We start from the raw sequence: 123,854 nt of genomic DNA, 5'->3' as shown, positions 1-123,854 counted from the left end.
TTGGGGTGCTTTCAGTTTCCCTCTGCAACATACATGATGACCCTGCCTTTGCCCCTCGATATCCTGGAGTTGATATAAGCCTCGATATTTGAAAAATCAGCATCAGGAAGTGTGCAGATTTCTGCTTTTTGCGAATTAACTCTCTTCTCTGTGCTTGGTAGCAAAGCAGTCTTCCCTGATTGGCCAGGGCATCAGTTCAAAGACTTCCTGGATCCCAGTTGCAAAAAGTGATTGTGCTCCAGAAGCCCCAACTTCTCTCTTGGTTTTCTCCCCTCCTCTGCTGTTTCCTCCCTACCCCCCCCCCATTCAAGAACAGAAAGCACTTGGCTGTTCCCCCCCCTCCCCCGGTTCTGAGCTTCCCCAACCCAGTGCAGAACACTTTTCTGTTTCAATTGGGGGAGGGAAATAGAGGAAGACCCGAGTTCAAATTGATCTGAATTCAGCAGGATCCACAACGGAATAAACAAAGTAAGTGCAGAATTAGCTTAGGGCTCCGAACTCTGGGGGAGTGGGGACTGGGGAGGGTTGGGCTTGAGGGGGGAACAACGGCATAGAGACCACCCAGGAGAACAGATCTTTCGCATCCGGCGGTGTAGTTCTGAGGAGTCTCCTGACCCCTCCTGGAGATTGGCACCCTAAGAGGGGGACCTTTCTGAGCCAGATCCTCAGAGTCAGAAAGTAGCAAGGCTGGCTGCCACTTTTCTCCGGAACCAGCACTCCACGCCCTCAGCACAGTTCGACCCTGCCCCATCTCCAGTCGGGAGGGCCAGCTCTGGGTGGCGGGGGATACGCGGAGATTTGGGTGGGGTGGAGCCGGGGGAAGGGGGGAGACTTTAGCAGGACTCCACCATGGTCTATGAAATCCTTAGAAACTCCCCTTCCTTTTATGCAGCCTCTGGGCAGCATCTCAAATGCTAACTTTGGATGCCAACCTCCAGGTGGGGCCTGGGGGTCCCCTGGAGTTCCAGCTCCTCTCCAGACTGCAGAGATCAGTTCCCCTGGAGGAAAGGACTGCTTGGGAGGGGGGACTGTGGCCTTGGGCCCCACTGAGGGTCAGGGATGCCAGCCTCCAGGTGGGGCCTGGGGATCCCCTGGAATTCCAGCTCCTCTCCAGACTGCAGAGATCAGTTCCCCTGGAGAAAAGGGCTGCTTGGGAGGGGGGACTCTGTGGCCTTGGACCCCACTGAGGGTCAGGGATGCCAGCCTCCAGGTGGGGCCTGGGAATCCCCTGGAATTCCAGCTCCTCTCCAGACTGCAGAGATCAGTTCCCCTGGAGAAGAGGGCTGCTTGGGAGGGGGGACTCTGTGGCCTTGGACCCCACTGAGGGTAAGGGATGCCAGCCTCCAGGTGGGGCCTGGGGATCCCCTGGAATTCCAGCTCCTCTCCAGACTGCAGAGATCAGATCCCCTGGAGGAAAGGGCTGCTTGGGAGGGGGGACTCTGTGGCCTTGGACCCCACTGTGGGTGAGGGATGCCAGCCTCCAGGTGGGGCCTGGGGATCCCCTGGAATTCCAGCTCCTCTCCAGACTGCAGAGATCAGTTCCCCTGGAGAAGAGGGCTGCTTGGGAGGGGGACTCTGTGGCCTTGGACCCCTCTGAGGGTCAGGGATGCCAGCCTCCAGGTGGGGCCTGGGGATCCCCTGGAATTCCAGCTCCTCTCCAGACTGCAGAGATCAGATTCTGAGGCCTTGTGCCCCGCTGGGGTCCCTTTTCTCCCTAGGATGCACCCCAAACCTTCAAGCATTTCCTAACCTGGGATGGCCGCATTTCTTTCAGAGTTGGCTTTCTGCAATTCTTCAAGAGCGAATCTGCCCTGTTGTGAAGGCTCTCTCCCCTCCCCTCCCCTCCCCTCCCCAACTGCAGATAAGGCAGGGGACAGATCAGAGCTGCACAAAGGTCGGAACTGGGAAGGCAGCCCCCGAAGGCGACCGACCGTTGCCCCCAAAGAGCAGCCAGGAGGCTGAGCTCTGACCGGGCTTGGACTCTCCCTCCCTCTGCACACTCAGACCAGCCTGCCCTCCCGGAAAGGGACACAGAAGGGCCCAAAGCACAGCAGTCCGGGGAGCTGTCGGTCCGCACGAGGCCCCGGCGCAGGTTTCGGACTGTCTTGGCCGAGAAGCCGACCGGCCCCCTCGGAGGCCTGCCCCCCCTCCCTCTGCTCGGCTGAGTTTTGCCTTCCCTTTATTTATTCAAAGGAGTCCGGGGTCGCATTTCCAGCCCGGCAGCCACAAGCCCAAGGAGGCACCCGGAGAGAATGTCCTTCCGGGCCCAGCTGCCCTCACGGTGGCGGAAGAGCCAGGGGCACGTGGGTCATTTTATTAAATAGTGGCACGCTTCAAGGCACAGTGCAACACGCTCGGCTTTTTAAAAAATTAAATATACAACCCCAACATCCCCCCATCCCGTGAACACAAGCGGCAGGTCTCTGGAAACCACCGGAGCTCCCCCAGACACGCAAAACGACCATTGGTGGAGCCTCCAGCAGCAGCAGCAGCAGCAGATCTCCTCTTGGCTCTTCCCCAAGGGAGGAGACGCCAGAGCAGGCAGATGGCACCAGCCAGCCAGCTCACCTCCACCCCCGCCCTGGTCCAGCAGGCAGGGAGGAATGAGGTCCAAGCCCAAGGCGGCATCAAATGCCAGCGGTCAACTCCTGGGGTTTGTGGGCAGACGGTCCCGGAGGCTGCGGGGGGCCCCGGCAAAGGCCAGCCTGAGAAGAGTCGGCTCCTTTTGCTTTGGGAGTCCCAAGTGGCTCCGGACCCCTCGCCCGGCTTCAGATGAGTCGCTCTTCCGGAGGCAGCTTGAGGTTGGCGTTTGTCGCCACGCGGGCCCCCGCCTGCTCCTCGCTGCTCGGCCGGTAGGTGCCCTCGGTCTGGCGCTTCTCCCGGACTTTGAAGCCCATGAAGACCAGCAGGCCGATCAGCAGTAGGCCGAAAACAAGAGTCGACACCACGATGGCTGCGATCACCCCCGCATCCTGCCCCGAGGAAACAAGGAAGAGGAAGAAAAGTCGGTTCTTAGATGCCGCTTTTCCCTGCCCGAAGGCGTCTCCAAGCGGCTGACAATCGCCTTCCCTTCTTCTCCCCACACTAGACAGACACCCTGAGAGGGAGGGGGTGGGGCCGAGAGAGCTCGGAGAGAACAGGGAGGGCCCAAGGTGCCCAACCTGCCCGTGTGTGGGTGAATCAAACCCAGTTCTCCAGATTAGAGTGACCGCTCTTCACCGACCTGGCTTTAAAAGGGGGTGCCAGCCTCCAGGTGGGGCCTGGGGATCCCTCCAAGACAACAGTCTGGGCATGCCATGCACAGAAGCCTCTGCTGCAGACAGGTGCCTCCCTGCCCCCGTTACTGGCGCTGCGGACACTGCAGTACTGCAACTGCCAGGCCAACAGGCCAAGTCTGCCTCACTCCTTCTGGAGTCGGCCACCAGACCCCTGCCCACCGCATCTCAACTAGCAGCAGCACAGAGAAGAGCTCTCCCCGTGCGCCCATGCAGAATTACATTCCTCCACTGGCTAAAATCCCCCCTCCCTCCTTACTGCAACTGATCTTGTGGGACAAGGAATGTCAACATCTGGATCTCCCACCACAGGGCTACAAAGGGCCGGATTTCTGCACCCAGGAGGACCAAGGCAAGCGGAGGGGCTCTGGGCACCCCGTCCAAAAAGCACAGACCAACAGGCAGACGTACCTTGAGGGGATTTGAAGGAGTCGTCGAGGGTGTGGGTCCCACAGTGCTGTTGTCTGCTTAATGGAGAGGAGGCAAAAAGTAACTTTGAGCATCATATTCCCAAACTTGAACACACAGGAAGATGCCTTACACTGGATCAGACCATCGATCCATTGAGGTCAGTAATGCCTACACAGTGGCAGCCGTCTCCAGGGTCTCAGGACAAGGTCTTTCCCATCCCCTCCTGCTTGGTCCTTCTCACTGGAGATGCCGGGGATTGAACCTGGGACCTTCTGCCTGCCAGGCAGAGGCTCTGCCACTGAGCCAGGGTCTCAGGCCAAGGTCTTTCCCATCCCCTCCTGCCTGGTCCTTCTAACTGGAGATGCCGGGGATTGAACCTGGGACCTCCTGCCTGCCAGGCAGAGGCTCTGCCACTGAGCCAGGGTCTCAGGCCAAGGTCTTTCCCATCCCCTCCTGCCTGGTCCTTCTAACTGGAGATGCCGGGGATTGAACCTGGGACCTCCTGCCTGCCAGGCAGAGGCTCTGCCACTGAGCCAGGGTCTCAGGCCAAGGTCTTTCCCATCCCCTCCTGCCTGGTCCTTCTAACTGGAGATGCCACTGGGGATTGAACCTGGGACCTTCTGCCTGCCAAGCAGAGGCTCTGCCACTGAGCCAGGGTCTCAGGCCAAGGTCTTTCCCATCCCCTCCTGCCTGGTCCTTTTAACTGGAGATGCCACTGGGGATTGAACCTGGGACCTCCTGCTTGCCAAGCAGTGCCAGTGAATCAGGGACAGTTTCCCAGACACAGTTTGCCCCCCCCCTGCTGTACTAAATGGCTGCCTTGGGGGGTGGGGTTCTATGGGATGAGGCCCCTCCTGAGACTCCCCCCTGTAAACCCCCAGGTATTTCCATTCCCCAGCGGGCAGCCCTACTTGAAGGTGTTGCTGGACTCAGCTGCCAGGGAGGGAGGGAGAGGGTTTGTGGGGGGGGGGGGTGTTTTCAAACGATTTTAGATTATTCTATCCTGTATTTCAGTGATCCGCCATGGGACATAAATTCCTAGATAAATATAAATTGAGCTGCAGCCCCTGATCTAGTGGCAGAACCTGCTCCTGGCCTTCAAGCCCTCCAGGGACAGGCGTGGCCCTTGTTCCGCCTGCCCTGCGAGGACAGAAAGTGGCACAACCAGCTCCTGGCGGCCCTCCCTCCTCGCCAGCCGCCTCCGCCCTGGGAAGGCAGCGCGTGACTCAGACGGGTCCTGGGCCTCAGCTCAACCTGTGCAACCTGCCGCGGCCACGCCCAGAGAATGCCGCACTGAGGACAGGCCGGGCCGGCTGGGAATAGTGCGCCCACAGTCAAGGCCCCGCTCCGCTGGCCGGGTGACGTACGCCGAGGAAGAGGAGCTTCGGGTTATTCTCCTGCTTGCCAGAAGGTCCCAGTGGCTGAGAACCCCCCCCCCCGCCCTGAACACCAGAGGCAAAACTAATGGGGTTCTAGAAATTAACTCTTTGGTATAGTTGTATGTGCCTTTTCAAGCCCTTGGCCTCTATGCTCTTTCTGGACTTAAATCCAGCCCGTGATCTGAATCCAGCACCTCCCGTGCCTTCCTCTTCCCCCAGAGGCCTCATCTGATCCCAGGAAAGCTGTCTCCTGGGGGCGTGGGGGTTCACATTACCCACAGGGAGTCATATTCAGATGGTTGTAGGGAGTTGGCGGAAGGAGGTGAAATCCACCTCTCCCCTCTCCGCGGAGTCTTGCTGATGTAAGAGGGAGAAGGGAACAATTTCACCCTCCCTTCCCTCCTGAGCCCCGCCCCCATTCACCCCGCTTGGCTGTTACTCCAGGAGGATCCTAACAACCCCACAGGCCAGAAGCGAAGCCTGGGAAGGGGGGAAAGTGGGAGAGATCTCTGAAACTTGCCCAAAGATCCCCAAATCTTTGGACTGGCAGATATCTAACTCCAATATTCAAAAGGGCTTGATCATCAACATATAGGGGGTGTTGCTTATCAGACAGCCTGTCCAGGCCAGCATCCAGTAGGACTGGGTATTTTGGAGACGACCGTTTGGAGAGAGGCGTGTGACTAAGCAAGCAATCATAAGATGCTCAAACTCGCCCGAGCAGAAATTTGATTTAGAAATCCTACGGCCATCATTGTAGCTGGGAAAGGGCTCATTCTGATGTATTTACAAAGTTTTCAAATGTTCATTTTGCCCTTTGATGGAATTGCCCTTTGATGGAATTGCACTATGGGGGAGGGGGGGTTCAGGACTGAAGAGGAAAGTTCTAGAACAGGGGCAGTCAACCTGTGGTCCTCCAGATGTTCATGGACTACATGAGCTGGCAGGGGCTCATGGGAATTGTAGTCCATGAACATCTGGAGGACCACAGGTTGACTGCCCCTGTTCTAGGGCATTTTTCCCCCATTGGGATTTCAACAAACACCCTCCCTCCCCCACAGGAACAATTTTGTTGATCTGGGGAAGGTGACCCAGAGAGAGCAGCTGGTTCATTTGGCAAACGAAGGATGAAGAGATGGGGCCGAGTCCACAGGAGAGCGGGAAGGCAGCCCAGAAATCCTGGCTCCCTGCCAACCCTCCTCTGGCCCCAAACCAAGGCTCCAACTAGCTCCGACTCCCTTCCCGTTGAGGTGGCCAATATCCAGGTGCTAGCTGGAGATCTCCTGGCATTGTAACTGACAGGGGACAAAAATGCTTTGAAGTAGACCCTAAGGCAGGGGTGGCCAAACTCTCCAGGTATCCATGGACTACAATTCCCATGAGCCCCTACCAGCTCATGGGAATTGTAGTCGATGGACATCTGGAGAGGCACAGGGCCATTCCACACTCGTTCAAAATAGCACAATGGTTACAAATTGAAATCGCTACTGTTTTGCTCTTATGCACAACGTCGTTGACAATCTGCAACACTCCTGATCCGCAAAAAGCGCTTCGTTGTAGCACTTTCAGGGAAATGCCCAAAAGTGGATTCATCCTCCGGAAAGCGCTACACTCCTGCAACCAATCTGCAACACTAGCGGGAAAGTTCTGTGCGTTACCATTGTTGCGGTTTCTGCAAACTCCCTCCCCCTGGCTCTCTCCTCTGATCTTCCGGCAAAGCGATCGCCATTTTTTTTTTCTCGGAGCGAGCGGAGATCAACGCAAAGGCGAGCCTTCGTTTACCCAGCGAGGCTTCCCTGGCTGTAGTCCCTCCCCAGAGCTGTTTTAAGTCACCAAGCAACACACAGCCCCATTTGCTGGTTTATTTTCCCTTTATTTTTCACAATTTTTGGCCAAAAATCGCGCCTGTGTGGGGAGAGGGGGGGTTATTTTTTTTTCACTCGGGGGGAGCGTGGCAACGATGAAACGGCAGCTCAAACACCACCTGCTAGCTAGATGGGTCTCTCCATTGCAACTAATCAACGCAGATACGTTGCAACGTGTTTTTTTTTTTTTAACCTTCCTTAAAGGGAAAGGGGCTTTTCGGGAGCACGATAACAGGCACCCATTGGCTGCTTGACGGCCAGGGGCGGGACAAAGCTCGGCAATATCGCTTCCCGGCTAGCGATTTTTGCCGAGACCGGAACCCTGTGGGAAACGATAGAAATGCAACTGGATTCCACTACAAAGGCAGGTATGCATAACGACGAATTCCACTATTTATAATGGCGTTTTTTCATTCCGCAACCAATTTGCTACATAGATCCTGGTGCGGAATGGCCCCCAGTTTTGCCACTCCTGCTCTATGGCGTTTATACTGAACTTAAGTCCCTCCCATCCTCCAAACCACACCCTCCTCAGGCTCCATCCCTCCCCAAATCTCCTGGAATGACCCACCCCAGAACTGGTAGCTCTGTTTCCCGTCACGCTTTCAGTGAAGATGGAGGTGGTGAAAGGGGCACCCACCTTGGCCAAGCACAGAGGGCAGGAAGTTCTGGAGAGAGAAGGTCACCAGGAATGCCAGCTGGCCGGATCCTGCCATCCTCCTCCTCCCCAGCCAGGAGAGGGGGCAGAGCAGAGGTCTTCAGGAGGGCTCCCGCCAATGCAGGGGGGCTGTCCACGCACCCCGTTTTGCCCAGCCGGCTGCCTCCAAGGCGTCCCTGGAAGGGCCTCGGCCAGCAAAGTCCTGCAATGCGTGAAGTTAAAAATCTGGATTTCACCTGGAGTGTAAAAGAAACAAAATGTTCAAAATCTACAGCTACTCCTGTTTTCTGCACATACAGACATTTGTCAAGGCATTTCAAAAGCACATGACTAATGTCAGCAGAACCCAACACCTTAATAGGGATGCCAGGCTCCAGGTGGCACCTGGGGATCCCCTCCTTTTACAGCTCCTCTCCAGGCAATGACGATCAGATCCCCCGGAGATATGGCTGCCTTGGAGGGTGGGCCCCACTGAGGTCCCTCCCGGCCCCAAATCACACCCTCTCCCGGCTACACCCCCAAAACCTCATTATATCCCAACCCAGAGCTGGCAGCCCTGCACTTTAACAAGGAATGGGCTTAGAGGAACATAGGAAGATGCCTGATACAGAGTCAGACCTCCACCCGCCTCACGACCCCACTCAACTGAGCTCCATTTCAGCTGCTCTGGCTGCCAGTGGCTCTTTGGGGTCTCAAGCAGAGGAAAACCTCCCCCCTCAAGATCTCCTTCCTTCCTTCCTTCCTTCCTTCCTTCCTTCCTTCCTTCCTTCCTTCCTTCCTTCCTTCCTTCCTCCCTCCCTCCCTCCTTCCTTCCTTCCTTATGGTGATCCTATCAAGTTTTCAAGGCAAGAGATGAACAGAGGTGGCCTGCCATGGCCTGCCTCTGCGTAGCAACCCTCAGCTTCCTTGGGGGTCTCTCCTCCCCCCAAGTACTGACCAGGGCTGACCCTGCTCAGCTCTGAGATCTGACAAAAGCCATCCAGGTCAGGGCACAAGACGAGCAGAGGTGATTTTCCATTGCCTGCCTCTGCGTAGCAACCTTGGGCTCCCTTGATGGCCTCCCATCCAAGTAGTGACCACGGCCAGCCCTGCTCAGATTCGGAGAGGAGAAAAACCTTTCTAAAGGACCCTAAGTACGCAATGTTCTCATCTCGAGGAGAATGAGTCCTAAGACGACAGGGGGAAAGGGGGGGTGCTCTTGGAGGGGGGGGCGTCTGCTGTCCACTCACAGGCCACTTGGATTTCAGGACGTTTAGACTTCAGCAGACTGCACAGGATTGCAAGACCAGGTGCTAAACATCAACAGACTTGGTCATGTGTGTCTCAAGTTCAAAGTCTTGGACGGTGACATCCTGGAGCAAGCTACAGTTCACCATTCTGGTCTGCCCAGGTGGCCATGGATCTTCAGAGTCCACCATGTACCCCCAGACCATTTTAACTGGAGATGCCGGGGATTGAACCCAGGACCTTCGGCATGCCCAGCAGAGGCTCTATGGTGGAGTCGCAGCCCCTCCCCTAAAGCCACGTTTCGGACTTGAGCAGACATGAAGTTGTCTCCTGTGGAATTAGAATCCAGCTCCATCAAGGTCAGTGTTGTCTACTCAGACAAGCAGCTGCTTTCCCAAATCTCAAGTCTGGGAAGAATCTCATCATCTGGTCCTTTTTGTTGGCAGAGCTTAAATACGCCAGGGTACTGAGCACCAGATGCTGAAAGAATTAATAGCTTTATTGAGATGAGAAACAAACTTTGCAAAGAGGGGAGAAAGAGAGAGAGTCCTAACAGTCTAACTGACTGAGTTGCTCATTCAGTTTTGCTGTTCTGGAAAGAAATCAGGGAGGAAGTTTGCTGAGTGGAGCAGGAAGTCTCCAACGGACACAGAAGGAGACTGTTTGGGAAACTGATTGGCTCAGCTGCCTCTGGGAAAGCCAATTGGCTCTCCAGTGCCCAATCAGAAACTTTGCTGGGCACAAATCTCACCTGGACACACGAAAGGTCCCAGCAAACACCAGGGTGCCCATGGGCACCAGGTTGGGTGCTCCTGTTCTAGATGTTGCAAGCTAATCAGGAATAGAATCATAGAATCATAATAGAGTTGGAAGGTCATCTAGTCCAACCCCCTGCACTATGCAGGACACTCACAACCCTCTCGCTCATCCACTGTCCCCTGCCACCCCCCTGAACCTTCACAGAATCAGCCTCCATCAGATGGCTCTCCAGCCTCTGTTTAGAAATCTCCCAAGATGGAGAACCCACCACCTCCCAAGGAAGCCTGTTCCACTAAGGAACCGCTCTGACTGTCAGGAACTTCTTCCGGGTGTTTAGACGGGATTTCTTTTGCATTAATCCCTCCCCAGAAGAACACCCCTTATTAACTGCTTCCTAGAGTCAGAGCTCTCAAAATCCATCCATAGCTTCCCCTGCCCTTCCAAAAGAGGATCACGGGGTTCTTCCCAAGGGGAAGTCAGCCCCAAGGAGCCCAGAATTTAAAAAAAACAACCACCCCAGACTTGTCCCTTTTGCGGCCTCCCCTCCCAGTGGGGAAGAGGCATTTGTTGCCCTGGAGGATGCTAGCCAGGGATTTATTTGGCCAAAGGCCTCTTAACATTCCTAGAATCTGTTCCGAGCCGAGAGTTTCCAGCACTTTGGTTTCTTAGAGCGAAGAAACACTTTTCAACACCCCCCTCCCGCCCCACATCACAGAAATGCAAATAGTGGCTAGATTAATCATTACATCGAATTCCAGATTAGAACCTCCTGTGCAGGCCTGATCCACACATTCAAGAGCTATGTGCCTAATTATTACTATTTAGATTTATTTCCTGCCACTGGGTCGTGGCGGGGTACAGTTTGTCCACATTAAAAAAGCATTCGCTGGCAGGGGCTCCTGGGAATTGTAGTCCATGGACCTCTGGAGGGCCGCAGTTTGACTACCCCTGATCTAGTCCAATCGCCTGCAGAAGCCAGGAGATTCACAGCTACCCGCCCACCCACCCACCCACGGTGGCCTCAATTCCATGCCCCCCACAAAATACCCAGGATCCCTGGCCAGCCTGTCCCATTGCTCGTTCCACTAAGGAGGCATGGAGGCTCTTAGCACACCACTTCCACTTGGCTACCAAAATAACCAGAGATATTGCCGGCGGATGTTGGGAGGTCGAGTAGACCCAAGGATAAAAATGCCAACTTTTGGTTAAAAGCCAGTCTGACCCAGCTGGCCCCTGGACCTACATGCAGTAGGGTGGTCTCTCCCCGCTGCTTGCAGACCTGGGCTAGCTTCTCTGGTTTAAACCAACCTGCAAAAGGAACCAGCCCTACCTGAGGCAGCGTGGAGCTGAACATACCTGAACAAAAGCCGGAAAAATTCAGCTTTATTTGGGCTCAGCTGTACTGATTCTCTAATCTGTATTTGGTTTAAATACCCCCAAAACACTGCTATCCGGTACAACAACAAAAAACCTGAGGCCAAAAGCAACTTTAAGACCAACAAAGATGCACTCAAGGCGTGAGCTTTCGTGGGCAAGCAAGCTTCCTCAGACAAAATGGAACAAGAATCATGACAGTGCAGATATATAGAAAATAATAAATTAGTGGCAAATCAGTAAACTGTGTCATAGTACCCAAATCATGCCATATGATTAATTCTTTGCTAAAACAGCTGATCTGTCCTTTTGAGTTCAGCTGTAGTTCACAAAAACACTCGAGAAATAAAACTGTCCATTTTATCTCTGGGTTCCTTTCATTTTCATTTTAATAGTTTCAATGAAACATGCAGCATTTGCCAGCATGGACAACTGGAGGGTTGCAGTTTGACTATCCCTGGACCAGGGGAGTGCAAAAGATATCATGGGTTTGGGAGGGAGTTGAGGACTATGGCTTTAAAGTGCGGATTTTATCCCAGGTGTTCAAAATTGTTCGCCAGCTGGGGAACCCTGGAGAAGTCACAAAGAATCACAGAATCATAGAGTTGGAAGGGGCCATCTAGTCCAACCCCCTGCTCAACGCAGGATCAGCCCAGAGCATCCTAAAGCATCCAAGAAAAGTGTGTATCCAACCTTTGCTTGAAGACTGCCAGTGAGGGGGAGCTCACCACCTCCTGAGGCAGCCTATTCCACTGCTGAACTACTCTGACGCGAGGGCTGGCCAAGCGGCCCCTCCTGCCCACATCTCTCCAAAGAGCGTTTTAACGTTGTGAGGTTCTCAACAGACCTCGCTTGAGAAGTCCTTGTTTTCCCCACCTGCGCCACACCTTCTCCCTGACAGAAACTGGCAGGAGGAAGATTCCCAGTTCCGTGGGAGTCTGCGTCAACCACGGCTTCAGTCTCCAGCATGGAAAACAAACAGAATTGAGCAATGCTCAGAACGTGATAGAATTGTCTGTCCTATCAGAGCAGGGCCCACTGAGACCAAATCGCCACCTCCAAGAGACACCCCCCCACCCCGATACTCCCGGGGAGAGGCTTGGCTCAGGCTCCTGGTGGGGCCCAGTAATCTCTGGGAATTCCAGCAGTTCTCCAGACGGCAGAGCTCACTCCCCCTGGAGAAAAGGGCTGCTGGGGGGGGGGGGAGGCCAGCTAACACGGCTGCCCAGTTTGATCTATCTGGAGCAGGACAGAAGAGCCGGAGTCCAAGAGCACCAGAATGGTTAACAACATCTGTGGCAAAGGAGGAGCTTTCGGGAGTCTATAGATCTATAGCAGGGGTAGTCATACTGCGGCCCTCCAGATGTCCATGGACTACAATTCCCACAAGCCCCTGCCAGCGAATGCTGGCAGGGGCTCGTGGGAATTGTAGTCCATGGACATCTGGAGGGCCGCAGTTTGACTACCCCTGATCTATAGTATCTATAGCTCAGTGGTTCCTAATTCCGCGACCCTTTAATCCAGTTCCTCCTGTTGTGGTGACCCCCAACCATCAAATCAGGCAAGGGTTCTTTCGCAGAAATTAAACCCAAACTGACCCATGGCGTGAAGATCCATTGTTTGTGATTGGATATAAATTGGGTTTTTCCCCGGGGTTTCTCAGTTCTGCCTCTTGTTCCACCATGCTGATCTCGCTCTTTTCCGCTGCTCCGGACAGACAAACGCTCTATCTCAATCTACCCCGCAAGGTTGTTGTGTGGATGAAATGGAAGTGGAGCGATGTCAGCCACTTTGGGATCCCCTTGGAGAGAAGGGCTCTGCCGCGACCCCTGTGAAAGGGTCATTCGACCCCCAAGGGGGTCCTGAGTCCCCCCATGTTGAGAGCCACTGCTAGAGATGGGCTTACATTCTAGCTCCAGAACAGACCCAATTTCTTATCTCAGTCATGGTCACATAGTGAATTTCATGCCTTAAGTCGAATTCTCAGGCGGAGGGGGGCAGCCCCGAGATGCCTGGGCTTATGAAGGAGGAATACAGGAGAAGGGAAGCTGCAGCAACATGTATGTCAGGAGGGGGAAAGGACACAGCACCTGTCGGAGCACTGGCTACTCTAGGGTTGCCAGCCTCCAGGTGAGGCCTGGAGATCTCCTCAAATGACAACTGCTCAAATTACAACTGTAGAGATTAGTTCCTCTGGACAAAATGGCTGCTTTGGAGGGAGGGGTCTGTGGCATTATGCCTTGCTGAGGTCCCCCCCCACCCCCCTCCCCAAATCCTGTCTCCCCAGGATCATAGAATCAAAGAGTTGGAAGGGGCCATACGGGCCATCTAGTCCAGCCCCCTGCTCAACGCAGGATCAGCCCTAAGCATCCTAAAGCATCCACAGAATCATAGAATCCTAGAGTGGGAAGGGGCCACACAGGCCATCTAGTCCAACCCCCTGCTCAACGCAGGATCAGCCTCCAGCACCCAGGAGAAGGATCTGTCCAGCCGCTGCTTGAAGATGGCTAGTGAGGGGGAGCTCCCCACCTCCTGAGGCAGCCCACTCCCCTGCTGAACTAGACTCCTAGAATCCTAGAGTGGGAAGGGGCCATGCAGGCCATCTGGTCCCACCCCCTGCTCAGTGCTGGATCAGCCTCCAGCATCCAGGAGAAGGATCTGTCCAGCCGCTGCTTGAAGACGGCCAGTGAGGGGGGCTCCCCACCTACTCAGGCAGCCCCTTCCACTGCTGAACTAGACTCCTAGAATCCTAGAGTGGGAAGGGGCCGTGAAGGCCATCTAGTCCCACCCCCTGCTCAGTGCAGGATCAGCCTCAAGCACCCAGGAGAAGGATCTGTCCAGACACTGCTTGAAGACAGCCAGTGAGGGGGAGCTCCCCACCTCCTGAGGCAGCCCCTTCCACTGCTGAACTGGACTCCTAGAATCCTAGAGTGGGAAGGGGCCACAAAGGCCATCTAGTCCCACCCCCTGCTCAGTGCAGGATCAGCCCAGAGCATCCTAAAGCATCCTTCACTCATTGCAATACCTGCACTAATAAGGGAGCAGCCCATTGAAATTTTGGGCAGCCTTTGGAGGAGAGCCAATGACTGGAAGCTGGACATCTCCTTTCATTAAGTGACTCTGATACCTTACAGCTCTTACCTGGGAGCTTTTATTGGCTGCTGGACGTCTTTCATAGGTCTTAAGAACAGGTGCATGTTCAAACCAGACCGTTAAAGATGGCCCTTTAAGGGCCAAAATGCATCCGTCTAGTGGTTTCCATAGTGCATAGCAGACCGTTTTCCACTAGCCTATGGGCTGGATATATGTTTTTAATTCCTAAAGGTTTTTTTTTTAAATTGTGCACAATAAAAGTAATATAATTTTAACATTTATACAGACATTCAGCCTCTGAAGGGCCTAACAATCACCAGTTAGGTTTTTATGGTTCCAGTGCTTCCCCCTTTTAGTTTTTATGCAGATAATGTTTCGTGGGGGGTGGGGGGGTCTGCGGCCACCCTAGGAATTCTGGCCAGCCCAGCCTTGAAGTTCTGCTTCCACAGTGGTCTGTGCAGCTTCCCTAAAAAGGAAGTAGGGTAGATGAATTTCCTCCAGGCCAGGCTGGATTCTGGAGATTTCGGGGGGGGGGGCATGAAACTGGGGTCACCGTGGGCGAGCAGGTACTTGTGAGCTCCTGCATTGTACAGGGGGTTGGACTAGATGACCCTGGAGGTCCCTTCCAACTCTATGATTCTATGAAGTCTTGATTCCCCAGAGGGGAACAGCCATTTCCTCTGTGATCCAGAGTGAGCAGGAAGAGAGAGCAGGGACGGGTTTCCCCGACACTCAGAGGAGAGATTCCCTGCAGATCTGGACCTGTCTTGACAAACCCTCTTCCGCCTTTTCCTTCTGGCCGAGACGAGGGCTAGAAACAGGGGCAGAACGGTGCCTCGTCACCAGCTCCTTCCCGTGACCTGTGCCAGGTTCCTGTGAGTAACCTGTAAAAACAGAGGGTGATACCAACACACCTGTCACGATGAGCAGGATGACTTCGCTTATTAGCCACGGTTGCTGACGGCAGAACTGAGCCAGCCGGGCCAAAGCAGGTCTAGGTAAAAAGGTGACCCAACTAAGAGGCAACACTATGGAGCTATTTTTAGACTAAACAAACGTTGCGTAAGATTTTTTTTTTAATTCTTTCTAGGGGACAAACATGCTCCATTGAGGTCAAGCGGGATTCAGGGGGGTCACCGCCTTGGTCTGAAGGAACAGAACTATGGTTTTGTCCAGGGACACATCCGAAGCCAGCCGAGGTTAACTCTGTGGATAAGTTTTCCCATCTGTGCCAAGCGAGGCTACTAGAGCCCTCTCTGTCCTCTGGACATCTGGCCATGGTGATCCATGTGATGGTCACCTCCAGGCTACATTTCTGTCACTCGCTCTACATGGGCCTGTCCTTGTCCCTGACCAGGAGATTGCAATTGATACAAAATGCAGCTGCTAGGGTCCTCACAGGGACATCTTGGAGGGCTCACCCAGCCTGTTGTGATGCAGCTGCATTGTCTGCCAGTTGGTTCAAGGTTTCAGTACTGACCTTCAAGGCTCTTCGTGCTCTAGACCAGGGGTAGTCAACCTGTGGTCCTCCAGATGTCCATGGACTACAATTCCCATGAGCCCCTGCCAGCAAACGATGGCAGTGGCTCATGGGAATTGTAGTCCATGGACATCTGGAGGACCACAGGTTGACTACTCCTGGTCTAGGGCCCACTTATCTGAGGGACCGGCTATTGCCTTATGCCCCCTGCAGGGCCTTGTGCCCTGTGGGTACCAACTTGTTGGTCGTTCCCAGCCCCAGGGACGCTCACCTGGCCTTGACCAGGGCTGAGGACTTTTCGGTCCTGGCACCTACCTGGTGGAATGAGCTCCAGGAAGAGCTGAGGGCCCTGCGGGAATTATCAGCTTTCCGCAGGGCCTGTAAAATAGAGCTCTTTCACCAGGTTTACGGTTAAGGCCAGTGCAGAAAGATCTAACGGGCTCCCCCCTTAGGATGTGCCATCGTTGACCGAGCCCTTGGCTACCCCAGGGGCAGATGTACCGGTATGGGGAGGCAGAGATTTTTACCACCATGTGTCTAAGTAATGTTTTGGAATGATTTACTGGGATTTTATTGCTATGGGGTTTTATCTACTGTTACCTGGCATGAAAAGAGCCTCTTGTGGCGCAGAGTGGTAAGGCAGCCGCCTGAAAGCTTTGCCCATGAGGTTGGGAGTTCGATCCCAGCAGCCGGCTCAAGGTGGACTCAGCCTTCCATCCTTCCGAGGTCGGTAAAATGAGTACCCAGCTTGCTTGCTGGGGGGTAAATGGTAATGACTGGGAAGGCACTGGCAAACCACCCCGTATTGAGTCTGCCATGAAAACGCTAGAGGGCGTCACCCCAAGGGTCAGACATGACTCGGTGCTTGCACAGGGGAGACCTTTACCTTTACCTTTACCTGGCATGAGCTGGTTTACTGGGAGCAGCGGGATATAAATGTAATAAATAAAAATAAGTGTGCATGCACATGGGAGCTTCTACTCAGAATTAAAATGTGTTCATCTTAAGGTGTCCCTGGACTCAAACCGTGTTCTAAGTCAAGAGGAGCGTGGAGGGGGCAACATCGGTGCGCCAGGCAGTGCCCCTCCCCTCCACTGGCTGCCTCGGGCTTCGGTGGCCACCAAAGCGGCCAGAGCACTCAACCCCAGAGTCCACCACCTTGATGGCTTCCCTGCCATTTCACGGCATCTCCAGGCTACCAGCCCCAAAGGAATTGATCAGCAATTAGGAAAATACAGAACTTGGTCATCTTAAAGGTCATCTAGCCCAACCCCTCACTCAAAGCAGGAAATTCACACCCACCTCCCCTCCCCCAGCGACCCCTGCTCTATCCCCAGAGGAGTGTACAATAATGAGGCAAAATGATTTCCTGTTCATTTTCCGCACAGACTACAGGCAAAGCCAAGAAGGCCCCTTACGGGTTTTCAATACGAGAGCAGCACGCAGGCAGATCTAAGCCACCAGTGTGATGCAGCAGCCAAAAAGGCTAATGCAATTTTCGAGTGCACCAACAGAGGAGGAGAGCTGTTTTTTTGTATCCTGTTTTAACTACCTGAAGGAGTCTCAAAGCAGCTTGCAATTGCCTTCCTTTCCTCTCCCCACAACATATCTGTGAGTTCAGTGGGGCTGAGAGAGCTTTGAGAGAACTGTGGTTGGCCCAAGGTCATCCAGCCGGCTGCACATGGAGGAGGACTGAGGCCAGATTAGAGGCCAACTCTCACATTACAGCCATTCCAGATTGAGCCCAGAATTGCAGCTGATGCCCTGAGTCTAGGACAGGCATATTTAAACTGCGGCCTCCAGATGTCCATGGACTACAATTCCCATGAGCCCCTGCCAGCATTGCTGGCAGGGGCTCATGGGAATTGTAGTCCACGGACATCTGGAGGGCCGCAGTTTGACTACCCCTAGGGACTACTCAGTCGGAGCAGTTCAGCTGAGGAACCGGCTCCCTGGCGAGGTGGGAAGCTCCCCTCCCCTCGACATCTTCAAGCAGCAGCTAAATAAGGCCAGGGATGCGTTAGGCCAGGGGGCTGGACTAGATGGCCACTCTGGCCACTTCCCGCTCTATGATTCTACCATCCCCTGACCACAATCCACTGGGAAGTTCTAAAGTCCAGCAATAAGCACCGCAGCTGAGAAAGAAAAGCTGCTGATTTAACTGAGATTTGCACAAGGGTGGGGGGACGGTGGAGATCTACAGACGTTCCCTGCAAGAGAGCAGACGGCCCTTGGGATGGTCCGAACGAGACCCCAAGACATGTTCACACACACACACACACACACACACACACACACACACACACACACTCCCCCCCCCCCAACCCAAGGCAAACAGATGTCGGTTACCTTTGGCCTCCTCGTTCCAAAACAAATAGAAGGTTCATTTCAACCGCAAGGACTAAGCCACTGGCAGCAAAACTCCAGCAGACTCCAGCACACTGCTTGTCAAGAGGGTTGCCAACCTCCAGGCAGGGGCGAGCTCTCCTGGCAGGACAGAAGACTCAGCAGGTGAGGTGCTCAGGTGCTCAGAAGGAGCGGTGGAAACTTCTCATCCCCAGATCTGTGTTCCTGCTCTGGAGGGTGGGTCCTCTGGCAGGTATCCTGCCCCGCCCAAATTCCCAGGGCATTTCCCAAATTAGAGTTGGCAACACCACTCCCTGACCGCAGTGCTTAACAGCTGGCCAGGTCTACAGGTAGTTTTCTTTCCGCTTGCAGGAAGGGGCCAGAGATGGGAGCAGGTGGACCTGGCAGAACCCCAAATGGTCGAACCCGACCTCTGAGTCACTTTGAGAATCTGCAAGGCGTAAAAAGTGCTACTTCAGCCTGCTGGCCCAAGCGAGGCAGACGTTCCACAGGTGCAAAAACTGACCGGGTGAACAAACAGAGGGTTGCAAAAGTCTTCTCCTGCCGGGCTCGCGGGCCCTCCAATTCAGGGCAGGTTTTATATCCTGCAGAGGTGCCCCCTCCCCCGCTCAAATCGCCAGGGGTTTCCCGCCCTGGGGTTGGCAAGTCCAGTCCAGGAAGGGGCCGTCGTGCTGCGCGTTTACTGATCTGGATCAGAGCCTGTTCCGGGTTGGCGAGAGGGCGGCAGGAGCGCCTGGGCGAGGAGGGGTCAGTCTGGGTGGCCGGCCGGCCCGTTTCCCCGCGGGGAGGGGCGCGGGGGCGGGGCTGCGAGCGAAGCTGCACCTGTTGGACCTCCCGCCCCAGGAGTCAAGCGTTCCGTCGGGTCCCGGGCCGCCCCTCAGGCCAGCGACGGTGCCCTGGGGGCAAAGGGGGTTTCCGGGGGGGCTGCCGAGGGGAGCGGGCCCCGAAGGTGCCCCGGACTCAGCGCAACGCGCGGCCCGACCGAGCCGGCCTATAGGAGCGGGGCCAGCCTCCAGGCGGGAGCGGGAGGGCTCCAGGCGGCCCCTGGAGAAGGTGCACTCGCGGGCCCCCAGCCCCACTCAAGCGCTCCCGGCGTTTCCCAGCCGGAGGTGGCCCGCGTGGCCGGCGCCTCCCCTCCCCTCCCGAGCAGCCATCTTCCCCCGGGGAAGGGATCGCTGGAGAGCGACTGGAAATCCCCCTGGACGGCTCCCCAGGGATGCCAACTTGGGGGCGGGGGTTCCGGGACGGGCTCGCCTCCAGCCGGGCGCTGCTCAGCCTCCCTAGCCCCTGGCCACGCCGCGCCTTCGGACGGGTCTGCCTCGAAGCACCTCCCAAGAGCCCCGGCTGGGCCAAGCCGCCTGCCCGACGACTCCCTCGGGATCGGGCCCTGCGGGAAGCCCGGCTGGCCTGCCGCCGCCGCCGCCGCTTCCTCGCGAGCAAGAGGAGGGGCGAGGCCGTCGGCGCTCCGGCCCCCCTTGGCACCTGTGGAGGGCGAGGGGTGTGCCTGCCTAACTGGCTGCCTTCCCCCCGTCCTGGCCCGTCCACCTGCCCAGGTGGCCACTCACCTGTCCGGCCGCGTCGGCTGCTCCTTCTTCCCGGAGCGGGGCCCGAGGGCGCGCTCTTCCGCTCGGCGGCGCCTCCTCCCGCCCCCGGGGCACGTGACGCTCTGGCCGACAGGTTGGGCCCGCCCCCCGCACCTGAGCCAGGTGCAGCCCCGCCCCCAGGGGCCGCCCTCCCCCCAGCGCGCTCCCCCTCCGGGAGGGTTGCCGGGAGCCCTGAGCGGGCGGGAAGCAGCCTGGGGGAGGACGAGGCCCGGAGAGGAGATGGGGGGGGGCATGTTTTAAAGAAGAGATTAATGGAGCCTGGAGAGGAGGTGCAATTCTGGGAAGCCTCCAGCCCCCACCTGGAGGCTGGCAACCCTAGTAAGCCTGGCAGCTTCAGCCTTCAGGCAGCCCCTGCCCCAGGAAGGAGCCAATCACGTGCCTGCCTTTTTTTTCAAACGGGTAAGGTTGCCATCTCCCGGTTGAGAAGCATCAGGTTGGGGTGGGGGGCAGAGGGGGGAGCCTCAGCAGGGGAGCGGGCCTGAGAGCCCCCCCCACCCAAGCAGGTGTTCTCTCCAGGGGAAGTGGCCCCTGAGGTCTGAAGATCAGTTATGATTCCACCAGATCTCCAGGTGCCACCTGGAGGGTGGCAACCATATGGGGCAAAGAGCAGTTGGGGCCTCTGGGCTTTTTCTGGGTGAACAGAACTGTAGGACTTGCATCGGTGGAGATCTGCAGATGGTCACGAAACGGTTGCCATTTTAAGCAGGGGTGGGGGAGTGCATTTTATTTGTTTGTTTGTTTATTTATTATATTTATATAGTGCATTCCCCAGAGGCTCAGGGCAGTTTACATAAAACGTAGAAAACAGTACAAGAAACAAGTGGTATATAAATAGAAATAAATATTAACTGATGATTAGGTGTCTTTCTCCCGCAGGGACCTCAAGGCAGCTTACAGCAGAGATCAAACACATAGAATAAAATGCCTTACAGGGAAAATCCCACAGGTATGCAAAAAGACAAGCCAGAAACCAGGACCCCCCGGGGCGTGAAATGCCAACGGCACAGGTGGAAACACCCAGGTGGAAATGGAACATCTGACACTCCCCCCCCCCCCAAAGCACCAAGTCTGTTGACTCATCGACACCTTCCCCAAAGCCCACTTCAGAGGAGAGCTGCCTTGCTCTGCAGGGGGGAAAGATCTGGATCCAAATCCAGCATTTCTTTCTCTGCTTCCTTCTTTTATACCACACATTACTCCCCTACGGGGACCCAAAATGGCTTATATCATTCACCTCCCCACCATTCACAACCCACCACCACCACCACAACCCTGCGAGGTAGTTTAGGCTGAGTGAGGGTGACTCCCCAAGGCCACCCAGCAAGCTTCTGTGATGCAATGGGGGTGGATTGGGTCCCCCAGATCCTAGCCTGGCACACTAACCACTACCCTAACCACAAATATTACTTGGTTGGTCTGTAAGGTGCTTCCTAACTCACATCTAGTGAAGGCCTGAGATGGGCGGGGAGCCCCCAGTTCTGCAAACAAAATCAACAGTTATCGCAAGAGACAAATCCCAGATCCTGCTTTAGTCCTTAGTCTTAGTTTCAGCCCCTCCACACTTGTTGTTGTTAGGTGCAAAGTCGTGTCCGACCCATCGCGACCCCATGGACAATGATCCTCCAGGCCTTCCTGTCCTCTCCCATTCCCCGGAGTCCATTTAAGTTTGCACCGACTGCTTCAGTGACTCCATCCAGCCACCTCGTTCTCTGTCGTCCCCTTCTTCTTTTGCCCTCAATCGCTCCCAGCATTAGGCTCTTCTCCAGGGAGTCCTTCCTTCTCATGAGGTGGCCAAAGTATTTGAGTTTCATCTTCAGGATCTGGCCTTCTAAGGAGCAGTCAGGGCTGATCTCCTCTAGGACTGACCGGTTTGTTCGCCTTGAAGTCCAAGGGACTCACCAGAGTCTTCTCCAGCACCAGAGTTCAAAAGCCTCAAATCTTTGACGCTCGGCTTTCCTTATGGTCCAACTTTCGCAGCCATACATTGCAACTGGGAAGACCACTCCACACTCCTGTGTCCCATTTCAGTTCTTATGATGAAGGACACCTACTCTGAGGTCCCAAATAGGGTATTCCAGGAGGCAAAGCTGTTCTCCCACCATTTGTGGAATACGGACATGTCTAATATCCATTTATTCTTTTCAGAAGGGCTGAAAGCAGAAGGAAGGGTGGTGGCTCAAGGGCAGAGCCTCTGCTTGGCCTGCAGGAGGTCCCAGGTTCAATCCCTGGCATCTCCAGTCGAAAGGACCAGCAGGAGGGGATGGGAAAGACCTTGGCCTGAGACCCCGGCTCAGCGGCAGAGCCTCTGCTTGGCAGGCAGAAGGGCCCAGGTTCAATCCCCGGCATCTCCATCTAGAAGGACCAGGCAGGAGGGGTTGGGAAAGACCTTGGCCTGAGACCCTGGCTCAGGGGCAGAGCCTCTGCTTGGCAGGCAGAAGGTCCCAGGTTCAATCCCCGGCATCTCCAGTTAGAAGGACCAGGCAGGAGTGGATGGGGAAGACCTTGGCCTGAGACCCTGGCTCAGTGGCAGAGCCTCTGCTTGGCAGGCAGAAGGGCCCAGGTTCAATCCCCGGCATCTCCATCTAGAAGGACCAGGCAGGAGGGGATGGGGAAGACCTTGGCCTGAGACCCTGGCTCAGTGGCAGAGCCTCTGCTTGGCAGGCAGAAGGGCCCAGGTTCAATCCCCGGCATCTCCATCTAGAAGGACCAGGCAGGAGGGGTTGGGAAAGACCTTGGCCTGAGACCCTGGCTCAGGGGCAGAGCCTCTGCTTGGCAGGCAGAAGGGCCCAGGGTCAATCCCCGGCATCTCCATCTAGAAGGACCAGGCAGGAGGGGATGGGGAAGACCTTGGCCTGAGACCCTGGCTCAATCCCAGTCATAACTTTGCAAGTTGTCTGTCCCACCTTCAAACTCCTCGCTGAGGCTGGCCGATCTTGTTCTCAGTCGAGGCCTGCCTCCTGGTGGTGGAACAGCTCTATCGCACCCCCTGAGAGCACCAAAACAGGCAATCATAGCAGCCCAGGGCTGAGTCAGAAATGTCTGAGGCTGCAGCTGAAAGTGGGCTGAAAATGTTGACCCAGTGTTATAGCAGCTTAGAGTGGGAAGGCGCCATGGAGGCCATCTAGTCCACCCCATGCTCAGTGCAGGATCAGCCTCAGGCATCCAGGAGAAGGATCTGTCCAGCCGCTGCTTGAAGACGGCCAGTCAGGGGGAGCTCCCCACCTCCTTAGGCAGCCCATTCCAGTGGGGAGAGCCAGTGGGGAGAAAGGCGGGATCCAGAGGAAGTAAGGAAAGAGAAGGAAATGGCATGAGATCCCAGCTTCCCTCCAGAATCGTGCCAGAGGAGGAGGCCGCTGAGAGGCGCCCTGACTCACCTGCCTTGGACGACCTCCCCCTGCAGCCTTCTCCCCAATCCCCCTTTGCCTGCGGTCCACCAGAAGAAGAGGGGCAGCTTCCCCTCCCTAGCCCCTTTCCCTGCCCCCTGCAGACATCCTGCTTTCCGGTCCTGGAGAGGAAGGGTGGGAACAGTTTCACAGCTAGAGTTCAGCACATCCCTGGCGACCATCGAGGGCCCAGGAGGGTGAGGAGCCAGAGATAGGGCCTGCCCTGGGGCGATCCCAAGGTTTGGCCTCTCCAGACAGCTGAGCCCGCCGGAGTAAGAAAGAGGATCCCTCCAGCGAGGAGTCGGGGAGTGGGAAGCACCTGGCTTCACGTGCAGCACACAGGGGCACGTCTGAGCCGGCACACAGGGCCAGGGGGTCGGGAAGGAAGGCCCGGGAGCCCCTGGGCACCAACGGCTCAGCCTTCACTCCGCTCCTTTGCGGCCGAGTGGCCCCACCGGGGAAGAACAAACCGGCCATTCAAGGCAGCGCGATGGGGAGGCCGAGCATGTGCGACAGGGCGCATTAGCGTGCTTACGGCAGCAGCCAGCGGGGGGTGAAGAAACACGCCAAAACCTGCGTCCGCTTCATTCCTGGGGACCAATTATCTCGACGTCCGTGACAAGGGAGAGAAGCCGTTTTCCAGAAACGGGGAGGGGAGGGGGGTTTCAGTCTCGGAAATCTTCCCCCTCCTGGCTGGAAGAGAAGGGTCCAGCTGGTTTCCTAATCGGCAAGCACAAGAGACTTCTCCCAACGAATCCCTGCTCACCGAGGGCTGGACTGGCCGATGGTGCCTCTCCATGCCGGGCAGCTGTATAGTCTGTCATGCGTCACCTGGCAGAGCTCAGGCAGTGGCTGCAGAAGGGCCCAGCCCTGGCCCCTGGAGGAGATTTGGGGGGAGGGAGGAGGAGACCCCTGCCTGCCAGGCACAGGGCACCCCTGGGATCACTCCAGGTTCTGGTTGGGGGTCAAGGCCCAGCAGATTGAAAGGGAGCTGGCCACTGGGGGGGGGGCTTTCTCTGCAGAACTGGGGTTGGCTGTAGGCCGGCCCAGCACCAGGCAGCTTCAAGTGGCCACTGCCATGCAGCCCATTCTGAACCAGGCCGTGTGGGGTGCAGAGGCTGATCGACAGGAGCAGTCTATCTGCGTGGCAGCCTGAAGGGTTACCAACCACTCCCCAAAGGAATGTGCTCAGGAGTGATTCATTAAAGCTTCTCTGTGACCCACCAGCCTCTGGGGTACACCGGGAGCCTCCTGGGGCCTTGAAACGGCCCCTGAGGACTCTGGGGAGGAAAGTGGGGGCCAAGGAGGGGCTCCCGCTGGACTGCAGCCTCCAGCCCTGAGCAATATGGAAGGGCAGGCTACAAATAAAACGTGATTCTCGTGTTTTGTGACTGACAGTCCAGCCCTCCGGACGGTGTCTTGGAAGGAGGAGGTGTGCAATCTACCTGAGCGGGATCCAGGTGGGCAGCCGAGTCGGTCGGAAGCCGCAGAACACAGTTCGAGCCCAGCCAGGCAGCTTGAAGCCTAACGGAGTTTAATTTGGGGCAGGAGCGTTCATGGGCATGCAGCCTTCTCCGGATGCAGTGGGTGGTGGGGGGTGGGGGGTTAATTGCCAGGAAGGGCTGGCTGGAGGGAAGAAGCAGCAGAGAAATTGTGTAATGATGGCCGGGGCTGGATTAAGGCAGGTGCTGGACTCTGCCGTCTTCCGTGACGCTTGTATCTCCATGCGTATTTGTGGCAATTCACAGAGCTCGAGTCCTGCCTTAATCCAGCCTCAGTTATTCGCTCTTAAGCCTCTTCTCTCCAGCAAGGACTTCCAGGCCTTTCAGCCTCCCTCCTGAGGCTATTCTGTGTCCCTGTATCTGAAGAGGAGCCTGGGCACACGGAAGCTCATGCCTTGAGTAAAACAGAGTAGAGTGTAGCTGCATCTTGTCGGATCTTAGGGCTGATCCTGCGTTGAGCAGGGGGTTGGACTAGATGGCCTGTATGGCCCCTTCCAACTCTAGGATTCTATCTTGGGAGCTAAGCAGGGTCAGTACTTGGCTGGGAGACCACCAAGGAAGGCTCTGCAGAGGAAGGAAAGGGCAGACCCCCTCTGCTTCTCCCTTGCCTCAAACGCCCCTGGCTGGGGTGACCCGAAGTTGGAAACAAAGCAGAGTCTGTACTTGGAAGGGAGACCCCCAAGGAAGGCTCTGCAGAGGAAGGAAAGGACAGACCCCCTCTGCTTCTCCCTTGCCTCAAAAGCCCCTGGCTGGGGGGTCAGTATTTCAATGCGGGGCCACCAAGCAAGACTCTGAAGAGGAAGGCAATGGCCAACAACCTCACCAGACATTGGGAAAAAAGCAGGGCCTGTACATGGATGGGAGACCACCAGGGAAGGCTCTGCAGAGGAAGGCAACGGCAGACCCCCACTGCTTCTCCCTTGCCTTGAGTGCCCCTGGTGGGGATGGTGCCTTGCCCCCCCCCCAAGCCTTCTATTTCCCCAGAGGGACGGCACTCTGTCACCTCGAGACCAGTTCTGGTTCAAAGAGATCTGGGGGGGGGGGCTGGGGATCCCCCGGAATTCCAGCTCCTCCCCAGAGGAACAAGATCAGCTCACCTGGAGAAAAGGGCTCTTGGGAGGGGGCACTGGGTGGTCTTGTGCCCTGTTGGCGTCCCTGTCCTCAGCCCCCACAACCAAATCTCAGAGGTTTTCCGACCTGGATCTGACTGGGCCGGAGGAGTGGGGGGCGCTGCAACCCTGGGAAATGCTCCCTGCAGTGCAGAGATCAAGTGGTGCTTCTGGGGATCTCCAGGTCCGACGTGGAGGTCGGCAACCGCACCACACGGAGAGGTTCCTGGCCACTGGTGGGAGGGTGTGTTTGGGGGGCGTCTGGGGAGCGACGGCAGAGAGACCCCTCTCCGCAGCGGCCCTTTTCTGCCGGGGGGGGGCCGCTCTCCGCCCTGGGGGCTTCCAGGGGATCTCCAGGGAGGGTCTTCTAACCCACCCGGAGGTGCGAAGAGGGCAACGGCGCCCGGAAGGTCCGCGGCACAAAAAAGCGTCCAGTCCTCTGAAGCGGCCGTTTCTCTCCGCCTGCGGGACGCTGCGGCCCCACTGCACGGGGGGCCCCGGCGGTTCCCGCTCTCCGCCGTCTGGAGGGGGCGGCGCTTCCGGGAGATCCCCAGGCCCCGCCTGGCGGTTGGCAGCGCAGCCAGGCGGCGGCAGCTTCGCAGTGCCGGAGACCCTCGGGCCGGCCCTCCCTCCGGGGCGCGTCGTGGGCGGGCGGGGGGGAGACCTGCGGGTGCGCTCAGCTGGGGGGCGGCGCCTGGCCCCGCCCCTGCCGCTGCCGCTGAAAGAGCCCGGGGGGGGGGGGAGCGGCGGGGCGTCTGCGGCAGCTGCCGGCCGGGCGAGCGATGGAGGCGAGCGGCGGAGGCAGGGGCCGGGCGCGGCCGCTGGGGCTGGCGGGGCTGGCGGGGCCGGCGCTGCGGGGAGGGGCGCGGGATCGGGCGGGGGCGCCGGGGCTGTAGGGGGGGGCGCCATGCGGGGCTCTCCGCCGTCGCCGGGCGCGGAGCCGGATCGCCGCCAGCGCTGGGCCGCCCTCTTCGAGCAGCTGGACGCCAACCGCGACGGCCGCGTGGACGTGCACGAGCTCCGCCAGGGCCTGGCCCGCCTGGGCATGAACGCCGCCTCCGACGCCGAGCAGGTCAGCCGCCCCCCCCCGCCCCCCGCCGGGACCTCCAGGGCGCGCCGGGACGTCTCCCGGAAGCGCCGCGGGCCGCCGCCTAGGCAGGAGAAGCCCCGGGCCCCGCATCCGCCGGAATGTCTCAGAGTTGGCAAGCGGCGTTGGGGCTCTCCCCTTCTCCCGCCCCCAGCCTGCTAGTTGGCACCCTCACGCCAAGCCACCCAGCAGAGGCGCAGCCGGTTCCCGCATGACGCAGAACCTGCCCCCCTGCCCCGTCGCCTGCGTGGCTGCGGGTTGTCGCCCCAGGGTGGGAAATGTGTGGACATTGGAGGGGGGGGGTGGAGCCTGGGGAGGGACCTCAGTGTCCCGGCAAGCGGCTGAAATTATTGGAGGTTTACAGGCGTCACCTGGAGGTTGGCAAGCCTCACGCGTGGGGGAGGAAGGGGCTAGCCCAAGGACAGTGAGCTGAGGGTGCAGAACCATCCGTGCTCTGCAGGCAAAATTTTGACACCTAGAGCCTCGGGTCCTTGTTTGTAAGCCACCTGTCCCAAATCTCTCCCCCTGCGCATTACTTCAAAGGCACATGGGCCTCTCCTCACCTGGGAGACGCATGCAGAGGTTACCTTAGGAGCAGGCAGGTAGCATTTTACCGTAGCTCAGGGATTTTACCGTAGCTCAGCTATTTTGCAGTCTCAGGTCCTAGGAAATGGTGGCACATGCAGAAAGTGCGCATGGGGTAGCCACAGGGGGCCCTGGACAAGTAGGAATTAGCGGCTGATTCAGGGCATGTTTGTTAAAAAGTGTGTGTGGGGGGGGGTGTTTGACTCGAGGACAAAGATGATATAACTCCGAGATACTTTACGTTGCCAAAATCTGCCAAGAGGTGATCTATTGCCTTAAACCAACCGTTAAACCGTAGCAAGGCCATGTGTGGGTTAGTGGCGTTCCTGAGGCATTGAGCACAGTTGTGGGAACTTGTGGGCCTCTATGTTCTTGGAGCTGGGGGGAGCAATGTGTGTGGGGGGCTTCTGGGGTTCTGGCACTGTTCAGGGACCCCCTGACAGCCCCTGGGTTTGCCCAGGGTGGGACACAGAGTGTTGGGCTGGGTGGGTCATTGGCCTGACCCAACATGGCTTCTCTTAGGTTCTTATGTCTGGGGCAGGGATGCTCTTGGTGCTGGGGGGGGGGCAGGGGCAAGAGTGGGAGGCATTCTGGAGTTCTGGCCCTGCTGGTGACCTCCTGGTGGCCTCTGAGTTTTGGCCACTGTGTGACACCAAAAGTGTTGGATTGGAGGGGTCGTTGGCCTGACCCAACAGGGCTTCTCTTATGTCCTTGCGTGTGTCCAGGTACATGCCTGGTCCTCTTGTCATGAGACTTTGCCTATGCAGAATGGCTTCCGTGGTCAGAATTTTGCTTTTGAATTGGTTGTCACGTGATACGCATCCCCTGTGGCGATGGATCCATTAAGATCTGTTCATCCATGAAAGTAAGATCTTGGTACATGTGGCCTTTGACAGGGTGGGCATTTGTGTGGGGTCCTGCTGAGAAAACTGGTGTGAGAAATCAGCTGAAATCGGATGGGAAGGCCGGACAGAAGTCCTGAAATAGCCGGTCAGATTTGCACAGGATCCAGCCTGGGAGGGATCCTGAACGCAGTCCCAGATAGGCAGAGAAATTTGCCTCAGGGCAAGGAACTGTGCAGTCACAATCCCTGGGCCGAAGCCAAGCGGTGCTTTTGCAGCTCCATTTTCTGTTTGAACTCCTAAATTTAAAACCAGCTGGATTTGGTTGCCAAGGAAACTCCGGGCCAAAAAAAGAAACCCAAGAGGCGTTCGACCCCCTTTTTTTCTGGAGTTGGGCGTCCGCGCCTTGGCGGATTCTGCAGAGAAAGGCTGGTTTCGGAGCTTGTTGAGGTGACAACTCAAGGTCACGCTCTAAACTTGGCCAAGTTTCCAAATATTTATTTCCGCTCTAGAACAAGCAGCTTGAGGGTGCCGGGAACAAAGACGGAAGGGCCTGCTGGAGGCAGGTTAAGGGGATTCCCAGGTTTCTGGGCCTCGGTTTGCCTAACCTAAAAGAGCAATAATAAGTAGGACAGGAAATTATTTATGTTTATATTTATATACCACCACTTTTGAATGTCTCGTGGCTGTTTACAAGATCAATATAAAATACAATAAATCCCCTAAAATGCCCCTTAATACAAAATATGACAGCATAGCAAGATGGCGAACAATAAAATACCAAACCTCTCCCCCCGTTCAGCAGGGGTCAATAACGCTCTTTCTCCCTGGGAGCGAGGAACCTAGTTGACCTCAACATAGAGATCCTCTGATGGTCACTCTGGGTACCACTCTGGCCTCAACCATATGCCTGGCGGAAGAGCTCCGTCTTGCAGGCTCTGCGGAAAGCTGACAACTCCAACGGGGCCCTCAGCTCTTCCAGGAGCTCATTCCGCCAGGTTGAAACTTTCTGCCATCTCGGAAACCAAGAATGAAATCCAAGTATTCGCTTTTGCTGGGATCATCCAAATTTACAGAAAATCCTACGTAACCTACCGAGGAGACCAGGGGACCCACTGTGTGTTGTGGTGGTCATGGGAACTGCCGTCCCGTCCGGCCCGACATGTGGTTACCCTGTAAGGTTTTCAAGTCAAGAACCAAGCAGAGGTAGGTTGCCCTGGCCTGCCTCTGCATAGCGGCCCTGGGCCTCCTTGCAGGTCTCCCCTCCAAGTCCTAACCAGACTCACCCTGCTCAGTTTTTGAGATCTGACCAGCCTGAGCTGAGGTATGGGATGAACAGAGGTGGTTTCCCCATGGCCTGCCTCTGCGTAGCAACACTGGGCTTCTTTGGCTCGTACTGGCCCTCACCTGCCTCTGCACAGCAACCCAGGACATCCTGTGCAGGGGGCTGGACTAGATGACCCAGGAGGTCCCTTCCAACTCTGTGATTCTGTGATTCTATCCTTGGCAGCTTCCTTTCCAAGTACTAAGCAGGGCCGACCCTACGTAGCTTCTGGGAGCTGGCCAAATTGGGCTGTTCGGGCCCCTCCAGGTCAGAGTGAACGTTGCAAAACTTCAACACAAGCTAGAAGCAGATTTCCACCTACCCTGTGGAATGAGAGCCTGCCATCAGGCAGGCCGTCTTGCCGCCGTGGTGTGTAGATGCAGCACCTTCTTGGAAAGCTGCCTTTGTCTCCCCGTGAGGAACCTGCAGTCCGTTTCTTTCTGAGGGAGCTGTGAGCAGCCTCAGCTACGGGAAAAGCAGCGGGGAGTCTTATTTGGAGGCCCTGAGGCTCACGTCCTGAGAGCCTTTCTTGTGTTTCAGGAGGGGGGTGTGTCACAGCAGGGTCTCTGTTAGTTGCTCTCAATGAAGGAAGCGTCTGTCCGTTTCCTTCACTAGGTTTCCCCCCAGAATTAAGCCCAAACAGTGGATGAGCGAGAGGGTTGTGAGTGTCCTGCAGAGTGCAGGGGGTTGGACTAGATGACCCAGGAGGTCCCTTCCAACTCTAGGATTCTATGAAATGTAACATTATATTCTAAGCTGGTTGTCCCTGTTTGGCTCTTGAACCGGTGAGGCATTTTCATTATGCAGTGTGCTAATTTCCTGCTCACCTTCTGTCTGGTATGGACTGGTAATTCCCATGTCTTTGTATCTGAACAAGGGTGCATGCTCACCGAAGTGTATCTGTTCCACTTAATATTTCTGGTAATATTGGAGGAGGAGCATGTCTCATGGCTTAAGTGCCACTCTGCGCTTAACACCCACTCAGGACGACTGTCCCACCCCTGTGTGCCTCCTCTTCCAACCGGCTTGCCTGTCTGTCCAGCAGCCAGCCAATCAGCTTCTGTTCCCCACCCCTGACCACCCCCTCCTCCTTCCACTTCCCTCCGAGGCTCGGAGGCTGCAGATCCCTGCCCCTACTGGCGAGTTCCCTAAGAGCTGCCTGCAGCCTTTCCAGGTCTGGGGGGGAGGGGGAGGCCGTCCACAGGGCTCTCCCACTCCACCCCCCTGATCTAGCGCCCCTTGTATCCCTGGATGCAACGGGCTTGGCCCCTGGTACCTGGAATAAAACTGTGCCCCTGGACAGGAACGTTGTCCTGCTGCTTGAGACCGATGTGGTGACCCACCTGGGTGTTTGGAAGGATACTGAGAGCAGGCGTTCGCTCACTCCTCACATCCAGTTCTGCAGATTCCCCTGTGTGCGTGCGTGCGTGCGTGACCGCTTCTGGCTTTTACCCGCCGGCCGAATTAATTCCTTCATTAGGAGGTTGTTGAGGCCAAATGCCGAGGCCTCTGCCACCCCCGGGGGCATGCAAGAGTCAAGGAAAACTCGCCTCCCAAGTTTTCCTGCTCAGCGCATTCCCTGCTGCGGGCAGAGGGAGGCTGGCCTCTCTTTTGCTCTTTTGCCCGAAGGCACAGAATTGCACACGCAGGCCAGCCGTGCACACGTTAGTGTTACCATGTGCTACATGCAAAGTTGAACGGTGCTAGGATTAGCGGAATGCTGAGCTGGAATTCGGGCCCCAGAGGCATCACCTGGCCTTGCCCATTCTGGGAAGTTAAGTTGGGTTGGCCTGGGTTAGGACTTGGAGGGGAGGCCCCCAAGGAAGGCCAGGGTTGCTACACAGAGTAGGGTGATGGCCAACCACCTCTGCCCGCCTCTTGCCTTGAAAACGCTACATGGGCTCTGGAAGTTGGTGACCACTGGACAGATCAAAAGCAAAACGTGAGGCATGTTAGCAATAAACAAACCTCTGTCGCCAGTGTTAACTTTGCTGGGTTTGTGGATTTTCTCCTTCCCTCCCTCTGCCTGCACGCTGTAGCCCAGGGGTACTCAAACTGCGGCCCTCCAGATGTCCATGGACTACAATTCCCATGAGCCCCTGCCAGCGAACGCTGGCAGGGGCTCATGGGAATTGTAGTCCATGGACATCTGGAGGGCCGCAGTTTGACAGGAGGGCCAGCTCTGCCAGGACGATAGGGGGGGGGGATGCCTCTCTGGGTGAGAGAAACGCGAGGGCTGCCAGTTGCCTGGGAGCAGCCGCCTTGTTCACACCCACCAATCGTTTAAAGTGCTGCTGGGACTCCTGCGCATCATGTGCATAATTGGATGGTGCCTTTTGTCGCTGCCTGGGATGTGCTTGCCTTTTCCTCAGACCGTTCTGCGCTCTGCTTCTTAAGTGTGAGCCAGGAAGGGCTCCTGAATGGGGTGAAGGTGGAGCCTTTCTAGGAGTTGGCCCTACTTCTTCAGTCTCTGTGCCCGGGAGTAAACCTTGACTCCCGAGTAAGTGGGACGAGGGCTGGGTTGTGGGTCTCCTTTGCCTGGCCACCCGAGCCCCTTTTCCGGGCTGCTGGGAAGGGCCTCCCTAGGCAGAGAGCTCGACTGGGGGGCAGGTGACCCCCACAACCTCTCGCAGGTGGAGACTCTTGCATTGACAGGCTTGCCAACCTCCAGGCAGTGGCTGGAGATGTTTATTTTTTAAATAACTCTTATTGGAGATTTTGCGATATACCATTGAAAAAACTGCATAAAACTAATGAGAAAAGAAAAGAGAAGACACATAAAAAGGCTTCCGATTTTGTCAACAGAGAAAATACATTACTTATCAATAACATTATCAAAAACATATTGTTATGCATAAAGGAGGTCCTTCTTTCTTCTGTAAACTCATACTTTCTCCCCCCTTTCATCCTCAAAACCATGTAGAGTCAGTTCACTCTTCTTTGTATCATGCTTGGTCTGTTTAGCCTGGAGAGGAGACGGCTGAGAGGGGATCTGAGAACCATCTTCAAGTATTTAAAAGGCTGCCATATGGAGGATGGAGCAGAGTTATTCTCTCTTCTCCCAGAGGGACAGACCAGAACCAATGGGATGAAATTAATTCAAAAGAAATTCCGTCTAAACCTCCGGAAGAAGTTCCTGACAGTCAGAGTGGTTCCTCAGTGGAACAGGCTTCCTCGGGAGGTGGTGGGTTCTCCATCTTTGGAGATTTTTAAGCAGAGGCTGGAGAGCCTTCTGATGGAGAGGCTGATTCTGTGAACGTTCAAGGGGGTGGCAGGTGACAGTGGAGGAGCGAGAGGGTTGTGTGACCCAGGAGGTCCCAGGACTTTTTTCATTTTCTCTACCCATTAATCCCAGAAGAAAAGACTCTGGTTATTACAACTGATTTCCAAATGAAGGAAATTGGTTCCTCTCCAGAAAACGGTTCCTCCGGAAGTTGATCTCGCTGTTGTGATGCCCCCAATCTCTGCCCCCCGGATCGCCAGGGACTTCCCGCCCCAGAGTGGGTGGCCCGGCTCATGAGCCCTTCTCTGTGCCAAACCAGGTCCCCCCACCGCTTTTGGCCTGTGGGCACCACATTCTGGCACATTCTGGCACAGGGTGGTGAGCACAACCACAAAACCCTCCTAAAGCTTTTGCGCACACCACACACAGAAGAAAAGTAGCGGCTCCTGGATCCAGGCCCTGAAAATCCCCCGTCAGTCCAGCAAAGCGTCGGTTATCAGAGCACGTCGTGCCCAAACAAACCTCCGGGGATTATAAATAGAGGTCTTGCTCATGGCGCCCGCAGATATTTTTATCCTGTCCTCATTGGCTTTCGCCCTCTGCCCGTGGGGTCTCAGCTGGCAGGGGTGGATGAGACCTCTTGGGCAGTGGGACGGCAGCCCCGTCCGAAGGGAAAAGGCCCGTCCAGCCTCCCATCTCGCCCAGGGCCAGCCAGTCCCTCTGCAGGGCCAGCCACAGGGCAGAGAGGCCGAGGCCTTCCCCTGAGAAGACCCTCAGAAGAGCCCTGCTGGGTCAGGCCAGGGAGGGTCCCTCCAGTCCAGCCTCCCGTCTCACCCAGGGGCCAGCCAGTTCCTCTGCAGGGCCAGCCACGGGGCAAAGAGGCCGAGGCCTTCCCCTGAGAAGACCCTCAGAAGAGCCCTGCTGGATCAGGCCAGGGAGGGTCCCTCCAGTCCAGCCTCCCATCTCACCCAGGGGCCAGCCAGTTCCTCTGCAGGGCCAGCCACAGGGCAGAGAGGCCGAGGCCTTCCCCTGAGAAGACCCTCAGGAGAGCCCTGCTGGGTCAGGCCAGGGAGGGTCCCTCCAGTCCAGCCTCCCGTCTCACCCAGGGGCCAGCCAGTTCCTCTACAGGGCCAGCCACAGGGCAGAGGGGCCGAGGCCTTCCCCTGAGAAGACCCTCCAAAGAGCCCTGCTGGGTCAGGCCAGGGAGGGTCCCTCCAGTCCAGCCTCCCGTCTCACCCAGGGGCCAGCCAGTTCCTCTGCAGGGCCAGCCACAGGGCAGGGAGGCCGAGGCCTTCCCCTGAGAAGACCCTCGGAAGAGCCCTGCTGGGTCAGACTGCCTCGGAATGTGGAGGTTCACTTGTTGTAGAAAGCACATTCATAACTAGGACAGCATGAGTTCGTGCACGATAAATTCTTTGGGATTCTTTTATTCTGTAGGACCACTGTTATTTGCAGTTGCTTTCACAAACATAGTGCAATCCACACCTATGAATCTAGTTGCGTCACTAGTTGAGTGACATTTAAGGACAATGACTATGGGAGGGATGAACGGCGAGATGCTGGTTTCAGAGGAAGTGGCCGTTCAGACTTCCTCTTCCTGACTGCAAAATACGCCACTGATCCTAAGTCTCTCCAGGAGCTGAAACGCGCTTGCTGTGATAATTGCCTTTTCTGTGAGGAGCTCTGAGAGCTCTCCGAAGAGAAACATTTTATGGGATACACAGTTAATAATGTTAATCCCAATCCTGCCATGTTCATCTCAGTTGGTCTCTGCCTCTCCACAGATTACACCCAGGACTGGGCATGAGTCGGAAGGCAAATCTTTTCTAGGCTAAAAGAGGTTTTCTTGGGGAGAGGTTGTTGCTCAGTGGCAGAGCCTCTGCTTGGCAGGCAGGAGGTCCCAGGTTCAATCCCCGGCATCTCCAGTGAAAAGGACCAGGTAGGAGGGGATGGGAAAGACCTCGGCCTGAGACCCTGGCTCAGTGGCAGAGCCTCTGCTTGGCAGGCAGGAGGTCCCAGGTTCAATCCCCAGCAGCATCTCCACTTAGAAGGACCAGGCAGGAGGGGGTGGGAAAGACCTTGACTGAGACCCTGGCTCAGTGGCAGAGCCTCTGCTTGGCAGGCAGAAGGTCCCAGGTTCAATCCCCGGCATCTCCAGTTAGAAGGGCCAAGCAGGAGGGGATGGGGAAGACCTTGGCCTGAGACCCTGGCTCAGGGGCAGAGACTCTGCTTGGCAGGCAGAAGGTCCCAGGTTCAATCCCCGGCATCTCCAGTTAGAAGGACCAGGCAGGAGGGGATGGGAAAGACCTTGGCCTGAGACCCTGGCTCAGTGGCAGAGCCTCTGCTTGGCAGGCAGGAGGTCCCAGGTTCAATCCCCGGCATCTCCAGTTGAAAGGACCAGGCAGGAGGGGATGGGAAAGACCTTGGCCTGAGACCCTGGCTCAGTGGCAGAGCCTCTGCTTGGCAGGCAGGAGGTCCCAGGTTCAATCCCCGGCATCTCCAGTTGAAAGGACCAGGCAGGAGGGGATGGGAAAGACCTTGGCCTGGTCTTTCTGCTTCACCTGTGGGGCAATTGCTTCCTTTTTCTTCTGCTGCGACCAAGAAGGTTGGGGGCTTGAGGAGCCCTGGGTCCCCTGCGGCCCCCTCTTCCGTTTCCATTTCCCCCTCAGCAGTCCTGTGAGGCTGAGAGAAAACAGCTGGGCCGAGACACTTCATAGGGCAGCGGGAGTTCGAACTCGGGTCTCCTGAGTCATCCTGCAGCCCTGGCACCCTCCTGATTCATGACCCCTTCGAAGCACTTGAGTGGCAAAGGAATCCCATCAGTCACAAGGGGTGTCGTGTACGCTGACGGCCCCTCTCTAGACTGAGCTGGAATGAGGAGCCCGAACCACCTCGTCTTCCCGTCTGGCATTTCTGGGGGATTGTTCCAAGTCCGGAATCTGTTTTCACCCTGCTGTGTTTACATTCCTGAGGCCCGTCTGCCTCCCAGTCCCGCTCACATCCATCACGAGAGCATTCTGCAAATGTCTCAGGTCACCCTCCCGCTGCCGGCGCAGGACGAACGGGCTGCAAGGGGGAGGGAGAGTCCCAAATCCAAGGAGAAGTGCGAGCCAGCCGGGGAGTCGCGTACAAGTGTGAGCCGGAGAGGTTCACCAAAACAAGTGCGAGGCGGAGAGAGAGTCACAGAACCAGCCAGAAGTGTGAGCAGGAGAGAGATTCAGAACACCAAGTAAAAGAGAGTCGCAGAGCCAAGGTCAAAGTGCGAGGGGGAGAGAGAGGCACCAATCCCGGTCAAAGTGCAAGGGAGAACAAGAGTCACAAAGCAGAATAAAAGGGAGCCCTCCTTGGGCTCCTGATGGGCGGATGCTTCCCTAACCCAGCTCGTAGGGAGCTGGGCCCTGCCCTAATGGAGCGAAGGGAGGTTTTTAATGCACGTTCCCGTTGGCGAATTCGGTTGCCTGGCCAGCAACAGCAAGGAGAATTTGGGGGGGGGGGGAATTTGGGGGAGAATTGGGGGGGGGTGTGTGTCAGGAGATGACAGGTTTGGGGATGCATTTTAGTGGGATCTTCAGGGGAGTTGACGTTCCGGAGGTTCTCCAGGCTGGTGCCCCTGGGGGAGTGGCCAAGCCGAAGGTAGCAGAGGAGAATGGGATGACTGCACTTCTGTGTGTCTCTTGCGGAGAGCGTTCACTTCCGGCACTCCGTTTCCTGAGCACTGAAGGAGGGCAGATCTGCCTGAAATTCGCCCCCCCCCCATCCCAATTGTTGGATTCCTGCCGATTCTCCCGGGTTTTGTTTTGTGCCGTTGCTCCAAACTTTTTGATAGAGCCGGGATCTGGTCATGGAGCTCCAGGTGTTAGAATCACAGAATCATAGAGTTGGAAGGGGCCATAGAGGCCATCTAGTCCCACACCCTGCAGGAGCTTTTGGCATTCACAGAATCACAGAATCATAGAGTTGGAAGGGGCCATGCAGGCCATCTAGTCCAACCCCCTGCTCAGCGCAGGATCAGCCCTAAGCATCCTAAAGCATCCAAGAAAAGTGTGTATCCAACCTTTGCTTGAAGACTGCCAGTGAGGGGGAGCTCACCACCTCCTGAGGCAGCCTATTCCACTGCTGAACTACCCTGACTGGGAAAAACTTTTTCCTGATATCTAGCCTATATCGTTGTACTTGAAGTTTAAACCCATTACTGCGTGTCCTCTCCTCTGCAGCCAGCAGAAACAGCATCCTGCCCTCCTCCAAGTGACAACCTTTCAAATACCTAAAGAGGGCTATCATGTCCCCTCTCAACGTCCTTCTCTCCAGGCAAGGGCAGTGCGCACCTTCCTGGAACGCAGCGCAGACGGCACACGGGGAGAACGGTGCTCAGAAGCGCCACGAGTGGCATGCCCAAGAGCCACACGTGACTTCCCAGCCCCTGAGTGAGCCTCGCTGTCCTGAAGCACGAAATGAATGTGGGGGAAGCGCTGGCTAGGGAGAGCAGCCGGGAGCTTCCTCCAAAAGAGGCTGCACATGTCTCTTTCCAAGAATCAAGCCGGGAGTAGTTTTGAGACTCAAGGACGTGTCTGGGCTTCCTTGCAGGGGCTTTCCATCCCTTCACCTCAGGCTGAGCACTGGCGCATCTCTAGGCAGTGCCCCCCCCCCAGGTGCACTCTGAGCATTCTGTGCGCTCATCATCTTTGCTAGTGGCTGTTTTCTCCTCGGAGAAGTTTGCAGTGTGTGACCAAGAGCAGTTAGGGCAGGGTCCTGCTGCCTCGGCCCCCTCCGGGGTCTTTGCGCTGCCAGGAGAGAGGTGGCTTTTTAAGGGCCCTGCCCAGAGTGACGCCTCCCTTGTGCACCGGCTGTGCCAATGCTCCCGAATCCCAGCTGGCTTCCGTGTCTCCCTGCCCGCTTCTCTCCCTCACGCCCGCTCTGCCCCCTGCCCACAGGAGATCCTCCGTGAGGGCGACACGGACCGCGATGGGGAGCTGAATTTTGAGGAGTTTGCCCGGTACCTCCAGGAGCGGGAGCGGAAGTTGCTGCTGATGTTCCACAGCCTGGATCGCAACCAGGATGGTGAGAAGCCTCCCCCTCCCCCTCCCCCCGTTGTCCTTTGAACTTGGATGGCCCCAAATGTTCTCCATTCTTTATTTGCATCACTTATATTCTGCCTTTTCTTCCATGGGAGTGGCTTGCATCATTCTGTCCTTTTTTTTGTGGTCTTCACAACAGCCCCATGAGGTAGGCTGGGCTGGGAGTGTGTGACTGGCCTGAGGTCGCCCAGCAGGGTGGGGATTTGAACCTGGGGCTCCCGGATCCCAGTGCAACCCTTGGACCCCTCCGAAACTGGTTTCCCAGAAAGGCCATTCATCCCCAGCTGTGTTCAAGCAAAGAATGCATCCACCATCAGCGCTCCCCACAGGCCGTTATTGCCTGTGACCACACCATGGGGGTAGGGTGCCCAGCTCTAGGTTGGGCAGTTTCTGGAGATATGGGGGGGGCAGGGAAGAGCTGGGGGAGGCGCATAAAGGCCTAGAGCCCACCCTCCGAAGCAGCCGTTTTCTCCTGGGGAACCGATCGTTGTCTGGAGATTCGTTGTAATTCCAGGAGATCTCCAGGTTGCATCTGGAGGTTGGCAGCCTTGTGTCCTGTATGCCTTGAGACTTCCAGGCCCGGAAGACTGGCTATGTTTCCCCATCCCCCCCCCCATCCCTGGGTCAGGCCTTTTTCCTTTCTGACCCCATTGTTACACCCCCATAACCTGGAAATGTACCCATTTTCTTAACAGGGAGATGCAACTGACTAGGAGGCAGGGCCCAGCCACCTGCCCCTGTGCCCACTTTCTGGGGCACCAGCAGCCCCCTCTGGGCATAGTAGGAGGGCCAAAATACTTCTCACCAAAATTCTTAGAATCAGCGTGGCTGTCAGGCACGGCTTAAAAACCTCCCAAGAAGGAGAGCCCGCCTTCTCCCCGTTCCATGGAGGAGCCGCTCTCCCCGTGCGGAAGTTTCTCCTAATGTTTAGCTGAAATGCAACTCCAGCTTCTGGCTCCAGGCCAGCCTTCTGGCATTACAGCCTGTTGGGGTCCTTCTGCTCCCCAAACCCTTCCCTCTCCAGGCTGTATCCCCTCCCTGTCTCCAGGAGGGCCCAATCCACCGTCGGCAACCCTGGGCTCAACTGAGCTGTCTGCTTGCTGTGTGTGTGTGTGTGTGTGTGTGTGTGTGTGTGTGTGTGTGTGTGTGTGTGTGTGTGTGAGGGGAGCAGCGTGTCCCTGCAGAGGGGGGGGGGAGCTCTGTTCCGCCTTTGTTCTGTTCCGCCTCTTCCTCCAAGTGGTGCCGTCTGCCAAGCTGGGCTGTGATGCAGTTCAGACTCACTTCGCCTCCTCACTTAGCAGCCTCCTGTCTTCACACACCCCTCCCCAGAACTTTCTGATTCCTGCCTGGTCGGTCCAAGCTAGGGTGGCCAGCCCCGCCCCTCCCGCAGTCATTGGCAGGGATGGGGGAGTAGGATTGCTGGCACTGAGATGGCACCACTGGACATTTTGGGATGCAGCCTGGGGAAGGACCTCCATGGGGCACCCTCCCAAGAAGCCATCTTCTCCGGGGAAGCTGCCCGTTTGAGCTCAGCAAGGCTTCTGATTGGTCACTGGAGATTTGGTTGGCTGAGCAGGTGGGGCAGAGGGAGAGATGGGACCCCGTCAGGGGGTAATGCTGCCAAATCCTGTTCCAAAAGCTGCCATTTTATCCAGAGGATGGGGGAGTGCATGTTGGAAGGATGGAGCAGAACTGCAAATTAATACGATACATTGCTGTTTTAGGCATGGTCTAGAGCAGGGGTAGTCAACCTGCGGTCCTCCAGATGTCCATGGACTACAATTCCCATGAGCCCCTGCCAGCATTTGCTGGCAGGGGCTCATGGGAATTGTAGTCCATGGACATCTGGAGGACCGCAGGTTGACTACCCCTGCTCTAGAGCAGTGAGAGAATCTATAAGGCTGGCATGGCCAACTGTGTTGGCTCTCCTTCCCTGCTCACCACTACCTTTCAAGGAGTCCCATAAATTCTCCTGTCCCTTCTCTCGCCTTCAACCCTCTGCCCATGAAGGTCAGAAAACGCCTCCTGTCCTCCTCTCAGGGGACCCCCAAGAATCCTTTCTGTTCCCCCACTTCTCCTAGACCCAGGTCCCCAACGTGGGGCCCACAGGCCCCACGGCCCCCGCCGACACCTTGGAGCCCAACAAGTGCTTTTAGAAAGTGGGAGGGGCCAGGCGGGGCGTTTGCCCAGCAGGTCTTCTGATTGGCCGTCTAGATTAAAAGGCATCCAACTAATCAGTGCTTCCGCTTGAAATGTTACAGCGTTACTATTACAGTTATGTGTAACCTTCCCTCCATGACATTTTGTGGTTGGCTCCACCTCCCGTGGCAGCCATTTCGTGGCTCCTGAAGCAGCCATTTTATGATTGCAACCACTGCTCTGTGTCTGGATTCCAAAGGTGTCCACAGACTCAAAAAAAACAAAACGTTTGGGACTCCTTTCTGGGTCCCTCAGTATCTTGGACTCTTCCCCTCCCTCCCCCAACTTCCCCAGACTGATCGTTTTGTCTTCTTGCCTTCCCCGCAGGCCAGATTGATGTTTCCGAGATCCAGCAAACCTTCCACAGCCTGGGAGTTTACATCTCCCTGCAGCAAGCAGAGAAAATCTTGCACAGGTGAGGCTTGAACTGTTGTTTCTCCTTGCCCCCAAATCTGCCGGGCCTCTCAGTTACTTAGAGTGGGGTAGCCACGCTCACCTTGTGTGCGGCTGTGACCTTGGGAAGCAATAGGTTTAGACCAGGGGTGGCCAAACTGTGGCTCTCCAGATGTTCATGGACTACAATTCCCATGAGCCCCTGACAGGGGTGGCCAAACTGTGGCTCTCCAGATGTTCATGGACTACAATTCCCATGAGCCCCTGACAGGGGTGGCCAAACTGTGGCTCTCCAGATGTTCATGGACTACAATTCCCATGAGCCCCTGACAGGGGTGGCCAAACTGTGGCTCTCCAGATGTTCATGGACTACAATTCCCATGAGCCCCTGACAGGGGTGGCCAAACTGTGGCTCTCCAGATGTTCATGGACTACAATTCCCATGAGCCCCTGACAGGGGTGGCCAAACTGTGGCTCTCCAGATGTTCATGGACTACAATTCCCATGAGCCCCTGACAGTGGTGGCCAAACTGTGGCTCTCCAGATGTCTATGGACTACAGTGACCATGAGCCTCTGCCAGCTGTAGGCAAAACCTCTGTGGCAGAATTAGCCTTGCCCAAAGACCAGAGCATCTCCCCTCCCGATGTTACTTCCAACTGACACATTTATTTCCATCTTCTTGTCTGTTTCGGAGGGGGGCAGTTCCCATCACCAGTCAGCTGGCCAGTGGCAGAGAGGAGCTGGGTGGGGTGGGGGTCCCTCCTTAAGACTCAGGGGATGCTCTACCATAGGGGACATCTGGAATTACAACTGGACTCGTGTACAGAAACCAGTTCTTCTGGAGAACATGGGATAATCTCCCTACCATAGAGACTAGGAGGGAGAAATGACAGTGACCCTTTGGGGCAGCTGTTCTCCCCCCCCCCAACACACACAAGCACACACTTTGTGATAGCCCTGAAGCAGTGGGAGGGGCCCTGAGCCAGGGTATCCCCCGCCCCCACCTGGGGGGTCCATTGCTTCCCCACTGAGCTCCTCCCCAAAGAGCACCCTCCCAGGCTGCCCCTAAACCTCCAGGGATTTCCCAACCAGAGCGGGCAAACCTGGAACTTGGGCTTTTTTCTTTTCCTTGCCCTTTAAGTTTTGTGTGTGTGTTTGTGTGTGTCTCGTGTCACTCTTCATTACTTTCCTCAGTGAACTGAGCGTCTGTCCTCCCTGGGGAGCATTGGGGTCCCTTGTGGGTACACAGACACACACACACACACACACACACACACCCTCACTGCAGTATTCATCATGTCCTTTGCAGCATAGACAAGGACGGCACCATGACCATCGACTGGCACGAATGGCGAGATCATTTCATCCTCAACCCCTTGGAGAACATGGAGGAGATCGTCCATTACTGGAAACACTCGACGGTGAGTTCATATCCCGACGGCGTTGCTTCCTATTCCCCCCCCCTCATTCTACGGAAACAGGGAGTTCTATGTTTCTCCCTCCTTTCCCTGACACTGTTGGCAGAGTTTAAATATGCAAAGCTGCTTAAAAGAATAAAGGTTTTATTTAGAAGAGAAACAACTTTGGAAAGAAAGAGGAGAGTGAGTCACTAAACGTCAAAAATTGAAAAATGGGCCCAGTCTTCAGATTTAAGTATCCACGAATTGCACACACAGAGACTATTGGATTTATGGATGTGCATACCATAGAATTCCTGCTATTAGATCTTCCAAGCTGAAAATATAGTTTGTTGTTAGGTGCGAAGTCGTGTCCGACCCATCGCGACCCCCTGGACAATGATCCTCCAGGCCTTCCTGTCCTCTACCATTCCCCGGAGTCCATTTAAGTTTGCACCTACTGCTTCAGTGACTCCATCCAGCCACTTCATTCTCTGTCGTCCCCTTCTTCTTTTGCCCTCGATCGCTCCCAGCATTAGGCTCTTCTCCATGGAAAAGATAGTTAGTTACAGAGATTTTGCAATCCTGGCTTGAAAAGAGCGTTAGTCCACCAACTCTGTCAGCTGCGTCCTCACATCGTCAACAGAATGGCGGCTTGGGAAAGCCAGATGTCAGGGTTTCCTTGGGACAAAGAGGAGAAGAGGGCTAGAATTATGATTCTGAGTTTCTCTTCATTTGTTCCCTGGCAAACGATCTCCTGTGATCTTGGTCGACAACAAAGAGAAGTCCAGGATCAGGTTCTGAGTCTCTGGCAGCTAATAAATGCTCTGGATTTAGATTCAGGTGGCCCCCATGTTGGTCTGAAGCAGCAGAACAAAGTTTGACTCCAGCGGCACCTTTAAGAACGACCAAGTTTTATTTGAGGAATAAACTTCCGTGTGCACACTTCCTCAGAGACAATGAAATGGGGATTACCGGTTCATACACAGAGCTAGAGGGGTGGGCGCGTACACAGCTCCGCTTCCCAACCATATTCTGCACGATTGTAGTATTGCTGGGGTTTCTCAAAGCCTGAAAAACATTTTGGGGGTTTCTCAGTCGTAAAAAGGTTGAGCAAGGCTGGGGTAGGGCTAAAACCGATGCTGCCGTAAAGCTCAGAGACGCTTTCTGGTTGTAGATGGTTAAACAAGCAAACCTCCCAGGGACACTCACGATTTCTGGCTCGTGCGCAAGGACGTTGGCCCTGGAACAAAGACGCCTCCAGAGCTGCTGTCTGCCAGCTTGGCCTTCCTCCAGCAAGGCTGCCGGCCTCCAGTGCTGGCTTGAGGTCTCCTAGAAGGACAAGAGAACTCCAGACGGCAGAGATCAAGTGCCTCTGGAGAAAAAGGCGGCTTCAGAGGGTAAATTTACCAGGCCAAAGCTGGCAACCCTAACCTGGCAGCTGTGCTTGTTTCTTGGGGAACAAGCCCCTTCCTTCCCCACAGATCTAGGGGTTGCCAGCTCCAGGACGGGAAATACCTGGAGATTTTGGAGGGATGGGTCTGGGGAGGGGAGGGACTTCAACGGAGCATGAGGCCATGGAGTTCCTCTTCCAAATCAGCCATTCCCCCCCCCCCTCCAGGAGACCTGATTTCTTTTTTTTTTCTTTTTCCTTAAAGTTAGTATTTTTATGTTAAAAAATTTAGAACAGAAAAATAAAAGTTCAGAGAAATAAAAAGTTACAGAAACATACTAATGGGACTTCCACATTTCTTAGCAACATATATACCATGACCAACCTGACACTTAATCTAAAATTACAAGCCAATTTTGTTGTTGTTAGGTGCGAAGTCGCGTCCGACCCATCGCGACCCCCTGGACAATGATCCTCCAGGCCTTCCTGTCCTCTACCATTCCCCAGAGTCCATTTAAGTTTGCACCGACTGCTTCAGTGACTCCATCCAGCCACCTCATTCTCTGTCGTCCCCTTCTTTTGCCCTCGATCGCCCCCAGCATAAGGCTCTTCTCCAGGGAGTCCTTCCTTCTCATGAGGTGGCCAAAGTATTTGAGTTTCATCTTCAGGATCCGGCCTTGTAAGGAGCAGTCAGGGCTGATCTCCTCTAGGACTGACCGGTTTGTTTGCCAATTACTTCCTCTGAAATTACAACAAAAAGATCTTCGTTCTTTTCTGTTATTCTAAATGCTCTCGTTAATAATCTATTCCATAAATCAAAGCATTCTTGCTTCCCTCCCCCTTAATCCTCAAAACCTCCAACCGTCAGTACATTTTTCCTCCCCTTTTCCTGCAAAGGTTCAAAAAGTGATTCCCAGTTAGCACTGACTACAGATATTGTCTTTTCTCTGATCACATCAATGAGTTTAGCTAACTTCTGCCAATTCCTTCATCTTCAGCATCCATTCCTCTGCAGGAGATCTCCAGCCACCCCCTGGAGGTTGGCATCCCTAAGAGAGCCTCCCTTTTCCTGCTAATTGGAGTCAAACATGGCGTGCCTTCTTCCATCTTGAGCTCTGCAGGGGCCAGGGAAAGTTCTGATCTTGGGGCTGGGCATTTGCCAAGGCCTTCTTTCTTCGCCAGCCCATGCCAGCCGGGCTAATCTCCTCAGCAGATCGGAACAGGGCAGATTAGCAAGTATATTTAAAAGTGACCCCACCTACCCACGCTGGGCAGTGGACCAAGAAAAGGCAGAGGCTGACCGGTCTGTGCCAGGAGGGGGTGTACCCACTGGGCAGCCTCCTGCACCAGCCCCATGGGAAAGGAAGAAGGAAGCGATGCCCAGCAGCCACAGAGGAGAACTGCCCATCAGATCCTTCCTGGAGGAGAACTGCTCAGCGGATCCTTCCCAGAGAAGCTGCCCAGTGGATCCTTCCCCTTCTCACCTGGCGGCTCTCATTTGATCTGGGACTCCAGCTCCTCTTGGCTGATCTCCGGCACTCTCTGCCTTGGCCTGGCGACGGAGAAGGTTCCTTCCGCTCCTGCCCCGTCTCTGTGACCGGGAGGCCCTGCAACCCAGTCAGCGGCGTCTGGGGCAGAAGGCTCCTCGAGCACCCTGGGTGCCTCCCCGGCACACCCGCCATGGAAGAGCTCTCCACTTTCTGGGAGGGCCCTGGCCACCGTGGCCCCTCGAGGACCCTGGGAGAGGTGCCTCTGCTGGAGATGCCGGAGCGGGGGGACGCTGACGTACAGGTGCCCCCAAAGCAGGGAGCCCGTCCTGGGGGGCCTCAGCAGGGTAGAGCCGACTGCAGCTGCCCCTGGAGCAAAATCCCTTCTTTCCCTCCTGCCCATCAGCAGCCTCGAAATCCAAGTCACTCCGGATTTCCTGCGTCCAGCTTTGCACCCTCTTTCTTGGTTTCCTCTGTCTCCATGTGCTAGTTTATGACGGGACCCTGCATGCGCCTCCAAGCCCTCCTGGTCGCCTCTGGCACGTGGATTTGACTTCCCTGCCTTTCCTCTAGTCCCTCCAGCACCTTCCTCCTTCCATTTTCCTGAAGGGAGTCTTTTCCCCTTAAAAGAAAGGAAAAAGGTAATTTCCCCAGTCTCCTCTCGGCAGCTGCTGGGTGTCTGTTGGGTGTCTGCTCAGCTGTGGAACACAAAGAACATGTTTTAAGGGAGGGGAGAGAGAGAGAGAGGGAGAGATTTAGGGTTTGTTATTTCATTTGGGCTTTAGCTGGAAATGCTCTTCCAACAATTATCATAACAATGAGGAAAGCCAGGCTGTGAATGGTTTAATGAATGAGCAGAATGTTTGCCTGAGAGTAAGACCCATCTAAATAGACTGGGAGAAGATTTGGGACCCCCCTGCTTAGGATCACTCCCCACGGGACTTCTTTTGGTGCCTGCAGATTTTGCAGCCTGCAGCAGACGGTCCTCCCTTCCTAGCTCTGGCGCTCCTCTTTGTCACTAGAGCCGTCCAGCGGTCTGTGTCTGGATCCACCAAACGACAAGTTGGAAGTCACAGTCCAAAGAGTGAGGAGCAAGCAGGGCCCAGGAGCTGCAAGATGCCATGGCAGAACTGGTTCTAGGGTGGCCAGCCTCCAGGTGAGAGCTGGAGATTTGCCAGAATCACATCCCCAGACAACAGAGAACACAGGTGCTTCAGAGGATTGTACCCTTCTGAGGTCCCTCCCCTAAGAAGTAGGGGTTCAAAGCTCCCAGCCAGGAGATTTTGAATTATGGACTACAGGGATCAATTCCCCTGGAGATAGCACAGGCAAACTGTGGTTCACGGCTTCCTTGATGCTGTTAAGAGCTGCCCAAAGGAGTCCCAAAGCAGCTGAGAGTTGCCTTCCCTTCCTCTCTCCACAACAGGCTCCCCGTGAGGGAGGTGGGCTGAGAGTGCTCTGATAGAACTGTTCTGCATAAACAGCTGCAAGAGAACGGTGACTAGAGGTGGCCAAACGGTGGGGCTTGTGGGAATTGTAGTCCACAAACAACTGGAGACCTACCGTTTGGCCACCGCTGGACTAGCCCAAGGTCACCCAGCTGGCTGCATGTGGGGGAGGAGTGGGGAATCAAACCCAGTTCTCCAGATCAGAGCCTTCTGCTCTTTACCACGACACCACGCTGGCTCTCGTGTTGGGTGGTCTTCACCTTTCCTTGCTGCATTCAACTTTTCATAGCATGATTGCCTCATCCAATGAGTCTTGTCTTCTCATCCCATGACGAAATGCCAAGATCCTCAGGTGAGTCTTCATAGCTTCCGGGGAGAGTTCAGGCTCCGTTTGGTCCACAGCCCACCGACTGGTCCTTTTGGTGGTCCACGGGTTCCGTAAAACTCTCCCCCAGCACTGCATTTCACAGGAATTCTTCCTGTGGACTTCCTTCATTGTCGAAGGCAGAAAATAGCTGTTTTGGAAGGTGGGCCCCCCTCCCCAAACCCCTCCCTCCGTATGTTCCACTCCCAAATCTCTAGGGATTTCCCCCCCTGCAGTTGGCAACCCCATACCTTGCTGATCTCCCTCCCCAGGCTGCACCCCCACATCTCCAGGAAAGCCCCACCCCAAAGTTGGCCACCCTTGGAGACATCAGATATAAGGTGTCCGTGTGCGAGAGAGAAAGAGAGAGGAGGTGGCATCAGCTCCGTCCCCGTCCCCCCCGTTCCCCCCCCCTCCGCGCCTCTGATGCCTCTTTTTGCATCTTGAGCCCCACTCATGAGTGAGGAATGCCGGTGAAGTCACAGTGCTGATGAGATTACAGGAAGGGCAGGACTGGTGTTTACAGACAAGACGTTTCAAAGAAGCATGTAAGGAGTCTCAAGTGCTTCGTGGTGGGAAAAATGAGGAAAAAGGCTCTTAGGAGCAGGCATTTCATTCCCGCTGCATTTGACGGGTGACGCAAGCTCCTTGTTGAGCAACTGAGCTAAAAGTCCTGCCGATGCCAGCCCCCCACCCCCAGCCAGAGCGCCGGCCTAAGTGGACTTAGGGGTGCCAAATCTGGGACAGGGAATTCTGGGACAGTTGGGAGGAGCCAAGGGGGTTAGGATGGGAGCGAACTCAGGGGTGCCCTAATGCCATAGAATGATGTTGTGGTTAAGAGCAGCAGCCTCTAACCTGATGATCCGGGTTGGTGCAGCCCAACTGGGTGACCTTGGGCTCATCACAGCCCTGATAGTGCTGTTCTGTCAGAGCAGTTTCTCTCTGAGCTCTCTCAGCCCCACCTCCCTCACAGGGTGTCTGTTGTGGGGAGAGGAAGGGAAGGTGATTGTAAGCCCCTTGGAGACTCCTTCGGGGAGAGAAGATTGGGGCATAAATCTGTTGTTCTTCTTTTTTTAAGCTGTCATTTCCTCCGGGGAAATGGACCTCAGTTGTTGGGAGATGAATTGTAGGAGATCTCCAGTCCCCAGCTAGGTCTGCCTTCAATTTCTCCCACAATTTTTTGAAAACCCTCTTATGAGGCCCTCTCTTGCACATTGGGTGGGGTATTAAAAGTATAAGGGCAGTGAATAGTCTCTGCGAAGGGAAGGCAGCGTGGTGTAGCCTGATCTTCTCACGTACGGGGTCAGCACTTGAACAGGAGATGTCCGAAGAAGACTCTGCAGAGGCAGACAGGTTTAGGCTGACATTTCCCCACTTAAGAGGTGTTACCTGCAGTCTGTGTTTTTCTTTGGCGCTAAGACCTGGTCTGTGTGAACGGAATATTTTATTGCTGTGGGGCGGGGGGGCTTCTCTCAATAAAGAGTCCTTTGAACTTTGAAACCTACCTGTAAAGCACCCTGGGGCTTTTCCGCAATGCCGTGTTCCAGTAAGTTCTTTTCCTAAAATAAACTACAGAATCTTTTACCTAAAGTTCTGAATTTGCCTATTTTGGGGCACTTGACGGTAGCACGTGGCAAACTGTCCTCACGGTGCACGATTTCCTAACCCCACGAATCAAGAAACTCCAACCGACCTTTAAAAAGACCAAGAACGCTTTGGCCATCTGGCCCTGGCCCGTGATGCCTTTCCGATTAGTTTTTCTTTGCAAGATGGGAGCCGTTCAGCGCAAGAGGTGCCTGTGGTTTTGAACTCTGGTCGGGTTCTTTGGCAGGTGCTGGACATTGGGGAGTGCCTTACTGTCCCGGATGAATTTTCCGAGAAGGAGAAGAAGACCGGAATGTGGTGGAAGCAGCTCATTGCTGGAGCCATGGCCGGCGCCGTCTCCAGGACGGGAACTGCCCCGCTGGACCGGTTAAAAGTCTTCATGCAGGTAAAGAGCTGCCAAATGGGCCACGGGGGAGGGGGGCGCATCCTGAGAGGGCTCCTGGACAGGTGGCCTGCGGTCGCATTTCTGACGGAGCGTGCTTGCACACAAAAGCCTACGCCTTGCGTGGAATGTTGCTGGTCTTAAAGAGGCCGCTGATGGTCACGCAGCAGATTCATGGGGAAAGATGGTCATTGTCAGCTTCAGAAAGTATTTCCTAACCTGGATCTTGGGTACCCAACACAGTGCCCATGGGCACCACGACACCTGCCAACACCTTTCCTGGTGCTTGCCAAGGGATTTTTAGAAAGCGGACAGGTCCAGGTGGGGGCTTCAGGTTGACCACTGGAAATTTGAGTTTTATTTTGGCAGCAGCTGCCACCACAGCACATGATTCTTCACGGTGTGATCTGAGTAAGTTGCAGCAGCCATTTTGTGACTGTCTCCCGTCGCCTGAAGCAGCCATTCTGTGGCTGCCTCCCAGCGCTTGAAGCGGCCATTTTGTGGCCGTCTACCGTCTCCTGGAGCAGCCATTTGGTGGCTGTCTCTCGTTTCCTGAAGCGGCCATTTTGTGGCTGTCTCCTGTAGTGGCCATTTTGTGGCCATCTCCCGTCGCCTGAAGTGGCCATTCTGTGGCTGCCTCCCATCGCTTGAATCGGCCATTTTGTGGTCATCTCCCGTTGCCTGAAGTGGCCATTCTGTGGCTGCCTCCCATCGAAGCGGCCATTTTGTGGCCATCTCCCATCTCCTGAAGGGGCCATTTTGTGGCCATCTCCTGTCGCCTCAAGCAGCCATTCTGTAGCTGCCTCCCATCGCTTGAAGCGGCCATTTTGTGGCCATCTCCCGTCTCCTGGAGTGGCCATTTTGTGGCTGTCTTCTGTCTCCTGGAGTGGCCATTTTGTGGCTGTCTTCTGTCTCCTGGAGTGGCCATTTTGTGGCTGTCTCCCGTCTCCTGGAGCGGCCATTTTATGGCTGTCTCCCGTCTCCTGAAGCGGCCATTTTGTGGCCATCTCCCGTCGCCTGAAGCGGCCATTCTGTGGCTGACTCCCATCTCCTGGAGCGGCCATTTTGTGGCTGTCTCTCGTCTCCTGTAGCAGCCATTTTGTGGCTGTGGCCCCCCCATTGTCAGAACTCCCAAGGTGCTTGCGGGCTCAAAAAGTCTGCAGACGCCTCACCCAGACGCTGCTGGGTCTGCTTGAAACTTGGCCAGTGCTCCCTTTCCTGACTGTGTGACTTCTCTTTGCCGCAGGTCCATGCCTCCAAGAACAACAGCATGAACGTGTGGGGAGGCCTGCAGGGGATGGTGCGGGAGGGCGGCCTCCGGTCCTTGTGGCGGGGCAACGGCATCAACGTGCTGAAGATCGCCCCGGAATCGGCCATCAAATTCATGGCTTATGAGCAGGTAGAACGTGGGGATGCCTCTGACCCTTGGCCTGGCCAGGCACACTGCCGGCATTTCCAAACAGCACAGCCACCGGGGATTTGTGGGTGGATGAAGAGGAAGGACTTCAAGGGGGGGGTGTCAGTTATGACCCTCCAGAGCACCCATTTTCTCCAGGGTAACCTAACTGTGTAGTCTGAGTCAGTCATAATTCTGGGAAGAAGAAGAGTTGGTTTTTATACCCCGCTTTTCACTGCCTGAAGGAGTCTCCAAGCAGTTTCCAATCGCCTTCCCTTCCTCTCCCCACAACAGACACCCTGGGAGGTAGGTGGGACTGAGAGAGCTCTGAGAGAACAGTTTGGTGGGAACAGCACCTAACAGGGCTGTGATGAGCCCAAGATCACATGTGGAGGAGCGGGGAATCAAACCCAGCTCGCCAGATTAGAAGCGGCTGCTCTTAACCACTGCACTACGCTGGCTCTCTCCGGACCTCACCTAGAGGTTGGCAAGCCCATCTGCAACACAAGACTGTGAACTCATCAAGTACAGCATTTCCCCTGCATGGACCCCCTGCCCCCCCCCTTAGGTCCGTCTATTTTAGACCCTCTTTTCTTCAAGGGAGTCTGGAATCTTTGTTCTGGGAGTTTAGAAACAATCATTTATTACAGCTTGGGCTGATTTCCCACCGTGCTAAAAATACTGAATTAGGTTTTTTTAAATTTTAAAGTATAGAAAAATGAACTCCTTCCCTGTTGGGAAACCTTCCAGGGCCATCAAGAAACCCCCGGGCTTCCCCAAACCCCTGCTGAGAAAGCCTGCAGTAGCACCTTAAAGGGTGACAGAGTAAGACCTGCCGGGAGTCACGGCTCACCTCTCCAGTCACCAAAGAGCCAGAATCCTGGAGAGCCAGTGTGGTGTTGTGTTTAAGAGCGGCAAGCTGTAATCTGGAGACCTGGGTTTGATTCCCAACCCCACAGGTAGTCAGCTGGGTGACCTTGAGCTAGTCACAGTCCTGTTGGATTTGTTAAAGCAGTTCTCTCAGCCCCACCTACCTCATAGGATGTCTGTTGTGGAAAGTGGAAGGCAATTGTGAGCCACTTTGAGATTCCTTCAGGTGGTGAAAAGTGGGATATAAATCCAACTCCTCCACCTTAAAGACCAACACAATTCATGGCAGGGGAGTTGCTTTCGGGAGTCACTGCTGACTTTGTCAGATACTCGAAGGCCCAACTTTGAATTCCTGCTCTGCCATGGAAGTTTGCTCCCAGCCTAACCTAACTCACAGGGTTGTTGTTATGATGATAAAATGGAGGGATGGGGAATGAGGGATGCTACTTTGAGTGAAAAGCAGGGTATGAGTTAAGTCAATAAACTGCCCAGTAGCCCCATAACAATGCACAGTCCTTCCCCAGGTGCAAAACCACAATGCAGCTCCTCTCGCTCCTACCTTAATCTGTGGGGGTCAAGGGGGGACCTGCCCAGGGCACTGGAGGGTCTCAACCCCGTTGCTTCCCCCTGCAGATCAAGCGGGCCATTCGCGGCCAGCAGGAGACCCTGAGGGTCCAGGAGAGGTTCATCGCTGGCTCACTGGCAGGGGCCACCGCCCAAACCATCATCTACCCCATGGAGGTAAGGACGTGCCTCCCTCCCACGGCACAGCTCACATCGGAGGCTGGCGGAAGCCACAGCATCCCACCGAAGGAGGGCTCTCAGCGTGGTCCAGTGGCTCCGCGTGGCCAATCTGGGCTCTCATTTTTGAGCCGCTCCTCGTCAGAGAGAATATCTGTTCCCTGAGGCCGGGCAGCGGGTCAAAGCTGGTCTCGTGTGGGAAGCAGCCCATTTGCTCTCCGAGTCCCCGCAGGAAATCCTTCCTCCACAAGGGAGGGGAGGGAGAGGGAGCACGGTCAGGGGAGGTGGGCCACTAAGCAGATTAAACAGGAAAACCATCTTCAGGCAGAGAGCACAGGGGAAACCACTTTCATCTGTTGGAGCAAACGAAAACGAAAACGAAAATCCAAGACCACCTTAAAGACTAACAATGCTTATTTCGTCAATATGATATTTTGTGATCTGTGGTTTGCTTTTCCAGACACACGCGTGATCGGAAATCGCACAGAGGGATTTAGGGGGAAAAGAAATTCCTCGTTAGGGGGTTGGAACAGGAGCCAGCACTGCTATAGCCAGAGGGTGGGGGTGATGGAGGTCCCGCTTAAGTAGTCTGCCGGTCACAACATTCACCAAAGAACTCTGGGAACTGTAGTTTAATTAGGAGGTGCACTGCTCCCACGTCAATTGAAGGAGCAGAAGCGATTGTTAAACCTGTCTTTGTGTAGAGCAGGGGTAGTCAAACTGCGGCCCTCCAGATGTCCACGGACTACAATTCCCAGAAGCCCCTGCCAGCATTCGCTGGCAGGGGCTTCTGGGAATTGTAGTCCGTGGACATCTGGAGGGCCGCAGTTTGACTACCCCTGGTGTAGAGGGAAATCCATAATACCTGGAGATTTGGGGGGAGGAGGCTGGGGAAGGGGGGATTGGGGTGGGGCCTCAGCAAGCTACAATGCCGTGGTCAACCCTCCGCCACAAGCATTTTCTCCAAGGGAAAATACGGAGAGGGACCATAATACCAGGGGTCACCAGGTCCCCCCTGGAGGTTGGCAACCCTAGATTCCTACCCCGAGGGGTTTGCCAGCTAAATCTCAAAAGCACAACTTGCAGCACTTGGGACCCTCCAGTGTGTTGGCTTTTGTTCTGACCAGGCTCCTTTAGCTGCATTTCCATTCCGGCTTAGCGTGTTACTTAACAGGCCTTTTGCTAGAAGCTTAACTGTGCTGGCCTCAAATGAACCGGCTGGGTGGGGGACGAGGGCCAAGAGGTGCTTTAGGATGCTCTGGGCTGATCCTGCGTTGAGCAGGGGGTTGGACTAGATGGCCTGTGTGGCCCCTTCCAACTCTTTGATTCTATGATTCTATGATCCTGCATTGAGCAGGGGGTGGACCAGATGGCCTGTATGGCCCCTTCCAACTCTATGGTTCTATGATTCTATGATCCTGCGTTGAGCTGGGGGTGGACCAGATGGCCTGTATGGCCCCTTCCAACTCTATGGTTCTATGATTCTATGATCCTGCGTTGAGCAGGGGGTTGGACTAGATGGCCTGTATGGCCCCTTCCAACTCTATGATTCTATGATTCTATGATCCTGAATAGAGCAGGGGGTTGGACTAGATGGCCTGTATGGCCCCTTCCAACTCTATGATTCTATGATCCTGCGTTGAGCAGGGGGTTGGACTAGATGGCCTGTATGGCCCCTTCCAACTCTATGATTCTATGATTCTATGATCCTGCATTGAGCAGGGGGTTGGACTAGATGGCCTGTATGGCCCCTTCCAACTCTATGATTCTATGATTCTATGATCCTGCGTTGAGCAGGGGGTTGGACTAGATGGCCTGTATGGCCCCTTCCAACTCTATGATTCTATGATTCTATGATCCTGCGTTGAGCAGGGGGTTGGACTAGATGGCCTGTGTGGCCCCTTCCAACTCTATGATTCTATGATTCTATGATCCTGCGTTGAGCAGGGGGTTGGACTAGATGGCCTGTGTGGCCCCTTCCAACTCTATGATTCTTTGATTCTATGATCCTGCGTTGAGCAGGGGTTGGACTAGATGGCCTGTGTGGCCCCTTCCAACTCTATGATTCTGTGATTCTATGATCCTGCATTGAGCAGGGGTTGGACTAGATGGCCTGTGTGGCCCCTTCCAACTCTATGATTCTGTGATTCTATGATCCTGCATTGAGCAGGGGTTGGACTAGATGGCCTGTGTGGCCCCTTCCAACTCTATGATTCTGTGATTCTATGATCCTGCATTGAGCAGGGGTTGGACTAGATGGCCTGTGTGGCCCCTTCCAACTCTATGATTCTATGATTCTATGATCCTGCGTTGAGCAGGGGGTTGGACTAGATGGCCTGTGTGGCCCCTTCCAACTCTATGATTCTGTGATTCTATGATCCTGCATTGAGCAGGGGTTGGACTAGATGGCCTGTGTGGCCCCTTCCAACTCTATGATTCTATGATTCTATGAGGATGGTGGTGGGGCTGGGCTTTGCAGGGGTGGTCCTCTGCCCCCAGCCCCCCAGGCTCCTGCAGGCTCACCGAGCATGAGGCCGCTGGATTGCTCGGAAACATGGATCCTGCCAAGTGGAACTGTTGCAGAGAAGATTCTGGCTGGAATAAAAGACGGCTAATGGGGAGGGGGGGGGAATGATGGAGCTTTACAGAATTATTTGTGATGTGATGGGGAGGTGGACGCGCAAAGATTTCCCCTCCTTCTCCCACAATATGGGAACGCAAAGGCAGCCAGGGAAATCATTCACGAATAGGTTTCAGGGCAGACAAAAGGAATACACCCAAATCAAAAATATTGGAATTCACTACCCACAGAGGCAGTGAGGACCACAAATGCAGGTGTCTTTAGAAGGTGAGTTGATAGTTTCTTGGAGAAGTCCACTCGTGGCTGCTAGCCGTGGTAGAATAAGGAACTTCCATATTCAGAGGCAGTCAGCTTCTGAAATCCAGTGTTAGGGGGCAGCATCAAGGGAAACCGTGTTGTCCGCTGTGTGAGACAGGATGCTGGACTGGATGGACCACTGGTCTGATCCAGCAGGCCAGTTCTGATGTTCTTACGGACTTACAGGTAGCAACAGTGGCCCTTGTTGTTCTGGGACCCAGATGGAACATCGAGGGGATCCACTCAGCAAGGTCGTGCTCCCCGGACATCTGGGGCTCTAGCCTTTGCCATGGGAAGGTTTATAGTGTAGACATCAGGGGTGTTAGGCCTGCCTAAGGCCCAAAGCCCAGTCTAGGGAGGCTCTTTGGGTGGAAGCCACCTGCTCTCTCCTGCCCTGAAAACCAGGGATTTCTTGGCTCACTGACATGTCATGTGTCCCACTCTGACCCTGAGGCTATGGCCCTTTCAGCCGCCTCTGGGAGTCCTGGTCCATCAACTTCTTCTCCCCCCACCCCCTGCAGGTTCTGAAGACACGTCTGACCCTGCGCAAAACTGGGCAGTACGCAGGAGTGGCCGATTGCGCCAAGAAGATCCTTCACAAGGAAGGGGTTTGTGCCTTTTACAAGGGATACCTGCCGAATATGCTGGGCATTATCCCCTATGCTGGTATCGACCTGGCCGTTTACGAGGTATCAGTGGGAGATATTTTCTAATCTGTTTTATTGTAAGCATTTTAATGCCACTTTTGCACCTGATCAAGGCCTTCAAGGCAGCAATTTTTTAAAAAAAAAAACCCTCACAACATTCAAGGAACCCAAAATAATGTTAAAATGATAAAATAATTCAATTAAAAAAATAAAACAAACCGGAAGGATGGCTGGTAATACCGAAATAAGGAAATATTTCTTTAAACAGAGTGCAATTAGACTGTGGAGTTCGCTGCCAGAGGATGCAGTGATGGCCCACGGGAGTAAACAGCTTGAAAAGAAGAAGAAATCTGTCAGTGGCTACTAGCCCTTGTGCCTGAGGGGAACCTCCACATTCAGGGGCACTAAAGAGCTAAATCCCAGAGCCAGGAGGCACCATCAGGAGCGGCTCGGCCTCTCTGCCCTGTTGTTGGCTGTTCAGAGGAGCTGGTTGGCCATTGTGAGACAGGGTGGTGGACAGGGTGGACCCTCCCTGGTCTGACCCAGCATTGGTCTTCTGAGGGTCTTATCAGGGGAAGGCCTTGATCTCCATGTCTTGTCTTTTCTCCATGCCCCAGTTCTGTTGGCCCCTGTGTGAGGCGGGAGGCTGGACTATTGTTCTATCCAATCTAGCCGTAGATTGGGAAATACCTGGAGAGTTGGGGGGAGAGGCCTGGGGAGGGGCTTGGGAAAAAAAGGACTTCAGTGGGAAGCTTCAAGATAGAGCAACCTTTCCGAGGGCTGAGGACAAGGCTGACCCGGAAGGTCACTGCCCCCTTGCTTCAGAGTATACCCCGGCTGGAATTTCCAGGCAGCCATTGATTATTTTATCCCGTCCCACTCCACATTTCATCCCAGTGGAGACCGAAGGAGGTTTATGTCATTCTCCTTTAGTCTCTTTTATCCTTGCCACGACCATCATGCAGACCTCCCCTGCCAGTACAGCCCCCCCCCTCGTGCCACCCTTTGGGGCAATTGGCATGGGCATAAATGCCAACTCCAGATTGCGAGCTGCTTTATGTAGGTAGGTAGGTAGGTAGGGAGGTATATGCTGCCCTTTCCTAGTGGCTCACGGCAGCTCATTATAGTTAAATCCAGTACAATATAATACAGATATTATAACATTTAGAATCCAGTAATTTAAAATAAATATTGCCAGTCTTAATGGATCTCAATTTTTGGACTGTTTATTGAATTTTTAACTATGTAATGCATGTTTTTTTTTAAACGTTGCATTTTTATATGATGTAACCCATCCCAAATGACCGGGTCAAGGTGTGGGCTATAAATATAACTATAAATATGAATTAATTAATATAAATAAAAGCTGGGAGGTCAGGCAGGGGGAGCATGACCCCCCAGGCCCCACCCAAGGTCCCCCAGGGAGCGTCCGCGGCAGAATGGAAATTTGAACCCGGGTCTCCCAGCCCTGATTCCGGCTACTTTGCTACACTGGCTCTCTCTGTTCCTATGGCTGCAGACCTTGAAGAACACCTGGCTGCAGAAGTACAGCAAGGACACGGCCGACCCCGGGGTCCTGGTGCTGCTTGCCTGTGGCACCGTCTCAAGCACCTGCGGCCAGATCGCCAGCTACCCGCTGGCCCTCATCCGGACGCGGATGCAGGCCCAAGGTGAGCAGCCGTGTCCCGTGCTCCTTGTGAAGAGAGCACCGTGTTGGTTTTCTGGCATTTTATTTATTCGCTTCATGGGAATTCAAAGCGGCTGACATTCTTCTCCTCTCATAGAATCACAGAATCACAGAATCATAGAGTTGGAAGGGGCCATGCAGGCCATCTAGTCCCACCCCCTGCTCAACACAGGATCAGCCCTAAGCATCCTAAAGCATCCAAGAAAAGTGTGTATCCAACCTTTGCTTGAAGACTTCCAGTGAGGGGGAGCTCACCACCTCCTTAGGCAGCCTATTCCACTGCTGAACTACTCTGACTGTGAAAAGCTTTTTCCTGATATCTAGCCTATATCGTTGTACTTGAAGTTTAAACCCATTACTGCGTGTCCTCTCCTCTGCAGCCAGCAGAAACAGCATCCTGCCCTCCTCCAAGTGACAACCGTTCAAATACTTAATGAGGACTATCATGTCCCCTCTCAACCTCCTTTTCTCCAGGTTGAACATTCCCAAGTCCCTCAACCTATCTTCATAGGGCTTGGTCCCTCTCCTCTGGTTTATCCTCACAACAACCCTAGGAGGTAGGCTAGACTGAGTGTTTGCCTGGCAAGGCCACCCAACCAGCTTCCACCGCAGAGTGGGGATTCAAAGCTGAGTCATGCAGGACCCTAGTCTGCAGGATCCTAACCACTACACCCACATGGCTTTTTTAGATATTTGTAGGACCACCAAGTCTCAGGGACTGACTTGATGCCTCCGGATTTTAGCCTCTTCTTGTGATGATGGGCCAGAACATGGAGGGTCTGTGGCTAAGTGGTAGAACATCTGCTTGGTATACAGAAGCCCCAAAATCACCAGTTGGAGTGTGTCCAGAGGAGGGCAACAAAGATGGTGAGGGGTTTGGAGACCAAGACGTATGAAGAAAGGTTGGGGGAGCTTGGTCTATTTAGCCTGGAGAGGAGACGACTGAGAGGGGATCTGATAACCATCTTCAAGTATTTAAAAGGCTGCCATATGGAGGATGGAGCAGAGTTGTTCTCTCTTGCCACAGAGGGACGGACCAGAATGAATGGGATGAAATTAATGCAAAAGAAATTCCGTCTCAACCTCCGGAAGAAGTTCCTGACAGTCAGAGCAGTTCCTCAGTGCAACAGGCTTCCTCGGGAGGTGGTGGGTTCTCCCTCTTTGGAGATTTTTAAACAGAGCCTAGAGAGCCATCTGACGGATAGGCTGATTCTGTGAAGGCTCAAGGGGGTGGCAGGTGACAGTGGATGAGCGATTTGGATGTGAGTGTCCTGCGTAGTCCAGTGGTTGGAATAGTTGACTCAGGAGGTCCCTTCCAACTCTATGATTCTATGATTTTTTTCGCACTTTATTTGTAACTTTAATAATAATACTTTTCCAAGTTAACATAAATCTTGTAGTCTTCCAATATAGCATGTTTAAACTTCCAGTAACACTTTATAACACACTATGATTCTTGAAAGGGCCAGGCAGTAGGTGATCGGAAAGGCCTCTGTTTCAAACCATGGAAAACAGCTGCCAGCCTGAGCAGACAATACTGCTGAGCAGACTGTGGCTCAGCAGATGACTGTCTGCTTGGCAGGCAGAAGGTTCCAGGTTCAGTCTCCAGCCTCTCCAGTTAAAACAAACAGGAAGCCAATGAGGTGACCGACCTCTGCTCCGAGACCCTGGAGAGAAGCTGCCAGTCTGAGTAGACAATACTGAGCTTGACGGACCAAGGGTCAGATTCAGTAGAAAGCAGCAGCTTTAAGCCGTACTTGGTGGGATCAGTGGACACTGTGCAATTTCCTGCATGACTCGAGGAACACTATTTGCTTTAAGGGAGGGCGATATATAAATGGATTGAACAAACAAACGCATGAATATTTGAAATTATATGGGAGGAAAGATGGCTTCCCCTCTTCCTCAATGAGAGGAGGGGTCTGTTTGCTGACACCTCATGGGACCCGGCACCCCTTTTTAGCTCAGCTTTTGTGACGGCTGCCTCTGTTTTTCCACCCGCTCTTTCTCTTCCTGTCCATAGCGTCCATCGAGGGCGGCCCTCAACTCAGCATGCTGGGGCTCTTCCAGCACATCCTGTCCCGCGAGGGTGTCCTGGGCCTCTACCGCGGCATCGCGCCCAACTTCATGAAGGTGATCCCGGCCGTCAGCATCAGCTACGTGGTGTACGAGAACATGAAGCAGGCCCTGGGGGTGACTTCCCGCTGAAGCTGGGGCCCATCTTGTCCAAGCACGAAGGACCTGCCGCTTTCTCAAGATGGATTGTTCCCCTTGGTGGCAGATCGGGAGGCGTCTCCTCTGCTCTGGAGGCTGACAGAGGGGTGGCTGGAGTGGACAGGCCCATGTCTTCCTCATGGTCTCTAAGCAAGGAGGGCCCAAGGAGTCCGGTGTCGCTTGATCTCCCAGGAGTGAGAATCACGGTGTTTCTTCTTGGCAAAGGCTTCCTTAGGTCTCCCACATTCTGGGGGCTTGAGGTAGGCTTGCTTCTGACCTGGGGAGCTTTATGAGAATATTTAAAGAACCCTGCTGGATCAGTCCTGTGAAGGTTGATCTAATCCACCATCCTGTCTCCCACAGTGGCCAACCAGTTAATCTGGAGGGCCAACAGCTGGACACAGAGGCCATAGCCTTCCTTAGAACCTGAGTCCTGCTGGATCAGACCAGGGAGGGTCCCTCCAGTCCAGCATCCTGGCTCACACAGGGGCCATCCAGTTTCTCTGGAGGGCCAGTAACAGGGCACGGTGTCTGAGGCCTTCCTCTGAGAAGACCCTCAGAAGAGCCCTGTTGGGTCAGGCCATTGAAGGTCCATACGGTCCAGCCTCCTGTCTCACACAGGGGCCAGCCAGTTCCCCTGTAGGGTGAACAACAGGGCAGAGAGGCCAAGGCTTTCCCCGATAAGGACCTCAGAAGAGCCCTGCTGGGTCAGATTAGTGGTCCATGTAGCCCAACATCCAGTCCCACACAGTGGCTTGTTCCTCTGGAGGGCTAGCAACAGGGCAGAGAGGCCCTGGCCTTTCCCTGATGCTGCCTCCTGCCTCTGAGATTCAAAGGTTGACTGCATCCAGGCACAGCAGTTCCCTTTGGCTGCCATGACCCCCTCCTCCCTGAATCCTGGGGTCACCTGCTGCTCCCTGCATGCGTGTCCTCTTCTTCCTACTCCTGAGTGTGATGCTCGTGGCTGCTTTCTCTGTTCTGTGTATCCCCACCAGCCTCATCCAGGGCAAAATCAAGCCAAGCTCTCTGATGGGCGTTTTGGGGAAACTCTCCGTCACTTTCTGGTCAATCAGCACTCTCCGCCTCTGGAGACAAGCCACTCAGGTATTCCCCTGGGCACAATTCATGGCCGAAGCCACAGCAGCATTCACTCCAGCAGTGTCGAACCACCGAGGCTAGGAGGATGCAGGCCAGCCAGTTCTGCTTTCTCTCCCTGGAGTTACGCTTATGAGACTGGACCCTGTTTGATCCGGCTCTCACAACCTGTCCTGAGGAGCGCTGGAGACCTCTGCCGACTGCCTGTCCAGCCCCCCCCTGCTTCCCCGTCCGTTTACTGTGGGAAACGTCTGTATATATTTTGCACAATGACTCTTAACTTAAAAGACTCACCTGCTTCACTACAGAGATGACTGCCATGGAACTGAATGGAGCTTCTTCTGCCCTCCCAACTCCATTCCTTTCTCGTCTGAGATGGATGCCTAGCATGGCCAACTTGAGCTTGGGAAGTTCCTGGAGATTTGGGGAGGGGGGGAGCCTGGGGGGGAGCAAGGTTGGGGCAGGGGAGGGGAAAGCTTCAGCAGGGCGCAGTGCTTTAGAGCAGGGGTAGTCAACCTGTGGTCCTCCAGATGTTCATGGACTACAATTCCCATGAGCCCCTGCCAGCATTTGCTGGCAGGGCCACAGGTTGTCTACACCTGCCCTTGAGTCCCCCCTCCAAAGCAGCTATTTTCTCCAGGGGGTCTGTTCTCTGGAGGTCCATTGTAATCCTGAGAGAGCCCCTACCTAAAAGTTGGCAACTGGAGAGAATACAGAGAAATGCAGAGAATACAGAAAGAGATTGTAAGGGCTACTCTTCGGTTATTATTCTGAGCTCCTTGGGGCATTCTGCTTAGCTAAAGGCTAACCAGGTGCAAGACCCGGGTTTTCTTTTTCTTGCATGCATGCAAACCCTCCACTTGTTATGAGATGCTACGTTGGCCTGAGAACTGGCATCTTCTAAGCCCTTATAAAGCCACGTTCCCTGTTTCCCTCGGCCCCCTTTCTGACTGGCCGTCCTCTTTAATTTATTGGCGGGTACTCATTCAATCGAGACGGGTCTTTCTTTTTATAGCCCCCACCCTCAACTTGTAACTATTTGAAATCTCGAGAAGGGGCAGGACGACAGGGCAAACCAAGCTGGCTGCAAAACAGTTCCTGGACCGTTCTTGACTGCCTTGAAGAGCCACCGGCTTCTGTTGAAGGAAGGAGGATCGGTTCCCAGATGCACAGAAAAGCAGCCACAGTTGAGTCACTGGGAACGCAGAGGCCTGGGCGATGCTATTGTATGCGAAACAGAATTTCCCCAAAAATCCTGTGACAAGGAGGTCTACAATCTCTAGGAATGATGCAAATGAAGCAGGTTTGCTTAATTTTGTCTGTCTTGCATAATTTGTGATCTGCTATATTTGTTTTTCACTTGAGCAATGTGGGGGGAGGAGCTATACAGAGCACTATTCATTAAGGGCTAGAGCAGTGGTGGCCAAACTGGCTCTTCAGATGCCCACCGACTACAATTCTCATGAGCCCCTGAGTGGGTAGCCAGACAAGATGATAGAGAAAACCAAGGCAAGGGGGAAAGAAAGTTGGGGAGACTGTGAGATTGATCTGAACTGGAAAACGCGCCATGACATTTGGAAGATGGCCACAAACTCTTAAGAGAGCAAGAGTTTCTGTGTCTGGAAGATGTTATGATTGTTTTTGCTGGAAACTTGCTTAGGATTTATGCTAATGACACGTTGGTTTCAGCAGTAAAGAAGAGAACTGGGATTAAAAATGGAGAAAAAGCCAGGAATAACAGCCAGGGTTGGAAAGGGCTTCAAGGATCCTAACCAGCACCTTACATCGAACTTGGGATGCAAACTGGCAACCAATGGAGCTGCTTCAAAATGGGCAACATGGGTTAGCTAAGGGTTGCCTTGCGCTGGATTCTGAAATTTAGGGAGAATTGGGACATGAAGCCTGGAAATGGTGGATTTGGGGAAAGGGACAAATCTCAGTGGGATATAATGCCACAAGCCCTCTCCCAAAGCAGTCGTTTTCTCCACAGGAAATACCATTTGTAATCCTGGGAGTTCAGTAGCCACCACCTGGCAACCCTACCTGCAGAAGCACAATTGATAAGCATTCTTAATTGATTTAATTAATTATATTTCTTTTACTGCGGACTACATTTGCCAGCTCTTTGTTGGGCAATATGGGGAAAACAGAGTTTGGGAAAGGGATGCTGCTGAGCAGGGAAGTGACGCCACAGAATTCACCCTCTGAAGCTTTTCTCCAGGGGAACTGATCTGTGGTAGTCTACAAATCAGTTGGAATGCTGGGTGGCTTCCAGATCCCACCTGGAGTTGGCAACCCTAGCCACTGCAGGAATCTGGCGAAGTGAGCACTAGTCACAGAAGCTTCTGTCAGAAGCCACAACACAACGTTTTTCATTGCGTGAAGGCATCACATCCTGCTTGGGGCCTGAAGACGTTCTGGCCTTACAAGTGCTCTCCAGGTGACAGAAACCAGTAGCCCTAGAGGGAATGGTTTGTTTTGGGGGATTATATGCTATCATACCCCACTGAGGTATAACATCCAAGAATTTACCAGCCTGACAATCCGTGTTTGGGTATTTCTTCGTCCTGGGCCCTTTTGAAGCTATTTATGTACAAAATAAAAAAGAAGCCATAAAACCAATGCCAACCAACAGCATCAAAAAAAGCATACACAAGGGCTCTAACTCCGCTTAACTAAACTCCCTGGGGCACCTGTGAACAAGCCCTCTCCCAAATTTTAAAAAAAGCAACCCTGAGTGGAAGTTACCCAACTCAAAATCTCCCATGGCACAAAATGACTTCAATTCTCTCCACCCCCAGTACTAAATCCCGAACATTTCTTTCTCCATCCGGCATAGTTACTCAGTTTGATGTATTGTTCCTTTCCGTTTCCTGTGAACCCCCCTGAGCCTCAGGGCAGGGCGGTATATAAATAGAATAAATAAATAAAATTAACACTTTCATTTGATTTCAAGGTAGGGCTCTGGTACTACACAGCAAAGGATTTATTTCATTTGTACTCCACCCTTCTCCCCAATGGGGAACCAAAGAGGCTTATAATGTTCTCCATGTTATCCTCACAACCACCCTGTGAGGTAGGCTAGGCTGAGAGCACATGGCTGGGCTAAGGGCACCCACTTTGTCCCCCAAAGGGTCTGTCTTAGTCCTCCTTTCCTCTCACAACAACCCTGCGAGGGAGGGAGGTTCAACGAAGAGATGGGGACGTTCCCAAGGTCACAAGGCAAGGGCCGGGATTCCAGCCCTCACCCCACACCGGCTCTGCCCCCACAGAGAAAGAAACACACAACTTTTATACGCCATAACTGGTTTATTAAGGAGTTATTAGGGATGCTTTTAAGGTCCCAGGGGTGGAAGGGCAGAGGTCAAAGCAGGAGCCGAAGTTCAAAGGCGACCAATCACCTCCAACCATTTGAAGCCGCAAGGCATTGTGGGAGCAGCCGGGACCCCGCACGAACCTCACGTCAAAGCGAGGGGGCGGGAACGCACGCGATTGGTTTTCCCGTCACGCCGATCTAGGGCGTTACAGTAGCCCCGCAGCGTGTCAATCATACTATGTCCCGCCCCTAGGCAGTCTTTCAGCCAATGGGCTTTCAGGAGACAGAGCGGAAGTTTGCTCTTCAAGATTAGTGCGGCAGGGGTGTGAGGGGACTGAGGAGCGAATCTGCACTCTGTTCCCCGGGCCTAAAACAAATACGTTTTTAAAAAAAATATGGAGGCTGCGCGCGCAGCACCGCCACCCAACCTACGCCTCGATTGGTTGGCTTCCGCGTCAATCCCACCCTCCCCCGCCTTCAATCGCCGAGCGGGATTCGACCGAGCGTTCGGAGTCGCCTTGCGATTGGCAGAGCCCGCCGCCGTCGGCGCCTGCGAGAGCGATGATGTATTCCCCTTCCCTCCAATCGCAGAGCCGGCGTCGAGCGCCTCTCCCTCGCGATTGGCCGCCCTCTTGTTTTTCTGTAATCCCGCCTTCGGGTCCCGCCAATGAGCGCGAGCGGCCGTCTCCCCTGCCATTCGGCGAGCCCCCTGGCACTCAGGGCCCAGCGCCCGCCCCCGCGCGCTCGCCGTAGGTCCTCCTCGGAGGCCGCCTGTTTCCCCGCGCGCCCATTGGCCGGCCGCGGCTGCCCGTCGCCACGCTCGGAGCGGCGATTGGGCGGCGTAGCGGGCGGGAGGGCGGGCGCCGTCGTGGCCCCGCCCCTGGCGCTCCCAGCGTGCCGTGCGGCGTGTGCGAGTGTGTGGAGAGGGCGAGCGCTCCGGCCTTGTTCCCGCGTCGCGCCCTCGCCGCCGCCGCCCGCGCCTCTCCCGCCGCCGCCGCCGCCGCCTCTCCCGCTGCCGCCGCCGCCATGTCGGACTATAGCGCGGGCGGGCCGCCGCCGCCCTCATCCGGGCCGCCGGGCGCGGGCGGAGGAGCCGGAGCTGCCGGGCCGCCGAGTCAGGCAGGTGGAGGAGGCGCTGGTGGGGCCGGGCAGGCTGGGGGAGCGGCGGGGCCCGGGCCCGGCGGGATCCGGAAAGACGCCTTCGCCGACGCGGTACAGCGCGCCCGGCAGGTGAGGGGACGCCGCGGCACGGCAGGGCACGGCAGGGAGGGAGGCCAGAAGGAAGGAAGGAAGGAGCCGCGTGGCCCTCGGCGCGCCACCCAACCCGCGCTCAGGCAGGAAGGAAGGAAGGAAGGAAAGCGCTTCCCTGCAAGGAGAGAGCCAGCCATGCAAGGTGGGAGGGGGAGGAGAGAGAAATCTAGGGGTCCCCTGCAAGTGGAGAGCCAGCCAGCGCGGCAAGGGTCTGGGCTTCCCCGCAAAGAGAGAGGCAGTGATGCAAGGGGTGTGTGTGTGGGGGGGAGGGGGGTAAATGTAGGGGATTCCCTGCAGATAGAGAGCCAGCGTCGAAAGGTGTGCATGGGAGGGGACGGGGGAGAAAGGTAGAATCCTTGCAAATAGAGATCCAGACCTGTAAGATGTTTGTGTGTGTGTGTGGGATTGGAAATGTAGATTTCTTCCAAATAGAGATCCAGTGTCACAAGGTGTGTATGAGTGTGGAGATAAATGTAGGAGATTCTCTGTAAGTAGAGAGCCAGCGCTGCAAGGAACAGATGGGGGGGAGAGAGAGAGATGCGGGCCAGGGGGCTACCCTGCAAATAGAAAGTGAGAGCTGCAAGGTATGTGTGTGGGGGGGGGGGAATGTAGGGGATTCTAGTGCCAGTACTGCAAAGTTCAGCTTCTTTTCTGCAGGCATGCTTGTTTCCTGTAGGTGCTGAAAGTTTTGGGTTTTCTTGCACAGACTATGACAGCCTCAAGACCTCAAATGAACCTTGGCTTTTGCCAGCTTTTGGTTGAGGAATTCATGGAGATCTGGGGATGGAGCAGGGGAGCCTGATGGGGGACTTCAGTGGGGTGTAATGCTAAATAGTCCACTCTCTCTGTAACCTGGATGCCAGTTGTAATTCTGGAGGTTGGCAGCAGTCCTGGGTTGGGAATTTCCTGTAGAATCCTGGACAGCACGGACTTTAGGAGATCATAATTGCCTGGATTCACCCCCTTTTAAACAGCCATGTTCTCCAGCGGAACTGATTTCTGCAGCCTGGAGATAAATTGTAATTACAGAACATCTCCAGTCCCCACCTGGAGTTTGGCAACCCTTATGGGCACACTGAAATGGCAACTTTCAGATTTAGATTTCATGCTTTTGGGTGCGTCCATTTTACTATTCAAGATATCGTAGAGCAGGGGTAGTCAACCTGTGGTCCTCCAGATGTCCATTTGCTGGCAGGGGCTCATGGGAATTGTAGTCCATGGACATCTGGAGGACCACAGGTTGACTACCCTGGTTTGCGGCCTTGTTACATGTGGTGAACTTTGTGGCTTGATGTAGAAAACCTGAAAAACATAATCTTCTTGTTGTGATGTTAGAGTCGCGTTTCAGCGTGTCTCAATGTGCGGAATATGTACAGCGTGTCTCAGATCATGTTTGCAGATGCAGCACTCAAAAAGATGCAGTCCTCCAGAAGCAGCACAACAAATTGCACCCATTTGAGCAGTTGTGTGAGGAGGTGATAGAATTATTTTCCCCTGGTATTTCTTTTTTTAAAAAATCCATAGTCTGCTAGCTCTCTAGGAAAATGGGACCATGTGTTCCCTGTGGGACGTTTTCTGTCGTTGTGAAGAGGACTTTCACACATGCAGAATGTCATTTATCTTCCCCAAGTGGTATAGTCCTTTCTCTTACCTCACTCACCGTGTTTTACAGTCCTAAACTGAGGACGTAGAAGTCTGTATAACTTCAGACTATAAATGATGGTGGGTCACATTTTTGAAACGTAGAGTGTAAATAGAAAATATAACACAGGGAAACAGAATGAGATGGGGAAATTCTGTGCATGAGAGATTGTGGCTTGTATCCTGCAACCCCATTCAGCTCAGACAGAAACCTTATAGAAGTGGCTCTTCTGTGGGAAGGAAAACCTTGTCCATTGAAGCAAGAAAAAGGCTTCAGACTTCACTGAGCCAGGTGGTAAGGATCTTAGCCAGGGGTAGTCAAACTGCGGCCTTCCAGATGTCCATGGACTACAAATCCCAGGAACCCCTGCCAGCGAATGCCTGGGAATTGTAGTCCATGGACATCTGGAGGGCCATAGTTTGACTACCCCTGATCTTAGCCCTTATTTTGAAAATTCCTCTACATAAAAGAAAACTCGGAAAATAAATCTAACATAGATTTTGTCCTGCTATGCTGTTAGTTGTTTATGTGAAGTAATCAATTCCAAGTAGTCAAATTAGTCCAAAGAAAATTCTTGTGAAATCCGTTGTTAGCCAGCACGATCACAGTGTACTGATTTTTCAGTTCTCCAATCTCTGGCTATTTACAGAGGAAATGGAGAAAAACCCTCAGCTCTGCCTTTTAGAGAGTCCTGCCGACTTAGTGTTGAGGTGCAGCTGTATACTGGTAGCCATGGCCTGGAGAAGAAGGTGGTAACAAGCCTCCATTGTGAATAAACATATGTCTCTTTATCAACAGAAGATATATACCCTTAAAAGGCTGAGAGCAGATGAAAAACATGGTTATCCTCAAGAGAATATTATTTGAAATTAATTTCAAAGACTAGGTAGACTTGATGAAAGCTAGATTGAGTAATGCTAACTGGCCAGTAGTCTTTTCATTTTTTAGGTTGAGGAAACTTGCTCTGTATGCTAAATCTGGGTTATTTTCATTGCAAACAGAAGTTTTAAAGAGCGGTTTTGGCTCAAAGAATCCTCAAAATGGAAAACCATGGTCATTCTTCCAAGCTTCAAAGTTCTCAGTTGTTTGTCAGACTGGGAGTCTTTTGGGGAGGATCAGATCATGGTATTGAGGCTGTTAGTGTGTTTCCGCCAAGTGCCAAATCTTCACTGCCTTGTACCCAGAGTGACTCTCCAGCAGGAGCAGTCCAGTAAGATCTTGGCCTGAAGCAAGTGTTTATTATTATTATTATTATTATTATTATTATTATTATCTTTCGATTTATTGCCCGCCACTCCCTTACGGCTCGTTTGCGGACATCCAGCCTGATGAAAGACAGTTCGGCACATGGTGGAAACTTAACACAGTTTTGTCACTCGGTTGTATTAGAGCAGCGGTGGGCAAACTGTGGCCCTCCAGATGTCCATGGACTACAAGTCCCATGAGCCCCTGCCAGCGAATGCTGGCAGGGACTCATGGGACTTGTAGTCCATGGACATCTGGAGGGCCACAGTTTGCCCACCCCTGTATTAGAGGGTCTTACCTGAATTGTTTAGGGGGTTTCTTCCTGACATAGGGAGAAAATGAAAAAATATTCCACCTGCAGTCTGAAATAGGCCACTCCATTTTTCCTCTTCTGAACTCGACAGTGTTATTTCTCCTCCACTCTGCTGTATGCGTTGATTCAGGATTGTATTCCGTGGTAGGCTCCAATACTGTATGAAGTAAAATAAGGGTAATTGGGGGGGGGGCTTTGAGGAGGGTGGAGGGAGTCTTTGCTAGAGCTACCCTTGAAGTTTGTGATGAAGCGTTAAAGATGAACAACTCTTGAATTTGTGCAGTTTTTAGCCCCCTAGTAAGAACTCACAGCCCGCTTCTGCATTTGGGTTTAGAAGCTAAGTTTGGCATTCAGAGGGTGGCGTGCCTAGGGAATCCCCCATGGGATAAGTTAGCCTGAGTGGTTGGCCTGGAGCCATGCAGAAGTCATATGACCTTGCAGAAGGTGGAACTCAGGTTGGTTGTCAAGACATTGGGCTGTAAGGAAACAGTGAGAGAGAACAGTCCAAGTTCACCTGTTCAGGGGTAGTCCTGGTCTTTGGGAGTTTTAGTTGTAGCACGTGATCAGTGCTTGATTGGTTTATTCTTGCTCATTGATTTTTTTTGGCAAGAGGTTCTTTCAGAAATCTTTTCAGAGTCAAGGGAGTTCTTCATTGAGAGGGGGGCAGCGTTCAAGGAGAGAGAGGAAAGGGTGGCATTTGCTGCCATAGGATCTAGCGATGGCCATAGAAACAGACAGCTTTGAAAGAGGATTAGATAGATTTGTGGTGGATCAGTCTATTGGTGGCTACTAGCAATGGCGACTGAAGGGAACCTCCACTAAAACCTCGGAATCCCAAAACCCAGAGACAGTATCAGGGGAAGGCCTCTGTGCCCTGTTTTGGCCCTCCAGAGGAACTGGTTGGACCCTAGATGGACCCTCAATGGTCTGATCCAGCAGGGCTCATCTGAGGTCCTTATGACCATGTGAGTAGAAGGGGATGGATTCTCACTGCAGTGTTTTGTTGGGTACAAGGACTTCTGCCTGTAGAGGATTTTTGCAGATTTACCTCTCCTATGCTAACCTGAAATGTCCTCTAAAACAGGGGTAGTCAACCTGTGGCAGGAGCTCATGGGAATTGTAGTCCATGGACATCTGGAGGACCACAGGTTGACTACCCCACCTCTAAAAGTAATCCTACTCTTAGCGAAGGGGTCACACACCAAAAAAAAAGTCATGTTTGGAGGAGGCATTTCAGGCTGCTTCAATAAGGATGAAATCAGAAAAGTCCCGCTCCCTTGCTGAGTCCTTGCACCCCTGGAAACACCGACTCATATCTAGCCCAAGGTCTGGATTTCCTTTACTTCTGCCTTTTGGGGCTGTGAGATTAGAGCCATTAGAACTTCACTTCTCTTGCTTAAGGAAAGTTCAATTAGCTTTGTTGTGTGCTGATTCAATTCTAAATGTGTGAAAAGCAACCTTTGATAATGACATGGGTTACCTATTCCTTTTCTGAGATTACTTCTCTATATTTGGGTAGATTCAGGTGGGTAGTTGTGTTGGTCTGAAGCAGCAGAACAAAGTTTGAGTCCAGCGTTACCTTAAGACAAAGGACATTTTATTCAAAATGCAACCAAAACATTGTCTCTGAAGAAGTGTGCTTGCGCCCGAAAACTTTGTTAGCCTTAAAGGTGCTGTTGTTGTTGTTTGTTGCGAAGTCAAGTCAAACCCATCGCGACCCCATGGACCAGGGGTGGTCAAACTGCGGCCCTCCAGATGTCCATGGACTACAATTCCCATGGGTTTAGAAGCAAACGCTGGCAGGGGCTCCTGGGAATTGTAGTCCATGGACATCTGGACGGCCGCAGTTTGACTACCCCTGCCATGGACAATGACCCTCCAGGCCTTCCTGTCCTCTACCATTCCCCGGAGTCCATTTAAGTTTGCACCGGCTGCTTCAGTGCCTCCATCCAGCCACCTCATTCTCTGTTGTCCCCTTCTTCTTTTGTCCTCAATCGCTCCCAACATTAGGCTCTTCTCCAAGGAGTCCTTCCTTCTAATGAGGTGGCCAAAGTATTTGAGTTTCTCAATAAAGGTGCTACTGGACTCAGACTTCATTGGCTGTATTTTTCATCTAAGAAGTTCTAGCAGCGTACAGTTTTGTGTTCCTGGAAAGGTGTCAGATTATTGACAGATGAGATCAGCAGGAGGACATACGACTAGATCTGCCTGATTTGTGGAACACGGAGGATCCAAAGCAATTTTTACACTCTTGATCCTTGTTTTGGAAACGTTATGTCCAATTAACCCTGAGCCTTCGGGGAGGGCGGTATATAAATGTGAATAAATAAATAAAATAAATGTATCACTAAGTCTCTGTTAGTTTTGGGTACTAAAATAGGTGCAGTAAACTTACTGAAAGTCTGTCCTGGCATCTTTGCTCCAGTGCTTTTGGTTCATTTAAACAGCAGTGAGATCTGCCTTGATCAAAGAGTTGACGCCAGTCAGAGCTCCTTGTAATCAATGGGCTGGACTGATAATTTCTCTGCAGCTAAAATGTATTGAAGCCGGAAGAAAGCACCTAGGAATGTGTCCAGGGAGGCTGAGAAAATAGTCAGATGCTGATGTCTCAATCCTAAGTGTTGTTAAAGTGAGTTCTGTTGAATCCAGTGAAGGTGTCCTTAAGAGAGGGCTGCAGTTGGGGACTCTGAAGACCAAGCATCCTGTTCTGGGACCAGAACTGTATTCACAGCTGACACAGGCCAGTGGGAAGCGGAGATAGTTTGCCGTTGCTTTCCTGTGCAGGCTCCTTCTTGCTGGTCCCCCATCCGAGGACAAGCCTTTCTTAATTTCCAAGATCTGCCAAGGTCAGGCGGTGCCATGCTGTCTTCCCTCTCCAGCCCCTCAGAGGCACGGCACAACGTTTTGGGCTTCTGGGTGTTTCATTCTACAATTGCTGGTACCTACAAAATAAACATCAGTTGGCACTCCAGCTGCAAGGCACTTGTTGCAGTTACCCGGCTGAAATAAATCTGGGTGGCCTGTGTGAGCCTCATCCAATGAGATCTCAGAAGCTAAGAAGAGTCACCCGTAGTTGGCGTTTCAGTGAGAGACCACCAAGGAAGTCCAGGGTTGCTACGCAGAGGCAGGCAATGGCAGACCCTCTGAATGTCTCTTGCCTTGATCTAGATGACCCAGTCAGGCCTCATCTCATGAGATCGCAGAAGCTAAGAAGGGTCACCCTTGGTTGGCATTTCGATGAAAGACCACCAAGGAAGTCCAGGGTTGCTACGCAGAGGCAGGCAAGGGAAGACCACCTCTGAATGCCTCTTGCCTTGAACGGCCTGATTTTATCAGATCTCAATGCTAAGCAGGGTCAGCCCTGGTTAGACCTTGCATGGGAGACCCTCTAAGGCAGGGGTAGTCAAACTGCGGCCCTCCAGATGTCCATGGACTACAATTCCCAGGAGCCCCCTGCCAGCAAATGCTGGCAGGGGCTTCTGGGAATTGTAGTCCATGGACATCTGGAGGGCCGCAGTTTGACTACCCCTGCTCTAAGGAAATGGGGCTTGCTCCACAGATTTGACAGCACGTTCTACCGGCACCAAGTAGTGGTGCCAAAATACCATCTCTGGCAGAACTTGCTTGCTTGTCAAAGCATTTCCGGTTCCCCCTTATCATGGAAAATCCTGGGAATAGAAAATCCTGGGAATAGAAGTTCTTTCTGTGTTCCAGAGCTGCCCTTCTTTCACTGTTCTCTATCTTAGTTTTACATCCTCGGAGCTCTTATTAGTTTGATCTCCAGTACCATTCCTTTCTGCGCTGCGGGGTAATTTTTCCCCCCTTTGCTGCTCAGATTTGTAACCTCACTGTTAACTTGCTTCTTTTTCCCCCAGCCTGATTTGTTCAGTTGTTAAGGCTTCTTTGCTTTCTCTTCTGATATGTCTGGGTAGTCAACCTTTTCCTCGATGCAATTCAGGCTGTTAGTCGGACTTATTTCTTCTATGGACTGTTGCAACAGGTAGTTTTCCGCCATCATGGAAATTTCTGGGGTAAAGATTCTGTTGTTCTTTTTCTTTATTCTACATTATTTTCATAATTAAAATTGCAGATTATAAAATGTCTAGATCGGGGGTAGTCAAACTGCGGCCCTCCAAATGTCCATGGACTACAATTCCCATGGGCATTCGCTGGCAGGGGCTCATTGGAATTGTAGTCCATGGACATCTGGAGGGCTGCAGTTTGACTACCCCTGGATAATACAGACAGAGAATAAGAAGCACAGGATTTTGATATCTATTTGAAGCCGCATGTTCTCTCGGGTTGCTAACGAGTCCAGAACCAAAGATGATCTAAGTCCAGTGTCTACTCTATACTTCCTCACCAGTTGAGACTCATGGATGAGACCCATAGTGGTAAAAAGAACTCATGGCATCCAGAGCTAGTTCAGATAAGGTGAATGATAGCTCCCATCCCCCTCCTGATTCAGGGTTACCGAAGATAATGAAGTTTCTGCCTTGAAAATAATAAAAACAGGAGGTCCAGTTTTACTTCTATGCCTTTTCAAGACATTGAAGGCCAAAAATTATTCTTGTATTACTTGCCGACACTTTAATATTTTAAGGGTTGTACTTTTTGAGAATGGTAGAGATTAAAAATAAAGGAGGGCAGAGGTAAATACTATCAGCATATCGGTGGTGGAAGATGCTGTCAGTTCACAGCTGACTTACAGGGACCCTATAAGGCAGGGGTAGTCAACCTTTGGTCCTCCAGATGTCCATGGACTACAATTCCCATGAGCCCCTGCCACAGGTTGACTACCCCTGCTATAAGGTTCTCAAGATAGGAGAGATTCACAGGTGGTTTTCCATTGCCTGGGACTGTGTAGCCCCCCTTGACCTCCTTGATGGTCTCCCACCCAAGGGAGAACCAGGGCTGACCCTGCTTAGCTTCAGAGATCGGATAAAATTGGGTTAAAACGAATGGATGTTTTCATCAACTTTGATACAAAGTGTTGGCCTCATCTCTTATTGCAAGCAAGTGTAAATGGAATTTCAATCCCAAACATCTGTTACTCTATATATATATACTCTCTCTCTCTCTCTCTCTCTCTATATATATATATATATATAAAGCCGACAATGTTCTGACTCAACAGTCTGAACATCGCGTAGTTCTAGATCATGTATTTTGTCTAGATAATGCTCGAAATTTGGTTCATGGCTTCAGTTTCAAGTTTATCCAGTTTTAAATAGGAGGATGTTGGTGAAGAAACCACCTCTTCCCATCTGCTTTTCTCCCAGATTATCTCATAGGTAATTATGATGCTGTACACCGTAAAACACTCTAGTTCAGGGGTGGCCAATCTGTGACTCTCTAGATGCTCATCGACTGTAATTCCTATGGCTCATGGGAATTGTAGTCCATGGGCATCTGGAGAGGCACCGTTTGGTCACCCACTGAGCTGTATATTTTCCTGGCTTGGCACTGTTCACGATCCCATTCATTTTGTTTTGAAGAAATAGTGGAATCCGTCTTCAGTTTAGATTTCTCCCGAGTCCAAATCTGCGTTATAGAATCTGTCCCTTTTCGCCTTTTCTGATCCAGGACACTTCAAACGAGTACCCAAATAGATATTTCTTCTGTTTTAAACCATGTAATCCACTACCATCTCAGCGAGCAAAAAAACGTATGGTATGGCTACTAACAGCACTCCAGGAACATGCATTTTTCTTCCCAGTCCAGTTCTTGCACTCTGCGCATCCCTGTACAAAGTTATCAAAATGTTTCTGTCCGTTAATTCGTAGTAGCAGTGGGGGAGGAAAGTTCCATCAAGTCTCAGCAGACCACCTTGTAAGGTATTCAAGGCCAGGGGTAGTCAACCTGTGGTCCTCCAGATGTCCATGGACTACAATTCCCATGAGCCCCTGCCAGCAAATGGCTCCAGTTTTTTCTTTAAAATCCCCTAAGCAAAAACTCCCATTCCATTCTGTCAAATACTTTCTCTACAACAGAGAAAATAATCGATTGTACGTTTCACCATCTTTCTGGAACTCCCCAGAGAGGCTTGTCCCTCTGCTGTTGTCTTTTGCCGGCAGGTGACATTTGTTTAACGTTACCCTGCTGTTATTGGCCCTTCTTCCTGGATGGGTGCTTGTGCGTTTTATTGAATTATTATTTAAGCATTTTTATATACACTTTAATTTAATTGCTCTTTCAGCGTCTTGATGTTTTAATAGTGTCATGCTCTGATGTTTGCCACATTGAGAAACCTGTTTGGGTAGGAATGTGGCACAGAAATATTTTAAATATTTAATTGAAAATATATTTTCTACTCTCAGGTTCTATCCTCCTGCTTTTTGGTCTCCTATCAATTTCTATTAATTTTCTAGATTCACTGGTTCCTTTTTCTTCCTTGCAGAGAAATTAGTTCCTGTTTCACATCATAGACTCCTAGAGTGGGAAGGAGTCATGAAGGCCATCTAGTCCCACCCCCTGTTCAATGCAGGATCAGCCTCAAGCATCCGGGAGAAGGATCTGTCCAGCCCCTGCTTGAAGACCCCCAGTGAGGGGGGGCTCCTCACCTCCTTCATTAGCTAATTCCATTGCTGACCAGCCAGCTGATCCTAACTTAACTTCCAGTGACTTTTTGCACTTCTTCATACTTAGTTAGCAAATTCCCCCCTCCCCCTTCCTTCTTTCTCACTTCATTTCTTTGGTAAATAAATCACCTGCTCCCAAACAGATGTTTAAAATATTTACATCCCACAGCATCCCTGACCCTTTTCATCCTGTGAGCACTTTTGGAATTCCAATATTGCATAGGAAGCACAGCTGCAAAATGGCCACCACGGAAGGTGGAGCCAACTGCAAAATGGCCGCCGGAGCTCACCTTCATTCACAAAGCAAAGTTCCTTGGCTGTGGTGGTAGCTGCTCCTGCAGTAATCTTGTTTGTTTGTTTATTCTTCAGCATATATGACCCCTCTCTGCAAATCGGCTCGGGGTGGCCTACTACAATAGCCTGAAGCAATTTATAAACTTTTAAAACGTCAAAAAAACTAACAAGGCCCCTCCCTCCCAAACATCTTCACTTTAGCCTGCAGGGTTGGCTGTAAGGAAGGTGATAAATACCTTGCAAGAGTGTGTTTCTTAAAGATCTGCAAAGCAAACCAAATCTCCAAAGGCCAATCAGAAGAGGGCTTGCTAGGTGAGTGTCCCATGTGACGCCACCCCCTTTCTAAAAGCCCCTGGCAGGTGCCGGGAAATGTGTAGGGTAGGCCGCGGCCATGCTGGGGACCCCTGTGGTATAGTACCTAAAAGAGCCAGTTTGGTGTAGTGGTTAGGAGTGGGGACTTCTAATCTGGCATGCCGGGTTCGATTCTGCGCTCCCCCACATGCAACCAGCTGGGTGATCTTGGGCTCGCCACAGCACTGATAAAGCTGTTCTCACCGAGCAGGAATATCAGGGCTCTCTCAGCCTCACCCACCTCACAGGGTGTCTGTTGTGGGGAGAGGAATAGGAAGGCGACTGTAAGCCGTTTTGAGCCTCCTTCGGGTAGGGAAAAGCGGCATATAAGAACCAACTCTTCTTCTTCTAAAAAGAGAGAGACTGCTCCGTTGAGGCCTTCGTGCCCACCTTGATAAAACAGCTCAATGCTCATTTTAACGATGTTAGACCTCGGTCTCCTATAAATACCAAAATAGCTCTGCTTATAATGAAGAAAACGGCACACAAGGCTATCATTTCTGTGCAGGCTCCTGCACACAAGTAGAAAGGCACCATAGGAAGGCGTGGTGCTGGCAGGGGCTCGTGGGAATTGTAGTCCATGAACGTGTAGAGAGCCACAGTACAGCCACCCCACCCGTAGAGCTTTCACTGGAATCCTTAAAATAAAACAGCGACGCCTGCTCAGAAGGTCTGAGAGTTGGCATTGGGGAGAGTAGGGCGTGGATCGGTGCCGCCATCAATCGGTTGTCCTGGGGTTTTTATGTTGTTTTAATCTTTATTACGTAAGCTGCCACGAGCCGGCTGTGCCAGGAGTGGCAATTTTCTATAAATACAAAATAATAAAACTGCAGTTAAACAGCCATTAGATGAAGAGCAGCAGCAGTGTTGCTAAAATCATCCACGATAAAGCAGATGTTTTAGACCAGGGGGAGTCAAACTGCGGCCCTCCAGATGTCCATGGACTACAATCCCATGAGCCCCTGCCAGCGTTTGCTGGCAGGGGCTCATGGGAATTGTAGTCCATGGACATCTGGAGGGTTGCAGTTTGACTACCCCTGTTTTAGACACTGAAGTTCTGGTAGAGAGCAGGAATTGACTGGCTCTAATTGAAATAAAAGGAACAGGCAGAAAAGACCAGTGGAACCAGCAAGAAGAAATAGGCCGTGCAGCCCAGCTGTAAAAGACCCTCACAGTTAGGTGTTGTGGGAATCGATGTGATCAAGGCCTAGGTAGTCGGTTCTCATAAGGAATTCCCAGGCAGGAAATGCCACCATAGAACAGGCTTCGTCCGCAGTAGCTGTTCTTCTTACCCCAGGAAGCATGCATAGAGAGGGAATACATATAGCTAGGCCTCCAGCTTGGTGTAGTGGCTAAGAGCCAAGCTTGATTCCCCGCTCCTCCACATGCAGCCAGCTGTGTGACCTTCGGCTCATCACAGTTGTGATAAAGCTGTTCTGACCCAGCAGTAATCTCAGGGCTCTCTCAGCCTCCCCTCCCTTACAGGGTGTCTGTTGTGGGGAGAGGAAAAGGAAGGCGATTGGAAGCTGCTTTGAGACTCCTTAGGGTAGAGAAAAGCGGCATATAAGAACCAACTTTTCTTCTTCTTCAGTGATCTCGGGGCTCCCTCAGCCTCACCCACCTCAGAGGGTGTCTGTTGTGGGGAGAGGAAGGGGAAGGCGATTGTAAGCCGCTTTGAGACTCCTGTTAGAGAAAAGTGGCATATAAGGACCAACTTCAATGGATCAGGGGACTCCAGTGGTGCCCATGGACTCCATAGTGTCCACCAAGTGTTTTTAGCAAGTGGGCATAGCAACCTAAATTTGTCTTCCAGGACCACCCGACTACATTTCCTGACATCATAGGTGCCAACATGTACCACGACCACTGGTTCCTCCCCAGCACGCTCTGCCAGCCTATCTAGATCATATGTAACATCCACTACCTCTTCACCAGGCTAGCGAGTCACCACATGGGCAGGGCATGAGTCTGCCATTCGTTCTGCAGCCCTCCAGATGTCCATGGACCACAATTCCCATGAGCCCTTGCCAGCATTCACTAGCAGGGGCTCACGGGAACTGTAGTCCATGGACATCTGGAGGGCCGCAGTTGGACTACCCCTGAGGATGGAATCGCCAATGCTAAGAGCTCCCTCCCGCTTCCTGTCCAGGGACGGTTCATTGGTGCCGAGGATAACCCTTCATGAACTCTGCGAACACACTTTTTCCCTGTTTCCCCTTGACCCTCGTGCTTCCTGACATCAGCAGGGCTGCCCGTCAGAGTGGCACCCATCAAACAATTCCCCAGGAGTCCTATCCACGTCCCTAACTGACTCTCTCTGCTTCTCCAGGTCAGCCCGCTTGGCCTCGAGGGTGCAGACTCGTTCGCTGAGAACCGGGCGCTCCTTGCACTGAGCACACACCAATGGCTAGATTTGATGAGATGCCCGTTATATGTCAAGAAGCAGCATTACTGGGCCTTTCAATTTGGACCTTTAAATTCAATAAAAAAATGCCCAGTGGAAACGGCAAAAATACAAGAAGCCCAGGCTTCCTCCACATTATTGTGAATAATCTGGTTTTATTTATTTATTTGATGTTATTTATCATTTGGTGTGCATCGATACACTAATGTGCCTTCTAGAATCAGACCATTGGTCAATCAAGGCAGTGTTTTACATTCAGTGGCCCTCTGGATTCTCAGGCAGAGGTTTTTCCCATCAACCACTACCAGAACTGCTTTATTGGAGATGCTGTAGACTGAACATGGATCCTTCTGTAGGCTAAGGAGATACTCAGCCACTGAGCCACCGGGGGAAATGATAGAGGGATTGTAATGCATCATGCTGTATAATTAAATTCCAGAAACTTTGAATCTGCAAGAGAGAGATGTATGCTTCTGGGGTGGGGGGGCTTTGGAAATGTGGTAGGGGGAGGGTTTCAAATATTTGCAATACCATCTTTGCTATTAAATCTAAATTATCACTATAATTCTCAACATGGCCCTATCTGTGGATACTTGAATCCAGAGAATGGGGCTGTGGACAGACAAGACAGACCTTTCACCAAAAGCTCCAGGTTTGCAGAAAAATCTGGAATTCTTAAGGGAAAAAAGGGGGGGTAACCATGTTTCATGTGTGTGCATACTAAAGTTCTTCTGATTTTCACTGATTTTTGGAAGCTTTCCCCTCATAGTAGATGTCATCTCCATTCTCATTACAGATAGCAGCAAAAATTGGGGGGGATTCGGCCACAACAGTGAACAATTCAACCCCTGACTTCGGATTCGGTGGTCAGAAGAGGCAGCTGGAGGACGGAGGTATGGTGGAGGTGGCCGGTTGAAGTCTCTGGTAGGGGCTCTTCTACGGTTCCTGCTGCTGCAGTCCTGAGCTCTGGATCCCCGGAGTGTGGAGAGCAGCCTTCCGTGTCCCACGATAACACGGCAAAGGAGTGGGCCTGGTCACTCACGCCCACCTCCGTTGGTTTGATGGGATTTGCTTGGCAGTAGCCTTGAGCTGAATCGGCAACTGAACGACCGGCGTCCTGGAGGGCAGTCCTATGCAGAGTGGTTCCATTGGGCTCCGGCTGGAGGAACTCTGCCCAGGGCAGCCTAGTTAATGCAGACCGTTGTGGCAGGCCGCTGAACTCCGAGACTGGTCTGTAGCTGCGCCTTCGTTCTTGAGTCCTGGAGGAGAAGGGAAGCAGCCTTTCGAGGGACGAAAAGCCTTCTAAGCACGTTTCTTTCTTCTTGCTTCAACAGACCAGCCAGAAAGCAAGAAGATGGCCCCTCAGCCGGAACGTAAGTACCGTCGTCTCCCAAAGCAGGGGTAGTCAACCTGTGGCCCTCCAGAGGTTCATGGACCACAATTCCCATGAGCCCCTGCCAGCGAATGCTGGCAGGGGCTCATGGGAATTGTGGTCCATGAACCTCTGGAGGGCCACAAGTTGACTACCCCTGTCCTAAAGGTCTTGAGCAAAGCGACTTTCTCCGCATGACAGTTCTGTCCCTAGGAAGTTCATATCGCTTACTTCGAAGGCTGTGACTATGTAAACCGCATTGGGGAGAGGGGGGGGACCCTGTGCTTCAGGTGTCAACCAAGGTTATGGGGCGATCAGTGACTTTCCAAGGTGGCATTCCAGCAAGTCAGTTAATGCCCAAACCTTTGCTTTCCTTTCCAGCTTTGCCGCCGCCCCCTCAGCTTGGACCGATCCACCCTCCCCCCAGGTAAAGTAGCCTGCCTGCTCTTTCCCTTATCTCTGCACATGTGCTCTTGCTGGAATGGGCAAAATCAGTGCAGAACGGTTTCAACTTCCCAGGTCAGCTTGCCGTGCCTCCCGCCCTCTTCCCCCCTCCCCCCCCGCCCAGAAAAGGCTTCTTCCCTTAGAGGAGGGTCCGCATCCAGCTTAGTGAGCCGTGCCGGTGAAAGGCCAGTCAGTCCGGGCCCTTGTGTGCCTCGTTCGGTAGCAGAAGGTTGTGCTTCTTTACCATCTCCTGTGGTCCTTCCCGTTCTCATTTCCCTTCTGGTTTCATAGATTCAGTTTCTTCAAACCTGTGTCTGAAGGGCGTTGCGTGCAAATGCTGCAGGGGTGGCCCCGCCGGGCCACTCCGTCGGCCACGTTTCGGACTGGTGTGTTTTTTTGTTTTTGTTTTTTTTTGCACTGGTGTGTAGCGATGTCCTCGGAGCCGTGTGCCCGGTTGCTCAGCCGCCTTCCTGCCTGCCGTCCCAGGAGGAGCCAACGCTCTGGGTTTCCCTTTTGTTTCTTTCTGGATGGATGCTGGTGAATGTCGGCTCCATTTCTGTAACCTTCCCACTCCTTACTTTAAGCTGCTGACCGTTTTCCTTGCAGGTCTACAGTGACTGAAGAGTACAGAGTACCTGATGGCATGGTGGGACTCAGTGAGTATTAGACAGGGAGGGGAGTGACCGGATGTGCCCTAGCGGAAAGACCTTTCCTCTCCCTGTACTAACCCGTGCCGTTGCTGGCATTGCGGCTCGCGTTGGCTGAGCTTTCCCCCAGGGAAGCCTCAGGCAGGCTGGCTGGCTGTCTTGTTGGTGCCCCTTCTGTGCTTTTCTTCCGGAGAGGTGGCGGCAAGCCGTTGAGTTTTCTCTGAGCTCTGCTGTGGGATGTGGCACCCGACAGGTGCTCCCCAAAGCGCTCAGGCAGAGTGGCCACTGGACACGTGGTAGGGGGCCGATAGCCACGGGCAAGCTTGAGCCCTTTCCGTGCCTAAGCGATTTGGACGGTTGACTGGCTCAGGCGTGGAGCTCGGCAGGGGCCCAGGGGCCCTTTTTCCGGTTGCTTAGGGATTGGGCTGTGGAGGCCTCGGCTTTCTGTGAGGGACCCAGGCTCAGGCAGGCGATCCTGGGTTAGGCCTTGGCCAGGAGGAATTAGCAGCTGCAGCAGAGGAGAGAATTGGCTCCCTGGAGGCACCTTGGAATTCAAGCCCTGAAGGCTAATTGGAAGAGTTGGGTGAAGCTTTGAGTGCCCAAGGACCTGGTGACCTCTTGGTTCTCGTAGGCTACTTACCTCTGTGGCCCTGGAGCGTTTTGTTACCTGTAGGCGAATATTTGAACTGTGCGTCTCAGAGGACCTTTTCCCTTTCCCTCTCTTCCTGCCATGTTATAAGCCATGAAATCTGATGTCATTGAATTGTTCCACCTAGCTATGACTTCCTCTAAAAACACTTGCAGGCTCACCACGTAGGTGAGCTCATGCAGGGGCAGGTGGAAGGAACAGAGCTGCCATTCCGCGAGTCTCTTCCCGTTATCCTAGTAAAGTGGAAGGTTTCCTCCTGTCTCTTTTGGGAACATGGCTGCCTTTTCAGCCTCTTTCTCAGGGTGTAACCACTCGTTGCGAGTTCGAATTTTCCGAGTGATCCTCTCCTTCCTTTGCAGTCATCGGCAGAGGTGGGGAACAGATCAACAAAATACAGCAGGACTCCGGATGCAAAGTACAGATCTCGCCAGGTACGTTGAGGCCGGAGAACGGGGCCTAAAACGTGGAGACTGCGGCGTTTACCTGTGGTCCTTTCCGCTTCCCAGCCCTCTGATTGAGAGTGTAGACCAGGCTTCCTCAACCGGGGTTTCTTGATGGCCCTCAAAGGGTTTCCCAAATGTGATAACATTTATCAGGTGACATGGCCATACATAATATATAAGCAGAGATGACCCGTCAGCCGAAGACGAATAAACAGAAAGAAATTCTAAGCTGGCGATGGCAAAAAGCTTTATTCAGAACAAGTTCCTAGGTATAAAACCTTGTTTTCGTATTTTACTTCCTCAGTAAACTTATATTTTATATATACCTTATACTTTATATTTTAAGCCATATAATTTGGGTCTGTTAATATCAAAAGTCACATGAAGGTTACTATCATTTATAAGATAGTTACCTTCATGGACCTTTGATATTAATAGGCTTAAAATATGAAATATGAAAACAAGGTTTTATACCTAGGAACTCTGAATAAAGCTTTTTGCCATCGCCAGCTTGGAAATTTCTTTCTGTTTATTCATACATAATATATAGTATGTTGACCCAGCCGCCCTTCCCAAAATGGCCAGTGAAGGGCCTGGAGGGGGGTCGGGTGGGAAGGGGAGGGGCCCTGGGTGGGCATGTCCACACCTTTGCTTCCCAACCGTATTCTGCACCATCCTGCCTCTTCTGGGGTTTCTCAAAGCCTGAAGAACGTTTCAGAGTTTCTCAATGGTAAAAGAAGTTGAGAATGACTGATGCAGATCAGACAGACGGAAGGCGGTATAGTGTGGCCTAGACGGCATGTAGTGCATGGATTGAAAAATCATGTTTCCAAGAGCAGACAGCTTCCTATAGGCTCCCTGGTATGAATGGTCACATAACTGGGTTTTTTGCCGTTTGGAGACATCTGGAAGACATTTGTTCTTAGTCCAGCTGTTGCCCATACAACAAGCATCCTTAACAACAGGCATTGAATGCAAGCGGTCCTTTCTTTTGTGTGTGTGTTTGTGTGTGTGTGTGTTTTGCGAAGTTTTCGACTCTACTTGCTCCATGCAGATGATACAATCTGGGACCTACGGGTCAGGCTGTGGGCAAATGTATTCTTGCTAAGAGAGATGCTTAGCACCAACCTCCTGATCACCTCCTTTTCTCCTCCTACAGACAGCGGAGGATTGCCAGAGCGGAGCGTCTCTCTGACAGGATCCCCAGAATCAGTCCAGTGAGTAGCCTTCCCAGTCTCAGGCAGAATCTTAGAGTATGCGAAAAGATGGACTGGATCTCGGGTTCCCAGAATCCTACTGGTGGCAGGGGATCCCCCCACTCTGGGGCCCCTCCCCGGGCATTGACCAGCTGGATTCCCCCGCTCTGGGGCCCCTCCCCTGGCATTGACCAGCTGGATCCCACCACTCTGGGGCCCCTCCCCTGGCATTGACCAGCTGGCCGGGCGAGGGGTTGACTTGACTGGCAGCAAACTGAGGCCTAGACCTATCTTGCCAGTGATGTGTCATGCACTCGAAGCATGACAAGTTCTGTGCAGTGCCATTTCGGCCACAAGATCAGCACGCCCGGTCCCTCACTGCTGAGCGACTTTGTATTCCCACCTCCACACAGGAAGGCGAAAATGATGCTCGACGATATTGTGTCTCGAGGGCGTGGGGGCCCCCCCGGTCAGTTCCACGATAACGCCAACGGGCAGAACGGCACAGTACAAGAAATCATGATCCCGGCAGGAAAAGCAGGCCTGGTGATCGGCAAGGGCGGGGAGACCATCAAGCAGTTGCAGGTGAGCCCTGGGGCGGGTTGGAGGAGGACAGGCCATTCCTGGCCCAGCATAGGGTGCCTGTTGTTTTTCTGCTCTCCCTCTTTTGTGCTTGCTGAGTTTTTCTGCGGCTTTCTGGTTTCTTTGACTTGGGGGCTGTGGTGAAAGAGAATTGTCTTGTCTTACTACGTGACTCCTGATTTCCCCATGAATCCAAGCAGCTCATGTGGTGGGAATGCAGGAGAAGTGCCTTTTCAGTGGTGGCCCCTCAATGAAGGATCACAGAATCATAGAGTTGGAAGGGGCCATACAGGCCATCTAGTCCAACCCCCTGCTCAAGGCAGGATCAGCCCTAAGCATCCTAAAGCATCCAAGAAAAGTGTGTATCCAACCTTTGCTTGAAGACTGCCAGTGAGGGGGAGCTCACCACCTCCTTAGGCAGCCTATTCCACTGCTGAACTACTCTGACTGTGAAAAACTTTTTCCTGATATCTAGCCTATATCGTTGTACTTGAAGTTTAAACCCATTACTCCCCACAGTCAGATCAGCCTCCCCACAGATGGCTGCCCGGTCGCCTCACTGTCGATCTTTAGGTGACAGTGGGAGGCAGTTTTATTGAGGATTGCATTTTGCAGTCCTGAGTTCAGATTTCAAGTTTTGTCTTTTTGTGGGGGTTTTTTTTTGAGACGTTGTGCCTGTGTTGAAAGCCGCCTACAGCTGCATAAGGAGGAAAGGAAGCTAATAAATGTTTTAAATAGATTCTGGCATTTGAATTGATTTGGGTTAAGTTATGTTGCCTTCATGGGTGGCAACAAGGATGGGAAATTTGTCCCTTGCCTAACTTCTCACTCTTTTTTTCGTGCAGGAGAGAGCTGGAGTGAAAATGATACTAATTCAGGACGGTTCACAAAACACAAATGTAGATAAGCCCCTTCGGATAATTGGCGACCCTTACAAAGTACAGGTAAAGCTCGCTGCTGTGAGGCTTGGCTGGCATTCGCAGGCTCCACGCTTGGGTCGGTGGGAACGGGACTCGTGTCTTTCCAGTTGCTGGGCTCTCTTGCAGCCTGCTTTAACTTTAGCTCTTGTCAGCAAGAGCTTGTGTCTTGTGGAAAGAGCTGTGTGAATCTGTCCACACGCTGGGATTTCTGCTCATGTTTGTGCATGAAAGGGACTGAGAGGTATTGAACAGGGCACTCCTCCCAGCTTGTTGAGACAGAAATTTCACCTGGCAATGTTGAGAGGCTGGCTTCGCTTTCATTGGGGCGGGTGGGTTATAGTTGTACCGCTTTTCTAAGAACCTCGTTGTATTCATATATTGTTCATAAAATTCACATGTGGAATTGCCTTATGCTGAATCAGATCCTTGGTCCATCAAGGCCCGTAGGACTCATACTGGCAGCAGTTCTCAAGGGTCTCAGGCCAAGGCCTTTCCCATCCCCTCCTGCCTGGTCCTTTTCACTGGAGATGCCGGGGATTGAACCTGGGACCTTCTGCCTGCCAAGCAGAGGCTCTGCCACTGAGCCAGGGTCTCAGGCCAAGGTCTTTCCCATCCCCCCCTGCCTGGTCCTTTTAACTGGAGATGTCGGGGATTGAACCTGGGACCTTCTGCCTGCCAAGCAGAGGCTCTGCCACTGAGCCAGGGTCCCAGGCCAAGGTCTTTCCCATCCCCTCCTGCCTGGTCCTTTTAACTGGAGATGCTGGGGATTGAACCTGGGACCTTCTGCCTGCCAAGCAGAGGCTCTGCCACTGAGCCAGGGTCCCAGGCCAAGGTCTTTCCCATCCCCTCCTGCCTGGTCCTTCTAACTGGAGATGCCGGGGATTGAACCTGGGACCTTCTGCCTGCCAAGCAGAGGCTCTGCCACTGAGCCAGGGTCTCAGGCCAAGGTCTTTCCCATCCCCTCCTGCCTGGTCATTTTAACTAGAGATGCCGGGGATTGAACCTGGGACCTTCTGCAAGCCACGGTCTCAGGTTAAGGCCTTTCCCATCCTCTCCTGCCTGGTCCTTTTACATAATTAATGTGCCATAATATGCACAGCAGTAATACCCGGGGGGGGGGGCTTACAGGAGGGTGGGCACGGCGGCTTGCTGCTTTCTCCTCCTCTCGCTTGTAGCAGCTCCCTAGTTGCTGAAAACAATCCCATTTTGTAACATGCCAAGTTAAAAATGATGCATTTTGTGTTGCTAACGCAGTCAAGTAAGCTTGGAATCGATAAGAAAGTAAGCACTGTGTGTCTTTCTGTCCCCGTCCCCTCCAGATGTCTTTCTTCCCCCTGGTTTAAGCATCTCACTGACTGCCATCCCAAATTTCCAGACATTTCCCATCCCCCCGGGGAAGTGCCAAAGTGAACCTTTGTGTTTCTTTGCAGCAAGCCTGTGAAATGGTGATGGACATCCTACGAGAGCGGGACCAGGGGGGCTTCGGCGACCGAAACGAGTACGGCTCGAGGATCGGCGGAGGAATAGACGTAAGGCCGCTGGCTTGAGAAGGCAACACATGGGTGGCGGGGAGGCCAACGGTGCATGATGGGTGAAATGATTTTATTGCTCGGCTTTTAAACTACAAAAAAACAAATGCCAACAATTCATCAACAAGGAGTAAAGCATTGGCAAGTATGCTAGAATAGCTTACTATATTCTGAAATGCAGCTGAGAGATTTGGCAGCTTAAAAACCAAGTGGTAAAATAATTTTGCCTGTTTTGCACCCTTGGCCTCGTGTTGCCATTCTTGACGACTCTTTATTCTTCTTAGTATTTACGGTATTTGTTACCTGCCCTTTCTCTTTGGGATTTGTTACCTGCTTTGCTTGGTACTCAAGATTGCTAAGCAAGGGGCACAATGTGGGGGGGGGGGGCTTCTGGCTCCCCCCTGCCCAAGCATTGTTAGTGTGCTAAGATCCGAATGCAGGGGGCAGCAGAAGTGTCCCCCCCCCCCCCAATTCCTTTCACTTCTCATGAAATGAATGTCTGGTTGATCGGTCTTTTAAACACCTGCCTAGGTCCCTGTGCCCAGGCATTCCGTCGGTGTGGTTATTGGGCGTAGCGGAGAGATGATTAAGAAAATACAAAACGACGCTGGAGTTCGGATACAGTTCAAGCAAGGTCAGAAGTCCAAAGCTTCCCCCCTCCCAGCCCATCTTCCGGTTGCATAGCAAAACGCTAGCCCTGCAGGGGGTCCGTGTGGCTCCTCCCTTCTCTTTGTGCACATGGCTACTTCCTCTGGTTTTCTCAGCCTGGCTGTTCTTGTCGTCCTCTAGTCATTCTTGCCTATGGCTGTGCTAGCGTGGAATTCTGTACCGCAGCACCTTCCTCTGCAAATCAGGCAATGAGACGCTTTCCTAAGGTGTTGCCCCGTCAGACCCTGAGGCTTCTTCTTGCCCTCTCTGTTTCCTGTTCAGGAGCCGGGTGGGCTGTTGGCAGGAATCCCATGCCATGTCTTGACACCGATTCTTTGTTCTCCATCGGCTGGGTTGGGTTGGATTGTTGCTGTTGCAGCTTTTGTTTTTGGAACAAGCTTATGGGCTGTAGCCGGGCACTAAGGCTTTGTGGCTGTGAATCTGTAGGGGAGGGGGCGCTCCTGCTGATCTCCTCCGCCTGGTTCTTGTTGCAGATGACGGGACAGGCCCCGAGAAGATCGCCCACATTATGGGTCCCCCAGACAGATGCGAACACGCCGCCAGGATTATCAATGACCTCCTCCAAAGTCTCCGGGTACGAAACACTGTCCGTAGGTTGGGGAAGGGGGGAGAGGGGCGGGAGTCTCCTTGAGGCAAGAAAACTGCCTCCAACACACTTTACATACCTGTTGACTGAAGTTTTTGAGGTGGTTTTTAACGGTTCTCAGTCTGCTCTGACCATGCCCCTAAGATGATAAAGCATACTTGGTGGAGCCACTGACAAAGACAGGAGTGGTAGGAGAAGAGGAAGACTCAACAGTAGATGGCGTGAGCAGAATCCAGGGAGACTGGATCAAGGACGTTTTGAAGGACATTCCTTCACAGGGTTACCATAAAGTTCTTCAAAGGAGCACTGCTGTCAACCATGTGCTTTGCATTCTGGGAACTATAACTAGGGGTGGGCACAGACCGGCTCATGAGCAAAAGTTTGTGACAGATTTTGGCCAGCTCGTGATTCGCAAAGCGATGTTTGTGAATTCAAGAACGTTTGGCCAGTTCCCAAACGCCACAGATTTTAAGGCTGTTCATGGCGATGTGTGAAGAACAGAAAGGGGAGGTCATGAACCGGTTTTGTTTGGGAGCCAACCTCCCAATTCATATCCGTTCCTGCTCCACAAAAATTGCTTTGTGTCCTTCCCTAATGTTAAATTTTGGGTGGTTTTTTTCCTTGTTCTTAAAGCCCCTGTGCAGTCAACATTGGTTCCAGGTTTCCTTCCCCCAATAAAAGGGAACTCTTTCTGCCGTTTTCCAGAGTGGGCCGCCAGGTCCCCCCGGCTCAGGGATGCCCCCCGGAGGCAGAGGCCGCGGCCGAGGCCAGGGGAATTGGGGGCCTCCCGGAGGAGAGATGACCTTCTCGATCCCCACCCACAAATGCGGGCTGGTTATTGGCAGAGGTGAGTCTCTTGTGCCCTTCAGCTTTCTTGAGACAGCTGTAGTTCGGGCAAAGATCTAACATATCAACCCCCCCGGATCGATAACCAACTCTTTCCAGGGGGAGAAAATGTCAAAGCCATCAACCAGCAGACGGGCGCCTTTGTAGAAATATCTCGGCAGCTGCCCCCCAACGGAGACCCCAACTTCAAGCTGTTCATCATCCGGGGCTCCCCGCAGCAAATCGACCACGCCAAGCAACTTATCGAGGAGAAAATTGAGGTAGGTGCCGGACCTGGGTGGCTGCAGGCCTCCTGAGTGGTGGAGAGGATGAGGATCTTCGGGGGGTAGGTCTCCCTTGGACATGACTTCTTCTTGCTTCCGTAGGGTCCTCTCTGCCCAGTAGGGCCGGGACCTGGGCCAGGGGGGCCTCCGGGGCCAGCACCAATGGGCCCCTTCAACCCCGGGCCTTTCAACCAAGGGCCGCCTACAGCACCTCCCCAGTAAGTACCCCAACCTCTTAGCATTTCTCTTAGAGGTGACGGGAACGTTTTCCAGCTTCCACATTCTCCGTGGGACTCAGAAGCGGAGAGGGGAATCCTACATGCTGCTGACTGAGGGAGGGGAGGGGCTGGGGCTCAGTGGAAGAGGCTCTGCTTGGCATGTAGGAGGCCCCAGGTCCAAGCACAGCGGAGAGGACAATTACTCCAGGAAACGGGTGAGAGAGAACAAAACAACAATGCTGCTGATACATTGTGGTTTTAATCTACATCATGGGTGGCCAAACTGTGGATCTCCCAGATGCCCATGGACTACAATTCCCATGAGCCCCTGCCATTGCTGACAGGGGCTCATGGGAATTGTAGTTCATGGGCATCTGGAGAGCCACAATTTGGCCACCCCTGGGTCTACATAATTTATCAGCTCTTCAGCGGCTGATCAGAAGCCCTGCTTAAGTGCCACGCCTACTTTCTGGAAACACTTGGGTGGGCATCAGGAAAGGTGCTCATGCTAGAGTGCCCACGGGCACTGGGAGTAACTTCCCCGGGGCTGGCCACAAATCTCTCACCCCGCAGACTAGGGGGTTGCATTTATCCAGTATTTCATTGGGAACTGCCCTGACAAGTACTGGGCTGGTCCACGATTACTGGGAGGGGTCATTAGTCCTAGTTTTCTTGATTGTGTATACTTACATATTATGTTAAAAAAATGGTATTAATGTATTTATGTTGTGTTTTATTTATGTTGTTAGCTGCCCCGAGACACTGAGTGAGGGGTGGGATATAAATATTAATGATTGATTGATTGTTTGATTAATTAATTAATATTTAGCTTTGTATGCCGCTGCTCCCCACAAGCTGGCTCGCAGCGGTTCACAACAAATAACATAAAAACACTCTGGTTTCTCTTCAGATCGCATAAATCTTTTTAAACAAACAGACATCCAATATAAAACCACATAACGCATTAATAATAAACCTAAAAACAATCCCCAACTCTATAATAAAATAATAATAGCACCTCCAGATATTTACTGTTACTTAATTTATTATATCCCTCCTCTGTGGGGAGGCTCCGAGCGGCTTGCAGAATGTACCAGTGACCCCTCCCCTCTTTTTCCTTCCAGCCCCGGTGGGCCGCCTCCTCCACAATACCCACCCCAAGGCTGGGGGAACGCCTACCCCCAGTGGCAGCCGCCTGCCCCCCACGACCCAAGTGAGTACAGCGCTTCCCGGGTGCCGACCGGGGACTGGCAGGCCGCGGCCGGGGGCCAGAAGCGTTCAGCTCCCTGCGTTGTCCCCTCCCCAGGTAAAGCGGCTGCAGCAGACCCCAACGCGGCCTGGGCGGCTTATTATTCGCACTACTACCAGCAGCCCCCGGGCCCCGTCCCAGGAGCACCGCCCGCCCCCACGGCGCCCCCCGTGCAAGGAGAACCGCCCCAGCCGCCCCCTACTGGACAGTCCGACTACACTAAAGCATGGGAGGAATATTACAAGAAGCTCGGTAATTGACTGGGGGCGGGGGGGCCAACACCCTCTTAGAAGGAAGGAGACCAGGGTTTGCGGGAACCAAGCGGAGCTCCCCAGTAGAGAATGTGCCATCTCACACTGCCCCGGGGGGGGGGGGGGAGCCTGTAAAATTGCACCCTTTTTGTGGCCTTTTTCTGGGCCCAGTACCTTGTCAGGTGGCTCATTGGCATGCAGGCAAAGGTCACTTGGTTGACTTTGAATCCCGCTTTAAGTCAGCCCACGTTGTGTAGCCAGAGTTGGCGTCCAGGGCAAAGAGGAACCTTGTTGAAGTAACCCCGGCTTTCTCAACTAGGGTTTCTTGGCAGCTCTGGACGGGTTTCCAGAAGGGGTGGGAGCCACTGATGGTCCTGGAGGGGGTGGGAAGGGGAGGGGCCCTGGGTGGGCGTGTCCACAGCTGTGCTTCCCAGCCGTATTGTGCTCGATGGCCCCACTTCTGGGGTTTCTCGAAGCCTGAAGAAGGTCTCAGGGGTTTTTCGAGGGTAGAAAAGTTGAGGAAGATTTGAAGATTGCAGCTTTCCCATTCTGCTCAGGAGGTGAGCTGCTCTGGTCAGTGGGGGCGGGGGGGGACCCAGAAGGAAGTTGAGGGAGAGCCTCCCGTGGGTCTGTCCAGAGCTCTGCCCGACTCAAGCCCCGTCCTCCTGTGACTCTGCTCTTGTAGGCCAGCAGCCCCAGCAGCCTGGTGCCCCTCCGCAGCAGGACTACACGAAAGCCTGGGAAGAGTATTACAAGAAGCAGGGTGAGCGTGGGGCCGGTCCGAGCTGCTCTGGGAGCTGTCAGTCAGCGCTGCTGTCAGACTGGGCTGAGTGAGGACATGCGCCGGCTTAGCCTGACAGCGTCTCTCTCCCTCTCTCCTCGGGAAGCAGCTCAGGTAGCTACTGGAGCCGCAGGGCCAGCGGCACCCCCAGGCCCTCAGCCAGACTACAGCGCAGCCTGGGCAGAATACTACAGACAACAAGCTGCCTACTACGGACAGACGCCTGGGGCCGGGGGGCCGGTGCCACCGCCCACGCAGCAGGGACAGCAGGTGGGTCTCTCGAGGGGGCACGGCACAGCCTTTCTCAGGGGGGACCGCCAACAGGAAGCCACATTTAAACCCAAACTCCTGGGGGGAGGAAATGACATGGAGCCCCGTTCCCCCCTTCCCTGCAATATGGCATGATGGGAATACTTCCCCTCCCCCCCCCCCCACACCACCACAAGTAATTTCCTGCCACTGCTTTTTTCCTTTTGTGTAGCTCGGGGGACACCAACCTTTCTTGAGCCCGCAGGTACGTTTGGACATTGGAGGCAGGGTGGGGGGCGGCTGCTGCAGGAGGCAACATCAGCCACAAAATGGCTGTCCAGGGGGGTGGGGCCACCCCCTCCTCTCCACTCCCCCCTCCCCTGAACCTGTATACAAAAATCAAACCAGGGTTATTTGGACCCCACGGGGGCAGTGCTGGAGCAGTTTTTTAAAATGTTCTTATCTATTAAATGGTTTAAAATCCTCTGGGAACGGGTTTGTAACGGAAGAAGGCGGGAGGGTGACGTGCCAGCCCTCCTCTCCCGTCGTGTCAGCAGCCCTGAACATCTGTGTGAAAGCCATCCCGGCAGTCTGAGGCCACGGCCCAGGTGCCAGGGGGGCTCTGAGCTCAAGAGCGCTTTCTCTGCCCTTGACTTCCCGCTGGCGGGACAGTGTAAGTAGTTCATTGGTGTTCGGAGATAGGATGAGAACAGAGCCCGAACTGCATGCTTAGCTTTACAATGCAGAGGCCTGCAACCTGTGCTGAGTTTGCAGGTTAAGCAGCCTTCCCTGGGTTGGCTTCATGCACACGTCTCTTTCTGCTAGACACGGGAGATTCGCTGGCCCCGCAGCTGAAGGGGTTACTTTAGCTACTGTGAACACCAGGAACTTCAGGGGCTCCTGGGAATTGTAGTCCATGGACATCTGGAGGGCCGCAGGTTGACTACCCCTGAACTAGCGAGAGAGAGAGCCCATTTTCAACATCTCCGACTCCACATTGCAGATAAATCCGCATTCTTCTTTCGCACCTAGGCGTAGTAGCCCTGAGGGATGTCACGGGACGAATGCTCTCTCTCTCTCTCTCGGTCGCTGGCAAAGGACCCTCCGTTAAACTGTGCCCCGTTTTTCTCTCTCTTCTCTCCCGACAGGCTCAGTGAGTTGAATGTGAACCTCCCCATCTCTGAGAATCTTTTTGTTTTTGGGGGGGCGAGAGGTGGCCGCTGCAGGAAGCGACGGGGTGGGAAGGGAGCCGGCCTGTTGCTCTGATTCGCTGGGCTGCTTCGGGGAAACCTTGGCCGACGCCGCCTTTGAATCTCTTTAAAGTCAAATCCAAATCTCCAAACCCCGCCCCCCCCCTCGCCCCACTGTTGAGCCAGCAGCCGTAGAAGATAGCCGACTAAAAACGCTGCCGCCAGCCCCCGCCCTGCCTGACATGCACCTCAGTTTTTCAGGGTAACACTTCCTCCTTTTTCTTTCTGTTTCGTTTAAAAAAAAAAAAGAGAGAGAGAAAATAAACTTTACAAGGAAAAAAAGTCACTCTGCTTTTTAGTTAGAGTCGGAACATTCCTCGGGCAACGGTGTTGGTGTTTCAGACAACCCCTCCCCTGGGCCTGCCGTTTCTCCACCGCTGGGACTGATCCGTCGTGTTTTTTGTCTGTTCAAGAGAAGATTGAAACAAACAAATTGTATGCTCAAGTTTTTACTTTTTACCGCTCGTTTTTAACTTCACAAATAAATGATAACGAAAAAAACATCCCCCCTGTGTCTGCCGGATGGTGTCTGTCCGTCTTTCTCTCTTTCTCTCTCTTTCTCTCTCTCTCTCTCTCTGTCCATAGGGTTTTTTTGAAGCTGATGTTTGTTCCCAGTATAGCTGTTGTAAAAGCCTGAATAATGGTCATGAATTTAAAAAAAGAGCTTCCTGTGTTTTTATAGTTTGAGCAGGCAATTGTGCATTTTCGTTGAATAAAATGCTTTTTTGTTTTAAAAGACTGATGCAGCCGTGTGTGTTTCCAAAGGTAAGGCCCTGTGGGAGCAATTCAGCTTCGCCAAAGGACAGCAGGAGTAAAAAATCAGATTGTTTCGCTTGACTGGTAGCAGAGGAGAAACTGCCTCTCTAGGAGTCATCGACCAGTTCAGCGTTTGCCAGGTTTAGGGGAGGGGCTCTGACTCAATGGCAAGCCCTCTGCTTGGCAGGCAGGAGGTCCCTGGTTCAATCCCCAGCATCTCCAGTTAGAAGGACCAGGCAGGAGGGGATGGGGAAGACCTTGGCCTGAGACCCTGGCTCAGTGGCAGAGCCTCTGCTTGGCAGGCAGGAGGTCCCAGGTTCAATCCCCGGAATCTCCAGTTAGAAGGACCAGGCAGGAGGGGATGGGGAAGACCTTGGCCTGAGACCCTGGCTCAGTGGCAGAGCCTCTGCTTGGCAGGCAGGAGGTCCCTGGTTCAATCCCCAGCATCTCCAGTTAGAAGGACCAGGCAGGAGGGGATGGGAAAGACCTCGACCTGAGACCCTGGCTCTGGCAGAGCCTCTGCTTGGCAGGCAGAAGGGCCCAGGTTCAATCCCCGGCATCTCCAGTTAGAAGGACCAGGCAGGAGGGGATGGGAAAGACCTTAGCCTGGCTCAGTGGCAGAGCCTATGCTTGGGAGGCAGAAAGTCCCAGGTTCAATCCTCAGCATCTACAGTTAAAAGGACCCGTCATTTTGGCAGTCTTCCACGTGGGGGAAATACAGACAGTAACTACCTGGTCAGAGTGATACACCGAAGAGCAGGAGAGAGTATCCTTATTTCCTGCCTCTCCTGTTCAGTGTGAGCTGCTGGCAAGTCCCAAGGGCTTGATAAATGTAGTCTACCTCATTGGATAAGGCTGATTGACCATTGACCAAATCTCTCGTATCTTCTGAGTTTGAGCAATCATAAAGGCTTGCTGAGCTAGACTGACCTGCCCGTGCAGTTGGTGTTTCCCGCCAGATCAGCAGCCCTGGGATGTGCCACCCCCTTCCAGTTGGATTTATTGGGAGGTGGGGAGTTTAACCCTGGGTGTGAGCTTTTGTGCGCATGCGCATGAAGGCTTGTCCCTTGAATTAAACTTTGCAGGTTTGAAAGACGCCACTGGACTCTGATGTTCTTGGAGGAAAGTTGCTACAACTGGTCGTAGGAAGTTGGGACAATCTGGCCATCTTCGTATTTTAAAGGCACTGAGTGCTCATGTTTGGGGGGGGGACTGCTAATAGGGGACAAAGATTTTGGCGAAGCAAAATCTGCCTCTTACCATCCCTGGATAATGTTTTTTAAAACAACGTGTTGTTAGGCTTGTTAGCTCATGGGGGGGCGGGGGGAGCACGGTGGCCCAGTGCCAGAATAACTTTTTATATACCCCACTTTTCACTAACCAGAGTGGCTGACAAACACCTTTCCCCTCCTCTCCCTGTGAGGTAGGTGGGGCTGAGAGAGCCCTGAGGGAACTGTTCTGCCAGTACTGTCCTACGAGAACAGCCTAGCCCAGGGGTAGTCAAACTGCGGCCCTCCAGATGTCCATGGACTACAATTCCCAGGAGCCCCTGCCAGCAAATGCTGGCAGGGGCTCCTGGGAATTGTAGTCCATGGACATCTGGAGGGCCGCAGTTTGACTACCCCAGGCCTAGCCCAAGGGCGAGCAGCTGGCTGCATGTCGAGCAGGAGGGGATCATCAAATCTGGCTCTCCCCTGCTCTTTAAGGGCTCCACCACGCTGGCTCTGCTTGGCCTGCAGAAGGTCCCTGGTTCAGTCGCTGGCATTGGATTCCCTAGAAGAAGAGTTATTTAATACCCTGTTTTTCTCTGTGAGAAGGTGTGTCCAAGCGGCTTCCGATCGCCTTCCCTTCCTCTGCCCACAACAGGGACCCTCTGAGATCAGTGGGGCTGAAGGAGCCCTGAGATTCCTGCTGGGTCAGAACAGCCTTATCAGCGCTGTGGCGAGCCCAAGGTCACCCAGCTGGCTGCATGTCGAGGAGCTGGGAATGAAACCCAGCAAACCAGTTTAGAAACCAGTGCTCTTGGTGGCTCAGTTTGTGTGCCAGCCGGACCTCCCCAGGCATATCTGTTTGTGACGTGCTGGCTGCAATACGATGTGGTTGATTGTGTGTGTGTGTGTGTGTGTGTGAGCGCACAATTGCAGGTAAAGCATCCCTGGGCAGCTCTTCCCCCGGGGGACTTCTTCACACACCCAGCTGCATACACGGAGGTGAGTTAGCCAGGCAGGTGCAGCGGTTGTGCAGGCCGATGGAGCAACCCCCCTCAATCCTAATACCTGCCAGGCACTTGTCGGGTCTCCCGGCTGGGCTGCCGGACCGCATGGCGGTGTGAACCGGCCGTCCGGGATTTTCTAAAGCACCCGTGGGGAGCATCGTAAAAGGCCGGCGGCTTAAACCCTTTTATTTCTTAGAACTCCGTAGACTCTCTTGTTTAGTCCTGCACTGAATGCCCTTTCAAGACGTCGTCCACGACGCTGCAGCACTTGGCGAAGATAATTTCCGAGGGCTCCTCTCCCAGGACCTGCGGGGGCAAAGACAGAACAAGGTCTCCGAACCGCTCTCGTCTGCCGCCTCCCTCGGGAGCATCCTCCCAACACCCCTGGGGATCTGATCTGTTCTTCCCATTCCTGTGGGGACGGAGCACAGCCCTGGGCGTTCCCGGCACAATTCTGGTTCCTCTCTGAGATGCTGCTGGACTCCGGCTGTTCAGATTAGATCAAAACTCCCTTCTGCTCAGGGTTTGTTTTCCCGCAGCCGCAAGACCTGCAGTGCCGGCAACGGCCTTCCCCTGCTGCTTGATCCTAGCAAGGGGTCCTTGGGGCTCTCCTGCAGGGGCTTCCTCCAGTCCAGCGGCCGCTGCTGACATACCTGACGAAGAGACCCTTGGAAGCTCCTACCCTGAAAAGCTTTGTTGGCCCCTAAGATGTTCCTGGGCTCAAATCTAGCAGAGTCCTTAATTAGAGGAGACCTGGAAGGGGAGTCCTGTGGGATACGGCAGCCTTAATGCGGTAGGCAGGCCAGGACTTAGGGAGCGGGCTATGGCTCAGTGACGGAGCCTCTGCTTGGCGTGCAGAAGGCCCCGGGTTCAAGCCAAGGCGTCCCAGGTGAAGGCTCTGGCTGGACGTCATGTTCAACACCTCCTTGGAGAACTGCCAATCTCAGCAGACGGGACCGACCCGGATGGACCTGCGGTCGGCATTCCGTATCAACCGGCTTAGTGTGTGGTCCATCCAGGGCAGAATTGTCTACTAGGACTGGAAGCAGCTCTCCAGAATCTCAGACAGGCCTTCCACATCACCTGCTGCCTGGTCCTCTTCATGGAGACTTGGGACCGTCTACTTGCCAAGTAGAAGCTCTGCCATTGAGCCATGTCCCCCAGCCCCTCCAACACACATTGGGGAAGGCCTCGGCCTCTCTGCCCTGTGGCTGGCCTTCAGGGGAACTGGCTGGCCCCTGGGTGAGACGGGAGGCTGGACTGGAGGGACCCTCCCTGGCCTGACCCAGCAGGGCTCTTCTGAGGGTCTTCTCAGGGGAAGGCTTCGGCCTCTCTGCCCTGTGGCTGGCCCTGCAGAGGAACTGGCTGGCCCCTGGGTCTTCTCAAGGGAAGGCCTCGGCCTCTCTGCCATGTGGCTGGCCCTGCAGAGGAACTGGCTGGCCCCTGGGTGAGACGGGAGGCTGGACTGGAGGGACCCTCCCTGGCCTGACCCAGCAGGGCTCTTCTGGGGGTCTTCTCAGGGGAAGGCCTCGGCCTCTCTGCCCTGTGGCTGGCCCTGCAGAGGAACTGGCTGGCCCCTGGGTGAGGCGGGAGGCTGGGCTGGAGGGACCCTTCCTGGCCTGACCCAGCAGGGCTCTTCTGAGGGTCTTCTCAGGGGAAGGCCTCGGCCTCTCTGCCCTGTGGCTGGCCCTGAAGAGGAACTGGCTGGCCCCTGGGTGAGAGGGGAGGCTGGGCTGGAGTGACCCTCCGTAGCCTGACCCAGCAGGGCTCTTCTGAGGGTCTTCTCAGGGGAAGGCCTCGGCCTCTCTGCCCTGTGGCTGGCCCTGCAGAGGAACTGGCTGGCCCCTGGGTGAGGCGGGAGGCTGGACTGGAGGGACCCTCCCTGGCCTGACCCAGCAGGGCTCTTCTGGGGGTCTTCTCAGGCAAAGGCCTCGGCCTCTCTGCCCTGTGGCTGGCCCTGCAGAGGAACTGGCTGGCCCCTGGGTGAGGCGGGAGGCTGGACTGGAGGGACCCTCCCTGGCCTGACCCAGCAGGGCTCTTCTGAGGGTCTTCTCAGGGGAAGGCCTCTGCCTCTCTGCCCTGTGGCTGGCCCAGCAGGGGAACTGGCTGGCCCCTGGGTGAGAGGGGAGGCTGGACTGGAGGGACCCTCCCTGGCCTGACCCAGCAGGGCTCTTCTGAGGGTCTTCTCAGGGGAAGGCCCCGGCCTCTCTGCCCTGTGGCTGGCCCTGCAGAGGAACTGGCTGTCCCCTGGGTGAGACGGGAGGCTGGACTGGAGGGACCCTCCCTGGCCTGACCCAGCAGGGCTCTTCTGAGGGTCTTCTCAGGGGAAGGCCTCGGCCTCTCTGCCCTGTGGCTGGCCCTGCAGAGGAACTGGCTGGCCCCTGGGTGAGACGGGAGGCTGGACTGGAGGGACCCTCCCTGGCCTGACCCAGCAGGGCTCTTCTGAGGGTCTTCTCAGGGGAAGGCCTCGGCCTCTCTGCCCTGTGGCTGGCCCTGCAGAGGAACTGGCTGGCCCCTGGGTGAGACGGGAGGCTGGACTGGAGGGACCCTCCCTGGCCTGACCCAGCAGGGCTCTTCTGAGGGTCTTCTCAGGGAAGGCCTTGGCCTCTCTGCCCTGTGGCTGGCCCTGCAGAGGAACTGGCTGGCCCCTGGGTGAGACGGGAGGCTGGACTGGAGGGACCCTCCCTGGCCTGACCCAGCAGGGCTCTTCTGAGGGTCTTCTCAGGGGAAGGCCTCGGCCTCTCTGCCCTGTGGCTGGCCCTGCAGAGGAACTGGCTGGCCCCTGGGTGAGACGGGAGGCTGGACTGGAGGGACCCTCCCTGGCCTGACCCAGCAGGGCTCTTGTGAGGGTCTTCTCAGGGAAGGCCTCGGCCTCTCTGCCCTGTGGCTGGCCCTGCAGAGGAACTGGCTGGCCCCTGGGTGAGACGGGAGGCTGGACTGGAGGGACCCCCTGGCCTGACCCAGCAGGGCTCTTGTGAGGGTCTTCTCAGGGAAGGCCTCGGCCTCTCTGCCCTGTGGCTGGCCCTGCAGAGGAACTGGCTGGCCCCTGGGTGAGACGGGAGGCTGGACTGGAGGGACCCTCCCTGGCCTGACCCAGCAGGGCTCTTGTGAGGGTCTTCTCAGGGAAGGCCTCGGCCTCTCTGCCCTGTGGCTGGCCCTGCAGAGGAACTGGCTGGCCCCTGGGTGAGACGGGAGGCTGGACTGGAGGGACCCTCCCTGGCCTGACCCAGCAGGGCTCTTCTGAGGGTCTTCTCAGGGGAAGGCCTCGGCCTCTCTGCCCTGTGGCTGGCCCTGCAGAGGAACTGGCTGGCCCCTGGGTGAGACGGGAGGCTGGACTGGAGGGACCCCCTGGCCTGACCCAGCAGGGCTCTTGTGAGGGTCTTCTCAGGGAAGGCCTCGGCCTCTCTGCCCTGTGGCTGGCCCTGCAGAGGAACTGGCTGGCCCCTGGGTGAGGCGGGAGGCTGGGCTGGAGGGACCCTTCCTGGCCTGACCCAGCAGGGCTCTTCTGAGGGTCTTCTCAGGGGAAGGCCTCGGCCTCTCTGCCCTGTGGCTGGCCCTGAAGAGGAACTGGCTGGCCCCTGGGTGAGAGGGGAGGCTGGGCTGGAGTGACCCTCCGTAGCCTGACCCAGCAGGGCTCTTCTGAGGTTCTTCTCAGGGGAAGGCCTCGGCCTCTCTGCCCTGTGGCTGGCCCTGCAGAGGAACTGGCTGGCCCCTGGGTGAGGCGGGAGGCTGGACTGGAGGGACCCTCCCTGGCCTGACCCAGCAGGGCTCTTCTGGGGGTCTTCTCAGGCAAAGGCCTCGGCCTCTCTGCCCTGTGGCTGGCCCTGCAGAGGAACTGGCTGGCCCCTGGGTGAGGCGGGAGGCTGGACTGGAGGGACCCTCCCTGGCCTGACCCAGCAGGGCTCTTCTGAGGGTCTTCTCAGGGGAAGGCCTCTGCCTCTCTGCCCTGTGGCTGGCCCAGCAGGGGAACTGGCTGGCCCCTGGGTGAGAGGGGAGGCTGGACTGGAGGGACCCTCCCTGGCCTGACCCAGCAGGGCTCTTCTGAGGGTCTTCTCAGGGGAAGGCCCCGGCCTCTCTGCCCTGTGGCTGGCCCTGCAGAGGAACTGGCTGTCCCCTGGGTGAGACGGGAGGCTGGACTGGAGGGACCCTCCCTGGCCTGACCCAGCAGGGCTCTTCTGAGGGTCTTCTCAGGGGAAGGCCTCGGCCTCTCTGCCCTGTGGCTGGCCCTGCAGAGGAACTGGCTGGCCCCTGGGTGAGACGGGAGGCTGGACTGGAGGGACCCTCCCTGGCCTGACCCAACAGGGCTCTTCTGAGGGTCTTCTCAGGGGAAGGCCTCGGCCTCTCTGCCCTGTGGCTGGCCCTGCAGAGGAACTGGCTGGCCCCTGGGTGAGACGGGAGGCTGGACTGGAGGGACCCTCCCTGGTCTGACCCAGCAGGGCTCTTCTGAGGGTCTTCTCAGGGAAGGCCTCGGCCTCTCTGCCCTGTGGCTGGCCCTGCAGAGGAACTGGCTGGCCCCTGGGTGAGACAGGAGGCTGGACTGGAGGGACCCTCCCTGGTCTGACCCAGCAGGGCTCTTCTGAGGGTCTTCTCAGGGAAGGCCTTGGCCTCTCTGCCCTGTGGCTGGCCCTGCAGAGGAACTGGCTGGCCCCTGGGTGAGACGGGAGGCTGGACTGGAGGGACCCTCCCTGGCCTGACCCAGCAGGGCTCTTGTGAGGGTCTTCTCAGGGAAGGCCTCGGCCTCTCTGCCCTGTGGCTGGCCCTGCAGAGGAACTGGCTGGCCCCTGGGTGAGACAGGAGGCTGGACTGGAGGGACCCTCCCTGGTCTGACCCAGCAGGGCTCTTCTGAGGGTCTTCTCAGGGAAGGCCTCGGCCTCTCTGCCCTGTGGCTGGCCCTGCAGAGGAACTGGCTGGCCCCTGGGTGAGACGGGAGGCTGGACTGGAGGGACCCTCCCTGGCCTGACCCAGCAGGGCTCTTGTGAGGGTCTTCTCAGGGAAGGCCTCTCTGCCCTGTGGCTGGCCCTGCAGAGGAACTGGCTGGCCCCTGGGTGGGACGGGAGGCTGGACTGGAGGGACCCTCCCTGGCCTGACCCAGCAGGGCTCTTCTGAGGGTCTTCTCAGGGAAGGCCTCGGCCTCTCTGCCCTGTGGCTGGCCCTGCAGAGGAACTGGCTGGCCCCTGGGTGAGACGGGAGGCTGGACTGGAGGGACCCTCCCTGGCCTGACCCAGCAGGGCTCTTCTGAGGGTCTTCTCAGGGGAAGGCCTCGGCCTCTCTGCCCTGTGGCTGGCCCTGCAGAGGGACTGGCTGGCCCCTGGGTGGGACGGGAGGCTGGACTGGAGGGACCCTCCCTGGCCTGACCCAGCAGGGCTCTTCTGAGGGTCTTCTCAGGGAAGGCCTCGGCCTCTCTGCCCTGTGGCTGGCCCTGCAGAGGAACTGGCTGGCCCCTGGGTGAGACGGGAGGCTGGACTGGAGGGACCCTCCCTGGCCTGACCCAGCAGGGCTCTTCTGAGGGTCTTCTCAGGGGAAGGCCTCGGCCTCTCTGCCCTGTGGCTGGCCCTGCAGAGGAACTGGCTGGCCCCTGGGTGAGACAGGAGGCTGGACTGGAGGGACCCTCCCTGGTCTGACCCAGCAGGGCTCTTCTGAGGGTCTTCTCAGGGGAAGGCCTCGGCCTCTCTGCCCTGTGGCTGGCCCTGCAGAGGACCTGGCTGGCCCCTGGGTGAGGCGGGAGGCTGGACTGGAGGGACCCTCCCTGGCCTGACCCAGCAGGGCTCTTCTGAGGGTCTTCTCAGGGGAAGGCCTCGGCCTCTCTGCCCTGTGGCTGGCCCTGCAGAGGGACTGGCTGGCCCCTGGGTGGGACGGGAGGCTGGACTGGAGGGACCCTCCCTGGCCTGACCCAGCAGGGCTCTTCTGAGGGTCTTCTCAGGGAAGGCCTCGGCCTCTCTGCCCTGTGGCTGGCCCTGCAGAGGAACTGGCTGGCCCCTGGGTGAGACGGGAGGCTGGACTGGAGGGACCCTCCCTGGCCTGACCCAGCAGGGCTCTTCTGAGGGTCTTCTCAGGGGAAGGCCTCGGCCTCTCTGCCCTGTGGCTGGCCCTGCAGAGGAACTGGCTGGCCCCTGGGTGAGACAGGAGGCTGGACTGGAGGGACCCTCCCTGGTCTGACCCAGCAGGGCTCTTCTGAGGGTCTTCTCAGGGGAAGGCCTCGGCCTCTCTGCCCTGTGGCTGGCCCTGCAGAGGAACTGGCTGGCCCCTGGGTGAGACGGGAGGCTGGACTGGAGGGACCCTCCCTGGCCTGACCCAGCAGGGCTCTTCTGAGGGTCTTCTCAGGGGAAGGCCTCGGCCTCTCTGCCCTGTGGCTGGCCCTGCAGAGGAACTGGCTGGCCCCTGGGTGAGACGGGAGGCTGGACTGGAGGGACCCAGCAGGGCTCCTCCTCAGCCTCCTTGCACTCTTGTTGGCCCAAGTGTGCGTGCACACGAAAGCTTGAATACACCCCTGGGTGTAACTCAAAGGGCTGTCTTGAAGAGCAGGAGAGAGTCTGCCCAGCAAGTGGTACTGGTGGCGTAGCCAGCCGCAGTGCCGAATTTCAACTCCGGTCCCGTGGTGTCCCCTCGCCCTTGGCCCTTTGCCACCTGGGCTCCGAGGGGCCGGGCCAGAGAGGCGCCCCAGAGACCTACGTTCCGCAGCAGGCTCTTCTGCAGGTAGTAGGTGAGGACGGGCTCGGAGAGCGTGTAGTGAGTCTCCAGCCGCTGCCGGATGATCCTCTCGTGGTCGTCGGCCCGTGTTCCCGTGTGGCTCCTGAGCAGCAGCCGCTGGATCATCGTCTCTGTGGAGCAATCGAACACGATCACGATGTTGGGCGGGCGTCCCACCTGCAAGGGGGAAAGTAACACGTTGCTTGGGTGCCCAGCACTGCAGCGGTGGTGGAGGGTTGGAAGCTGCAAGTGCTGCCGTGTGCGGAACTGAGCAGAATATAAAGGGTGTCCTGCCCGGGCATTGGAGGAGGTGCATACCTAAGATCTCCAGTGCCCTGATTGGCTCAACGGGAGACTTCCTGCCGATTGAGCACGCGTCCTCCCTGCTTGCCTCCAGAACTGCAGTTGGACAGAAGAATGACTGCAGCTGGCTCGGTAGCTCGGTCTGTCTCGTTTTCTTTCTCTACACAGTTGTTTCGCTTTGTAAATAAAACTGTTTTGTTCTTTAAGCAGCCGGGTGCTGTGCTCTCTCTGCATGTTCAGACTCGGCCAACACGGCTGCTGCTGCAGGTTCCGTGTAAGGCTTCTGCTGGCTCCAGGACTCCTCGAGTGGGCGACGCTTGTAGCTTGGTCCCCGGGGCCCGAGCAGGAGAGACCCCGGCTTGCACAGAAAGTCGCACCCGCTGCTCTGCTTACTGCAGCCTTTGTGAGACGAAGGGAGGACGTTGGAGCCGGAGGGCAGCAGAAGAGGAGGTGACCCAGGCTGAGGGTTGCCAACCTCCAGGTGAGGCCTGGGAATCTCGTGGACTTGTGGCTGATCTCCCACTTACAGAGATCAGTTTCCCTGGGGAAATAGCTGCTCTGGAGGGTGGGCTTGTGGCATTAGACCCCGTTGCAGGCCCCCACCCCCACCCTCCAGGGCAGGGGTAGTCAAACTGCGGCCCTCTGGATGTCCATGGACTACAATTCCCAGGAGCCCCTGCCAGCATCCGCTAGCAGGGGCTCCTGGGAATTGTAGTTCATGGACATCTGGAGGGCCGCAGTTTGACTACCCCTGCTCCAGGGATTTCTGAACCCGCAGCCAGCCACCTTAGTCCTAATAATAATTAGTTCCTTTGAATTAAAATGCTCTGAGGGGCAGTTCCTTTTCTGGCCCCTTGGTGGCGATACAACAACGCTGCTCTATCCGTGACCCTGAAACCACAAAGCCCACAAACAGCTAAGAGCAGGGTTAGTCAACCTGTGGTCCTCCAGATGTCAATGGACTACAATTCCCATGAGCACCTGCCAGCGTTTGCAAACGCTGGCAGGGGCTCATGGGAATTGTAGTCCATTGACATCTGGAGGACCACAGGTTAACTACCCCTGGGCTCGGGTCTCCCTCTGCCAGGCCCCTGAACTCTGACTCTTTTCTCCTTTCAAATTTGATGAGGTTGGAATCCCCCATTCTGCCATGGAAGCTTAGGTCGATCGCACAGCCTAGCCTACCTTGCAAGGTGGTTGTTGTGATGCCAAAATGGAGGAGAGTTATGAAAACTCCATTGGCTCCCCACTGGGGAAATATGGGGCATGACTGAACGAGCGATCCTTAAAAGTACCCAGAACTTCTTCCACTCCGCTTGTTTCTTTGACCCTCACCCGTCCGTCTTGCTGCCTCAGTTCCCCTGCTCTGGCCGAGGTTCCTCTTGGCACCGTCTCCTGGACCGCTAACGCATCCCGTTTGCCGCAGGCCCTTCCCCCTCCCGCCCAGGGGACCCTCTTACCACTTCCTCGAAGAGGCGGGCTTGTCGGATTCCTCGGGGGAAGCCGTCGATAAAGAACCCCTTGGCGTTCTCGGTTCTAAGCATGGTGTCGGTCAGCAGGTCCATGACGAAGCCCTGGCGAGAGAGGTACCCTGTCCCTCGAGCAGCCTGCTGGAACTGACCTGCTTAGTGCACTCAAAGCATCTGCCCAGCCAGGGAGATCTCCACCGGCCAATCAGAAGCTCTGCTGGGCAGAAGGGCCACCTGGCCCCACCCACATCCCAAGAATCATAGAATCATAGAATCATAGAATCATCGAGTTGGAAGGGGCCATGCAGGACATCTAGTCCAACCCCCTGCTCAACGCAGGATCAGAAACATCTGGTGGGGGCAGCAAGCTGGGGACCCCAACCCTAGGAAGGATGGAATGCTGGGTGGGGGGGGAGGGGGCAGCTCCTTACCGCTGGGACCAGGGCCCCTCTCAGCATGATGTCCTTGATGATTTTGCTGCTGCTGCTGGTGGCCTTCTTGGCTTCCTCCCGCAGCAGTTCTCCCACTGCCATGTGGTAGAAGTTGTACTTGGTGGCCAGGCGGGCACAGTGCAGCCCTTTGCCACTCCCCGGGCCGCCGATCACAAAGACGATGATGGGAGAACGCAGCTTCTCTGCAGCGAGAGCAGGGGGGGGGAGGCCCCTTGGTGAGCCGGGAGGCACCAGAGGACTCGAAGGGAAAGGGAGTCAGGGGGCCGGGGGGTGTCAGGGGCTGCTGGCCACGGTGGCCGAGGGAACCTCCACGTTCCGAGGCAGTCGGTCTCAGAATCCGGGCACATGGAACTGCCTTAGACCGAAGCAGTCTATCAGGAGCGGAAATGGTTCTCCGGGTCTCAGGCTATTCACTGGAGAGGCCGGGATTAAAACTGGGACCTTCTGCCTGCCAAGCAGAGGATCTGACGCTGGCCACATATTTCTTCCACCTCTGTGACCAGAATGCCTAAGAAAGCTTGAGTCCAGGGCACCTGGAAGGCCAGTTGGGCTGCTCGGGTCAAGTGTGTGTGTGTTTGTGTGATCCCTTGGCCTGCAACAAGTGGGCCCAAAAGACAGAGCAACGGTCATCTTTTACCTCTCAGTTCACAGTTCAAGGGCTTGGGGGTTTCTGGCAGCTTGCCCTGACAAATCCCCATTCCGAGGGGCAACTGAGGAGGTCGCAGGCCCCGGCCTCCCCTGGAACTTCTGAGCTCCTCTGCAAGACCCTTCTGGCTGAGGCCAACCTCCTTTCTGATGTCACAGATGGCTGAGGCAGAGGGACAGGGGCCCAGGACAGGCCTTGCAGGGGAGGCAGAAATTGTGTGTGGGGGTGTGTGGGGGGGGACAGGGACTGTGAGCTCAGACCCGAGCCAAATGACAGAGCTGAGGAACTACCCCTGGTGACTGAGCAGAACCTCCATGTTCAGGAGCAGTTGACCTCTGAATCCCAGAGTCGGGAGGCAACATCAGGGGAAGGCCTTGGCCATTCTGCCCTGTTGTCGGCCACTGGGCGAGATGGGATGCCAGACTGTCTGGACCCCTGGACTGATCCAGCAGGGCTCTTCTGAGGTTCTTCTTAAACCGGCCGTCTGCTCTTCCAGTAGGATTGCCAACCTCCAGGTGTTGGCTGGAGATCTCCTGGGATTACAACTGATGGCTGCTTTGGAAGGTGCACAGCGAGACATTCTACCTGCTGAGGTCCCTGCCCTCCTCAAACCCCACCCTCCACAGCGTCCACCCTAAAACCTCAAGGAATTTCCCAACCTTGAGTTGGCATCTTTATCTTCCAGGCTTAGGATTTGGTTTGGTAGTAAAGGAAACACACCAATGGTCACAGCTCGTGCTTGTGTCTGGGCGGCAAGGGCATCCATCTCCTTCACTCTGTCCCTGCTCAAGGGAAAGGAAGGGGGTCCTGGAGGTGGAATCCTGGCTCTCCCCCCACCCCTGTACCCCAAAAGGAATGGGCAGGTGAGTCTGAGAGAGCTCAGATCTGGGGGGGGTTCTCTGCTGCTGCTTCTCGGGCACGTTGAGCCTCTCTCTTTGCTGCCTACTGGAGCAGGGGTAGTCAACCTGTGGTCCTCCAGATGTCCATGGACTACAATTCCCAGGAGCCCCTGCCAGCATTCGCTGGCAGGGGCTCCTGGGAATTGTAGTCCATGGACATCTGGAGGACCACAGGTTGACTACCCCTGTACTGGAGGACTGGCTTGACTTAAGCTCGCCAACTCTGGGTAGGGGAATCCCTGGAGATTTAGAAGGGTGAGTTTGGGGCGGGGAGGGGGTCACAGCTGTGTACAGTGTCCTTGAGTCCACACCCCTAAGCTGCCACAGGGGAACTGATCTCTGTTGTTTGGAGAGGGATTATAATTCCAGGAGGTCTCCGGGCACCACCTGGGGGTCGGCAACCCCTGCCCTATCCTGGACCAGTGCTCCTAAAAAACTCAAACCAAACCGGCATGATGAAAATTTGGTCGCCGCCAAAGTGGCAAATCCTTTTTTAGGATCAGGACCCGCGGGCAGGACAATGTGGCTCTCTGGCACCCCGTCCCCATTCAGATCCAGATGTCCCGGCCCCAGCTGCATGTTGGCAACCGTAGGGTGCTCTCTATATCGTTACACACCACTGAGGCTCCGCTCCCCCCAAGCTCCTGGAATCTCCCTCCCCAGAGTTGGCACGCCTATGTCTGCCTGACACAAAGGCATTCCTGGAGGAAATCCGCTTTCGGGAGGACTAGGACAGCCTCTCTGTGCTCTCCCCACCGGCCGAACATCTGCCTGCCATGCAGCAAGTCTTCTTGGCCACGCACGTGGGGGGAGCTTCGTTCGTTGTAAACGGGAACCGGAATTGATGGAGCGGAGTCATAAAGACTGTGACTCTTCAACCCCAGTCGGGTTTCGACGCATGCGTACTGGAAGACCATGCAGGCGAGGTCCGGATTCCGGAACTCCTGAAGACTTGCCGGCCAAAGGCGGGCTTCGACGCATGCGTAGTTGGAGGGACGCAGGAGAGGCGGGACTACCGGGGCGGAAGCGGAAGGCGAAGCTGGCTGCGCCCATCGAGGGCAAGAAGGGCTCAGGTGTTCGAGCGCCCTCCCCGAGGCCAGGTTAGGTCAGGTGCGGCGGCCACGAGCTCTCCTTTCTCCCCCCACCCCCGGCCCGGGCTTAGCCAAGGAACTGCACTCTGCACATGCCTAGGAGCTTTTCCCCTTCAGCTTTCTGTCCCGGGGAAAGGCACTCTGCACATGCCTAGGAGCTCTTCCCCTTCAGCATTCTCTCCCGGGGAAAGGCACTCTGCACATGCCTAGGAGCTCTTCCCCTTCAGCATTCTCTCCCGGGGAAAGGCACTCTGCACATGCCTAGGAACTCTTCCCCTTCAGCATTCTCTCCCGGGGAAAGGCACTCTGCACATGCCTAGGAGCTCTTCCCCTTCAGCATTCTCTCCCGGGGAAAGGCACTCTGCATATGCCTAGGAGCTCTTCCCCTTCAGCGTTCTGTCCTGGGGAAAGGCACTCTGCACATGCCTAGGAGCTCTTCCCCTTCAGCATTCTCTCCCGGGGAAAGGCACTCTGCACATGCCTAGGAGCTCTTCCCCTTCAGCATTCTCTCCCGGGGAAAGTAATTTTCATCCAGGGGAACTGAGCTGTGTAGTCTGGAGAGCAGCTGTAATTCTAGGAGAACACCGGGCCTCCACCTGGAGCTTGGCAACTCTGTAGTCTGCAGAGTCATCATGAATGTGGAAGATTTGCTCCTAGCTAGTGGTTGGCAACACCAGAGGGAACTGATCACTGTAGGCTGGAGGTCCATCATGAATCTAGAAGATCCCCTGGTCTTACCTGGAGGTTGGCAACCCCAAGGGAAACTGCTGTAGTCTGGGGGCTCATGAATCTGGACGATCTCCCGGTCCTATCTGGAGGCTGGCAGCTCAAATTGTCCCTGTCATTTAGATATCAGTTGTGATTCTGGGACATCTCCAGGCCCCACCTGGAGGCTGGCAACCCTCTGCTTGCCCCCAGCATTATTAATCCTCGCCCTCCTCTCCCCTGATTGCTTCTGATGCTCATGTCTCTGTGCAGACCGGATCCGGCTCCCCTCCGCTTCTCCGTTTGGTACTTGTGCAGAGGCTCTGCCCCGGAGACACCGACCGACCGTCCTGGCCCAGAAATGACCTCTTTGGTGAGTTCTCATCCTGCTGGGGCTCAGGCACAGAGCTCTTTGCTGCTTGACGTGGTGGTTGCTTTTTGCACAGAAAGACTCATGCTGGTTAAAAGGAATCCCTGTTGCTCCTGTGGAACGTGTCGCCTTCTAGTAATACGATCTTTCCAGGCAGATCTCTGGTGCAGCCTTATTTGTACAGTTCTGGCCACCATCTCTCAAAACTGGGCTGGGCAAAGTCTAGGGGAGGGCAACCAAGGCGGAGGAGATATTGCGGGGGGGGGGGTTCCATTTAGAAAAGAAATAACAAAAGAGGGACACGCTTGACGTTGATAAAATTATGCCTGTGGTGGAGAGAGACATTTTCCTCCCTCTCCCAAAATACTTGAGGACATCCAAAGAGGCCGAGGGGCAGGAGGCTAAGGACGGACCAGAGGAAATACTCCTTTTGCACAGTGATTGAAATCTGGAATTGGCTGCCAGAGGATGGAGTGATGGCCACAGCCCTAGATGGCCATAGAGGAAGAAGAGGCAGATTCGTGGGGGAGAGGTCTGCCAGCGGCTACCAGCCATGGCGACTGAGAGGAACCTCCACGCTCAGAGCCACAAAACCTCTGAATGCCGGAGCAGGAGGCCACCTCCGCAGGAAGCCTCCGCCCTGTTCTTGGCCATCCAGAGAAACGTGAGCCACAGTATGAGACAGGAGGCTTGAGCCAGATGGACCTTCTCTGGTCTGATCCAGCAGGCCTCTTCTGATGATGTTATTAATGCCTGCCGGTCACTCTGGCGTCTGCGGGGGCTGAGAGGGGAGCCTTGGCCTTCCCTTGCGTGCTCTGGCATTTATATCGTCCACCTCTTTTCTTCTTTTTCTGTAGGGAACCAGCAGCCAGACGGTGACTGAATATGTGGTCCGTGTGCCGAAGTACGTATGCTTCTTCCTTGTTAACGCATGAAGCTTCCTATGCTGGACCGGACCCTTGGTCCATGAAAGTCCGTGATGTCTGTGCTTACAGCAGTGGCTCCGGAGGGTCTCAGCCTGAGATCGTCCACATCATCTACTTCCTTGTTCTTGTGTCTGGAGATGTCAAGGGTTGAACCTGGGCCTTTCTGCCTGCCAAGCAGAGGCTCTGCCACTGAGCCAGGGTCTCAGGCCAAGGTCTTTCCCATCCCCTCCTGCCTGGTCCTTCTAACTGGAGACGCCGGGGATTGAACCTGGGACCTTCCGCAGGCCAAGCAGAGGCTCTGCCACTAAGCCAGGGTCTCAGGCCAAGGTCTTTGCCATCCCCTCCTGCCTGGTCCTTCTAACTGGAGATGCCGGGGATTGAACCTGGGATCTTCTGCCTGCCAAGCAGAGGCTCTGCCACTGAGCCAGGGTCTCAGGCCAAGGTCTTTCCCATCCCCTCCTGCCTGGTCCTTCTAACTGGAGATGCCGGGGATTGAACCTGGGATCTTCTGCCTGCCAAGCAGAGGCTCTGCCACTGAGCCAGGGTCTCAGGCCAAGGTCTTTGCCATCCCCTCCTGCCTGGTCCTTCTAACTGGAGATGCCGGGGATTGAACCTGGGATCTTCTGCCTGCCAAGCAGAGGCTCTGCCACTGAGCCAGGGTCTCAGGCCAAGGTCTTTCCCATCCCCTCCTGCCTGGTCCTTCTAACTGGAGATGCCGGGGATTGAACCTGGGATCTTCTGCCTGCCAAGCAGAGGCTCTGCCACTGAGCCAGGGTCTCAGGCCAAGGTCTTTCCCATCCCCTCCTGCCTGGTCCTTCTAACTGGAGACGCCGGGGATTGAACCTGGGACCTTCCGCAGGCCAAGCAGAGGCTCTGCCACTAAGCCAGGGTCTCCTGCCAAGGTCCTTCCCATCCCCTCCTGCCTGGTCCTTTTGACTGAAGATGCCACTGGGGATTGAACCTGGGACCTTCTGCCTGCCAAGCAGAGGCTCTGCCACTGAGCCAGGGTCTCAGGCCAAGGTCTTTCCCATCCCCTCCTGCCTGGTCCTTTTGGCTGGAGATGCCACTGGGGATTGAACCTGGGACCTTCTGCCTGCCAAGCAGAGGCTCTGCCACTGAGCCAGGGTCTCAGGCCAAGGTCTTTCCCATCCCCTCCTGCCTGGTCCTTCTAACTGGAGATGCCGGGGATTGAACCTGGGACCTTCTGCCTGCCAAGCAGGGGCTCTGCCACTGAGCCAGGGTCTCAGGCCAAGGTCTTCCCCATCCCCTCCTGCCTGGTCCTTCTAACTGGAGAGGCCGGGGATTGAACCTGGGACCTCCTGCCTGCCAAGCAGAAGCTCTGCCACTGAGCCAGGGTCTCAGGCCAAGGTCTTTCCCATCCCCTCCTGCCTGGTCCTTCTAACTGGAGATGCCGGGGATTGAACCTGGGACCTTCCGCAGGCCAAGCAGAGGCTCTGCCACTAAGCCAGGGTCTCCTGCCAAGGTCCTTCCCATCCCCTCCTGCCTGGTCCTTTCAGCTAGAGATGCTGGGGATTGAACCTGAGACCTCCTACATGTCAAGCAGAGGCTCTGCCACTGAGCCAGGGGAGATGCCGGGGACAGAACTTGGGGCCTCCTGCTCTCCAAGTAGATGGTCTGCCACGGAGCCAGGGCCCCTCCTCTCAGGTAGAGTTTTCCAGTTTTGCACCTGCCTGCATCTCCTGGCTTGCGGCTGATTTTCTTTCTCCCTCTGCCCGCAGGAACACCTCCAAAAAGTATAACATCATGGCCTTCAACGCTGCTGACAAAGTCAGCTTTGCCACCTGGCACCAGGTAGGTCCCTGTTGCTTGCTCTGCAGGCGGAAGAGCGCCTTGGCCTCTCTGAGATGCTGCCTCTGCCCTCCTTGCTTCAGGCTGGAAGGATTATGGGGAACTCCCATTTGCTCCCGGAACTTGGAGATCAGCAGGCAGGTGGCGGCATCCTTCCCACGGTGGCCGCCTTCTCCTCTGCACCCTCTTTCCCTCCCCAGGCCAAGATGGAGCGAGATCTGAGCAACAAGAAGATCTACCAAGAGGAGGAGATGCCGGAGTCGGGAGCCGGCAGCGAGTTCAACCGCAAGCTGCGCGAGGAGGCCCGCCGGAAGAAATACGGCATCGTCCTGAAGGAGTTCAAGGTGGAGGACCAGCCCTGGCTCCTGAAAGTCAACGGCAAGGCCGGCCGCAGGTGAGCCCTTGGGCCTGGCCTGGCCTTAACGGGTTGCTCTCGCTTCTCCTTGCTCTCCTGGGGGCCGTTTCTCCGGCTTTGTCAACCATCCCAAGGACTCTTTCCTGGGAGTAAGTGCCATTGAATAACACAGGGCTTGCTTCTGAGGAGACCAGCTTAGGGCTCTAATTGGTGTCATTAAAGCTCTTGGTTCTATTTAAACTGCGTGCTTTAATTTGTTTGTCTGTTTGTTTGGCTTTTATGCTGCCGCTCCCAGGCAGCTTGCCCGCAGTGGCTCACAGCAAAATTAAAAAATACAATTCCCCGCTCACCCTCCAGCCCCACCCCCTTACCAAGCTGCCACAAAATGCTTGGGGAGATGCAAGGACAGGGTGCCAAGGAGGACAAAGGTGTCAGAGGAGGGGCCAGATCTTCCTCCACAGGGCCTCAACCAAACACCTGGCAGAAAGGTTCTGTGTTCCAGGCCCTGTGGAACTGAAGAAGCTCCTGCAGGGCCCTCAGCTCCTCCAGGAGCTCATCCCACCAGGCCCTGGCAGTGGTCGAGGGCAGGTAATCTTCCCAAATGCCAGGCCCCACCAGGCTGAAGGTTGAGTTGGAGATGAAGCTGGTGAACGTGGGACTTCAAAATGTTTCTGGGAAATGCAGCCAAATCGCAGCTGACTGGTGCTGACCCCTCAAGGGTTTCTCAAGGTGAGAGGCAGTCAGAGGTGGCCCGTGGGCTTCATTGGTGGTCTCCCTTCCTAGCACGAACCAAGGCTGACCAGCTGAGCTTCTGAGATTCGATGAGGCCAGGCTAGGCTGGGTCCTCCAGGTCCCGGCAAAAAACAAGCAGGTGGTCTGTCCTTCCCTGCCTCTGCAGGACAACCTGGACTTCCTCAGTGGTCTCCCCTCCAAACATGAACCAAGGCCGACCCTGCTTAGATAATAAGGTCAGGAAGGTTTGTGCACCAGTTCCGGATTCAGAGTCTGTGCGTCTTCCAGCTTTCCTGTAGTCATGCAAGAACTAGAACCCAGGAGCAATTTTCTTGGTGAACAGCAGATAAAAAGTTGGGGAAGATTTTGTGTTGCCATCCCAGCTGGACATTCCTGGAGGGGAATTTTCTCCCCCCGTCCCAAAGCGAGGACCTCTGACGCGGTTTCTTTTGGCTCAGGTTCAAGGGGGTGAAGAAGGGGGGCGTGACCGAAAACACCTCCTACTACATCTTCACCCAGTGCGCCGACGGTGCTTTCGAAGCCTTCCCCGTCAACACCTGGTACAACTTCACGCCCATCGCCAAGCACCGCACCCTGACCGCGGAGGAGGCGGAAGAGGAGTGGGAGCGGTGAGTGAGTGGGCCCCCCCCCCCAGGGTGTTCCTTCCTTCCTGCCCCCCAAGTCCTCACACTTTGGCCAACGAAGGCTGAAGCCGCTGCTTCTGAACCAGCAGCCAGCGGGGTGCCGTGGTTAGGAGCATCAGCCTCTCATCTGTCGAGCCGGGTTTGATTCCCCGCCCCGCGTGTAGCCAGCTGGGGGACCAGGCCTGGCCTCAAGGTGGAAGGGTGCCATCTCTAACAGCTCTGTCAGGGCCCAGGGTTCAACCGGCAGCTCTCTCCACCAGCTTGGAGCCAGGGCCAAAAAGGTTGAGGACAGGGGCCACCAACAAGTTTATTGAGTTTTTAGACCGCTGTTCCCCAATTTGGTCTCGTGGCGGTTTACAACATCACAGCTAAAACACAATAATACCCCCAAATTACATCATGCGTCATACATCATGCAACACACAAGCGGCCGTGGTCACAGTTCTAATCCCAGTTTCCCAGTTTGCCCTGTGTGGGAAAGTAACATTCCAAGAGAGTGGGGAGCCAATCCAGTAGATCTAATATAACAATCTCGATGTTGGAGATCTTCGTATGGGAGATACGTCCTCAGAACGACTAACAGGGGAACTGCCCCATGGCCTCAACCGTCTGCAGAGTACGGGGCTCTTCAGACCCTGCAGGGCCTTAAAGGTCAACGGCAAGACCTTGAACCCGATCCAGAATTGGGTTGTGCACTTCGGCGGCTGAAGCGGCCGTTCCAGCCCGAAGCAGCCAGCATGTGCTGGCTGCTTCGGGCCGGAACGGCCGCTTCGGCCACCGAAGCGCACAACCGTAAGTCCGGCGCCCAGGGCAGCTGCTGGAGGGCCAGCTGAATATCCCCCCCCCGCCCCCCGCCCCCGATCCTCCTTTGCAGGCGGAACAAGGTCTTGAACCACTTCAGCATCATGCAGCAGCGGCGGCTGAAGAACCAAGGCGAGGAGGAGGAGGAGGAGAAGGAGAAGAAGAGCAAGAAGAAAAGCAGCGAACTCCGGATCCACGACCTGGAAGAAGAGCTGGAGATGAGCTCGGACGAAAGCGAGATGAGCGAGGCTGACGGTGCGGGGGAGGGGCAGGGGGCCGGGGAGGGGTGGGCAGAAACACCCCCCACCCCCCCCATGAGGGGCCTGGGCTCTGAGGGGCTCCTGTGCGGCCCCACACTGGGCCTCCCGTCCTCCCTCGCTGGGGTGTTCTGGCGAAACGTCCCCTGCTTGGCCAAGCCTCCCAGGGATGCCCCAAAGGGAACATAATGGGCCGTCTGCAGTCTAGCCGTGGCTTTAGGCCTCCTCATGCTGTCGGGAGACACAGTTGAGCCACCTTTCGCACTCGGGCTCTTTCTAGAGCCCTTTCAGAACAGGGCTCTTCCAGGTTTCTCGGCTCTTGCTTCTAGGGCTAGAGAGTGCCCTGGTTGGACCCTCTCCCCCCCTCTCCCCACATCCTTCTCTGTTTCCAAAGAGTTGCCTGGGGAGACGGCATTTTGGGCAACCTGTGCCAGAGAGTTCTGCAGGTGCTGCTCACGGTGTCTCCGCTCGGGCCGAGGTGAGAGAGGGAAACAAGGCTCTGTGCCGTTCTGCAGGTGAGAAGCCGGCCAAGCCCAAGAAGGGAGCCCCGCAGAACAAGAAGAAGAAGAAGAAAAAGAAGGGATCGGACGATGAGGCCTTTGAGGACAGCGACGACGGGGACTTCGAGGGCCAGGAGGTGGACTACATGTCCGATGGGTCAAGGTGGGCTTCCCAGCTTCGGAGGAGAACAAGTACAGCTTCCCCCTCCGCATTTAGGCTACTCTCCACATCTCCCTTTAGGAACTAGTTTAAAAGGGAGGGGGGCTGCAGCTCAGGGGCAGAGCCTCTGCTTGGCAGGCAGAAGGTCCCAGGTTCAATCCCCAGCATCTCCAGTTAGAAGGACCAGGCAGGAGGGGATGGGAAAGACCTTGGCCTGAGACCCTGGCTCAGGGGCAGAGCCTCTGCTTGGCAGGCAGTAGGTCCCAGGTTCAATCCCTGGCATCTCCAGTTAAAAGGACCAGGCAGGAGGGGATGGGAAAGACCTTGGCCTGAGACCCTGGCTCAGTGGCAGAGCCTCTGCTTGGCAGGCAGAAGGTCCCAGGCTCAATCCCTCATAATAAGACAGTGGTTCAGTATAAGGCAGCTTCATACATTTGCTTAGGAAAAAAAAATGTTTTCCTGGCAATTTTTCTTCAAGCTTCCCTAGCATAAATCTGGAAGGTTAGTTAGCTTTATGGACCTTTGATACTAATAGACCCAAATTATATGGCTTAAAGTATAAAGTATAAGGTACATAATAAAATATAAGAATTAGGTAGTGGGTTGAAGACTTTGTTTGTATCCCTGAAAAAAACCCGATTAAGAAATAAGTCTACTGAGAAAGTAAAATACGAAAACGAGGCTTTATACTTAGGAACTCTTTCTGAATAAAGCTTTTTGCCATCGCCAGCTTGGAAATGTCTTTCTGTTCATTCATCTTCGGCTGACGGGTCGTCTCTGCTTGGTTTCATTGCAGCAGTTCCATGGAGGACATGGCAGGCAAGCCCAAAGTGACCAAGGAGGAAGACATCCCAAAAGGTCAGCCCCCCCAAACCAGAGATGGCTTCTCGCTGACAAGCGGAGAATCCAGATCATGGCAGGCTCTAAATAGCTAGAAATAAACAGACCAGCCGAGGGCTGGGGGGCCAGAAGGGGGCTCTGGCGGAGACAGCCGTTCTCCCTGCTTGGAGAGCTTTGTGGCTGAGCACACCGTGCAGAGTGAGAGCAGCTGAAAGCACCCTGCAGGCTTGCTACATCACCCAAGGGAGAAGCCCTCAGGGGAAGGAGTTCTGGTGGGCAATTCCACGTTTCCCACGCCCAAGTCGCACAGAACAAACTCTGGGGGGCGGGTTGAGTCTCCCCAGCTCCAGGTGGGTGACGGGACCCCTGGTCGCCCTGCAGGGATAGACGAAGCCAGCGAAAGCAGCGAAGACAGTGAGGAGGAGAAGCCGGCCGAGGAGAAGGAGGAGGAGGAAGAGGAGAAGAAGGCCCCCACTCCACAGGACAAGAAGAAGAAGAAAGGTGGGTCGAGCAGGCGGCCGGAGGGGAGGGGAAGGGCGGGGAGGGGGCACTAAAAGGTCTGCCATCCCGCTTCCCTGGGTATGTCCTCTCAGCCTTTTAGTGAGAATGAGTCAGGTTTCTAGTCCTCCTGGCTGTGAAGATGTATTCAGAGGTGTTTGAGCCGTTCCTGCAGGGAGGAGAGGGAGCGCCCTGCGTCGCCTCTTCCTTCTCCCCGTGAGTGATGGTGGAAGGGCCAGGAAGGGCCATGATGGGAGGCAGGAGCTGGCCCTTCCAGAGGCCGGGTGGTCCTGCAGAGTCCTTGTATGGGCCTTGGGAGTGGCCGGTCTTTGTGAAGGCAGCCATGCCAGACTGGGATTTTGTTGAGCTGAAATCCATGATGGTTCATAGCCAGAAGGCCTAGAGCAGGGGTAGTCAAACTGCGGCCCGCCAGATGTCCATGGACTGCAATTCCCATGGGCATTCGCTGGCAGGGGCTCCTGGGAATTGTAGTCCATGGACATCTGGAGGGCCGCAGTTTGACTACCCCTGGCCTAGAGGGAACTCTCTGTCTGGGGCAGGGGTGCTCTGTCGGTTTGCTGCTTGGGGAGCAATGGGGTGGGGGAGAGGTGCTTCTGGGGTTCTGGCCCCACTGCTGGACCTCCTGATGGTCCCTGGGCTTTGGCCACTGCGTGACACAGAGTGTTGGGCTGGAGGGGCCTCTGGCCTGATCCAACAGGGCTTCTCTTCTGTTCTTATGCCTGAGGCAGGGATGTTCTGTGTTGTTGGTGCTTGGGGGGCCACAGTGGGAGGGCTTCTGGAGTTCTGGCCCCACTGCTGGACCTCCTGAGGGCCCCTGGGCTTTGGCCCCTATGGGGCACAGAGGGTTGGGTTGGGGGGGCTACTTGGCTTCTCTGACGTTGGGTCTACTTTTCAGACACCAGCGACGAGTCTGAGACCTCGGAAGACAGCGACATTGAAAGCGAGGCGGCTTCTGCGCTCTTCATGACGGTAATGCTGCCCGTGGGGGGGTAGTCTTGGTGTGGGGCTCAGCTTCTCCATGTGCAGGATGAGCTTGCTCCTGTTTGGCTTCCAGGTGCGGGAGGAACACTGACTGAGTGATCCCTCTCTGGTGGAGAAGAACTTTCCTGCAAGTAGAAACATTCCTGCTCAGGCTGTTGCTTGTCTCCCTGAGAAGCCTGTTCACTACATGCAGTGATTGCTTAAAAAAAACTTTTCAAGCTTCTGTGGCAGAGTGATGATTCAAACCTGGGTCCCCCAGATCTTTGTCAGACACTTTTAACCACTGTGCCACGTTGGCTCTCTCCTTTGTCGATGCATGGAGGCCCCAGAGCTGAGTTCGAGTGCTGACCACTTTGCTCCTGTACAATCCCAGCAGTGCAGCTGGATTTGAGTTCTGGTTGCCACAAGATTTGAGGGAATGAACTTTTGAGAGTCAGAGCTCCCTTCGTCAGATACAAGCTTTGCCTCTTGAAAGCTTGAAAGCTTAGACCTCCTTTTGGTTCCAAGGTGCTCCTGGACTCGAATCCAGCTGTTCAGCTGCCAACTGACACAGATGCCCTCTGCCACCCAGGGAGGGTCCCCTGCAGAAGCGGAAATGTTGGTTTTGCCAGCAGGGATGTGTGAAGGTCACCATGGAGAAGCAGAATTTGTCTTTGACTGGAGTGGGTGGTCTCGGGAGTCTGTCCCAAATGCTTATTTATTTGTTTACTTTATGGTTTGATTTATATCCCGCCTCTCCCGCATCGTGGAACCCGTGTCCCACCTGCCCCCGGTGTGGGATAGAGTGTCGGGCTGGAAGCCAAGAGACCCGCGTTAGAATCCACATTTTTACCCTGCTAGCTTGCTGGCCACCTCACAGGATTGCTGTGGAGATAAAAATGGAGGAGGGGGGAGAACTGTGTGAGCTGCTTGTGATCCCCCTGGGAGAGGAGGACAAGGGATCAGGGGAAGAAATCAGTCTGCCTGGCAGTGAGAGGGGACCTTAATGGAGCCTTGCTCTGCAGAAGAAAAAGACGCCTCCGAAGAAGGAGAGGAAGGGCTCTGCCAGCAGCTCCCAGGGCAACAGCCGTCCGGGGACGCCCACCGTGGACATGGGCAGCACCTCCTCGACCCTGCGGGCGGCAGCCACCAAACTGGAGCAAGGTACTGCCAAGGGTGTCAGAAGTGTTGTGCCCTTTTATCCTGGCCCCCCAGTCCTCTCTGCTGCCCTTGGCCTCGCTTCCTGCTGCTGGCCGAAGAAATGACAGCAAAGTCCTACCTAAAGCACAGCCGCAGATATTGGGAACAAGGTCTGTGTCCAGGGGCACCTCTAAGACCAACCAAGTTTAATTCTGGCTTCGTCTGATACATTGGAACCTTTATACAGAGGGAGGGAGTTGCTAGGAAGGGCTAATTGGAGCCAAGATATATATGCTGTGTACAGCTAAGATTGGATTATTTATTTAGTCATATTTATTTATAATCATATTTATATACCGCCACTCAAGAATACTGGCTTGTGGCCATTTAAAGCCGTTGGTAAGACCTGTGAATGGCAGCAAATCAGGATAGTTAACAAACATGCCAGAACCGAGCGACTTCACATGTGTAGTGACATAAGAACCCGCTATCTCTGTTAAGCCCTGGGGGTACCATTGTCCTGAGTGTTGCATTATCATAAAACTTTTGTCTCTTCCACAAGACCTTCCCACTCCCTGAGTTGGCCCCATTCTCAGTCCCCTTCTCAGCGTGTCCCAGTTCTCAGACCCCCCTGCCAGGGAGAAAGATAGTTATGGGCACCCCTGCTGTAAAGGTTCTCAGATGGGTTTCTCTGCTTCCTTGCAACAGGCAAACGGCAAGCAGGATCCAGCGAGCCCCCTACGGCCAAGAGGCTCAAACTGGATGCTGGGTCCCAGGCGGCCTCCTCGGGGAAATCCACCCCCCAGCCGCAGTCGGGAAAGTCAACACCCAGCAGTGGGTAAGTGAAGCCTGCCAGCGCTTGGGACTCTGCAAGCTCCAGCTGGGCTCATCCCACCAGCTAGGGACCTGGTTGGGATTCAAAGAACGGGGTGTTCTTTCGGGGGTGTGGGTAGCTTCTTACAGTCCCAGTTTCTGCCCGCCAGTCACGTTTGCATGGGTGGGCAAGGTACACAACTGCCCAGAGGACTTCCTGCTGTAAGCGGGCAGGCGGGAGCCCCCTGTGCGTGTCCTGCCTGCAGCCGTGCCTTTGCGCTTTGCAGGGACGTGCAGCTGACGGAGGATGCCGTACGGCGCTACTTGACCCGGAAGCCCATGACCACCAAGGACCTGCTGAAGAAGTTCCAGACCAAGAAGACGGGCCTGAGCAGCGAGCAGACGGTCAACGTCCTGGCCCAGATCCTCAAGCGCCTCAACCCCCAACGCAAGAATATCAACGACAAGATGCACTTCTTTCTGAAGGAGTGAGGCGCAGTCGGGCTCGGCCCCCCGCCACCGTGCACCCGCCCCTCGCCCGGAAGCAGCAGCTGGGCAGCGGGGCTCAGAACTCGGACCTGGGGGTCGGCTTCAGCCTTGGTGAGAAAGAAGTCTCCCTGGGGCGAGATCCCTTCCTTAGGAGATCCCTTCCCGTGTCGTAGATGATCACCACGTGTTTAGGAGCACCGGAAGCCCGGTCTCTTTCCGAGTAATCAGTGTTGACTCCGCAATATGCCAGGATTCACGAATAAAAGGCTGTCTTTTAAAAATAAAAGAGGAACTTCTCACACTTTCCCTCCCGGGTTACTGTTCTCGCCCGCTAGACTCCCTTGACGGGGGCAGCGAATTGTTCCCATCTCGTTCTGTTTCCTCCCAAAGAGAGGAGAGGGCAGAAATCCCGGACTCCTCCACAAGCCCTTTCCTGGCCTCTCAAACTCCAGTGGGATTATTTAAACATGGAATTCCCAGTTTGTAAACAGACACAGTGGAGGACCTGAGGGGACTGGGTGGTGGTGGGAATAATTGTCATTTCATTTTCCCTCTCTGCCTCTTTGACTCCTCCTGGTCTTTCCCCGTTCTCTCTCCTTCCCTCTCTCTGCTCCTCCCTTGGCCTCCTTTTTCTGTTCTTAGAATCATAGAATCATAGAGTTGGAAGGGGCCATACAGGCCATCTAGTCCAACCCCCTGCTCAACGCAGGATTAGCCCTAAGCATCCTAAAGCATCCAAGAAAAGTGTGTATCCAACCTTTGCTTGAAGACTGCCAGTGAGGGGGAGCTCACCACCTCCTTAGGCAGCCTATTCCACTGCTGAACTACTCTGACTGTGAAAAACTTTTTCCTGATATCTAGCCTATATCGTTGTACTTGAAGTTTAAACCCATTACTGCGTGTCCTCTCCTCTGCAGCCAACAGAAACAGCATCCTGCCCTCCTCCAAGTGACAACCTTTCAAATACTTAAAGAGGGCTATCATGTCCCCTCTCAACCTCCTTTTCTCCAGGCTGAACATTCCCAAGTCCCTCAACCTATCTTCATAGGGCTTGGTCCCTTGGCCCCAGATCATCTTCGTCGCTCTCCTCTGTACCCTTTCAATTTTATCTACGTCCTTCTTGAAGTGAGGCCTCCAGAACTGCACACAGTACTCCAGGTGTGGTCTGACCAGTGCCATATACAATGGGACTATGACATCTTGTGATTTTGATGTGATGCCTCTGTTGATACAGCCCAAAATGGCATTTGCCTTTTTTACCGCTGCATCACACTGCCTGCTCATGTTTAGTTTACAATCCACAAGTACCCCAAGGTCTCGTTCACACACAGTGCTACCTAGAAGCGTATCCCCCATCCAGTAGGCATGCTTTTCATTTTTCTGACCCAGATGCAGAACTTTACACTTATCTTTATTAAATTGCATCTTGTTCTCATTTGCCCATTTTTCCATTGTGTTCAGATCTCGTTGAACTCTGTCTCTATCTTCAGGAGTATTTGCCAGTCCTCCCAATTTGGTGTCATCTGCTAACTTGATGAGTAGTCCCTCCACCCCCTCATCTAGATCATTAATAAATATGTTAAAAAGTACCGGGCCGAGCACCGAGCCCTGAGGTACCCCGCTACTCACCTCTCTCCAGTCTGATGAAACACCATTGACAACAACTCTTTGAGTGCGGTTCTCTAACCAATTCCCTATCCACCTAACTATCTGAAAATCCAGATTGCAGTCCTTCAACTTATCCATCAGAACATCATGGGGAACCTTGTCAAAAGCTTTACTAAAATCCAAGTAAATGACATCAACCGAATTTCCCCGATCCAGCAAACCTGTTACTTGGTCAAAAAAAGAAACTAGGTTGGTCTGGCAGGACCTGTTGGAGACAAATCCATGCTGACTTCCTTGGATCACCAAATTGTCCTCCAGATGTTTGCAGATCGCTCCCTTTAATATCTGCTCCATTATCTTCCCCACAACAGAGGTCAGACTCACTGGTCTGTAGTTTCCCGGGTCATCCTTCCTCCCTTTTTTGAAGATCGGAATAACGTTTGCTCTTTTCCAGTCCCCCGGGACATCTCCAGTCCTTAAAGAGGTTCCAAAGATGATGGACAAGGGCTGTGCAAGTTCTCTGGAAAATTCTTTGAGTGCTCTCGGGTGCATTTCATCTGGACCAGGGGATTTGAACTCATCCAGTGCAGCTAAATGCCTCTCGACAACCTCTCTATCCATGTTAACCTGCCACCCAGACACTATCCTTTGGCTACAGCCATCTCTAGATGTGCCTAAACACTTTGACCTGTGGGAAAAAACTGATGTAAAATAGGCACTAAGCCTTTCTGCTTTCTCTGCATCTTTCGTTAGAGTTTGTCCATCTGCACCCAACAGCGGGCCTATTGCCTCCTTTACTTTACGTTTGCTCCTCACGTAACTGAAAAATCTTTTCTTGTTACAATGGGCTTCCCTGGCCAATCTTAGCTCACTCTCAGCTTTGGCCTTTTTGGCCTTCTTCTTCCTCATCTTCCGTGTTTCTCCCCTTGCACACACGCCAACTTCGGTTTCTCCTGCCTCTTACTTTTTTCAGCCTTATTTATAGAATCCTAGAGGGGGAAGGGGCCATGGAGGCCATCTAGCCCAACCCCCTGCTCAACGCAGGATCAGCCCTAAGCATCCTAAAGCATCCACAGAATCATAGAGTTGGAAGGGGCCATACAGGCCATCTAGTCCAACCCCCTGCTCAACGCAGGATCAGCCCTAAGCACCCTAAAGCATCCAAGAAAAGTGTGTATCCAACCTTTGCTTGAAGACTGCCCGTGAGTCTAAATAATATTTATTTATTATTTATTTATATTGCACCGCCACCAGCCTGACACGAGCGTAGCTGCATGGGAGGACGGTGCATAATATAAATTTAATAAATAAAGGGGGGGCGTGGAATTGTCAGCCCTGTGGGTAGCTTAGCAGCCCCCAAATGGCCACTGTGATCTTAGAAGAAGTAGGAAGCATCTCTATGGTTCTAGGCTTAACCTTTGAATGGGTGGGTTTGTTTGTATTTTAATCCCTATTTTTCTGCAAACTTTCTTCCAGGCTTTGCAGAAAAATATCACCTACCGGTGCACCAACCCTCCTTCTCCTCTCACTATCTCCTTGTGTGCTGAATGGCCACACAGCAGGGAGATGCCTTCACCCGAAACATTCAGGGCAGAAGGAGCGTGTGCACCTTTGGCTCCTGGTCCCTGGAGCTGTGGATCAGGGCCCGATGGCCAAGCCATAATGGTGCACGACTGTGCCACCTGGGCGGTGCTGTTCTGATGCACACCCACCCCTTGCCCAGAAGTGTGTCCATCACGCTGTGCAGGAATTCCAAAGGGGCAAAAAGATCGGGGACCCTTGAGCTAGCTCCTGTCGCAGTCTCTGTGCAGCCCCAGTTTTAATTGGTGGGGGAAGGATGCAGGATTTGCGTCTCCAGAAGAAAGCCCAAGTGCTGGCATACGGGGTTGAGCATGCAGCCTCCCAAACCTCAGCAAGGTATCGCCCCAGGATGCCATGTGGTCTCCCATCCAAGCACAAACCACGGCCGACTGCTTAGCTGCTGAGGCTGGGCTAGCCATGCCGAGGGGGGTTGCCCTCGCCTGCCTCTGACCGGCCGCCCTGGACCTCCAGGTCTCCCCTCCAAGGATGAGCCGTGTTCTGACCCAGCTTAGCTCTAACAAGCCCCGGGCTAAGCTAGGCTGCTTGGTGGTGGAAAACCTTAGGCGATAAGATTTCCGAAGGCAGCCTAGCTTTTCCTAGCTGGCTGGCTGGCTAGTGGACCTCTCTTCCTTCAATAAATTCCCTCCCAAGATGTGCCAAGGGGTGTGCCGCTAATGACAGATTGGGGACTGCGAGGTCAACGGGGGAGGAGGAGAGGTCAGAATGACAGGCAGAGAAAGGATTAAGCTCTGCCTTGGGTCCCTCCTGTGGAGAAAGAAGGTACAAAGGAATTAAATATATTTACCGTGGGTTTAAATCTCTATTTCAGTGGCATTCAGTTGGAACTGGCAGCGGCTTTAATCACCTTCCAGTCCCCACAACAGATGCCTTGTGAGCTAGGTGGGGCTGAGAGCCCCGAGAGAACTGCTCTGTGAGCTCTGAGAGATCTGTAACTGGCCCAAGGCCACCCAGCTGGCTGGCTGTGGAGGAGTGGGGAATCAAACCCGGTCCTCCAGATGAGAAGCCGCCACTCTTAACACCAGGCTGCTTCTCCATGAGTCACCAACGCAGCATCTAGAACAGGGGTAGTCAAACTGCGACCCTCCAGATGTCCATGGACTACAATTCCCAGGAGCCCCTGCCAGCATTCGCCGCAGTTTGACTACCCCTGATCTAGAACGTCCTTCTTAAATTTTGGAGCAATGCATGTCCTAATCCTGCCAGGGAGTTTTGGCCAGCTCTACATGACGGAGGGCACAAAGCAGAGATGGGGGTGCTGTGGGAGAGGGGAGCAAGCGAAGGCATGGCCACGTGTAAGATATAAGTCGGCCAGCGCTTGTCCAAAACCCGTGTAGAACCTGTCCCTCCTCGTGAGACTTGTCCCGCCGTCTCTCTCCCCGCTGGGCCTTCTGGCTGGCCGTGCCCTCCCTCCCCCCTCGTCTAGGTTTGGGGTGTCCAACTCCCGGATGGGAAATTCCTGCCTTTCCACGCCTGCAAAGTCTCCATCGATCCCCGTTGTGGCTTCCCCGAAGCCAAGTGGAAGGAATGTGCTTGGAGAGAGCTGAGGCAGACAGCGGAGGGCTCGGAGTGTCGGCTGGAGCGTGATTTATCCCCCTGCCACACGACACGCAGGGCCTCCCGGCCTTCCACCGCCTGAAGAGATGCTCCGTGCGCCACAGGGCTCAGACGGTCACCCCCAGTTCCTCTTCCCCCTTTGCTGACCTTTCCTGCGGCATCCCAAGAATGCAGCCCCAACCAGCGCAGGACACAAGAAGGAAAAGAAGGGTTGGTCTGGGCGTGTCCCAAACCACGACGAAAGGTGGCCGATGCCCCTTGGCAGCCATGCTGGTGGCTTGTTCTTCAGTCAGGGCTGGGGGGCAAACCAGGCTCCCGGCCCGGAGCTCACCCGAGTGGGTTTGCCCGCCTTGGACCTCCTGACGACGTCATAGAGGTTTCCCAAATTATGCACCGGACAGAGAACTTCCCTCCTTCTCACACAAGACCAGGACTCCTGGGTGCTCCGTGGAATTTAGGCTTAGAGCGGACCTAAAGGGAACTGCTGCTTCACCCCAAGAGTGGGAGTGGCTACTTCAAAAGGAGATTGGATGAACATCTGGGGCAGAGGTCTATTGGTGGCTCTCTGCCCCAAGGATGGAGCTTTCTGTCTGGGGCAGAGATGCTGTGTCTTCTTGGTCCTTGAGGGGCAACAATGAGGAAGCGTCTGGAGTTCTGGCCCCACCGGTGGCCCTCCTGCTGCCTCCTGGGTTTCAATTGCTGTGTGATGCGGTGCCTTGCCCTGGATGGGCCCTTGGCCTGATCCAACATGGCCTCGCTTATGTTCTTATGTCTGGCAGGGGTGCTCCGAATTCCTGGTCCTTGGGGGGGGGCAACCGTGGGAGGCATTCCAGAGCTCCAGCCCCACTGATCAACCTCCTGATGTCCCCTGGGGGTTGGCCCCTGTGTGACACCGAGTGCTGGACTGGGGGGGGCCCTGGCCTGATCCAACATGGCCTTGCTTATGTTCTTATGTCAGGCAGGGGTGCTCCTTGGGGGCCAACCATGGGAGGGATTCCAGAGCTCCAGCCCCACTGATCAACCTCCTGATGTCCCCTGGGGGTTGGCCCCTGTGTGACACCGAGTGCTGGTCTGGAGGGGCCCCTGGCCTGATTCAAGAGGGCTTCTCTTCCGTCCGCATGGCCCATCCCTGCAGCTGCTGTGCCCTGTTCCAGGGGGAGCATTTTCATTAGACGGGGTGTGTGCTTAGGTT

General features: G+C 54.6%; 5 protein-coding genes across 13 annotated transcripts; 3 read left to right on the top strand and 2 right to left on the bottom strand.

Moving 5' to 3' along the window:
• Positions 1 to 2,248: 2,248 nt before the first annotated feature.
• CRB3 (crumbs cell polarity complex component 3) lies at positions 2,249 to 19,599 on the bottom strand. 4 transcript variants are annotated; one of them, XM_077329844.1, is made up of 5 exons: positions 19,454 to 19,599; positions 17,871 to 18,008; positions 7,571 to 7,824; positions 3,687 to 3,742; positions 2,249 to 2,972 (listed from the first exon to the last, which is right to left on the bottom strand). In XM_077329844.1, exons 3-5 carry the CDS (start codon positions 7,644 to 7,646, stop codon positions 2,769 to 2,771), a joined length of 336 nt encoding a protein of 111 aa, XP_077185959.1. In that variant the 5' UTR covers positions 7,647 to 7,824; positions 17,871 to 18,008; positions 19,454 to 19,599; the 3' UTR covers positions 2,249 to 2,768. The 4 variants fall into 4 exon arrangements, with proteins under 4 accessions (XP_077185959.1, XP_077185958.1, XP_077185957.1 ...); XM_077329843.1 differs by having other exon boundaries at positions 17,871 to 18,318; positions 19,454 to 19,548; XM_077329842.1 differs by lacking the exon at positions 17,871 to 18,008.
• A 6,765-nt stretch (positions 19,600 to 26,364) lies between these two features.
• LOC143833716 (mitochondrial adenyl nucleotide antiporter SLC25A23-like) lies at positions 26,365 to 61,132 on the top strand. Its single transcript, XM_077329841.1, has 10 exons — positions 26,365 to 26,558; positions 37,479 to 37,605; positions 40,149 to 40,236; positions 41,525 to 41,636; positions 48,136 to 48,294; positions 49,538 to 49,690; positions 51,191 to 51,298; positions 54,698 to 54,865; positions 56,343 to 56,493; positions 58,534 to 61,132. Exons 1-10 carry the CDS (start codon positions 26,394 to 26,396, stop codon positions 58,716 to 58,718), a joined length of 1,416 nt encoding a protein of 471 aa, XP_077185956.1. The 5' UTR covers positions 26,365 to 26,393; the 3' UTR covers positions 58,719 to 61,132.
• A 2,895-nt stretch (positions 61,133 to 64,027) lies between these two features.
• On the top strand, positions 64,028 to 92,096 carry KHSRP (KH-type splicing regulatory protein). Of its 5 annotated transcripts, none has more exons than XM_077329840.1 (21): positions 64,028 to 64,254; positions 78,013 to 78,109; positions 78,551 to 78,589; positions 78,970 to 79,015; positions 79,639 to 79,688; positions 80,688 to 80,759; positions 81,931 to 81,988; positions 82,381 to 82,552; positions 83,395 to 83,493; positions 84,900 to 84,998; positions 85,530 to 85,632; positions 86,141 to 86,241; positions 86,959 to 87,100; positions 87,199 to 87,359; positions 87,465 to 87,580; positions 88,705 to 88,793; positions 88,887 to 89,081; positions 89,766 to 89,843; positions 89,968 to 90,131; positions 90,343 to 90,375; positions 91,259 to 92,096. In XM_077329840.1, the coding sequence occupies exons 1-21, from the start codon at positions 64,162 to 64,164 to the stop codon at positions 91,265 to 91,267; spliced, it is 2,016 nt and encodes a 671-aa protein (XP_077185955.1). In that variant the 5' UTR covers positions 64,028 to 64,161; the 3' UTR covers positions 91,268 to 92,096. The 5 variants fall into 5 exon arrangements, with proteins under 5 accessions (XP_077185955.1, XP_077185950.1, XP_077185954.1 ...); XM_077329835.1 differs by having other exon boundaries at positions 64,028 to 64,365; XM_077329836.1 differs by having other exon boundaries at positions 64,029 to 64,365; positions 89,971 to 90,131.
• A 2,383-nt stretch (positions 92,097 to 94,479) lies between these two features.
• On the bottom strand, positions 94,480 to 104,070 carry LOC143831456 (adenylate kinase isoenzyme 1-like). The gene is made up of 5 exons (XM_077324448.1): positions 103,880 to 104,070; positions 103,222 to 103,424; positions 102,782 to 102,895; positions 101,001 to 101,195; positions 94,480 to 94,637 (listed from the first exon to the last, which is right to left on the bottom strand). The coding sequence occupies exons 1-5, from the start codon at positions 103,938 to 103,940 to the stop codon at positions 94,548 to 94,550; spliced, it is 663 nt and encodes a 220-aa protein (XP_077180563.1). The 5' UTR covers positions 103,941 to 104,070; the 3' UTR covers positions 94,480 to 94,547.
• Positions 104,071 to 105,737: 1,667 nt separating this feature from the next.
• GTF2F1 (general transcription factor IIF subunit 1) lies at positions 105,738 to 118,184 on the top strand. Of its 2 annotated transcripts, none has more exons than XM_077329833.1 (14): positions 105,738 to 105,887; positions 106,857 to 106,956; positions 107,811 to 107,857; positions 109,619 to 109,691; positions 109,889 to 110,082; positions 111,234 to 111,404; positions 112,294 to 112,475; positions 112,993 to 113,140; positions 113,934 to 113,995; positions 114,359 to 114,478; positions 115,392 to 115,465; positions 116,482 to 116,620; positions 117,305 to 117,434; positions 117,697 to 118,184. In XM_077329833.1, the coding sequence occupies exons 2-14, from the start codon at positions 106,945 to 106,947 to the stop codon at positions 117,899 to 117,901; spliced, it is 1,557 nt and encodes a 518-aa protein (XP_077185948.1). In that variant the 5' UTR covers positions 105,738 to 105,887; positions 106,857 to 106,944; the 3' UTR covers positions 117,902 to 118,184. The 2 variants fall into 2 exon arrangements, with proteins under 2 accessions (XP_077185948.1, XP_077185949.1); XM_077329834.1 differs by having other exon boundaries at positions 105,781 to 105,897.
• Positions 118,185 to 123,854: the final 5,670 nt, after the last annotated feature.

The sequence above is a fragment of the Paroedura picta genome, chromosome 3 (genome assembly GCF_049243985.1).
Source record: "Paroedura picta isolate Pp20150507F chromosome 3, Ppicta_v3.0, whole genome shotgun sequence".
Taxonomy (NCBI): Eukaryota; Metazoa; Chordata; class Lepidosauria; order Squamata; family Gekkonidae; genus Paroedura; species Paroedura picta.
The sequence above is the reverse complement of the archived record's forward strand: the minus strand, read 5'-3'. Positions and strand labels throughout refer to the sequence as shown.

Coding starts and splice junctions, on each gene's coding strand:
- CRB3 (XM_077329844.1), bottom strand. CDS start 7,646: ATGGCAGGATCCGGCCAGCTGGCATTCCTGGTGACCTTCTCTCTCCAG. Junction 3,743..7,570: donor GCCCTCTGTGCTTGGCCAAG/GTGGGTGCCCCT, acceptor CTCTCCATTAAG/CAGACAACAGCACTGTGGGA. Junction 2,973..3,686: donor CTCCTTCAAATCCCCTCAAG/GTACGTCTGCCT, acceptor TCCTCGGGGCAG/GATGCGGGGGTGATCGCAGC.
- LOC143833716 (XM_077329841.1), top strand. CDS start 26,394: ATGCGGGGCTCTCCGCCGTCGCCGGGCGCGGAGCCGGATCGCCGCCAG. Junction 40,237..41,524: donor GCAGAGAAAATCTTGCACAG/GTGAGGCTTGAA, acceptor TGTCCTTTGCAG/CATAGACAAGGACGGCACCA. Junction 51,299..54,697: donor CCATCATCTACCCCATGGAG/GTAAGGACGTGC, acceptor CACCCCCTGCAG/GTTCTGAAGACACGTCTGAC.
- KHSRP (XM_077329835.1), top strand. CDS start 64,162: ATGTCGGACTATAGCGCGGGCGGGCCGCCGCCGCCCTCATCCGGGCCG. Junction 82,553..83,394: donor AGACCATCAAGCAGTTGCAG/GTGAGCCCTGGG, acceptor TTTTTCGTGCAG/GAGAGAGCTGGAGTGAAAAT. Junction 87,581..88,704: donor CCGCCTACAGCACCTCCCCA/GTAAGTACCCCA, acceptor TTTTCCTTCCAG/CCCCGGTGGGCCGCCTCCTC.
- LOC143831456 (XM_077324448.1), bottom strand. CDS start 103,940: ATGGGGATTTGTCAGGGCAAGCTGCCAGAAACCCCCAAGCCCTTGAAC. Junction 103,425..103,879: donor CTTGAACTGTGAACTGAGAG/GTAAAAGATGAC, acceptor CTCTCGCTGCAG/AGAAGCTGCGTTCTCCCATC. Junction 102,896..103,221: donor GAGGGGCCCTGGTCCCAGCG/GTAAGGAGCTGC, acceptor CTCTCTCGCCAG/GGCTTCGTCATGGACCTGCT.
- GTF2F1 (XM_077329833.1), top strand. Junction 110,083..111,233: donor AACGGCAAGGCCGGCCGCAG/GTGAGCCCTTGG, acceptor CTTTTGGCTCAG/GTTCAAGGGGGTGAAGAAGG. Junction 113,141..113,933: donor TACATGTCCGATGGGTCAAG/GTGGGCTTCCCA, acceptor GTTTCATTGCAG/CAGTTCCATGGAGGACATGG.